The sequence below is a fragment of the Strongylocentrotus purpuratus genome, unplaced genomic scaffold (assembly GCF_000002235.5).
Source record: "Strongylocentrotus purpuratus isolate Spur 01 unplaced genomic scaffold, Spur_5.0 spur5_scaffold_2, whole genome shotgun sequence".
Taxonomy (NCBI): domain Eukaryota; kingdom Metazoa; phylum Echinodermata; class Echinoidea; order Camarodonta; family Strongylocentrotidae; genus Strongylocentrotus; species Strongylocentrotus purpuratus.
In genome coordinates, this window is record NW_022145605.1 from 3,178,661 (window position 1) to 3,317,493 (window position 138,833).

At 39.7% G+C, this 138,833-nt stretch overlaps 1 protein-coding gene across 1 annotated transcript; it reads right to left on the minus strand.

Annotated features, from left to right (window-relative positions):
* Nucleotides 1-925: 925 nt before the first annotated feature.
* LOC105441117 (autism susceptibility gene 2 protein-like) lies at nucleotides 926-89,103 on the minus strand. The gene is made up of 14 exons (XM_030992521.1): nucleotides 89,046-89,103; nucleotides 88,469-88,655; nucleotides 87,610-87,634; nucleotides 78,382-78,433; nucleotides 58,182-58,668; nucleotides 49,762-50,054; nucleotides 42,693-43,030; nucleotides 19,633-19,731; nucleotides 17,929-17,994; nucleotides 14,119-14,184; nucleotides 13,388-13,517; nucleotides 12,697-12,852; nucleotides 11,914-12,238; nucleotides 926-6,654 (listed from the first exon to the last, which is right to left on the minus strand). The coding sequence occupies exons 1-14, from the start codon at nucleotides 89,101-89,103 to the stop codon at nucleotides 5,424-5,426; spliced, it is 3,513 nt and encodes a 1,170-aa protein (XP_030848381.1). The 3' UTR covers nucleotides 926-5,423.
* Nucleotides 89,104-138,833: the final 49,730 nt, after the last annotated feature.

A 138,833-nucleotide genomic window follows, 5' to 3' on the forward strand; every position in this document is an offset into this window, starting at 1 on the left:
CAAAAGACTTAACTCCGTTTCGTTGACGATCAGCCATGCTCAAAGAAGATGAAAGACTTGATGATGGCTGATCTTCAACGAAACGATACATATTAAATACAGCGAGTAGGCCTACTTTGCAAGCTGATTTTATCTGTTATTTTTGTATATTGTAATTTGTTGTATGTTGTAGGCTTGGCGAATAAAATCAATCAACCAATCAATCAATCAATCTGTTATTAATACTAGTAGGCTTATCATTAGGTCTACTTACTCCCTCTCATGCTCCCTTCATCATTCTCTGCCTCACCCATTCACATTCCTTGTCCATGAGTCCATCACTCCGATTCTTACATTGTTTCATTATGCCCTTTCTGCTTCTTCTTTTACATTTCCCATCCCCTCTATCTCTCTCTGCTATTATTTTATCTCTCCTTCCTCTATCTCTCTCTGCCTATTATAATTATCTCTCTCCTCTATCTCTCTGCCTATTATATCTCTCCTTCCTCTATCTCTCTCTGCCTATTATATCTCTCTCCTCTATCTCTCTGCCTATTATATCTCTCCTTCCTCTATCTCTCTCTGCCTATTATATCTCTCCTTCCTCTATCTCTCTCTGCCTATTATATCTCTCCTTCCTCTATCTCTCTCTGCCTATATATCTCTCCTTCCTCTATCTCTCTCTACCTATATATCTCTCCTTCCTCTATCTCTTTGCCTATTATATCTCTCTCTCCTCTATCTCTCTGCCTATATATTATATCTCTCCTTCTTCTATCTCTCTCTGCCTATATTTCTCCCTCCTCTATCTCTCTCTCTCCTCTTTTTCTCTACCTATATATCTCTCTCCACTCTCCCCCTCTCTCCCTCTCTCTGTCTCTTTCTCAATACTATATTTGAGATGAGAAAAGTACAACCAATATCATATAATCCATACAAAATTACCTTCATTTTTTCTCAGTCATAATTTAATACTGTAGCAAATAACAAGTACTTATTTAAGGTTCTACCATTTTTTTTTGAGTTGACACAAAATTCATTTTTAAAATCTGTATATCAATCCAGCATTGTATCACAATTTATGAACAAGATTTCCTTCCGGACAAAAAATATTTACAGTTCATTTCATTATTTGACTTTGTAAATTCGTCACATACATAATCCACCACCAACAAACAAATCTCTATCATTAATTGGTGGCCAAATAAGACCCCAAAAGAAAAAAGGACAAAAAAATGTTCATATCATTACATAGAGCCATTTTGTAAAAATTCAACTATTTATATATTCATTATCTATGACTCACATGGCATATTGCTGTGTTGGCCTACAAAAATTACCTAACGGTGAATTTGACATTTAAATCAGATTATTTTCAAGATCATTGTATCTAATGCAACTAGCTACTATATCTACACACATCAGTTCTCTATTTGGAACTCATCAAAATTCTCTCTCAAACTGTTTCCTTTAGAGACAGACCAATTCATCGGTTGCTTGAAGGTTGTTAGAGTTATGCATTGTCAATGGTAGTTAACTACTTTCTTGCAGGCAGCCAACAAAATACAGAATGGAAATTAATTAGAAATAAAGAAATTTTGAATTTCATTTGGAAGTTATCATTATCAACTTTTTTTACCTTTACATACATTAAAACTATCTACAAAAGCCAACATTATTTTTTTCAGTCTCCCCACATTGCACTTTCAATAGGGAAAATATTCTTAGCAAATAAAATATCAAGTTGCTCTTTCCTCAAAACGACCTGAATATTTGTGAACAAATGCTTTATCAAATGGAAAAGTGAAATTGATGTTAAATGGGTAATAACATGTATATACCAACTACAGATGATAATTCATCCTCAAATAACGTATTTCAAGTTTGAAAATGAAATGAAAGAGAATTGAAACGAAAGCAGAAAAAGAACTTGAAATAACAAACGAAAGCCCGTCGATAAAAACATGTGAGTTGTGAAATAAAATTCATAAATTAATCTCTCGTTTGTGTTCCATGTAATAAATACATGACCTAGAAATATGTGTCCTCGTTAAAAATGTTGAAGCCTGAACAATTTAGGAAACATGATTAAGTACAGGTAAAACATCAAGAATTTAACAGGACTTAAAACATTGTCCTTTAGAACTTTACAACTGAAAAGAATGAAGCACAGAATGAGAGTTTGGGATTTTTATGAAAGGCCCATATTTAGTAATTCAATTCAAACTGACACAAAGGTTCATATTTTAACAAGTCAGGAAAACTTGGACCTCTGACCAACTTCCTTTAGTTAAACCTGATTTTGAAGAATAGCGCAACCCCGGTGCTGGATTGAAAGTCAAGTAGAATACAGGACATTGATAACACAAGCATTGGTGGAACCCTCCTTTGTTAAACTCAATATTAGACTAACCTTAAACACAGCGATGGATTCTATCAGATGAGAAAAGAACCCGTCGCTAGGTTTAAAACTTTGGAGCAATACTGGCCAAATCTGGATTTCAATCAACAGGTTCTGGCTTTTTCTTTTAAGCTGATTATCTACATCATTTGTTCAAATATGAGATTAAACATCTTGGTGGAATCACCTTAGATACCATTTAAGATAATAGTTGAACAGTTGAAAGTTGATAGACTGTGGTTTAAATTATGTGGAAGAGAGCCCTCTCTAGTTGAGAAATAGAAAGTCCCTTTCTTCATCACTCAAATCTGTTGTTTATCAGCCTTCATTGTTTATACACACAACTGAGAAAAAGACAATGAATTTGCTTGTTTTGATTTTGTACGCCTCTGTGAAATGAGTCGCAGTCCTCACTCAATTTCCGGCCTTATCCATCACACACGTAACTTCAACTCAGAAACAATAACCCACATCAGCAATTCCAAACTTGATCATCTTCCAAATTAGACCCGACAGGGTTAATAACACACCCATTAAAAACAGATGAAGAATTTCTATATAAATCAGACTTGAAAGTAGAGGCGAGTTAAGAAAACGTGATACGAATCAATAACACTGCTCGTATAATTGGAATAAATTGCTCTTTTGGGTGAAAGGAGAGCCCTGAGGGAGAGCCAAAGGGGGTCTGGAAAGGGGGATGATTCACGGTCCTCAGGGGGGCATCTCTTCTTTCCTTCTCTGAGACTAAAACTAGGTCTTATTGACAACAGGATATTTGATGAGTACACCGGCGGGGGGAAATGAAGCTCATCTTCTCAAAGTTTTTATCTCCCTTTCCTATTTTTTCCCCTCCCGTCCTTTTCTTGATGCTTATCTTCTCCACCCTGGTTTATCTGACGAAACCAGACAATGAGGGGTGAGAGTTAGAAGCTGGAGTTTAGTGAAAATAAGTGACTGACATTTGAAGGATCTTCCACAGCAATAGTGATTGGTAATACTCAACAAATGGTAATGATTTAAAGGGCATGAAGTCAGAGATTGACTACACACTGAGATGTGTGTCACTTATCCATACATACATTATGATTACACATCAAGACTAAAAATTGATGAACACATTTATTTTTTTAAAACACCATTTTATGATTACTTTGAAGCATTAATCATCAAGCTTTGGGTTGGATTTATATCAGCAAGCAGGGTTCTCTTTCACATCATTTAAGGAGAAAATTATGCCTAAATGTCCCCTGTCCAGAAAAGAATACAAATCTCTTTAAGGCTTGCGTACATTTCACTTTTTATCTTCCCTTAGATATTCACAATGTCTAAAACAAATGATACTCTGAAATGCTTTATTGATATTTCTCTGGACCTGATAAGATCAAAATAAAACATGTACCGAACTTAGAATGACCAATTTATAGACATTTTCCATATATTAACACAATGCCACCCCACACTTGTCAATTATTCCAACACAGATATATTTCACAGAGTTGTTTGATAGCCAATTATCATACTTGTTGAAGAAGTTTAAAAACAAAAGTTCATTGAATGTTTTATTAAAGGATTTAGAGGATATGCATTTACCAAATCCATAATAAATTTCATGCCATGATGTAAGAAGCACAATCACTCATACATTGCATGAAATATAACAATCTAATTTAACAGGGAAAGACTGATCATCAGTTGTTTGAAATTTAACTTTGTATCATTTACAAATCAATTTTATAAAAAAGTCACATTCCACCATCGTCACAACCTTTCCCTAAGTCATCCTACATGGTGAGGCCCATAGAGAGTTTGATTCATGACTACAATCAACAACAACAAAACTATTTCAAAAAGAAAATACGACTGATTTCACAACTCATTTCAGATGATTCATGTAAGATTTAAAATCCACGGTGGGTGACTTTAAAGCACAGTTTTGAACCTTGGTGCTGGTGTCGACCCATAATGCTTCCAGTGGTGTCAATGAAATAACAGAGCTTGAAGTGTCCACTAAGTTAACCTGTGATGTTAACACTAACACTAACACCTAATTACACCAGAGGAATTCACCCTGCTTGTTTATTCCCAGATAAGCACCAAACAGATAACAAACTGACGGTCGTTGACAGCATTGTACAACTAAATAACAGGAAAGAATTGGTGACTGTCTTGTTTTAGAATTTATAATATCCCTCTTTCTCTTTGGAATGTTACTTCTCATGATCTCTCATTACTCTACAACATATTTGGCACATACAAAACAGTTCCACACAAATTAGAGAATAAAAGTTCTTAAAACGATTTCACTTGCATAATGAACCTTTCACATATATTAAGGAGGAGGGATTAAAATATTTTGGAACTTGCTTATTTTTCTTTCCATCTTCATTTACAAATGAGCCCATTTTGCTGGGATCATAAAAGACTTCAATGACGGGTACATTGCACAAGGATTTATTTGATGAAACAGTTGTAATTGACAATTGATATCAAGTAAAAAGGTATTGAAACAGGATTTATATCCTAAAATTTCTATCAGGTATTAAAAAAATGTAATAGCCTCATTTCTGTTTAATGTACAAGTAAATTAATACATTTGAAATAATCAATTAAAATGAGCAACTTTCCAACAGGAAATTGCCATGTTCCTGAAAGTTACAAATATATAGGAGTAGTACAAAAGGTGTTCCCGTTTTGAATGAAGATGTGCTATGCACAAACAAAGTGTAATTATTTAAAGCTAGCATTGTATCCTTTCCAAAGTAAATGGCAAGTCTCAAAATACAACTCTGGAACCAAACCATAGGTATACATACATACCATCATGGGTTAACGGTGTTTGGTAAGTTAGTGTTTGGGGACATGGTTGATTGTTTGAAAGGTACCCTCTATGATACAATAGGGTCATGTGCTATCACGACTGTTTGATAATCAACAGTAAAAACTATTTCCTATGAAAACATGGGAAAAACATGTTGAGGCTTCACAGCTATGACAGACAGAGAGAAGAAAGATAAACGTTGAGAGGCTACATGGTAACCATGTCCTATCTTGAATGGGAATCTTTATCAGGAGTTGCTTTGCCCTTGGATGGGTTAGAGTCTGCAGGTGAACTGTTCCTGGTGCCTGTCAGATGAGGAGATGCTGAATGACTGTGGGGCCCTAGATGGCTCAGCCCCCCATGAGACGGGCCGTTACTTGTTGCAGCCGAGGAAACCAGGGGTGGGGGAGGGGCAGATAGGGTGGAGGGCGGTGAACTGTTCTTGTGCAAAGAGTTTGAGAAGATAGAGCTAGTCCTTGAATAAGGGGGAATCCCCCCAATGGAGGGTCTGTTGAGAGGGTTGAGGGGGTCCTGGGAGGTCGCGTGGATGAGTCTGCTTCGTTCCACATCCTCACGTAGAGCTAGGGCGCGGTCGCGCTCCTCGAGGTATCTGTGCATGCGCTCTTGTTCCAGGTGCCTTATGGTGGATTCCATGGCAAGAGGGTTATCTCGCGAGAAGTCATGGTGCTCACGTTCACGCAGCCTATCTGGATGCTCAATGATTGGTCCCATGGGCTGATGCAGAGCAGATCGCATCAGACGATCACGCTCGTACTCACGCTCAAGTCTCATCTGCTGCTCGCGATGCAGCGCTTCCAGGTTACCCCTGAACGGATCCCAAGGACCTTGGATCTGTGGGTTGGGATGTCTCTCCATATGGAGGAGCGGTGAGAAGGGCATACCTGGCAAGCGACGGTCTAACAATGACATCATAGGATTCATATGGTTCATGGAATTGAGGACGGATGCCTGATGCAATGCCATTACTTCCGGAGGGAATCTTTCCGGTAGCCTTTCTGGCAGCCTCTCAGGCATCCTCTCTGGTAACATCTCTGGTATCCTCTCTGGGATCCTTTCCGGTAAACGCGGCTCTGGCAATCTCTCCGAAGGCTTTTCCTTTTCAGGCTCCCGTCTCTCCTCTTTGGCGGTCAGCGAGTTTGGATGTAACACATTGTTGAATGCGCTATCAAATCGTCCATCATGACCTCGCGACGTTGAATGTCTTACTGCATCATTAACATGGCGACTAGGAGGGGTCACACGTTTCAAATCACTAGAACGACTCTCGGAGCTGCGTTCCTCTTTTCTCCTTTCATGATCACGATCATTGTCCAGTACGCGAGCGTGATTTAGTGTTCTTGATTCACTTTCCGTCGGTCGGCTCTCTCTGTCACGATCGTTAGACCATCCCTCTGAAGGTCCATGATTCACTGACCTCTCTCCATCCTTGCGCTCCCTGAGAAGAGAAAAATCAAACAAAAGAGGGGCTTGTTAAAAAAAAATTGTTTAAACTCTGCACATTAAATTAATAATAATCAAAAGTTTCCACCTGTCTTTAGAAAAAATAATTAATCCATACTCTACTTTGTATTTTTCAGTCTTGATACTCTTAACCTGTTTAATATTAATCTTGAGATATCTAAGGATTTAATCCATTATAGATGCATGACAAACATATACTAAATAGTCTACATTGGGTTAAAAAAAATAGCATATTACACTTTTATTGCCCAAATATTTTTGTCATTTGGTCGTTGTTTACAAAATAGCGCATTATGCTCATTTCAAATCTGCATAATTTTATAATGTTTATGTATTTATCCACTCATCTCTTACAAAAAAAAAAGATTTACATTTACTTAAACACTGGTGATACATGATTTCAAAAGGAGGAAGGATCTGATAGGTCAATCTGAAATCTAATGAGGTGACCTGTGTGATAACCATGACAGAGAGATGCTCACTCGCAGTGACTAACCGCCCCCAAACTGAAGTGGAAAGGAAAAAATGTGTGGCTCGTATCAATTACTGCTGACAAATTGAACATTTGGGAGATGAGCATCCTTCCTGTACACCATGGTCAGATTAACTCCAAGACACAGCTCCACAATGAATCAGCAATCATGGGAGATTACAACTCCAACAAAGAACAGAGCCTACCCCCCCCCCCCCTCCCCTTATAGCCCACCAACTATTTAACAAACAAAACTGTTTAACAGTTTCTTCGTTTGTTCTAACAGAACGGTCAAAACAACCAGCCAGAAATTATATTAAATTACATTAGGACTCGACTACCTCGACAAGACTTAGAAAACCAGTAAATAGTCAAAGCTGACTGAACGCCACAAATAAAACAAACGACAACAACAACAACATTAAATATTCGTTATAAAAAGCCTTTAAATAGAGAAACCCGAGAGCACTTCACTGAATCTTGTTTGGGAAGCAGTATCAAAGAGTTAATGACAGAAGAAGAAGTGCCTATATGGTGAAGTTCTGATGATTCTTGAGGGAGTAGAAGAGAAGAACCCCCTTGTAAAGGTTGCATCCCTTAAAGCTGCCCCTTTTCCGGTGCGACAGGAGAAGTCAGACTAATGGGAGACATCATCTGTGCACTAGGAGATTTCCTATTCCACAATTCATCTTTTCCCTTTTGTTCCACCACAAAATAATTGAGGGCAGATGGGGTTTCTCCCTTGATCAATTTTTTTCCAGAGCTCCTGTTAAGCTAGGCTCTGAATCACTCAAGTCAAAAAGTGTTTGTTCACTACAGCTTTCATGTCCCTGACCCTCTTATTCTGTTTTGTATGTGTTCTTGCCGATGTCGAACACTTTTAATCCCTGCTGTCTATCACACCCACTATTTGAAACAAAAACCAACTAACTGGTTTCATCGAAGTTATGATAAAAACATCAATAACTCTCCATCTTCATGAAAATACTAAATAAGGCAAAAGAAAAGTAAATCATATCCATGTTTTTCAACAAAAGCATTACAATCATCCTGCTCTTAATTTATTTTTGGTCATTGTCTACAGCTTTCACTGACTCAATTACAGCGGTCAGCTTCATTTACCGTCTACATCACATTCAATCCCAAATGAGCGTGATCAAATTTCATCTAAGGTTGAGAGATCTCGGCAGATGGGGCTAGTTCTTGAACGTTGTCCAGTAAGTGGACATGACAACTTAAATCCTGCCCACCTTCCCTGAGGGCTATCAACAGTCACAGCTCATGACACGCTTCAGGCTTCCATGTTTCAATCATTCTGCATCCTCAAGCTTTTGAGGCTTACAAGTTATGGAGGAGGGGTTGATATGCAATAGGGACCAACGATTAAAATGACAACGTCAAAGCGCAAAACACCAAAGGTATGACTTGCATATTATAATCCTCTTAACCATCTCTGTCTTTTGGGTTCCTGATGTTCCTGATACCCCATACAGAAAAAAAGCAATTTATAACTATTTCAATATAGCTACTTAACATTTTTATTCAATTCCAAAATATATCCATGAATTTCAGCTAGTCAGATGGGAAGGTTTGTGCTTTGATGGTATTACAGGAAACAGTCTTTCCACAAATAAGTGATACTTCTTGGAGGAAATGCATTTTACCCAAAAGTAAGCAGGGAACAATTAATGAGATTCCTAATGCTAACAATAGAAGCCAGATAGAGAGATATGTTGGCCTGTGCTACATCTTATGACAATCCTGGAGCAGAATTTCACTGCGATAGTGCCTCTATCTCACCCCAATCTTGTTTTTATCTCGTTCTGATCGTGATTTTAACCCCCAGAGAAAGTGGTTACCATCTGGGTGTCCAGGGGGAGAGCCAGAATTATTCTATTCCATTGTCTCGTATTCGGGATGTACAGGGTTAGCTCCTTCTTTTACAGCCAGCGGTAGTTATTGTTTAGATACCCATCTCTCGTGCAAGTCACAATTAGACGAGATCAGATAGCCATCACAGTTCCAAATCTGCTTTCTAGCCTTTCTCTCAAAAAAGAGATAGTAGGTCGGATTTCTATCGTTTATAGAAGGATGAGTTTGTCCAATAAAGGTTATAACCTCTAAGTGAACTCTGAGAGTTGATTTTCATTATGATTTCTTATGGAATTCTTATGATTGGTAAGGTTGTGTTACCTAAAAGATAAAGCGTTTCCTACACTTTGCAGCCACAAATATAAAACTGTAACATAAAATATGCAAATTTACTACAAAATCCAAAGCAGTCCTTATCTTTTTATGAGATAATAATAGTTGGGTTCAAGCTTGTTGGATGTGTATGTTTGGTAACATGGAAAATGGATCCCAAACTTTCAATTTTCAAAAATGAATATAGAGAGAGGATTTTGCAATTGATCTTCAATAACAATATCTATGGACTCTAAATTTTCACTCTTCATCCTATTTCCCTATTGACGGGGGTGGGGTGAAAGAAACAGGCTAGTAAACCCAAAGAATAGTGAGTTGAAGCTTCTGGGCCTAAGAAATTAGGATAAATTTCTGCTGTCATGATGGTGACAATGACACACTCTTCTTGGTTTCGTTTTCCTGTCCCTAAATCATTACAACATGAATCCCCCTAGCTATCACAGATAAGAAACAGAGGCATTTCTTTAATCAGAATCATATCTGTAAGGGAAGGAGGGGGTGGGTGATCGCTATTGTTGTTTTCTGAACCCATCACCTGTTTTGCGTGGCCTGTTTCGTCTCATTTCCCCTACGCCCATCTCAACTCTCCTTTCCTGAGCACCCCATCTCAGCTAACTTCTTGGGAGAGCACCCGGGCGCAACTGGACCTAATTTAGTTATCAGCCGGCATTGTCACGATAGGTGCTCGCCTCGACGCCTGCCATTGTCGGGAAGCATGTCTCGCTCCCTGCTTCTTCTCTCGTCTATTCTTGTCGCCGGACGAACAATGTCTTTGAACTGTCAGCTTTAATCATGTGATTAATGAAGAGAAGTCTGACATTTGATGTGGCCCTCAAGGGGTCTCTCTTTTGGTTCTGGAAGGAGGTTCAGATTCTGGAAGATCTTTCATGACTAGCTGATGCACACATGCTCCGGCATTACGAGGGGTGGAGGCCCACTACACACCCCTAACAATGATCATCTGCTAAGCTCTTCAAATGTAAAGGGAGTCAACTGCATCTACTCATGATCCCACAAGCTTTCACACTACTGCAGATATTTACCACTTATTTAACTTGTGTCCTTCATCTGACTATTGTTGACACCCTATCTGATCTTGATGCTTTAGAGAAATATTACACCATTCTACTATCCTGCATTCTGGATATATTGCACTGTTTCAAAAGATGACCAAACCCTTTCTAATCCTAATCATGTTTCTGAACATACTTGCTACTCCCTAGCTTAAAACAGAGCCAAGATTGCCCCTCCTCCTCCTCTACCTCTCCATGTTTGCTCTATAATTCTGATTTATCCTCATTTAGTCCCAAACCACAAGTTACCAGTGTATCCAAAAAGATTTTGTGCTTTGTGTTTATTAGATCCCTTGGCACACATACAAAAAAAAGGGATTTTTTTTTCACTGAAAACATCACCGCCTCCCTTAATTGGATTATCTTGCTGCCGTCGGTAAAACAAAGACCATGACCTTGGATCAATTATTCAGCTAACCTTCATCATCCTTTAGCATAAACCAAACAGACAATGTCTTCCAATCCTTGTAATATTCCACTTCCTGTACATGCAAGCATAGTTTGCACGTTCCAGCTCATGGTTATCATCCACGTGACAATGAAACACTCCTCAAACTTTCTGCCTGAAATGAAATGCAAAACATTGGATCTTCCACCATAGCCCCCTCCCATTACCCCTCCTCCTATCCCTCTCCTTTACTTACATGACAAGGCAACCGAACCAACAAGACTTCTGTCAATCCCGATTGATACCTTCATCAGTCATAACAACAAGATGTCTGTCATGTTTATACACCACTATGAAGAGTTGGCATCTATGGTCAAAGTTTGATTGGCACAGCACCTCCCTTCTCTCTCCACTCACTTAACTCTAATCAACCAACCATTCTTGGCACAGCCTCCTGACTAATCTAATTCACTATCACCATATCCTGACCCTAGGTATCTTCCTCTCTCTCCGTTATTGTCGAAGAAACAATGGGAAGCCCCCACGACACCTGTTTGAATTTGCCGGTAATTTGCTAACGAAGGATTTGGCCTGGGGACATAATCTAATTGCATGTCACTATTAGCTGAGTAATCGCTCGGTACTGCTCTACCCGCCAAACCACATTACCAATGACAAAAATCAACTTATGTCTTGATGACAAATTTCCGCACTTCCGCTGCTTAAAGCAAATGTTTACCTTGACGCCTTTCACGTACAACATGTAATTCAAACACGTGGAGCCTGCAAGATTTTGACGAGGATAAAGTTCTCTGGTAATTAGCTATCGTGCATCATGGGCTTAAAATAATTCTATACAAAGACCAATTTATGAAGTACCTTCCCTTGACTTTTAAGTTTAACATCTTTCCCCAAATGTGTGAATATAAAAGATCAGAGATCACTATTGAGCAATGATGACACCCTTCTTCCTGTTCCCTGGCCAAGAATGCATTATATGCTCTCTGTTGAAATGATTAAATGAATACATTACTCTTTACAATAAGGTAATAAACATTTCTCCCCATATGATCAGATAATCTTTGAAATACCAACCTGTCTCTTTCTTTGTCTTTCTCCCTTTCCCGTTCTCTCTCGATCTTTTCTCGTTCCCGCTCCCGTTCGCGTTCCCTTTCCCGCTCTCGTTCCCTCTCCTCATCCTTGAGTCTCTCCCGTTCGCGTTCCCTCTCTCTGTCCAGGCTGAAATGGAACCCTTCTTTGGCCCTCTCTGGTTCTGGTTTGGCCCAGGTGCCCGGTGGCATGCCTGGGAAGCCTGGTGGGGTCCTGTGAAGCCTCCCCCATTGACCCTGGTGTGGACTGGTTAGACCCGGTAAGCCGATAGCCTCTCGACCGTTGAACATGCTGGCATTCAAACTGCCGCCTGATAATGAGGGGGTTGAGAAAGAGATATGTAATAGCTTATCAAATATATCATGTCTATACTGCTTAAAGATATTGCATGGCCAAAGATTGTCATCAATTCTAAGGATATACATGTGTTGGGGGGATTCTTAATGAAATAATTGTTATATAATTTAACTTTATGAAATAATTTTGGTAAGATAGGGTGTTTTATAATTACAGCCATAATAAAATAATCCACTGGTAGAGGCCTTGTGAGTATATTGTGAATACCGGTACCAAACAATTTTTAAGAGTCAGGGATTTAAAGGAAAAGAAAGAATAGAGAGGGGAGAGAGGGAGAGGAAAGAAAGAAGTAAATAGAAGAGAGAGAGAGAGAGAGAGAAAGAAAAGGGGGGGGGGGCACACACACATAAAGAGAGGAAGGTAGGGATAGAAAGAGACATAATGTAAAGTAACAAGGAACTAATGAAATACCTTTCATACCTGGTCCTGTTAAAGGAAAGCCCAGGTTACCTGGCCCGTAACTTGCTGGTCTGGGCATGGGAGGTAGACCGAAGGTAGGTCCAGCTGCATTCAAGAAGCTGGGGTGATGAGGACCACCTTGGAGGTTCAATGGACCTCCTGGTGCACCTGTTCAGAGGTAAGAGCCAGAGAGGTGTAAAAAACGTTAGAATGGTGGTATCTCTATAGATTAACGGCTCACATCCCAAAGTTACATGTATTTTTCTACTTCCATTGACCTATCCCAAGCATACATTTAAATCATTCTGCAAAGCTATAAACAACACATGAATACAAAATAAAAAAATCCACATGAAGTTTCCTTTGATTATTACAAAAAAGACAAATTCACATCAGTTTATTTTGCCCATGTGGATTTGCCTATTTGGCACTACCATGTTAAAATTGAAATTCTTTGTGGATGTGAGCTATAGGAGGGTGAACCATCTCTTATTAAAAGATAGAGCTGTATCAGATCAGGCATAAATGTTATTCTGCCCTATCTCTATTTCCTTTTTTTTTTTTTTTTTTTAGCGCATAGGGACTTTCTTTGTGTTAGTGATATGGGCTATACAAATAACCTTCATTGTTATTGTTATTATTATTCATATCAAGCCCAGGCAGGTAATGGAGTGATGCAGTCCGGAGGATGCCTAATACCTACCATGAGGAAAGAGATTAGACTGCAGGTGGAGATCAGGTGGCCTGGGAGGAGAAAATATATGAGGTCCGCCACCGGGCTTGCCAAGGAAGGCTTCTTGCTTCAAGCTATCCTTCTGAGCATCTACCTTGGCCTGGTGGTGGAGGAGAAGGAGAGAGAGAGAGATTGAGAAAAGAGAACATTTTCAAGGAGAGAATGGGAGAAGAAATGGAAGGAGAGAGAAAGAAAGAGGAGGTAGGTAGGTAGATAGAGAGAGAGAGAGAGAGAGAGAGAGAGAGAGAGAGAGAATAAAAACAATTAAAGTGGAGAAACAGTGGGAGACAGATAAGCATAAAATAAATTGAGGAACAGACATAAGGAAAGAGATATAAATAATATTTTAAAACCAATATTTAATTTGACTTCCTCAACATAACCCCATGCATTTATATATCTGTATGTATTCCCATATTAGTCCCTCCCCCTACATTTTGAACGCTTATAGTGGTAATGGCACGTTTAATGAAAATAAAACAGATAAGGAGTACATATTGACTATAAATAGCTCTCATATATATTACAAAATTGTGAAATATATTCTTTCTAAAATCCTTATAAAAAAACAAAGGTCAAAAGTAAAGATCCCTTAAACAAAGTGTTGGAATAAAGCAACAATTACTGTATCGTTTATTAATGTAGATTTTAATGTAGCATTATACCTAACAAAAGGGAAAGACTGGTATCAAAGCTTTTACCTTCTGCTGATGGTGATATATTAGCCATGCAACATTTACATGGGCTGCGCACCATTCTCCACGTTTCTGAAATAAAAAGTAGGCAAAAGAAAAGAAAAATTTAAATATGAATAGATGACAAACTGACTAAGGTCGATACATGCAGTATCAGAAGACGATTATAAAATCTTTGAAAGTCAGGAGTGTAAATATGTAAATGAGGTGAATGCTGCCTTCAATGTTTATATAGTTACTTCAGCATGTTAAAAGATTGGCTGATTGATAATAGAATGAAAATATGGAATAATACTTCTTGTTTCTAGTGTTATTGCAAACCCAAACTAAAAGGACACTATATAGAAAGATTAATTTTCTTGCACAATCAACTGCATACACTAGCTATGGAAAAGATCCCCCCCCCCCAAAAAAAAAGAAGAAGATGACAAAGGATGGATTGACATGAAAAAGATGAAAGCATGCACGCTTGTAAACAGACATGTAATATCATTTGGCACAAATACACTTGACACAATGCATGATTCAGACGTGGCAATTCTAATAAGGATGATTTGAAAACCCCAATGAACTTGAATGAACATGCGTAGTCATGCCATATCATCTTTGCTATAAACTAGCATCAGAACCACAATGAATTGGCTCATATCATTAGCATTTCATTCTTCTTTTCTATTTTGTGTGTGGCAAAATAAATATTAAAAAAAAACTCTTAAAACGGCTACACGAATCACATCCCACTCTTTCCCATGATTGCCTTTGTAGGTCATATCAATCTATTTGTCTTAATCAGCTAGACATTCAGTACACATTACCTTAATTTCTGGTTCCATGGGCATTACTTTAATACATGCATCTCACCCCACCCACTCAACATTAATCTAACGAGCTCATTAATTAGAAGCTTTGGCATCAAGTTTATTTCTAGATTTCTAATTTCATAAAAGTGAATGTGTAATGGGAGGGGTTTTTTTCTCCTTGAGGAATTTTGTGTTTATAGTAATTTACCCTCAATTTTTTAATCTCCCTCTGAAGTTCATTTTGACCATAAATCATGTTCAATAATGAGTGATTTAATTGGATAATGGCTCTGTTAATGAGGGTAGAGGAAGTGTGTACTAACTGGAATGGCCTTATAATAATCATATTCAATCATCAGTCCTTAATGTAGGAAATAATTACTCCTTTTAATGTTCACTGAGCTTTAATGAATGTGTAGTCTTTTATCTCAGTCTATATATCGTATTGAGTGTATGGAGTGCCAACGGATTCATAAGGTTGATAGCAAACTGGCCTGATTTCCATGGCTGCTTGGAATGCTCTCTAGAGACATTAGATAAACCTGAAAATGGTGTTGTTTTTAATTGAAGTGGGAAAAGAAACCATCTTGATTGGTGTTTCAATCTCTTTGGGGAGGTACAAGTGTTTGGATGAGAATGATTCTAGCATGCTTGGATGATTAATTGTTAGTTTTGGGTCCCACTGTCCATCACACGGTAGTCAAACCCATTAGGGGGTTTCCCTGAGGAGCATTAAGGAGCGCAGGCAAGTGGTGGTGGACTCGGAGGGAGGGTGGAAGCAGGAGAGAGGGAGACAAGGGGTAGGAGATGGACTAGCTAGCTAGGAGAGCCCAGAGTGGCGCTCTTGAAAACTCAAAGGTGATGAAACAGAGTCACAGGAGTATTGCTCTGTCATGAAAGAGACTGGACTGCAACAACACATGCTGAGGTAGGCTCAAGTTTTTAATTACTATGAAAACATAAGATGGAATGGAGAGCTAGCAGTGTATTGGCTAAAGGGAGACAAAAGATGTGGGAAGGAGAAACAAGTGAGTCACAGGTAAACATCCAAGTATTGGGGAGGTGTTCCATCGAGAATTCATCGTTTTGAATATTCATTTTAAATTAGCCTACTGTTGCTCTGTACACCAATATCAAGGACCTATTTCCCCCTTTTCTAGGGGGGGGGGGGAAGGAAAAATAAAGCTTTCCGAAAACATGACCTGATTTATAACTGCTTGACAATGTTTGTGCATTTAGGGTTTAGTGACCATGGTCAAGGAGATACATAACAATAGGAACATGAGTGAACAAACCATGCAGACCGCAGCTCTACTGTAAAGGTCATCTAGAATCTAGACAAATGATTGATTCCGGGGCTACTACATTTTCAGTCTCGGTCCGAATACACATTTCTCAGCTACCCTTCCCCAACGCATCTATCAGTGCAACAAAGTAGAACCAATGCACCCCCAGATTACAAATGGCACTCCAAAGTGCGCCAATTGATGAATGTGCACTTTTGAGAGAGGACGTTTTCCCTTTTTATCTTCTTTCTCTATGACCCTTTGGATGGAGGATAATGCGGTAAGGGATCGGAGGCTTGAAGTTGAATGGACAGCCACCTAAATTTTTGATTTCCCAAACAAACAAATCATGGAGAATGGATGATGACTGGGTATATTGAATGGTGAGAGAGACCATTGCCAGACTTGAGTAATACCAATTCAGATAGAGGGTTTATTTGTTAAGAAATAACATCAAACTTTGCAGACAGAGAGTAGCCAGCTAATGTATTATTAGAGTGAATGAGATTACTGAGAGTGAGGTAAGCATTAGTTCAAACTATTTTCACAAAATTACACAAATATTTAGCATGTTACAGCAGCTGCAGTGAGTTAAGCATTCTTTTCTTTTCCTTTTTTTTCCTCATAGGATTCTCTTACTTGCACTAGTTCACAAAAATTTAGAAATCCACATTTGCATGCAATCATACTCATTAGCAATTTAATTACAAGCCCTAAATTCCACTTGTTTTACACTTCCAATATCTGCCTAAAAGCTAATGGTGTTAAATGACCATCCCAAGATTCAAAGAATTCATTAGAATTGTTTTATTATTTGCTCATTTCTATCTTTACAACAATGATGGATACAATTCAACGTACAATGACAGTTCAGCATGCACCTGATGCCCATGATCAAGAAAGGGTATAGATACAAATTATAAAAGATCAATCAAATTGTGAAGATTATATTTGACTGATTGGAGTTATTTTCACATTTGTCATACATGCACAAGACAAGCTTTGCTGGTGTCCTGGGTTTCATTGATGTTTAACGTTCTTTAATCAATTTAGTTCAAAAAATTCATCCTCTTCTTATCATCCTATCCCATAGTCATACTGAAAAGAATGAAATGCTCAATAGTTGTGCCCATCAAAGCGTCAGATATTGATCCAGAATGTATAATTTCCCATACTAATGCCAAATAAATCCTGCTTCATACAGAAATTCCTTTCTACAGGACCATATAATTTTGTTGTAGATGTTTTTTGCAATACTGCAGCATTCAGCCTCTATCTGTAAATGCATGATCACTGAAAATTGCAGTGCTGCAGAAGGTGCTTTTAAAGACCACTGCACACAAACCTGTTATCCAACTACAACCAGATTTAGATAGAAATTGAAGGAGAATTAACTATGAAATTTTAAAAGATTTGATAGCCATGGGGATGTAAAATAGAGCTTGCCTGGCATAGCAAGCCTTTCATTCACAGAAATGCCTAATTGGCTATAAGTCAGTCAGGGCAATCCTAACAAATTCAAAGAAGTGCCCTGATTCAGTTAGGCGTTTTAGCTTCATTTTTTATCTAAGTAATATCTTGTCCTATCAAATTTAAATATTAATCCTATTTCCTCTGATATCTGGTTATAGTTGTGTTGGAGGTGTGTGTTGGCCTATACAAGGGTGCAGTTTGGGAAGGTGTACTGTTCATGCAATCATTAAAAACCAAAGTGAGGATGGGGAATGCACCTTCATGAGTGGTTTGCTGACACGGTTATCCAACCTGGAAAGCTGCAAACCACCCTCTGGCCAACTCTAGATGGAGAAACAGAGAGAGAGAGAGAGAGAGAGAGAGAAAACAGAAAGAGAGAGAGAGAGAGAGAGAGAGAGAGAGAGAGAGAGAGAGAGAGAGAGATGAGAAAAAGAGTAGAAGAAGGGGGAGAGAGCAAAAGAGAAGAGAGAGAGAGAGAGCAAACAAGAATAAGAGAGAGAGAGAGAGAGAGAGAGAGAGAGAGAGATAAGGGGAGGAGAAAAACAGAAATGAAGACAAAATGGAAAAGATTAACATGAATATTGAGACTCTATCTTACATTTTGTAAACATTCATTCCAGATTAGACAAGAGCAATAATCAAGAATAAGTATGAACCCTTTGAAAGCTTAGCCAACTTTTATTGACTGGTTTTCTTTCTTTCTTGCTCGAAATTCTGTAGAATTGCTTGCATGTTGATAGTTATAAGATGAACAAGTAAATACTAAATTGGATTTAAGAATTTGCTTATCAGTTAGTTTCTTCATAGTATACAAAATTTCAATGTTTGAAATATGGCACAAAACAAAGGTATTGAATATGCAATATACACAGTCTTACAAGAGCTCCAAACTGTTTCATAGAAAGGATGTTAGAGATAAACCATTAACCAAAAATAGTTGAAGAAGACAAAAACGATAGCCAAGATGCCACATAATGCTGAAGGCAGATACATACATGGTTGGGAAAGCTTGGCATTTGATGAAAAATGCATGATAAATCTTGTATAAAAAAGAGCTTTTCCACACATTTGGACACAAATATATATGAATGGGGCTACCTAGAATGTTGGATTCCACAGCAAGATAATGATTATTTTGTTTGCATGATATTTTTCAGAAAGGGTATAGGGATATGAATCTTTTAAAGACTTAAAGTGTGCTCTGATTAGGATATATACAACGAGTGGAAAAGGGTCATGAACAAAATTAAATAAAACACCATGAAATACGTGGAACAAAGAAGTAATTCTTTTGATACTATGAGTAAGCAGCTTGATTGAAAATATGTCAACACCCAATGAAGCAGGATTTTGTAAAATGAAAAAAATTGGAGAAGCTGGAATTACTGGAAAATTAGAATATAAACATTTTGAAGAATGTACAGGATGCGTTGGGGTCAATAAAATTGTATCACATTAGCAAAAATTTGGCTTAGTTTCAGGGCAATTTATGATGTGTTTTTATAAGCTAGGATAAAACTTGAAAAATGCGTTTGTAAACATCAGTTTCAGCACCAGTTTTGATTAATACAGCTGCAATAAATTTGATTATTTTCCTTTTAATATCACACAGTAACATCATAATATGAAGAAGAAAACAATATGTGCTTTAAAAACAATTCAGGAGGGGTGATGTAGATGATAAATTGATCTATTATTTATTTAGATAAAAGACTTAATACTTTCTATGGATGGCATGTCTGCATATATACAACAAATAGGAATTGTGATGTACTTCCATGTGGTATGCTGCCTTTCTTGAATCCATCATAAATGATTTTAAAAACTCTTATTTTTATTTATTTATTATTTATTTATTTTTTTTTTTTTGGGGGGGGGGGGGGGGGTATGAAAAAAAAAAAGAAGCTAAAATGAAGGGCTAAAGGGGAAGGGGCAGATTGTGTGTGTTTTTTGTGATTTACCTTTGGTTGGAAAGCACCATGGGCTCCTGACCCAAATCCACTGGGTAAGCTGGTTGGTGGAAACATTGGATTGATGCCTGGTGGAACACCCATTCCTAGCTGTGAGTGGGTTAAACAGATAGGGAGAATGGAGGAGAGATGGGATGAGAGCAAGAGAGAGGGAGAGAGAGAGAGAGAGAGAGAGAGAGAGAGAGAGAGAGAGAGAGAGAGAGAGAGAGAGGATGGTAGAGAGGATGAAAGAGAGAGAGAGGGATAAAAAAATTGATTCAGGTTGTATGGATGGCCAAACATGCACAATACAAACATGTACCAGTAATGATTATCATTCAATCTAATCAAATTCACTCATTTCATTGTTTGGGTGTGCTATCAAACTCATTATTGGATATTTAACTTTACCCAAGAAACAAAAAATAAATGAGGCTACATTCAACATTGCTTTTCAAAACTCAAATGAACTTTGAATTGTTTTTAATGAATCTACCAGGATTACACAACGATCGCAATCAAACTCACTGTTTCATGGACAAAGGCAAAAAAATAGGATAATTAGCCATGGGGGTCGAAGAAATTGGTTGTATCTAGGTCGTCACTAAGCATGCATCAGAATACTACGACGGAGAGGGAGGATAAAGTCATCAACTGTAGATCAGAAACCGAATTCCACGTCATCAATATCCTCCCGATCATCCCCCTAAATCTCACACACATTGGGCTCCGGAATCCCATAATCCAGCCCGGATAAATCCCAAGATTAACCGCGCTCTGGAACTACAAAACCCCCCCGCTACAGTGTCACTACCAATAATCCCCCTAAAACCGGTCAATTTGAATCTCTCTCTTGTCCCCTTTTGTCGTGGAAGATGATAACGTCTCTTTTGTGTCTGGCGTCTGAAAGCGGCCCCGCGACTGCACAGTGAATCACTTGATCAATTTTTAGGACGAAACTCGGCTTGGTCGGATGAAGTTGGATTTGTGCATCACAGTAGTTGCATCTTCAACTTGTGTAACTTAATTCTGACAGCTCGGGGAAAAGAGTTGGAGGATAAAAAGTGGTTGCTACAAGATGATCTTTTTTTTGGGGGGGGGTGTTTTAGGGTAGATGTTTTCTGGTTTTTTTTTAGTCAGACTGATCTGCACTAGCTGTTCCATCAGAGCTAAAAACAGGCACTGGACTCAACCATTTCTTGTTGATATCACATGCAACCACTTTGCTATAAAACGCAATATTGTTAGCACCACTATCACATACGGTTCTAAAATGAAAACCTTCACACAAAACAAGTTATTTCTCCCTTTTCCTACTCAATGTATTTGAGAATCCTCTAGCAAGTGAAGATATGAAACCCCTCTCCTCCTTGTAACAACAAGGCATGACTGTGTGACTGCTTCCAGTAATTCAATTTCAGAGGCTCCACACAAACATATTCAATTTAGATTATTCTCAGAGGAGACAATAGATAAACACTTGGCAAACATGCGATCTCCCTCTCTCTCTCTCTGTGTGACTGTATCAAGAAAAGAATAGCCAGTTGTTTGGGGATGAGTTATGATATGATATCAAAGTATTTTGGCAGGAAATACCCTGGGACAATGATACAAAGGATTATCTGGCCAGACTCGATATTTAGAAGGGGAAAATAGGTATGTATTAAACTAAGAAATATCAACTCCAGATAGCCAGACATCTGGCATTAATACTTAGGAAACCTTATATGGTGACATGGCACAATTAAATGATACATTAAGCCATCGTGGTGAACCAGTGGAACAACAAAATAATGACATAATCAACATGATTACCACAATAACAATGAAAAGATTCAATATAGTCTTTTGAAGATCAAAACATTGTGAAATTAAAGAAATGACATGTGATCATCTTTATCTGGATACCCTTTTGAAGCTTCATGAGAATATAGGAGACATGAAAGAAAACAATTCATAACTCAACAAGAAAATAGCTCATGAAGAAAAGAAGTCCATCCAAATTCAAACTTTACCCACTTGAAGATACAATGTTTCAAATATCAATTTTAAATTTGAAACATCTACTATAAAGAAAGGAAATAAAACACAGTCTGTTGAGTGCCATAAGGGCATTTACTCTTTTAGCTGTATAAATCAATAGCCTTCTGGCTCTCAACAATTGAGTCGTCTATTCATACACTCACATAAACAAATGACAGCATAGTATCAGGTGGTATTGAGAAGCAGACAGTCATTAATTACGTATGGTGTTTGACAACAACGTCCTTCTAGCTTCACAGCAAACCAAGCTTCTATGGAAGATGGGATTGATAAGCCTCTAATATTCCACATCTACTCTAGATGGCAATAACGGCGGAGTCGTGGCCAGAAGGGATGCACTGAACTAGTTTTATCAGCTGTTCCGCAAGAAGGGCGTGTCCCCCTCGGCGTTTTCTCAGTCATTTGCTAATGTACGATGCACAGAAAGCTCGGGAATAGGCTGAAACCGGACATGTTTACAGAGAGGGAATCACAATATGAACTGATGCCATGGTTTGGAGAGACATGACCAGGGAAAAGCTTGAAAAAATGAAGTCTTTTAAAATAAATGACCAAACTCTTTTATGTATGCTCATATGTTAAAGAGGGTTTTATATTTACATACACTGTAATGCATGTAGTACATCATGACATCGATTCTGGATTTATCTCCCACTTCTTACTAAATGCCTTTGAGAGTCATCGTTAAATCACCTATTATGATTCATATCCTAGCATCATTTATAAAGCAAAAATCGTTTTGAAAAGCAATTATCACGCTCTTTTGGGCCATTCAAACCGCTGAAAACTATCTCGGTATCCATGCTGTGAATTTCAAGTGTTGGCGGCATTCTAGTGACCTGACTTAAGAGTTTCTCTTTCATAAGAAGTCAGTCAAATTAATCACAAAATAGTGACATTTAAAGTACCTAAAACAGCAGTCGTATCATCTTGATTGTAATTAATTGTAATGCTTAGATCTCCATTGAGTAATTCTGGTTTCCTATCATGTCAAAACCAATTCATTTGTTAACGCAAGTGTCCTTTCAACATCCAAATCTCAACTCGTTGAGGAGAAGAGCCAACTTTCTTTTTGTACTCAAATGCATTGTTTATCCTCTACGTCAAGACATCTTTAATAGTAATGAATGCTCTGTAAAAAGACACAAGGGTGATGACGACAATGATCAAAGTAGTATATTTGTAATTTCCTGCCTACGTATTGAAGTCACATGAGCATGAGGCATGGTGCACCAAGTGGCAATAGGGCTTGATGATGGATATATGTATTCAAGAATATGGGGGGGGGGGGTCTTCATTTATTTGTCATATGACAGGTTGCAGCTAAAAGTGACAGATAAATATCCAAGAGACATCTAAAGAAAAATAACAACAAAATAATAAAAGGACTTACAAAATGTACTGCCTCTATGCAATATATTGACACAAGCCAATCGCCAAAGCAATCAACACTTCCTCAAATGTCTTCTTTTTACCCTTAATTAATCATCTGTCACATCACAAAAATGTGTTCATTGAGTTTTTCTGCATCTTAGCATACTGTTTACATTTGGGAATTATTGAACGGTATAGCTACACCCCTAATAATCACACACCACCGATAAGGGGGTTGATAGAAGACATATGAGGGCGTGTGCGTGTGGGTATATCCATGTCATGACTTAGCATGAAAAGACCCTCTACATGTGCACCTGAACATGAGGCTGGTTGTAATTTAGGGGAACGTTGATCCCAATTGCAGGTTATTGGCATTGACTTCTCTGCTCTGCTTAAATTAAAGGCAGAGTGAACTGATAGTAGAGGCATACTTTAAGAAAAATCCTTCAAAAACACACCTTTCATAGAATTAAACATCTAGTACAGGAGACAGAATTTATAAAAATAAAATGAAATTAAAAAAATGAACAGATTGGCTTAATAAATCTTAACAAGTAAAAGCCATAAAGGTCAGGTATAAAGACAGGAAGCAGCATGAAAGTCTTTTAAATGCTGACAACTTATTTGTTTTCGTTTCTACCTTAAGTGTGTCATGTTGATGAGGCCATGTACAAAAAGAGTGCACTCTTTTAAATCATGTTGTGAATAGCAATTGTCAAAACAATGAGATTATGGCTTGGTTCATAGCAGCTAACATTTTATTTTATTTAAAAAAGTGATCCAAGAGAAGCAAGTTAGATGACAGTTACAACATTTCCAAGACAGCGACTAAAAGTACAACATCCTGAAGAGGGGGCTTTAATGCAGGTATTATGACGAGGCAGTATATTATCTCTTGATGAAATTAAAGCGTAATTACCCGCAGATATGCTCTAATATGAATTCCTCAACACAGGAAACGGGGTGCCAAAATATGTGTAATCCATCCCACTACAGAACATCAAGAGAAAGACGTCTGAATTCGATACGATCAAAAGTGGAAATATTTTCTGAGCAGATGATACAAATGGCTGGCTGAATTAGGATCATTAATCCAATTTGCTGTGCGAAATATGATCGTCAATCCAAATTTACTGCAAGAATCGTACAAATGTGATCTCACAGGAAGATCTCTCTTAAGATTCAAGGGACGCTGAATAAACTCGACGGTATTTTTGTAACCCAATAAATAGACACTGCCTAAGACTGCCATCGCAATCTCCATCGGGCATCTCCTTTCTAATTGAGGGAAGGAAATTTTGAAGATTAATCTTTGCGGGGGTATATTGAGGAAATTTATTAAGTCTTAATTGCATGACTTTGAAGACGTAAAATTCGATAAGAGCCTTGTTAATGCCAGGAAGGGTTACGGGGAGCAAACATGGCAAGGGACAATTTTGGTTTGAAGTGATGGTTGGAAGTAAGATGAAGAGGTGACCATGTGTTTGTACTTTGTGGCGATGGTACCGTGAAGATGTAAGATTGGCTATACCTCCCTACGAGACCTTCTTTATGGTCTTGTTCGTAGGGGGCTGGGGGGAGAGAGAGAGAGCAGGGGTCATTAGTTGTGCAACATTGGTCATTAGGCTCTTCCAATTTGCAGCCTAATACGGTCTCAGAAGACATGGCATACACTCCATACAATCCAGAGCTACAATCTTAAAACATTTACCAGTATGTACAAGCATGTCTATAAAGGCATATAAGCCTGGATTTTATTTGTCGGTTCTTGATATGAAATATTGTTTCATACCAACCAAATGCTACTTTAATAACACTACGAAGAAGTCCCTATAACTGATGCACCATTACAATTGAAAAACAAAGCTATTTTCTTCTCTGATTCTCTCTATTTAAGAGAGGTTTGAATGATGAAGCCCCAGCATGAGCTGTGCAACAACCTATGTGATGAGATCTACTTGAATCTCTCTGTATATATCAGCACAGATTGTGTGCTTAACATACCAGGTCAAGCCTTTCCTACCAAAATAAACCCCTTTGTGTGGAGCATGCCCTCTGTGCCGGATCAGGGTGTAGTCCAACGGAATGTTAGCACCACAAGGTGTGTGGGTGAAAATACTTTCTTAGAGAAACACTAGGCCTGTTTTCATCAGCTCGAGATTGCCGAACATCCCGCTATTTCAACTATCCCCATCGCAACTTATCCAGTTAATTTGCGTCTTCATCATTTCGAAGTTGCAATTAGCAGGATATTTGGTTGAGATAATCATCCCAAGATATCTTTGGCTAGTTTGCAAAATATCTAGCTATTTGTCCAGTGCGTCTTTACCAGCCCGAAGACTCACACTATGCGCGAATGCTGAGCAAAATATCATACAAGTTTCAAGTTTCGAGGTCGAGTCTCGAGCTGATGAAGACCGCGATTTGTAACTTCAGGATTATTTCCCAAATCAGAAATAGCGGGCTATTTGGAAATCTCGAGCTGATGAAGACATACCTTTAGAGAAACAGCTAGAGAGTGAATAAATGGCATGTGGGAGATTTAGGCGGTAATCTCATTAGGAGCGAGGGCGGTATATCTTGTAAACCTCATGGGAGTGTTAGAAGGTCTTGAGGGGTTTGTTTGGAGGAGATCTCCACTAATCCCCCCAATATCCGCCTCCTAATCCTACACTGCACTCCCTGTGGCCTGCCTGCCTGCCTACCATCATCCCTGCTTCCCTTTCTCGTATGAACTCAGCTCTGTTTTCCACGCATTCGAGGGGATTTTATGTCCAGGAAGGCAAGGAAATACTGGCTGGCTCAGCTAGGTGCCAGCACAGGTGGTTTGCTTGTTTCTTGCACTTTAGGAATATATCATTGTCCTTAAAGAGGGCTCTTTAGCATTGGGTATCAGCCTGTCACATCTCTTCCTCCATTTTCGACAAAGATGCTCGCTAGAAGAACTTTCTTGGTGATGCTTATGACTGAAACAGCAAATTATTCACCGCAAGGTGACTCATGATCTACTCCTACGTGTATCCCAATATCCCTTGAATGTGTTAAATGAGATATGCAGAGGAGCGTGAATGCAATGTGAGGTAGTGTTTTCCAGAGAGGTACTTGCAAACTCAGTCCCACGCATAGATCATGGTGTCTTTAAACCACATGGGATTAAGTTGTTGTGAAGAGTCTGTCACTACTGGGCCTATCCCATTAATACCTCAGATTTAGTTCTTACATACACACCACCTGTTCTACTTTCTTTTCCTGTCACAACCCCAATCCGGGTTCACTCCCTAGACCGAGCGAAGCGCCCCACTCTACGCGTCCAACTCGGTCGGGAGAATGACAAGGGAGTTACGGTAATGGGGATGGGGCTAAGGGTCTCTGATCATGAAACGTGGGGGTTGGTAAATCCCGCCTGGCCTGGTCTGGCCTTCGGTGCTGATACGGTGTGAGATCCCGCTAATGCGACGACAAAGCCTACCTGGAATCCTCCTTAATGCAGATGCATAACAAACGGTGGAGAGTGAGAGAAGGCTACGGTGTAGACAGACGATTTTAGAATCGACAGTCATCATCTTTAAGGTGATCTTAACCGAGGATATGAAGAAGGTGAGAGGAAAGACGCAAGTGAGTAAGGAAAACAAACTCGCCTCAAAAGTGCACCTTAACCCTAGTCAACCACCATCTCTCTCTCTTCCACTCTCATAACTCTATTTTTCCTCCTCTTTCGCAATGATGGTCTCCTTTCCCCCTAAATTGCGAGGTTCTTTAAGCATGGGATTTTCGGCCATGGAACCCAACACGACAACCACCTTAAACTGGGTGTTGACAGACCCGATCCTACCACACTTCACAAGATGCTTCTCCTAGGGATTCCAGACAATATTGGATGAATAATTTCTCAAAAAAATGGAGGATTTGGTTCGGGTAGTCCGGTGTAAAAGCGTTCTTTCCTTCTCCATTTTTGTTAGCCTCGCTCGGAAGCGGATTATCGCCGGGGTCGACTTACAAACTGAAACATTCTGTCGGCAGCTTGTGTTGTGTGGCTATCAATTGCCAAAGCGAATTACAGGAGCGCTATGTCTCCATCTGCCGTGACACGAATAAACAAGACAACAAATAAATGTGAAAGTCCAATGAAAGCGGCGTAGTGATTGATGGGTAGTAAAGTGCACTGCCAATACCACTCCCAACAATCCTCCATCTAGCTTGAGCAGTCTTCCACGTCATACTTTCACTCCACATAACCCATTTCAAATTCAATTCCTTTCTATCTCATGCAAATGACCACGATTTGTGTTATTGCAAAAATGTCATCATGTGGCCATGGAATGGACTGAACAAAGGGTAAACCGAGTACGAATATTACATCAAAAGCTCTCTTCTAACGAATGCTCCCATTTTGTGTTTGTCCCATAAATTTCCTATGATGCACACATCATATTGAGACTTTAAAGTTATTTCCTTCTTCAGCATCAAGTAAGATAGATACAATCTTTCTTCTAATCCCTGGTTAGCAATCACGTACATCATGTTCATCGATACACAAATTGCTTCCAGATAGTGCTCTAATGAGAAAATTTGCTGCGTAATTTCATTTCACAAGATAACAAATTGACAACTTAGACCGCGTCATGTTCAATTTTCATTTAAACCCTGGTAACCAGTGGCTGGGTGCATTTCTTTCTGTCCCATCGAGACTATCCACAGCTGTCCGCCTCGTTTGTTTACTTTATCGCCATGGCTACATCAAATTAGCCCATGATGAGTAACCAAGAATGATAATTATTGACAAATGTGAGCCCCAGTGGTACTTCACACGCAATACTGATGCAAGATAAATCTCAATATACACACAAAAAATCAGGGTAAATTAGGGTCTCCATCATTTTCAAAACCTTGGCTTATTTACCCCCTTCCCACCTCACTCATCAAATTAGCATGTTATGATAATTTTCCCTTTTCCTCTCAGAAAAAGCAATTAATCTATCCCTGGCTCCCTGCCACAAAAGTGTCTCTAAGTTGTACCATCTTACTTCTTTTCTTTCTTTTGAAAAAGGATGCACTTCATAATTCAATCTCGTTGGACAGCTGCTTGTGCAAGGCGAGCTAATCATGGATAATTTGCCACAAAAATGGTACCACGTGACGAGATGGGCTCACGTATTTCCTCCCTCTCTCAAGTATGGAGGTTATATAGGGAGAGAACCTGGGGCGGGGCCCCGCAGAGGCGGTGGCAACAGGTGGTAAAGGTACCAAACCCCTCTTCTAAAATAACTTCCTAGAATGATTGTGATTTTGACTTGGCATTCTGGATGTGGGCTTGCAATAATGATAAAAAGTCAACTTCTATTTTATCAGGTTACTGTTATATCCAATCACCACCTCCTTTTGTTCTGCACAGTCAGGTTAAAACTGAAGTATATTTTCCTTGATTAATCTTATTCTATATTGTTGTAAATTTGAGAAACTTGACTGATTGAGAGACAAAAGCTCTCCTGGGATTGCCTGTTTGGATAAGAAGCTTTTATTACATCTGAACACTTTAATAACATCCGTTGATATCAAATTCTTATTGCAATGAGTCACTAATAAGAGGTAACTATGGAGGACCTATAACTTGCCAAATTTGTTTTGACATTTAGAGGGGTGATAACGTCATTGATGGATGATCCTTCATTTACCTGTCTTTTGCTTCTTGGATCTGAACATGCCTTAGCATCTGTCAATAATGAGGATAAAAATAACTTCAAATCTGACAAGCCAGATCATGATTCATTGTCTCTGCAGTGGAAGGTTAAAACAATGTTAATTATGGGAGAGCAAATTTATCTCCACGTAGAAGACGTAGAACAGCATTATATAATGACGCAGAAATATGAGAATCCTCTGGAGTTCTTGAGTCTTACTGAAGTTCCTGCTTCTTATCCCACAGCTGAGAAACCTGTTTTGTTTCAATTTAAGTGATGCATGACAAGATGCCGACGTAAAACTCATGCTTTGAAAGCAAAAATGTATGATTCCTTTAATTGTGTACAGGATACTACAATGGGAGAGGATGGCATCATGCCTTCCTCCTGCTCTGTTAAGAAACCTCATGTAACAGCATATTTCAAAACCTTATACTTGGGTTCAGTGCTATAAAACATGAAGAGGAAAATAACATTTTGTCACTCTAAAGCACAGTTTCACATGTGCAAGAATTGTAAGATTATGAAAGGAAATAGGATAGCATATTGAAATACCTGTTCTTATCCCCCACCCCACCCCACACCTTCTAATGTTTAAAGATGAGGGTTCAGTAATGGGGAAGGGGTGGGGGTATGAGTGGGTGGGGGTGGGGGCCTACCCCATCCCCATGTTCCCCTATATCACCTGTGTGATTGATGGTGGGTTGAGTGGAAGATGCAGGCCCATACCTATCCCATCGCTGCCATCCATTAAGTGATGTGGACTCTCGGTTGCAAGACATGGCATACCCTGTCATTGGATATTACAATCTCCATCACACATCAATTTGACACTTGTTAAGCCTATTTCCTTCCCACTTCCTTAGCCTCAATCCACTGTAGTGGCACTCACGCTCCTCGCACGACTCTTCCCCCTCCCCTTCCCGATCTCTCGCTTTTGCAAGGTCATGCGGGTGACTGCGACTCTTCCCTTCGCTTGTTTGCCTGCGAGGTAGAAAGGTCAGGTGGGGGGATTGTGGGAAGGAGCAATGTTTATTTAGAAGACGCGGATGGGAGAGGAAGATAGGGAGACGAGGGATGAGATGGGATTTAATGGCTCAACGATTGGATAGGAATCATCTCTAATGACTATTTTGGAAAGAGGGGAAGGAGAGGGAGGGCACAATCCCATTCTGCCGGTCTTCACAAATAAGCCACTTTTACTCTCTTGTGACATTTGTAAACATACAAGTGCTGTGAGATGAGAGGGCTACAGAGATAAACATAATGAAAGTGCAAATACCTATTTACAGAGATCTTGCACTCTATAAAGTCAAAGAAAGACAATAATTTAAATAAAAATTACATGCAGAATCATTTTCTTTTCTTGTTAATGGTGCTGTTATTATCTTTTTGGATATCCATAAATTACAAATTTACTCAGTCATTAGTATACCACAAGTCTATTGACTAAAAGTATACTAGTATTTGAGAGGCCATTAGTAATAATAACGAAACTCCACAAAAACAATTAAAGCCACAGAAAATCCCAGAGCCTACCCTGGCTAGATGAGTCAACACTTTTCTTCTCGCCACTACAGGGCTCAAATCCCCCATGTTTATAAATAACTGAGTAGGAGAAAACGCGAGGATTACGGCTCCAGAGCCTTATTAACCCCTACTCTAACCCGGCTTTCCCTCGTTTTCAAAAACAGAAATATCGGAAATAATACCCAGAAGTGACAACTTGGCAGCTGATATAATTCCTGGAGATGAATGATGAGAATACTGTGTCGCCTAAGAGCCCAATGTTTCCTCACATTCTTCATCCTGCAGCTAACAGTGTCTTTAATCACTGATTTCCATGTGCTACATAGGGTTTTATGTTTTTTTTTTCTTCAAAGGCAGATGGAGACGCATTTCTGATTAAAACAATCCTTCCCATTAAAAATTGAATAAAGATTGTAGATCAATCATTATGAAATTATCATTTGTCTGTGTTGTCTTGAAGTTATTCATTTTCAAATTCTTCTGACCTTTACTCCGCAAATCTCTATCATATTTCCTCTGCTTATAAAAAAAACTGAGGAGGGATCCTTTGCTACAATCCAGCTTTAAGAGTGACTACTCTCACATGTTTTCTACTAATCATTGAGGGAACATTTACAACTGTTTTGCTATTATTCAAAATGACTCAACCCAAGTCACTTTGCAGCAACAAATGAGAGAGTTTAGGGATAAAAAAAGTGAAGCCTTCTGTCACCTAACAATATGCTCTCTTAAAACCCTCTGATTATCAGGAATTTACGGCAACGTGATGTCATCGCATTGTGCTTCTCCATGAGTCAAACATGATCATAATGGTAAAATCTTCTGTGATGCTAGTCAGCCTATTGTTACCCTCCTCCAAAATCCTCCGCTAAACTTGGGATTGCAAATACAGAGAGGCAGACATGGAAAAGAGTCATTTAACGCAGACATGTGGACTTCCAAGATAAGCTTATGCACAACATGAGCTCACTGTTATAAACTAATGAATAAATAAACAATGCACTTCCCGTTTATAAATGCTTCTAATAACTACCAAATCAGACCTTCAAAGAGAGCCAAACTTGTACCATTCTGTTAACTATTCCAACCTGGTAAGAAGACTGTACATTTAGAAGTAATTTATCAATTATCTATTCAATTTCTGAGTGAAAATATGATATGGAGAAATGAAACCAGAAAACTGTTTTTTTAAAACTTTTTTTACTAATCTATTATTCAGTATTTCTCTGTTTTGACCTCTGGAGGCTTGTTTACACATGGTGTGGTAAATTGAAAAGTGAAAAATAAATATATCCATAATCTGCATCCAACAAAGGGTCTACGCATACTCACCTATCTGTGTGTTATAAGATGAAAGAAATGTGAGTTTTACAGCGTCATACAGGAACGAGGCTCCAGAAGAGTACGTTCATATCAACTTGAGATAGCAAAGAGGGTTTCTTAGCAGAGTACTAGAATCATATCATTCTCTTATCCATCAAGGAAACGCTAACATTCATTCAAACTTGCGTAGTTATGAGCTACGTCATGATATGTGAAGGCTCATTCAAGCGACGTTTGGAAACAAGTAGTAAATTTCAAGATAGCTTCTTCCTGCAGTTACAATTACACTGCTTCAAATTTCCATCCAACTCACAATATAAGTACATCGCAAATGTTGGTCCATTTATTCATGTTATCTACTAGGCCTGAGTCATGTCGGGATTTTCATAAACCGGGTCCCGACGGCCTTGCACCGATCGGGACCCGGTGTCCCGAAATCAGCTCGCAGGATTTGTCACTTGCCTCTATAAAAAGCGCATATCATCAGTATGTCCCTTAAAAGTGACCTTTTTTATCAGTCAAATAAATCAACACATGCATACCTCGGCACAGATTGGTATATTCTTCCATTTGGCATTATTTTCATCCATGATTGGCGATGTTAAGTGCCATTATCGTGCCTCTAAAAGTAAAAAATCTCGAGCAAAAGTATAAAGACAACATTCGAGCCGCCATTTTGATTCATTCAGGTTGAATAAATCGGGTCAAAAAATATGAATGTTAGAATAATAAAACGGCTTTCTAAAAAATTCTTCTTCACAACATACCGATCAAATAATTTGTTAAAGACAAATAAATATTTATCTCTTATTTCAAACATCGCATGCTTTTTTTTAAAAGCTGAAGATTACTTGGTAATCACAAGAAGTTTCGATACGGATAGCTGTTGCAAGGCAAGTTCAGACTAGTCACGGAAAAATGCGCAATGCACCTCTTACCTGTAAGGCGTGCCAGACCGAACCAAAACAAACTTGATCGTAACAAGAAATCATTCAAAATTACGAGAGCACAATTGGAAAGAGAACTACTGCTCAAAATTACCATAATCAGATACATTACTTGGACAAAGATTTCAATAATCGCCCAAGAAATGCCACAGAAATTGTGATAATCGAGGAGTAACTGGGTACATTTTTATTGCAAGGGGCATGCTGCAAATACTCGAATCCTTCGTTATACTGCTTTTTACCGTAGAGGGCGGTATTTGTGTATTTGTTTTCTAGCCTCGTGTTCAATTTAAACATGTGTAATTCGGAGCAGCAGGCCCATTCCGATAATAATTGTACCTATAGTAACTCCTTAAATATCACTATTTCTGTGGCTTTTCTTGGACAACTATTGTATTCTTCCTCCAAGTTATATGTATCTGCTGACGATAATTTTGAGTAGTTGTCTTTCAAATTGTGCTCTCGTAGTTTTTAATGATTTTTTCTCGTTACGATCACGTCTTTGTTTGGGTTCGTTCTGGCACGCATATACAGCTAACGAGGAGCAGTGCGCATTTTTCCGAGACTAGTCTGAACTTGCCTTGCAACAACTATCCGTATCGAAACTTATTGTGATTACCAAGTATTTTTCAGCTTTTAAAAGAAGCATGCAGTGTTCAAAGTCAAAGAAAAAATATCTATTTTGTCTTTTAAAAATTATTTGATCGGTATGTTGTAAAGAAGTACTTTTTAGAAAGCCGTTTTATTATTCAAACATTAATGTTTCTTTCAACCTGATTTATTAATCATGCCGAGAGACCTGGCCAGTACAGTAGCTAGCTAGCAGCTGGCAACAACAACCCCATGCAGCGAACTGCTTTGCAACCCATATTTATATCAGCAGTTCGGATTGATTCAGGATGAGCTAGCATATGATTGGTAACAATTGAATACTTAAATTTTAAGGTGGATTGATTTTAGAGGTGTGCAAAACTGCAATTTCTTACATATTTCATTATTTTTTTCGGAGCGTCGGTTCTCAAAAAACGAAACCGGGACCCGACGGCAACGGTCGGGTCCCGGTGTGATCGACCGTACCGACTCAAGCCTATTATCTACAGCTGTGGTGATGTACAGCAGCAATTTGACAATTATACAAGGATAAAAGACACATTCTAGCAAGCTGGCTTTTAAATCAATCCTCTCCAACTGTAAATTTAGCTTCAACTTTCTTACAAACAAAACACTGCTTCTGAATGTTTCCTCTATTCAAAGGGGAAAAAAAAGTTCTCTTGATCAAGAGAACAAGACCCAATCCTACATCACCAAACACTTTTAGTAACTACAATGAAGACAAGGTTAGAGAAATGAGATGTAAGGGCACTACTGAGCATGACAGATAGGGTTCAAAGGTCAATTTAAGGTCAGGTCATCTCTAATGCTATTGGACAACCTCCCAGATAGCTAGTAGATTTATCGCGTGCCTCAGTCTTCTTCAATCTCTTCTTTGTTCAATCACAACCCACTACAATACGCTATGACATGATGCTAAACAGTCTGGATTATTAGAATGTAACATTTCTTCCAACATCACTTTCAATCATTTTGTGTTTACATTTCCATTGTGGTACATCTTTTGAAACATCTATTTTGATTTAATGTTCATAAACAATGTGATTGGAACTGATAGCGCCTTGATTCCATAATTCACAGGTTCAGATAGAAGTTACATATATTTATTTTTAATATCAAATTTAAGAAATAGAATGTTTAAGCGTGAAGAAAATTCTAAAATTTATCAATTTTCTGAGATTTTAACAAGTTACCGTTGTAATGTGTTCCCTAACTTGCTAAAACTAGAAATATCTTTTAAAATATATTATAAAGAAAAAAATTATGAGAGAAGATTCCTGAACTGGTTAAAGATACAATATGAAAATAGCAGAGATCATGAACTAGATAGAGAATCTTATTGCATGCCAGTGCATGGGGCCTTATTTCTTATCACCATTCTTGTGTCTCATCTGCATCACATTGCCTTCATGAAACCAACTCCATTTGGCCGTCCTCGATTCCTTAACTCAAAGCAGTCCTAACTACCACCATCCTTGTCCCATATTAGGTCATTTTGAAACAATCTTGATTGAAATCATCACTACTCAGAGGTTATGCTTCTTAAGAATAACATTACTCTACAAATTACCCAAACTCCCTGATTTGATTTTCCCTGTCACTCCCAATCACACGTGGGACGATTGAATGCAAATTTGAGAATTCACACCGGACGGCGAGTCGCTCCAATACTTCTCCCCGCCGCCGTCTCGCGAGACAACACGGAATGTTGATTTCATGTGAAATATAGTTTCTTGCGATAGCATCGGGAAATTAGCGCCGAATTGATCCAACAACGTTATCAAGTCGCTTCTACTTAAACCAATAATCTGGATAAACATTCCCCAGTTTGTTTAATCATCCTGATGCTCGGGGAAACTCAATATTCACCACATTTTGATTCGGAACAGGGACCGATACGAGGAAAGGGTGTACCCATCATGTCAGTCATCATTGAGGAGGGTTTCTGTATTTCTTGAAGTTGTTCATTTGTACGTGCTCTCACCGCAGGGACTGTGCGTCTGATGCAAGGCTTATGCTAAAATCACAGATGTCAAGTGCATTATGATCTAGGCTCGTCTTTTGCCCAGGAATCTAATTCTATCCTCATGGTATTCTTCAAGACACACAAGCTACATGCAATGATCTGTCATAGCAATTCCACACCAAGCATGAAGAGTACATGAAGCAGCTCTTTACTTCAACGGTTGCTGATTTATATCATTCTTAAAGAAATGAGATAATGTTGATGCAGATGACTGCATCATGAGGCATTATGTCCACAAAATAACATCTGCTGAGAGTCAAAAGGATGTTAAATCATTGTCTTTAAACACGAAGTGACTCAAAGTCCTACTGGCTCTCAATAGATGCCTGTCAGGAAACTATAAAAGGCCACTTCAAAGACAGCCATGTTTTATCATTACAGCTTCAAACTAATGTACTTTAACGTGGGTGTATGCCTGGTGGGGAATATAACTAAAGAAGCTAATGTCCTTTTTATTACTGATCTAACTCCCTGAAGGCATGATGAAGCAGAAATTATTAATGTATAATTTTCAGCTCTCATTTTCGTTGATAATTATAGTCATTTAGTCACACAAATGGGTACTTGGATGGAATAGGAACGAGATTATGCCTAAAGTCACAAGAAAGAAATAATAAGGGTGAATGACGGTTAATGAAAGGGGTGGGGAAGAGGGGGCGGGGAAGAGGGGGGAGGGGACAGGAGGAAGATAATGAAGTGGAAGGATTTGTGGATTTTATACCGTGGCTAAGCAGTCCCAGATCAATAGAAGAAGAAATAGGAAATCTCCTGCATTAACAGCAGTTGTTGTCCCGCTAACACGGCAGCGATTACGGGGTGAATACACTGTAAGCCAGGGAACTACAACCAAATGACCGACCGACCGAGGGAGCGACAGACTGACAGACTCAAAGGCCACACTGTTTGAGCCAGACCTCCAACAGGGAAAAGTGCAGCTCAGCCTGGGGAGGTCAGCCGTCCAAACGTCTCAATTTGGAAGCAATTATTGGCCTAAATTTGTGTAGGAAATGATATTAGATTTGCATTACATGGCAGGAAAAAGGAAGGGAGAGGGAGAGAAAGTGGGGTATAGTGCCCATAATGGGTTTGGGCAATTTGTTGTACATGGCATTTGACTGATTTAATGAGGCTCACAGACAAAGAAAAACTAATGTATTAGACTCTGGAAATAGACATAGGGTGAACAAGTTCACTTATGAGTGCATAGAATGTTTCTTGCCATGGATAAATGAGAGATCAATTTGGACTTTGGGAGAAATCAAAACATGGTACAAGAACAATGCGTAATTAGATTGAGGACATCTGTAAGAGCACCTTTAATACTTCAATGTACAAGACAAATGAACCCATGCACACCAGAAATATAAAGACTTAACATGGGACATGAAATACCAACATGACAAACGCAGATATTTTCACCATATTTGGTGGAACATGATTTGGAGGTAGCGACATAACAGGCGGCCATTTCGACACCCACAAGCTGCTGCCCCCGCTGCTCACCTAGCATGACGGCAATCAGCACTCATTAACTACCTGATTCAATTGGACCCTATATCGACAGGAAGCTGGTGCTAATCGAAGGTCATAGGTCATCCCCACTGCGATTGTTTGGCGCATCAATCTGGCACAGTGGGAGGCGACTTAGTGAGGAAATTGGCCAAATTTCTGTCAATTTGGAAGGGGAAAATGTAGATAGCACCGCTGGATACACCATCCAGGCGTAAAGATCAGAACACAGACTCGGATGGAAAGAACCAAGAAAAACACGGAGACACACACATTGGTCGTCGAGGTCAGGGGTCAAGAGCATGGACTTGGCAAGCACCTGTACAAATTGCGCCTGCTGGGTTGGTAATGAAATTTGTTTGAGAAAATTGATTAGATTATACAGTAATGAAGTTGGGCTAGCAGCCGATGGACGGACATGGCTCATGTTTGGAGGAAACCAATATTACGTGGTGGGGTGCAGAAGTATGGTGATGTCCTTTGGACTATGTCTGCTAGGGGTATTAGATATTATGTCAACATGATCACCTTGGGATAACTAGGGGAGGCAAGTTAATTTGCTTCTACTTGCATGGTAGGATACACGAATCATGTATATAGGCATCCCACAGGTTCACAATCAGTCCTTAATTAATCCCTGGGTTAGAGACCGACAGAATCAAATGTCTTGGACTTAATAATACTAATACTAACAGGCATTTCTATAGCGCCGTCTATCTAGATAAATCTATTCCGCGGCGCATTCATTATTACCCTGGCTTTAGCCTAGCTGCCGTTTATACAGCGCTCCAGCATTTCAAGGAATTAATTCCTGCCAGGTACACATTTACATCACCTGGGTTGAGTGTGGTAAATGTAGATCAATGTCTTGCCAAAGGACATTAGTGCCGCGGCGGGACCCGAACAGCGGACCTTGCGATCGACAGTCTGGCGACGTATCCACTCGACCACGACACCTCTATTGAAAATGCACCTTAAAGAAAGTAGAGGTGTTTTGGGGGTTTTATGAGACACAGTGAATTAATTGATATTCAAATGTATTTAGATAGCCTACGTCAGTCAGTCTGCTTCTTTTAAATGTGTTACTCCGTTTTAATGTTTCATTTCGTTAAAAAAACAATGCTCTACACCTATATAACTGTCTCCCACAAACTTCTTTTCTTCCCTCAACATTCAGAAATCAATCAATCATACTGTGTACATCTCTACCTATACAGAGGATTTGACCTTTCGACATGAATGATCTCCCATTTGTAGTAGTCCACTCTCTTTGTCTGAAATTGCGATCGATGCCCTTTCACACCAGGTATGAGTTCTTTGGGTAGGTCGGAGAGAGAGAGAGTCGCCAGGTAGAAGGAATAGGCATGCAGGCAGGAGATGTGGGATTTGTGATAGTGTAATGACTCGCGATCACGACCAAAATTGAATTATTACCGCTGTGATTCAATTCTTCCGTGACAAATAGCTGTTCCCTGAAGATTAAACTCAACTCACTGCAACAGAAGTGGAGTGAAGAGGGTTTGAAAAAAAATGGTAAACAAACTTGGACAAAGACGTCATTTTTTAGCGGTGGGGGAGAAATGAAAGTGACTTTGCGTCGATTCATCCTGGCATTCTTAGCAATCACCTGGCATTAGATGTCATATTGAATCAAACACACTACATCCGCATGAAAATATTCAATTTTCAAACTTCAATTTCCTGATTAAAGTATCTTATCTCACAGACATCTGTGATTAATGTGTTAAAACATCTACGTCTTAAATACGCAGGTCTTATTTTTGGATGGTGTTATGGACACTCCCATCTCCCCTCTTAATACCTGGCTAAAATTTGATTAAAATAAATGATGCTTGTATAGTAATTATAGTCACTATGTTGCCAAAAATGAGCTTATCCTGTAAAATCAACAACAACTAACCTTAGATCTCCTACGTACTTCCTCACCCGCAAGCCAGCACGTAATTAATTTGCTGAAAAGATGGAATTGAGGACGTGGTGGGTAGGGGGCATAAAGTACACCTTGCATGACAACACTCTTGTTCAATTATCAATCCTCCACCTGCTGCAGCGAGACACGATCACCATCACTGAAATCCTTCCCGACAGACGACCCGCTAACTCCCCATCTCCCCTCACCTCACCTTAAGAAAGTAAATCCGTTTACAATCATCCAGCAGCCCACTGATAGAGTGAGCAGGGCACTTCAAGTCCGTATCAGGTGATAAGACGCAACGGTGATGATGGTGCTGAACTTCTGCATCATCATCATCATCATCATTGGCTCCTATTACGTCTTCTCCACGCCTCCAGAGTCCTGTTTTACTTGGCTCAACTAAACAAATCTTGTTTTACAGGAGTTATTTCTGAACTTGGTTGACTTGGCAAGGGCCTAGTCAGGTATAGGGGGAAAATTGAGGAGAGAGATAGACATCTTGGGCAAGGAAACTTAATCAAGGCAGGTATTACGTCTTCTCCTAATGAATTCAATCAGGGTTTAATCATGTGATGTCTCATAACATGTGGTCTTTCAATAAGGTCTGCTCTTTGCAATAGAGCAAGGTAGGCATATCACTACTTGAAACTGCTGCTTTTCACGTAGAACAAGCAACACCTTTACACCGATCCAAGTATGTATATTTGCAATATTTGGATACTTGTTGTTCAACTCCATCAATTTTCATAAAGCAACAATTTTGTTTTTGTTTTGGGACATATGTACACATGTCATTGCACTCCAATGCCCTCAACCAGAAGGACAAATGGATACAACCATTTCTTCCCCTTCTGTTTTTCACTCTAGATTGCAATACTTAAAAGGGGAGAAGAACATGGTCTGAGAAAATATGACAAGAAATTATCTCTGTCTCCTCCCGTTCTCCATTTCTAAAGTGATTTTGACGAGGATGATATTTGAAGCAGGTGTCCTGGGCCATAACTCAGTGTCACTTCTTGTTTCCCCCTCTCCATCTTGCTCAAAGGACACACGAGACCAAGACACGCATTACTCTGCAGAAAAATGAACATCTTTGGGGAAGATCGGCAGCGACCAAAGCAAAACAAGGAAGAGGTTGAACATGAAGTATAACATGCAAGGAATAAAAGTCATCTGTTAGCTCTTTTCTGCTTACCGGTACTTCTTCTTCTCATTCGTGTTTCTGTCGAGGATTCGTAGAGAAGGCTATTGATCACCAAGACAGATCATGATGAGAAAGGGAGGGACGCTACTAAGATGTAAACCGACCTCTCATGTGGCTCCTTTGCTCGGTTAAAATTTCATGCAAAGATGAGTTGAATAATTCCACAATGAAACCAAACAATCCCATTCCCCTCAAACATATCTACACAATCACACAAAAGGAGATGAAATAGGATGTCATACATGAAAGACATTGTGCTCGTTTAATTTTGGTTCTGGTGGGATATTGCTTCCATTTTCTTCTCATTAGCTCAGCGTTGTAATTCTCTTTGACTTTCATTGTTGATCCTCACATGACTATACATTGTCAGAATCCCTAAAGTCTCCACTTCTTGCTCGCATGTTTGTGATCAGAGTGACAGGAAGTGGGATGAGTTAACAGATTTTACTCTCTCTCTTGAAGTAGGGTAGGAGGAAGGATGAGCTGTTCTTTAGTCTGCAGCCCCTCCCCTCCCCTCCCCTCCCCTTTCTTCCTTCACAAATCAAGAATGCCTTAAATATGATCATTAAAGGCAGGTGCCATCCTGACTCTATCATATGAGCAATCAGTCTAAAACTTTAAAAATCTATAAAGTAAACAAGCCAGATTCATGTTAAATAATGTCTTTTTCTTTCTTTGTGTTTTGTTTCTCTTCAAATCTGTGTTTTTGTATAAAGTGAAACAGAACTATTTGTGTTAGCACCCCTAAACATTTTATATTATTATTGCACATGTATAAATAAGGATTTTCCCACAAAATGACTGAGCATTAAGCACGTGGTAATAGAATGGGTTAAAGAAACCTTATTTTACATAAATAGCAGCAATATCTCCAGTCTCACTCATTTAATTTGATGCGGTAAATTTGAATGGAAATCAACTTGAAGAATTCTATAGACCGTACAAGCCTTGAAGTGCAATGAACTGAATACGAATGTCTTGCCCCATGTTTACAGATTGAACTTTCTCACACAAACAGACAGTTAAACACATCTCTAGATCTTTTAAACCATCAAACTAGCACTCCTCCCCTGTCTAACCAAATTAGAACCAAACACAAAGATGCCGTCTGTGTATCCCGGCTAAAGTTGAGAACAGAGCTCGATCTTCAGAGTCTAGACGGGACCCCTGAGAACATGATTTGACATGATTTCATCTCCACACGCAACTCCCCAGCTCATCCCCAGCTTCCCAGACACATAACTTCACACCTTCAGCTAGTCACCTCCCATTTGAGGAAGAACCCTTATTGACTCCATCTGGCGGTGGAGAAGAATCAAGAAAGGGGCGACCCTCTGGGCTTTAAACCAGCCTGATCCTTGCATGTGATTCCGATTGGGCGGATGATTAGCAACATGTGATTGGAATTAACCAATGACGAGGTAATGACAGTGAAAGGAGTTCCTCTATTGTCACCTAAAGGTCTATAACCCTCAAAGAAACCCATTTAAACCATTTTCTATGTAACACCTTTACTCTGATCGGGTTAAACTTTTACCTGCTTTCAATTAAGGGATAAAAGTTCAAATGGCCTTCTAAATGTCTGACATGCCCCCTTTTTTAATGCACATGGTTCCTACTCTTTATGCTCACAACCAAGCTCTTTATTCTCTGTATGCAGCACCTAACTTTGTGTTAATCTATACCATATAGCTCTAACTGATGCACAAGTTCCCACCTCTACCTCCTCTCCACCGATCCCCCTTCTCCAGCGGACCCAAAACCTGTGACGCATTACGCGAGGATCAAACAGGATCAGATATTCCAGGCCCCCAAAATTCAATAAAGCAAAGGTACAGGCAGATAAAGCAATAATTGCATACCATCTGGATGTGCATCTACCAAAGTCACAAATCGATTCCTCTCCAGACACTGCCTGGTCAGATAGCCTACTGAGCTGAGATGCTCAAGATATCCCTACGGTTCTGACAGTGACCTAGTTATAACTAGGCCATCGTGACGGCTACCTATGATTGCGGGCTGAGTGTGGGCTCTCTCTCTTGCTTGTTTTGACTGAAACTGCCATATTGTATTATCCCTCTGTGGAAACCTTTTCCCCTGCTATCTCCCCAAGATGATATTTGATAACGGTTGGCGGTAACTTGAACTTATCTGCTACCTTACGTGGCTTGGCTCCTTGGTCGAATGAAAATAAGCAAGAGAGGTAGAAGCAGCAGAGAGGGACAGTAGGCCTAATCCAAGGATTATGAGTTACTCATCATCATAGATTCTTGTTTGATTCTAAGTGGTGACGTGAACATGTCATTGACTGACATGTCCATTCTTCTCCCCTCTCCATGTACACACAAATGACATGTTACTATCTGTTATCCCCCAAATGAGGGAAATTTTGATATGATGGTACCATATAAACACTTGGGAACAAGGAACGTAGCATGAGCCAATACTATTATATAGTAACAGTCCCACAAAATTGGATCCTAGATGAAAAAGACAATATTGATGGTGCATTTCTGAGGGTGCCATTATGGTACAAGGTTTTCTTGAAAGTTTCTGGTGGAAACCATTCATTAAAAGGCTATGGAACCCCATTTTAACATTTAACAGCTAGAGTTTTGCCTAAACCATCAGTAGTGTCTGATGTTGAGGAGTGGTTCAAGCAATAACACCAATGCCACCAGATGATGTTTTGCGGTTCCATCACAGACATCAATATAGGGTTCCATAGATAATGCCACTAGTATCAAATCCATTTCAAACAAAACAATGTTAAATACCATCTGCTAAGAGCAAGAAGGGTATTAATTCACACACTTTAGCACAAAGTTAATACATTACTTCTAGCTTTGAGCAGATGCTACGCACGACATGAAACATGGTCTCTTACCCTGATTGCCTGCTGCCTGAGTCTCTCGGCGTCACGCACCACGTGTGGTGCTGCGGGAGAGGTCACCAGACCTGGTGGTGCTGCAGCAGACGGAGGCAGGAACGAGTGCTGGTGGGTATGCTGGTGTTGGTGCATGTGTTGGTGCATATGAGTCTCTTGGCGGAGGTACGGAGGGGGGCCAACCGACATGCTGGGGTTGTGAGACGCCAGGAAACGGTTGTTGAGCTCTTGCCGAAGCAGCTCTTGTTGGTGTTGTGCCTGCTGCTGTTGCTGTTGTGGGGTGGGTGGCTGCTGAGGATTGGTAGGGGGCGCCGACGGTTGCGGCTGTGGTCCACTCTCTGCTGGGAGAACAAATTGACATAAGTTTGTTAGTTCTACATCTCAGTTGTGGCTTGCATGCCTGTTTGTAAATACATATCATATTGGAATAATTTTGTGTTCAATTCTCCCATTTAAATGAAAAATGAATCAATCAAATGGATTATGAGATGACAACTGTTTGCGATATACATTTCACATTTACTTTGAAGGTAAGTACATTCACAAAGGCTCTCTAAAATAAATATACACAGAAAATCTATTACAAACATTCATCAATTTCCTTCCCATGCTCTAATTAAAAACGCACACAGAAGTTAGGACGCGAAAATCATTAATAATGACTCTCCTGTCCCTAATGTAAATGATCTACTCCCTATTTCTATTAAGCACACATTTGGGAAATGTCACATACTCTAGTGCCACTTATCGGCAGCACCTTAATTATTGACTCAGTCTCACAAAAGCTAAAAATAATCACTTTTTGTTTGTCATCACTGAACATAAATGTTTGTCATCTCTTAGCGTAATGTGTACTTAGTTGTAATTCATGCTAAAGACAGAAGAGTTGATCTACATCTGTCTCTTACATCGTCGAGCAAGAATGACAGCGAATCACTCTGGATGCTATGCAAATTTGCAAGCATCTGGAATATGAAGTCGTCAAAAGGGTGCATATGTTTGCTGCGTCAACAGGACTACATGTACATCATCTAGCTCTGCATCGCATTGCCACCTGTACATACACACACACAAACCCCTGGCGAACCACTACAGCGTAATAACAAATGGAGCTTTAAATGTCTGAGGTTAAATTCGTGTATCATATTTCCAGATCTGAGCGATATTACAATGTGTCGAGTTTAACTTCATCAATTTAGCCTCATAATGGCCTAATAATAACAGGCCATCACTGCTAAATTGAGTACATTAGCGATACCCCGTAGTCAGCGCTATTTCCAAAGTACGTCAAACGGCGTGACGAGTAATTCCAATTAAGGAGCTCGTTACTCAGTCGTGGTTGTCATTAGGGCCGTGTTGCCAATTTGCCCGCCATGGTTACACCCTGCTAGCTTCTTCTCCGTCTCACATTTTTTCTCTCCCCTCACATGGCCTTTTTTGTTTTGCTCTCCATGCATGAGTCAACATCTTTATTCAAATCTGCTTTATTAGGGACTTAGGTCGGACAGACTCGTCACAACCAAATTCAATTTGTCCCTGTTCCAAGCATCTCCGACACCTCACCATTTGATTTCAGAATCAGATGCGCCCCTTCCTAATTGAATTAAGCGCTAATTAGGCGTGATTTGTCGCCCATTAAGTGACAGCGACGGGGAATCATATATCGCCTGATGTGAAAACAGGAGCAATCGGGTAGTTGTCTATGGGTCGATGGACAAATGTAAACAAGACGATTACGACGACGTTAAGTTGTTATATTGTCTGTCTGACCTTGGGAAGTGCTTCCATAGTTCCACTTGATATAGAGGCGGGATTAATTGATTATCTATTTTCATACATATGTAGACTGCCTGTCTGGCCTGCAATGCGTACAGGCTTAGTGGGATGTCCGACCAAAGCCCAGAACCAATACGTATAATCTGCATAACAATCCACTCATGCTCTTATTGGAAAGATGGAAGTTAAAGATCGTCCTGGGATCAATGGATCAGAGATAATGAACATATTCTATCTCAATGTGAACATGACTCCTTGGTATGTTCTTATCTAATGTATATTGGTTTGTCCAAACCAAGACCTGTAAAAAGAGAAAGTAGATGTGGCACATATCCTTTTTAATGCATTATTTCAAGAAGTCACATTAACTGTATGAACTCAAATAATGAGAGATCGACTTGAATAGTATAGTCCTACATATTGTTTTGTTAAGGTGTTTGAACCGACTTACATGGACATATTTCAATTATGTGAAATAGAAGTGTCCAACTTTTTTTCTCCCAAGTCCTTTCTGTGCTTCTTATGAGATCTATTTGATATGGTAGAAGTACAAAGACATCAATGAGACAGCGCGATGATTCTCAGGTGAATATATTTAGATCTGACTCAAGATAGTAGAGTGAGTGAGGTCAACCAAGATGACAAGCTTTGGTGGGATCAATTAATAACACATCACCCTCTTCCCAATTCCTTGACATAATCTTCAGAGATCATACTCACTGTGCCAAGAAGAAAAGGAGGGGTAGAAAGGTAACCCACCAGTGATAATCCCTAGATGATCTACCCAGATTAAGAGGGGATTAAGGGTGACAGGATACACAGGGGGTTAATTACCATGTCAGGGATTGGACAGGGTATGAGTTATTTGACATTATGCCCTTCCATCAAGCTACTCTTCCATGACGTGACATGTCCTTCATGAATATAAAGAAACAACAGTGATATGTGCCTCTCATTCAGTCCAAGGTAACATCAAAGGCTACTACGTACAACCCAATACAGAAAAACACACTGCTACTCCACTGTAATGCATGATTCTGCATTAATTGTATGGATAGGTCAAGAAGTCTGAAGTAGTCAATGTCTTCTCCACATATTCATGACCTTTGCCTCTACCAAGGCCTCTTTGTTTTGAATATTTGTAAATATGATTTCACATCATAAGAATACCATTTCCATTTTACGAGTTAAAAAAATCAATAACGTCTGAAATATCATTAAAATGGTAAACGTGACAGATTGAGTTTCAATAAATTTTGCTAATTTAGACTTTAAGAGAATCAAGTGTAACCTCAGAGCAGGATATTTGGCAAGGCTCATGTTTGTTTGTCTTTTCAATAATTCAGTGAGTCTTTCGGTAAGGAAATTCTGCACACATGCAAACAACATCAATGGAGCCACTCTCTCTCGTTTCAACCCTTTTACATTGAACTTGCGTGTGCGTGTGTGGAGTAAGCCAGGCATTCGTTTGGCTACACCTCAAAACCAACGGGGGAAAGCAGCAAAAACCTGAAAGCTTACTTTTCAACCACAGAAAGGAAACAGTTCAATTATCTCATTTTGTCCTGCCAGTTTCCCCTGCTTCCCGATAAAAACAATGCTGATACTATACTATGGGTATCAGGAGGCTGAAACACTAGATACTCAACAGCTACCGTATGTCTGATCCCTATAAGCCCAGCAATTTCCACTCCATGAAAAGCTTTATTTGTTTATTGATATAATTGTCTCAAAATAGACACTATTCTCCTCTGGGTGGCACTACAGACACAAACAAATTAACAAGGCATTGCAGCAAACTCCTAAAGTAAATTGATATCCATATCAGATTAGCAACGAGTGAGGGTGTAATTAGACTGATTGCTGTATCAGTCTATCAGATTAATCGTCTAAATTGATTTCCTGAAGTCTCGTAACAGATGACTGTGGTAGGCAGAAAACATCCTTCTCAAATAACTTTTTTTTTTTACAAACAGTAGGATGAAAAAATGACAAAGTGTGACATGTTTACCCTCTCGTGGAAATAGTAGACTTTGTCATGAAACAAAATAGATAGATTTCCTGTTTTCTTTTAACAATATCAATATCAATGTTCATTTCTAAACTTCCTTCAAATATTTTTTCTAGCTAAATTGCTGTTGGCGTTACAATTGCTGGGAATATTTTGAAAACAACATTACGACAATACTTTAAAAGATTCTCATTTGATCATGGCAGTGATATATGTAGATAGTAACAGGGCACGTAATATGGAAACCTTAGTGTTGAAAGGAATGTAGAAAGCAACACATTTTTAGACATATCTACCTCATATAATAATAAGAAACCGGGCAATTCTGAGTTCTGACATCCTAGTCAGTTTCTCTTGAATCTGCCACTTTCCAACTCACAAGCAGAACTCACAGGAAATGGAGGATAGCCTTTACTTTGCACTCACAAGCCCATCAATATATCCTGAATATGACAGCCGCCAATCCCCTACTCGCGGCACACACAGCGCATGCATACAGAGCTTTTCACAGATTTGGATCCGTTGCAGATACGAAGAGGCTCCTATATTTAGTCCTAATCGTTGAGCATTTCTATTCTCGTCAAAGAGATAGAGGGATCCCAGAGGCAAGGTCATGGAGCTTAAGTCATTGGGGGCCGGCAGAACGAGGGAGAATCCCCTACGAGGATGACTTCCATGCAAATCGGGCATCTTTTCTTTCTTTTTAAAATTCTGTCTGATAATTCTTTGAGGGTAACTTGGAGGCTGAAGTGGAACCACTTTCTGGTTTGGAGGATTGGAAACATTTCTGGCAAATTTCCCCCAATTTCCCAACTAGGAAGAGGACAATTTATGACTATATCCTCTCTTCCTTCCAAAAGCTTATAACAGAACACTCTGTTCTCTTTATTTTTGGCATTATATATATATATCTCCTGTAGTAGAGTTTATGCTCTTTCTTTATATATTGCTATCCCAGGAGTTGTAAACAAACTTGACATGGAATTTCTGAACTTTTGTTCAACTTCAGGTCCTTATTAGTTATTACACAAATAAAGTTTGTTAAATATAATTGTTAACGATAAAGTTATTTTTTAAATCCGAATAAGGTTACAAGAACTGTTGCCAAACTTTTGAGCCAATTTTGGGGAAAAAATATAATTAGCCTCTGGTTAATTTGGTATATTTGGAAGGTTCTCTCATTAAAATACAGGCACCATTAGTGTTATTTTTCTAATAAAGATTTTGAGGATTGTTGTCAAATATGGATTTCACCTATGCTGTTCCAGAGTTCGTTCATATCTACATAAGACGAATCTATTCAATCATAATAAATTTATCAATATGCAATGTTTATGCTCCGACTAAGCTTACGATTTGTATACAATGACAATAAAACAAGCAATATCTGTTCTTACTGTAGCTAAAATGAGTTATAAGATTACCTCTTGTTTTGAGAATAGATTGGATGAAATTTCCCCACAACTAAGACTTGAGATGAAGATTTGTTGGCATTTCTCTCTTTCATATGACTTCTAGGTCACACCGCAAAACCGCAAAATCAATTTTAACGATACTCAAAGTGCACAAGCACCTCCGCCTTATTAAGTTGGGCGAGAATGTCCCATCTCTCGGCAATAAAATTACGGTTTTATCAACATCTGAGGAATAAACCACCAAATATAAGCTATCAAGCGATCAAGATCCTAGCATTCTGGAATAATAACAGTTCTTGAGACTGGACAGCAGTTTTACAAGTGATTTAGAGAATGTTCAAATTGGCCAGCCAAATTGACAAGATTGTGTAAAGGTCAGACGAAGGTCAACTACTCTAATTGAAAATTGAGTCTTTTATTTGAGGTTTGCATCATGGCTAATTTAGTTGAACCACTTGTTTGGTAATTCAAAGAGTTTTGGGGTCTATTAATCCCAAAGATTTCAGCTTTGAAATGGTAACACGAGCAATATTTTCAATGCCAAGTATTGAAAATAAAAGGTAAACAAATGGGGAAAATTCAACAAAATAGTAAAGAAAGAGTACCTGTCCTTTCAATTACCCTGTCCAATGACTGAATGTTAAAATTGCATTTGGTGACTAAATGAAAAGTTATATTATAAATTATTTTCATGACAGTGACCATAGGACTGTGCACAAAGCACGATGACCGACGACTGACCCCCAAGAAATAAAAAATAAAATAAGAATCCCTTGCTGACCAGCTTTCGACCCGAAATGAGATTATGATGAACGTTAAACCTGGCGCAGACACGATGGCATTCAAGCAATCTCAATTTGCTCGTTCCCAAGCAATCTAGTCCGGGATGCAACTTCATTATACCAACAGCGTGGCCAAGCGTCGATGCCTCCTTTGAGCAAATTATGCTGAATTTGTGCACTCTCTTTTTGCACTATTTGAGAGACCTAAATCAACTTACAAATCCATACATTCTCTTCCCTGTACATGCGGGGCCATCAGCTTCGTGCTGTCTCTCTATTTAACTTTATTCCATTTAGCTTAAGTTATGGATAAATGGCTGATCAATTACAGATTTGTTACAGAGGGGAGTGACCTCGAGATTTTCCATAACCTATACCTGCCTGCATAAATCCACAATCCATCTACAACTCTTCAACAATTGTTGCATTATTCTCTCTGCATTCAAAATCCATCTGTTTGTTTCTCTCCAATTTTCGCTTAATTCGGGAATGGATGTCAGTAAAAGGGCACGGCTCTATCGTAAGTACCCCCATGTTGATGTTTTCTCTATCGGCTGACATTTTGTTTTAATTTTCTCTGAGTGTCCAAGCGAATGTTCGTATGCTATATTGATACTCGCAATGATTGGTTAAGCATTTGTGCATCCCTTACTTTGTTATCGTCCTTGAGTATGTCCTAACCATTTTCATTTTAGGGGCAAAATTAATTTAAAAAAAAAAAAAAAAAAAATTCAAGGAAAAAGAACATGCAATGCAGTGACTTTGAATGTCAAATTTTACCAATGTAATATGCAGTAAATCTACAATTAGGGATAAATATTTACATGTGTAAAATTCTTGTGCGTCTAATCAATGTATCTTCATGTAACTCTACAACATTTATAATCCAAAACATTGAATTATTACGTCTGCACTCTTTTGAATACAATGCATTCTATGATTGGAGGGAAATTATATTTTATCCTTATTCGTCTTCATTGAATTTAAGGTTACATACTGTGAACATGTTTTGAGCTACTATCAATATCTATAATAATTATTTTTGCAATGTTTGTAATTATAGCTATACTTTCTAAGATACTCACGTGGATAGTGCGCCGGTGGCTGCTCTGAATATTGAGGGGGTTGTCCCTGGTTGGGGGCTGCGAGTGGCGTGCTCGATGTCAGTGGTGGGGGTGGTGGCAGCAAGGGGGATGAGAACATGTGGGGGTTGGGATGATTGGGTGGAGGGCCCTTAGGCTGCTGGCTATTGTGTTGCTGCTGCTGCTGCTGCTGCTGGTGGTACTGGCCGTTGGGGTATGGCTGAAGGGAAGAGGGCCGATGGGTCGGGGTACCTCGTGCCCCTGCTCCGTTGGGCGGCCCAATGTGACCAGAATTACTGTGAAAAAGATAAGATGTAGAAAAAGATGGTTTGCTATTAATTGTTCATTAATTGTTTCTTTCATACTTGAATAACCCTTACATGGTAGAAATGTTTCAAAAACACATCCTGTCCAGCCATTACAAACAGGCAAAACAGCTTATTGAACAAACAAGTGAAACATTTATTTAAATAATTATAAGTGTTGTATATATTCAATTGATGATGTTGTACTTAACAATGTTAGAATAGAATATACAACTGTATCATATGTGATAGGTACTTGATATGTCCCCCTAGTGTATTGAGGGAAAGTGTATCTCAGTTTTGTCAATACGCACATTTCTGAATCGTCATGGTATTTGTGAGTCATTTCCACAACTGCAAGGGTCAAATTTCATATTCTGAAAGCCTCCCACATGATTTATCATTCTAGGTGGCAATATTTATAACTGATATCATATGTTTCTATTAATATGTTTCACATGGAATAACTCTTATTGACACCATTCTGGAAGCAGTCCTGACAATATCAATTTGAAACACAAACAGCTGATGGTTCAGAAGGAAATACCATTTGTCAGAATTAGAGACAACCCAGCATATGTTTTGTTTTGGCCCATTTCATAAAAAAAACTACATGTATATAGGCCTATTAGCTAATTCTGGCCTTAGTCTATGAGAACAAGCATTTAAAGAGATTGGCTGAAGACAGCGGTTGCAAATGATAAGCTTATGTGATGAGTGGATGAATCAGATTCGCAGCTCAGATGGAAGAGTTTATTTCTGTAGCAACTTATTTATTATTACACATTCTTCCTTACTTCATGGCAATAAAGATATCACCAATTATAAAATATTTCTTTTCCTAGATATTGAGTACCAAAGTAACTTCCACTCATTTACAAATGATACACCAAAGAAAATGAATACCTCCTAGATTTCTAACTCTTCATAAACTTGTGCCAACAAAATTATCTTTTCACTTTTATATCCATAAATGGTTATGAAAGATCCGAAATGAAACACAAAGATGATATAAGATTTTCAAAATTCGCTTGAACAGAACCAGAGCAAAAATTAAATTCTATCCATTGTAATATCCAAAGATGGATTGAAAAACCTCAAATATAACACACAAAGAAAGAGATTGTCAAAGAATATCTAAGAGCCACATAAGGACCTTCATAACCAGTGCAAAATGATGACTGCAAACCTTTCCTCCTATATATCCACCATTCCTATTGATTGCCGATGGATGCTATTATTTTTTCCCCCAATGTATGTTTCCGAACTCATTTCCTGGCGAAGCGTAGCCGCGTATTGATTGCCATTGATTTTCTTTTATTCGTGGTCGATGAGTGTTTCAGGTCGCGGCAACGCTAGAGATGCTCAATTTCGTCCTTTCCCCTGAAATAGTGAACTTGCAATCACGTTCTTATAAATGTGCCCAGCGTGTCGTAATCTCCTTCACGTATGACATTCGATCGGTAAGAGGGGGAAAAAACAGAGAGGCTAGAATCTAGATTAAATCTATCATTCATTACCCTATTTGCATATTGAATAAAGAGCATCTCAGATTTCTTCATCCCTTTGACGATACAGCACTGGAGAGAGAAGAATGGTGTGGCATCTCTAATCACATTTGTGATTTGTATTCCGTACCCAAAGCCTGGGGGTTACAAACTCTACTTGATTGATCAACCTATTACTATACTTTGAACAACATGGGGAGGGGGAGGGGGAGTCACTCTTCTTGTGTAATCTCACGATCATACCTACATGTATTTTTAATAACCCCCACCCCTAAATTTATCAAATTCATGACAAAAAAACATAAAAAATGAAAAATAATCACTTATGAGCTATTTCTCTTTTTATAGGTTTTTCTACATGCATTGATTATAACAAGAAAAAGAAACCAATTAAAATTGAAGAATAGAAAGAATTTTTTTACAAAAGACAACATGAAATCGACAAGAACTATGAAGATATGCAAATGAAATTAAGTTCAAAATTGTAACAACACCAGTCCTCTTGATCTAAAATCTTCTATGTTTATTCTACGAAAAAGATCCCCGAAGATGCAAGAGAAAAGATCATATATTCCTTACTTGTCCTAAATCAGACTGCATTCCTAGTGTTACAATATATTCCACTCGTTCATTTAGAATGCATGTATAAATCCAATCCAAGACCACAACTTGTCATGTTTTTCTCCTCTCTCAGAGTTATTATTTTTCCAGCTTCCTGCAAGATATCACAAACATGGCGTCGATGCTCCGAAAATACATCCAATCGACTTGAATCCAAAGAGAGAGAGGTAACACCATCGATTGATCACCATCGACGGCAATTCACCAAAAAAAGTGAGTGGAAAGCCCAAGAAATCTCCACGGAAGTTGAGCATTCTACGATGGGTGTCGGGAGATCTCCGTGGAGGGTTAGGGGGGCTTAGGTGGAAAGCGTTTCCAGCAGATCACTAAAGCTACTCTCGAGTCCTTCTCCCCTATCACGTGTTGATTTGCCCTCGCTTGTCTTACGACCAATCCAATGCACTCTTGACTGTGATGCACAGCGGGGCTTGTTTCCACTGACAACATACTTCATCTAAAACACATCTAATCTATGCTATACAAACACTTGCTTGTCTTGCATGCTCATAAATGGAAACAAGCAACAGATAAACATGACAATGGTAACATTGTAAGTGAGTATATTACATCCGGATACAGTAACCAGCAACTGGTATGGAGAGAGAAAAGACCTCCAAATATACTTCATATTGTGCAAATCACCAATATCATTTGTGGTGTTGAACAATTCAATGTATATGTTCACAGTCTGAAAAAAAATTTATTATACTATTTTTGTATGAACAAACAGTAAAATTGAATGTCAAAGTAGGATGACAATCTTTATAATATAATAAGGAGTTTTGTAAACATACACTCACCTTATAGTCCTACAAGAAGAAAGTAAGACTTAAAAACTCTACAATGGAAAGCGTGGCATTCTGCGATATTCTTAATTCCAGTAAGATGTTTCCAATCTGTTATAATTCACAACAATGTCTCCAAGCTCCTGATTAATGTAGCAATTGATCAGTAATGTGACGGCACACCCCTACCGGCAATTTCCATGTATCATGTTGCAATGGGAATCACAAGGAGTTGAAAGTAGCATAGCAAGCTAACTGGGTATTTCCAACGATTTAATCCATGATCGGGGAGAGCAACCTATCTGAGATTGTTAGAGGAGGAGGCGTCAGGCCCTCCTATAAGATGGATGATTGAGCCAAGGTGCAAATCCAAGCAACTCACTGGCAAGTCCCAAATGACGATGACTTGTCATCATCTCGGCAATACAGGGCCGGCGCTTCTTATTCCACTTTGCATGTGTCTCCCCGCGCACCAAATAACACTAGATCAGCTGCAAATCTGTAGAATTAGGGTCCCTCTCTGCTGTAAGCCGATGAATCGGTGGGTTCAGCTGGAGGGATTAGGTGGGGGAAGCAGGGAAGCGTCTCCTTGATCCCAAGGCAACTTAATCTCGCCCCAAGCTGATCCTGAAGAAAGCCTTTCACCGTTTACCTCCTTGTTTTGATCATAGTCTACCTGAGGCTATAGAATGCTGGGTAGGCCGGCACAGCTAGCTATGCATGGCTGGATGTGAGGTGTTCCTGTGAGCTAGTCACTTGCCCCTTTGCTATGAGAGCACACGTATCACTGATATCCCTATCCACAGAGTCATTACGATGATGGGCATTAATGGATGAATAACGCTCTCAGCTGTCTCGTGGGGTCTCCACTCATCACCGCCTTTGTCAGTCGACGCAAACGGCAACACACGCCGCGAGCGCCAAGTCAAGCGGTGAGCTCAGCGAGAAAAAAAATTCAGGCAGCAACAACACCCTTCACTAGGCAGCCTTCCAAAACAGGAGCATCTCTCAATCTCTATCAGGCCGCATAACAACGACAACAACCGACAAAATTCAATTATTACCCAGGCGCTTTCTCATAAACTGGAACAAACTCAGTTTGTCACATTTCCTGCGCGGTTAATGTCATACCGGAGAAGGTAATCGGAGCCCCGGCGATGATGATATCGGGGAAAGACCGAGGTAACGGATCGTTAAGCACCAGAGCCTGGCTTAGGAATTGATGATCCTTTGTAGCGAGGAATGACCTAATTTACTCACATTTCCTGCTAATTATGGACCAGCACAAACATGTGTCTCTGAGGAACCCTCGTCCTTCATAACCCCTTCTCATCAGGGAGCCACTACCCCACCCTAGAGACTACCCCTATCTCACCATTTGACGAGGAGGGGGGTGTGGTGAAGGGGGAGATTTGTTCCCAATTTCCTCCTCAAATCATCCAATTACTGTTGCAAGAATCTGCTCCTGCGTAGCTACACAAAAATGAGAAGCATCACAAATAGACAGCAGGCTTGAAGACTTGCTTGGAATTTGTCATTTGTGCCCTCCCTCTCCATTTCATCCCAATTATAGCGAGGAATTCAAAGCGAATGCTAGCAGTCGTAGCGTGATAAACAAACAGAGATGAAGATCATCACCAGTAATTTGTTTGGACGTCTTATCGGGCTCACTTCTCCCTCCTACATCCTGCTGATCTATGAACATTGAATGGATGGTTTGGGACGTTTCCCCTCTCCATCCCGACCGACCCGCACGCTACTCCACTCCACTAATCTGCCAAATTGAAAACAGCAACGCCTTTCAAACCAACATCAAAAACATTACGCATCATCTCTTCCCATGTAATCTCCCGCTATCTTTCTCTCACATCCATTGAATTATCATCAAACTGACTTGTCGCCTGGATATTCACATCATATACATTAACAAGCTGCGGGCAAGGCATGTCAACAATGCAAGAAAAAACAAAGGATTTGCTAATTCTCATCGAAACTACCTTGTTGCGGTCGTATTGCTTGAACTTCAACTACCGAATTCCCAGACATATCCACTTCCAAATTTGATTACAGCTCTTCCAGTAGGATATATATTTGGTCACTGATGTCAAATCAGACAGTGAAATCATAGATCGTGTAGGGTGGGGGGGGGGGGCAGGGGGAAGGGTTACCCTCTTAGATTTAGGTTTCACGACAAGAGTGTTTTTGAACCCCCTTAACTTCAAAGACATCCCAAGAGATCTGTCTTCATAGAAGTGGGCGGACAAGAGCGTGACAAATTTCCTTGACTGATTATGGGTAAGGTAAACCTCTTGTAGCATCTATCACAAATGAGAATGGATCAGGGTATTAGTATCCAGGGATTAAGACAGAGGTCAGAAAAAGTGTTGTGGGGGGGGGGGGGGGGGAAGGGGATAATAAATGACCATCAAGGAAGGAAGGAACTTGTTTTGTTTCTTTCGGGAGGGTCCTGATGACAGAAGTCTAGTAAAAGACAAATCAACAAGAAAATTTGAGTGAGGAAAAAACAAAGGAGGCTTCTATGTCAATCAAAGAAATACAGCACTGATTTTGAAATTTCATTATTGGACAGAGCAAGAGTGAGAGAGGGTGAGAGAGGGAGAGAGAGAGTGTTTGTATATATATATATATATATATATATATATATATGTGTGTGTGTGTGTGTGTGTGTGTGTGGTGTAAAGAGAAGAAAGAGTATAGAGAGAAAAAGAGTAGAAAGAAGGGAGAAGAGGCGGGAAGACAAAAGAAAAGATTTGAGGGGAGAATGAAGGGGTCGAGAGGTGAGAAGAGTGAAAGGAGAAGATCAACCCATTAAAATGGTGACACGCACATCTAATGCGACATGACAGAGATGTGGGGGAAGGGAGGGAGGGCGGTGTCAGTTCCTACGTGAGAAGCACAAGACTATGAGGCGGTTTCTCGACAGTAATCCCCGGGATTAGGGTTAAGAGGGATCGTAATTCTACACGTTACAATCAAGGTCACCGACAGATCATGGTAGATGGATGCGGTGAGATGAGAGTCTACGTAAAGGGAAACACTCATTATGTTCAGGTGATAGGTGCATAAAACCACACAATTAACACTGCAGGAATAGCAAGCAGTACAAGGATTAGTTCCATGGAATTCCTATAAACCGTTTCTATTAACGTCCTTTCAGCACCTGTTAATACGTAATTAAATCTCAGTCATTAATTGAGTTTAATTGTAATTACTATCAACTGTTATATAATAGAATTCTGATGGGGCGAGTTTTCAGTCGACAGCTTAACCTACATTAATTCTGAAACCCAACCCAAAATATTCAACACCCAAATCTAATAATATTCATTTAATCTCTTCATGTTTATATTATTTTGATTCATATCATCTTGATTTATTATTTATCATCAATCATTGATAAAATATCAATATCGATTTATAACTTGATCTCTCTTGCTTCCTTCTGTTGCTTCCATTTTTACAATTTCCTATTTCCATGACATCATAATGTTATTCAATCTCTACTCACATTTTCTATATAATTTATTGCTGTCAATAATTGATGGTCAATAATAAATGGGAGGATTGGGGGGGGCAACAAAGGGACAATGAAAAAGCCGTTGTCATGACCTGAACATTATCGAGGGGGCATTCCCCTTTCTGTTGCCTTCACTTCTCATCTCCGCCCCTAATTGGCTGCGTCTTCTCCTTCATCGTTAAACAAGAGCTCTCTCTCATTCTCTCTTGCACATAAGACAGCAGCATTAATCCAATCAATTAACTAATTAACAAGCAGAGACAAGGTATAGAAGGGTTGTTAATAGCCCCACTACCCCTACCCTCTACCACCTGTTGGCTGAGTCACACTGGTAACAGATGAATGAATAGTCCCTAACTCTGACTCATCCATACCCCTATATACTATCATTGATAGGTGAGGCGCACAGGTCTTACTCTAACTATGCAATTCCAAAGTAACAAAATAACTTAAAAAGTATCTAGATGTTCTTTCTAGAGGTACACTTCAGTTATATCAAGTCATCTCAGGAATACAATTTCTGCTGTAAATCTCTTTGTACTATTTAAGACAGTATTTGAGGGATGAAGAAAGCTCTTTTCTGAACATTTTGTCCCTTTGAAGTACGAGAAAAAGAGTTCTTTCATTTCAGCATTTTTGGTCTTATATTGGCTTGCAAATAATGTACTCTATAAATTTAGCTATCTAATTCCTTTTACTATCCTCTCTTTCATGTTCACTTTACAAACGAGAATGATCCTCTTTACAATCGTGAATGATTAAAGACTTATATGAACATCAATTTGTCTACAACACTTACTTCAAAATAGGCTTCTTGGCTCTCTAGCCCATCTATGTGAAGTTCCAGTCATCGTATGTCCACACCAATATCTCATGAAGCACTTACAAGAAAACCTTTCTTTCGCTGGTGGAAAAATAGGGGCCCAAACCATGAAAAGTGAGCAATCGCTTTAATGCCAGGCATCGGAAAGGCACTCTATCGCACAAAGATATACATCTGAGCGACATTTCTAGGGAGAATCACACATTATGAAGCCGTCTTTCAATGCACTGTTGACATTCAGTCGTGACTCATCAGAGGGAGGGCTTGCTTTGGGTGCAGAAAACAGCAGGGGGGAGTTCCCTGATGCTCGGTGACAACTAACAAAAATACCCAGCTTCCTTCACATGCTGTCTTGTCACCTTGAATGCTGCCATCTTGGGATCAATTTATGCCAGACTGTTGAGTTTGGTTTCCTAAGTCACCACTTTTACAATAATTTATGATTCTTTCATTACATCCTACACTGCTGAAAGTAGCTTCAGTAAATGAGCAAAAAGTTTCCTGATCTATGATTCAATCTTTTAAAAAAATTTTTTTTTAATTGCTAACTAAATCATGATCAACATATCCTTTTGAAATTAAATGTAATGTTGCTACAAGCAAATTTATTGTGAAAATTGCAAACAAATCCTTTTCTTTTCTTCACCAATGAGATAATCATTTATATTTCTGCAAATCACAAATATTTATGATGCTGTTTGGGCTTTCACTTGCAACAACATCAAAAAAGTTATTCCATGTAAACACACCTTTTAGGATATACTTGAGGATGCCATGAGAGTAAGATCAATTGTACTGAATGTAATGACTTCAAGGTGTAAATGAAAAGAGATAAAAACATACCTATTCCAACCAGGTCCTTTACTAAAGCCGCTTCCTCTATTGTCTCCTCTGTCCAGTGAATGGTCTCTCTGTATAAGTCTCTCGTTCTTCCTCTCCTTCAGGGTAGGATCCTGATGGATCAGCTCCTGGGGTCTACCAGGAAGCAGATCCTGATGGGCAGGGCGGGGTGGACCCCCTAGACCCTGAGAAGCGAGACGGGCGTGGTGGGCGGGGTTACTCTGGATGACATTGCTGCTGATGTTGGAGGCAGAAGTGGTAGTGGTTGTGGTGGTTGTGGTAGTGGTAGAGAATGGATGGTGGGGCAGCGAGGCTGCAGCAGCGGTTGCTGTGATGACTGAGTTGTTGTTGATGATCGTGTCTGGCTTGGCAGCGTTGACTGGAGGAAACGGGTGACCTGTGGGTGGGGGTATTGCTGACTCCAGAGGGGAGGGACTCGCATCCCCGTTGAGCTGGGGTGTGGTGGAGATGAAGTTCGGCACTGGGTCTCCTGAAAGAACAACACCAAAATGAATTAAAAAAATCATACTCACCAACTGATATAAGTGCTCCTACTAAAAAATAACAAAATGCATGAAAGAAAATGAAAGAGAAATTGCTCTTCCTTCTATCAAGGACAATACTCTTAATACAAGTGCAATCTCTACATAGTGCATCATCACTTTTGGATTTTCTGATGGAAGTTGTTGGGACATTTTACTACAAAATGATGAATCTCTTTTCTTCCTATCCTTAAAAAAACTACTTCCTCATCTTGCTATTGATCACAAACACATCTTTCCATCCTCCTAAACTCTTTCCAGTCATCCATCCCTGTCTCATTATAACACCATCAGCTCCGCAACATCAAGCATCTCCAACGCCAGCCAGCCATCATTGCCAAAACACAACAGATACAGACAAGGCAGGGTTGCATTATTTACATCATGTTATGGAATCACAAATAGTCTGAGGCAGGTAACAAACAAGCCAGCTCCCCAGCATGCCACTAATCTGATCAAGCCGTAATCTAACTTAGCCCCAATCCCAGATTGACACCAAATTGAATTCGCACACTCAGGGGGAAATAATTAACCTACCAATTTGGATTGGCATCCTCTGTGCTCAACTTATTCTTGCCATTTTTTTCTCTCCGTCCACCCCTCTTCCCTCCCCTCTACCACATCATCCAAAGCATCTCGAGAGCGTATGCTCGCCAGGTTTGCGTGCAAGGACTGAGAACAGAGGGCTTACATTTCACCAGCTTTGTTTCTAAACATGTTATGCTATTCCTTTCCCTTTTCGAGAGCTATCAATCTCTAAATTGAAACTAAATCTGTACGTGATTCCCCGTAAATTGAGGCTGCATTGTATTACATCCATCAATAACTCCCCTCCCTAGCCAATCATTTGAACCAATTCTCATGATCTGTTTAGGAGAGGCAAGGAAACTAGTGCAACCACTATCCCAAAATGCTCCTAACAGATTGCAATTTGGGGAGGAAGGCCATCTAGTCCTTCAATAGATTCACAGTAATCAATGTGATCTTCAAGACTTTTGAAACTGTCCAAGGTGTGGAGAGGGGACACTTCTCTCCAATTACTGAGGATGCTCATGACAGTAGGTCTTGGTTACGATGATCAAGGCACTTCAATCATTCATCAACTTCTTTATTTCATATGAGCAAGAACGCCTCCCCTCCTTAGTGATACAGACATAGAGGATGAAAGATTTTGGAAATTTCACAGCTAACATCACAAGTACATCCCCTCTCAAGCACTAAGAGTGTACATTTATTCAATTGATGATGCATAAAAGCACACTTGTAGTGACAACCAACACTCTCCCCTAGATCCTAACTCATTCTCACAGCAACCTACAGTGTAATTCATTTTACCTTGTATATCAAAATGCAATAAACCTCATGAATATCCTCACATTTTAAAAAGAATAAAACAGCTAGCAAATAATGGGGAAATAAGGATCCCCACTCCAAAGCGATCAAGAGCATTCAAAGGGCATCTAAAGTCACAGATGAACATCCATCACGCCCACTTGCAGCCTTCGTCTTTGGCGTAAGAAGTCAAGCAACCTTGACAGGGTTCGGCACTCGAAATTGAAAACAATTGGCTGCTAATGAAGTCTCGGCTAAGTTTTCAAGACTAATCAGTGCCCTAAATTGGCCCGATGTATGCAAGGCGGGGCTCCCTCGTTTGTCCTCTCCATAGCAAGAATCAGTGGGATGAGGAAAGATGGGTTTAGAATGAATGTGATTCGACCTGCTACCACCGGGGTTGTAATCAGGGGTTGTAATCATGTCTGGAATAAAGGTGGTAATGAGGGGGGAAGGAGCAAGGATCAGTAAATTGGCAACATGTTCAGGAACAAGATAGATTAAGGGATGGAGAGGGGGAGGGAGAGAAGAGATAGAGAGGAAGGGGAAGTGAGAGAATGTAGAGAGAGAGAGAGAGAGAGAGAGGGGGGGGATGGACAAAGAAAGAAGTTGAAAATCGAATGTATAGCAGAAAAAAGTTGAAAATTAAATTATGACAGAAAGCAGAAAGGAGAAAGAAAAAAGGAGAGAACAAAAAGAAAGGTGCACAGGGTCAAAGAGGCAGAAATGAAGAAGACAGCTAAATTGAGAATGTGAACACTAAGAGAAAAAAAAGATAGAGAGAGAAAGAGAGAGAAGAGAGAGAGAGAGAGAGAGAGAGTAGAGAGAGAGAGAGAGAGAGAGAGAGAGAGAGAGAGAGAGAGAAGGAACCCAGAGGCAGTTCCTGTCCTGAATACAGAGCTGACAGCTTTGATTTAACTGAAAAGAAACACTGGCTTATTTCGCCTGCATTATTCCCTGAACAATTGACCTCGTATATGATACATATTTTCATTACTACACATACAACAAAAGGTGAAAGTGAATCCCATGACACCGCTATGTGACAAAGACAACACTTTTTGCAGTAAATTCTTCTTATACCCCTTTCATAGTGCTTCCATCGGAGTCACACTGAGCACAGAAAAATGATTCCCCCAGCAATGAAATAACAAGAAAATTTATAGCAAAGCAACCACAACAAAAAGGGGGAAAAAACCTTATGGAATTGTAGAGATTTGTATCATTCCAAAATCCTCTCAAAGGGAAAATAGACCCCTCCCCTCCCCCAAAGAAGCTTTCAATTTACATTAAAATGGGTAAAAGCAAAGGCACAAAATAAAGAAGCTACCAAGAATTTGCAAGTCAGAGTGATTCTGAAAGGGAAAGGTCAAATGAGGTCAGAATGGATGCTGTGATGGGGATTTGTCTCCAAGTGAGATGAGTTTTGAAAGAGATTAGAGGTCTTGTCAATCTTCAGATTACTAGTATGCTACACACAGTGTGGGTGTAATTTAGTGATACCAGGATACCTTCAAGTCTTTTCAAGATACTGCCTGGAAGATGTTAGAATGATGTATGCTCTGTTACTATATGAATCATCTTTGTCTTTCTGCCTGTTTTCATCCCCAAAATAAGTCTGACAAGAATCCGTCCCTTTAGTTTCTAGAGCAGTCTATTTGGCTCATTTATCCCTAAATATTCTTTGATTTATACCTCGTTATAATTACTGAACTTTTCAGATCATTATCATCACCAACATCATATTCATAGTTTTATTGCTAAAATCAATATCGTCATTACCACTCTTTCTCATTGAATGTCAGCAAATTCTCTTTGTATCTCCAACCTCCTCATGTGAAAGTATCATTGTCATACATGACAGATACTATATTTGAAGAATAACAATCGTATGAAAGACCTTTTAACCCTTATAAAGATTCATAAATTAAAATCTTCTGCACATAAATGATAATGATCCTCTCTTGCTAAAGCTATAATCTGATCTGGTGCTACTAGGTATCGCTAAATGACTTGAAAGGTTCATCCCATTCTTTCCGGAAACCCGATCTATTTTTAACATCTTCCGCAGCTCATAAGAATCGTTTTACAACGAAGACAAAAGAGCATCAGGAATGGTGCCACGGCTCATTAGCGGAATCATCATCACATCAGCTCCCCAGAAGCAAGGATCAAAACAATGTTAGCGTGATATCAGATCAGCCATAAGCAAGCGGCTGCAGGAGCAAAAAAAAGTTGTGCAAAAAATGTCTGCATAATTAAATCAATAAATCAAATCTCGGCATCCATGTCTTCACCGCTGGAGTGAGAGGGAGCGCACAGTGAGAATTTAGGTCAAATCTATCGCGCCGCTCATCGCCGCAAATCAATTAGATTTTCTCCGGATTTGCTCCACGCCTTTGTGGTTGATGATCCTAACAATTATTTAGTAAACTGACAAATTTAGCTCGGCTGAGGCGAGCAATGCGACAGAGCTTAGCCATGAAGGGATGGCATGGGGAATATATCGCGTCTTAATATTTCTGGGATGACTGATAATTGGATTAGCAACACAGCTATTAAATCAAATGACCAAGATGGGACATCGGAATGAAATGTTATTGCAATCAGATTGATAATGACCTTGGAAACGTAGAGAGGTAGTCGTTACACCGGAAATCTATTTCATTCACCTTGCATTCCTAGTACTTACAAGATAGCCAGATATTTTCTGATATTTCAAGTATATGCTACTGCTCATTTGGTAATGTAATACCCTTACTCAAAATATAATCAATACTTTCTTCATCCATAATTTCATATTAATTTACCAAATATGGTAAACAGAAATTAAAAAATCAAATGACTTTCTTACTTGATGTCCTGGCATGTTTAATTTAGTAGTCAACTTAGTCTTCTGGTAAACTGTCCTTAATGATAATACATCATTCACATTTGTCTTTGGTTTGCCTGTTACAAATAGGGTTATTTCTGAATTTCTATGATGTAAAGGGTCATTTTAGAAGCACCAAGATACCCTACCGTGTTGGATTTGGTATCCTGAACTTATTCAATATTCTATATTTCACTGCTTGAGGGAGGAGGGATGGTTCCATATCCGCCCACAGGACATGAATAACCTCTATCATCTGGTTTAAACCTGGATGTTAACCTTCTCATGTTGGTAACATCTGGAGTCTCTAACCCTCATGTTCATACAACCACAATTTATCATATAGGTACACAATAAACCTTCACCTTTTTTCTATAAAGAAAAGTATTACAAATGTCCTATAATGAAACACATATTTGAGCTTTGTTTCGAATAAAAATTGATAAAGAATCAGATTTTTGCTCCAGTCTGAAGTTCTAACTTGTATCCGATCTCTTCACAATTAGTTTTGATATACGTTTCTTTAACCCATGTTGTTATCTAGTCACTATACATATGATGATTCATTATATGACGTTTCTTTATGCAAGTTCCCTTTTAGTCTGAACATGGTATAAGAAGCCATAGAGACTGACTGACTGACTGCATCTGAGCCCTCCTGGTGTAACGAGTTTCGATTGGTTTTCATTTCGATTGGCTTTCATCAGCCATGTAACACAGGAAGGTCACTGGGAGTGGCCCTAGTGGCCACCATGTCACCCATGTTGCCATGATGAGCATATAGAAGATTCAAAATGATGAACTAAGGACTTTATAATGGTGCTTGAAAATCACTTCGTGCATGACTGGGTAGATATTTATTAACCATGGATGCATATTCACCTTGTTTTACGGCTTTTTAAGTTTGTCAAAATTAACCAAAATTTGATTTTTTTTTTAAGTCAATTTTGAAAGCAAATGTGAGCATAAATGTATTTAGAATGGAATGGGAATGGGTTCTGGTAAGTTTCCTATCCAAATCTGATATTTGAATATGAAATTGATCATTCAAAAAAATAGTTTACATGCTTGTTGAAAATGAAAATTTTTGGTCTGATGACAAAAGATAAATTACTTCCTTTTCAATGAGAACGATTCTCCCCGGTAGTGAAGAAAAGTACACAATAAACTACCAGACGCACAGACTTAATTTTTCCTCATCATGATTCTTAACTGCTCTCATTTTATTGTCCACCTCTCCAGTAAGATTACTCATTCTCTACAAATCCATATTTCTGCTTCTCATGAAAATTTGCATCCTTATATTACAATACCACATTTTCTTAAAACCATGGATAAGTACTGCTCTACACATTTTAAATCCTACCCTCTTTTACAAACATGACTCCTATTTGCTCCTTTAATGCATGTATCGTCATGGTGACCAACTCCGAGAGATGCTCTCCTTTCTCCGCTAAGATGACAGACTCTCGTAACTCACCCCCGCTCTGTGTGATATATGAAGTGTCTGCCCAGATGACATCCAGCCGAATCGAGAACTCTTCATCTAACGGATTCACCCTGGATTATACCCCTCTCGCGGGAGCCGAATTGAATAGGGTACGATAAAAGACATGGGGATCAGATTCGCCAAGATAAATGTGCGACTGATTGGCCATAACTCATTTACTATGGAGCGTGATTCCTCCAAGGAAATAACATCTGACGCTCTAATGTTTGACTGTGTGAATAAATGATGCGGCGTTGGAGCGCAGAGTGTCGAGTCCCAGAGCTGGTTTAATTCGCCAACCGGGGCGCATTCTTTAATTCCGTGAGCTGAATAATTTAGCGCCTGTGATTTAAACAACCCATTTAGGGGCTGCATTAAGAGTGGCGAAGCACCGTCTGGGGAGGGTGAGAATATTTCATGCAGAATTCTCACTTGTGCGGATTATCTTGATGAATAATGAAGGGACCTATGCCTGGTGTGTCCACACTGTGGTAATTCAGAATGGATTCTGTCCTGTCGTACAAGGCCATAACAAAGTCAAGCTAACAACCTTTGATCTTACTCGATCAAATTCATTGGACATGAGGTGCACATGTGTGTTAAAATAAAGATTTCTCTAGACTTATATATACATATGTACATACTTTTTCAGAATGACTGAAAATGTTTCAAAGTTAACAGATATCATGGACTCATATCCGGTAAATATCAGACATAGTATTTATATTTTAGTAGTGTTTTCCCATCAGATTAATTTTGTTATTGTTGCTCATTTTCTCTCCCAAGTCAATAAAATGATTAACATCATATTGAAATAATATGCAAATATGGTGCAACTACTTAAATTCAAGTATCTTCAGAACTTCCACCCTGTACTCTTCTTTCAACAATACCGTTTTCTGAAGGCTATGGAAAGAAAGGATAGGATCAAATTGGATCAGCAAGTTTCTTCTCATTAAAGTGAAACAATTAAAACCTCTTTTCCCATATTTGAGCAAATGTGCATGTCATTTTACCATACAACACACAATATATCACAATGCAGCACCCCCCCCCCCCCCCCTCCTCCTCCACCCCCTCGATAAAATCGGGAGCGTGGCAGCATCTACTGACTGTTCCTACTATTAAAGGGTGCCCTCCCACCGAGACCCACAAATTACCAGTGTCTGTCTACACAGCGTGGGTCTCCATGGCTTTCCCCATTTCTAACTTGGAAGCTTGCTAATTCCATGCTGAGCATCCCTCCATGCCTCGGCCTAGCCCCGACCGGGATGAAATTGGAAAATGAATTTCCGAGACGTGAATCATTCCATTTTGGAACAATTGTTGTATTTGCTCAGAGGAGGGGGTAAGACAGGTGAAGCGGGAGGTCGAAGGTCGAGGAAGAAGAGAAATGCGCAGCAGGATACGATACAGTCCTTGCGTTTTGAAAGGTATGCAGGCCTGTTGCAGCTGTATGTTTTCGTAATACTATTCAATCGAAATGCCTTTCTATTACAAGAGTCAATTAGGTATTACAGGATCTTGAACAGGCAATGATACATATGTAATTTTATCAAAAATTAGAAAATGAAATCCTTTCACCACTTTTTGACTGATATGAAAAGTTGCAAATAGACTTTTGTTCTAATTCGATTCATGTGCAGAGTGAAAAATTACAAAGTCCATCTGGAAAAGAAAGATGTCACCCTAAAGCTCAAAACAAAAATCATTTAAATCAAAGCAACCCTTCAACTACCGGTAACACTTTCTATAAGTTCCTAGGTTTGAATGAGTCTAAGGCCTCAATTCTGACAATAGCCTTGAGTATTGATATTTTTACCAATTATAAACAATTATACCCAAATTACAACCCTTTCCTGTTACATTGATGCAGACCCATACTACTCATCAAACTTCATGACACTTTATCTTCAAAGATAGACATTGAGGGGGCATTGATGCACCTGCGACAGTTTGCTTCATAATTTACACGCATGTGTCAATCCTAACGAAAAAGGGGAAGAAATTACACAGAAAAAACATGGAATAGCCTTGGTTGACTTTATACATGAGCAGGATGCAGAGACATTGCCGCATGTTGCTTTTGAGGCAACGAATGTTGAATTTGACAGGGTCGAATTAAGGTCTCGGCAGGGGGACGGAAACCGGGTCTAATTTGTAATTATGACGGAGCAATAATGCTCAAGGCTTTAAAAGGTCTCCTGATAAAGGTAAGTGGTGGGTGATGTCAGGGGTTTGAAGATTCTCCCCCACTCGCAAATTATAATGCTCTTGAAATAATTCTAACAATCATCTAATGAGTGGGGAAATATGTATAATAGAATTTTGAGTATGCCAATTGAGCATAATCTACATGATCACAGGCAGAGTCTAAATGAATCCTCCATCAGAGGTTGTTATATAAACAAAAGACTGGGTTTGAAGAAATTGAAGTCATGACTTTCCAGAGAGTTTCAGCAGGACGTGAACGGACCCACTACATAAACGGCTGACTGTATCAACAACAGCTGTCAGAATGAATTTGTACAGCTAGCCTGATTGAGAACAAGCTCCCCCATCAAAATGAGTTAATACTCCAGCCCTGCTGCGTTGGTTGGCTCGCTGCCTGCGAAGAAAACAAAATTCAACTTTATTGGCGCTAATTCTATTATGACTTCATCTGTGCTTTCTTTGACGGGACACGGCCAACAGAAGGAATAACAGCGGGGAATTATTGAGGGTTTCCGCAGAGGAAAATGCGCCAAATAAATCAACATGATTTAACAAATTTGGTCAGATTAGCCAGGACAAAGCTAGGTGACTTTACCACTTGGATCAAAGGATTACAAGCCTACGACTGTCTGTGAATGAGCTTTATCTTGTCAAATAAGGCTTGAGTGTGATATGGGGACACAGTCGGGTATTGTCTCTCTCCAGCACTTGAGGGCTCTTGTCGCGCTGCTCCCTCGAGCGTTTGATTTCGGACAACTGTCTCGGGCTCGCGAGGGAGGAAAGGCGTAATTAGCCACCGCAGTATTGATTCCAGAAAGTGCAACCGATGTGTCGCCTGGAATTATCCTCACTCAAGGCACTTGGCGGGGTAATGCATGGGATGAGTATTCCTTACTAGCAGTCTAGCACCAAGCAACCATCAACACATGGTGGTTGTGTGATCAGTAAATATTCCCTCCCTCTTTCCCTTGGTAGAGTGCAAGCTTACACCACCTCTAGGGAAGCCCTGCAGCTATTGTAGCTGACCCCTTGGTATTAATGCTTCATAGGCCAATGACTGGATACCATAACTCATTACAATGCATCGCAAATAGAGGGCTCTCTTCGATGATGACATCCATTCCGGTGCGGGATCAGCTCTCTCCGCTCAGCAGCAAAAACAGGACCGGGCCCGCCACACACCACGCAGATGGCGCGGTTCCCCAAGGGCGAGAGCCCCCAAGGTAAAGCTACGCTAAGCCCCCATCCATACCAAGTGAGACTATCCCCTAATCCAGATAATCGCCGCTGTTGGCTGTCGCTAATAAAAAGGTGTCATCACTCAGACAAATGAGTAGGTCTGCTGGATTACCCTAGCTTCTGATCCCTCTCACTCAAAGCCTCCCAGAGGTTCAGCCTCCGCTTCTACGATATCGTCATGGCAACCAGTGCACTTCATCTTGAGGGGGCGATGGCAGGAGATGGTGGAGAAAACTTGTCAGCTTGGAGAGGTTAATAAGCACTTCAGATGACACAGAAATTATGAAATAGAAATCCTTCCAAAGATGGGTGCTTGAAAAAAAGCTGTTGAGTAGAGCACAACATCTGTCAAAATCTTGAATACCCATTTCTGAAACAAGACTTCAGGCTCTTCACAAATTCATAACTGAATTAATCAAGTCCAAAGTACTGATCTATGTTTTATTTCTCTAAAACAAAAAAGCCACATCCATTTCATAGAAAGCCCAGAATACTCATTGAAAACAAGAAGAGTGGGTCATTTTTAATTTATTGATTATCTTGGTTTATAACCACAACAGCACTTATTGAATGGCATTTTACCCATGAAAAGGGGCTGCACACTGCAAGAAATAAGAGACAGTGGAAACGGAGAAGGCAGTGAGGACAATGCTATGGATGACTCCTCTGTGCTTTATATGAGAAGTCTACCAACAAGCTCAGGGGAAGATGACTTAGCATTAGGGGTCTAGATCCTTCTTGGGAAATGTGATGGAGTCTAGAGATTGAAGTCCATGATTATGACATGAGGATGGTAAAAGAGAAGAGGAAGAAAGAAGAAAATGCAAATTAGGAGGAGGAGGAGGAGGAGGAGGAGGAGGAGGAGGAGAAGAAGGAGGATTAGGAGGAAGAGGAGGAGGAGGAGGAGAAGGAGGATTAGGAGGAGGAGGAGGAGAAGGAGGATTAGGAGGATTAGGAGGAAGAGGAGGAGCAGGAGGAGCAGGAGGAGCAGGAGGAGCAGGAGGAGGGGAGGAGGAGGAGGAGGAGGAGGAGGAGGAGGAGGAGAGAGGAGGAGGAGGAGGAGGAGGAGGAGGAGGAGGAGGAGAAGGAAAAAGAGGAGAAGGAGGAGGAGGAGCAGATTGGTCAAGAGAAAAAGAGAGACTTTATAATTAAGGAAGTATACAGTCAAATAGGACCTACATCAGAGAGGGTATAAAAAACAAAAGATGAAGGGGAACAAAGGAAGAAGGTCATGAATAGATAAAAAGGAAGTAAGAAGTAGAATTGGAGACTTCATCATTGTCAACACTAATGATATAAGGAAGCATCCTTTCACATCACATCCATGCCAGGAGATTATCAGCAAATGTATCTCTCTTGCAAAATTCCCGGATTTAATTTGAAATGCGCCCAGATTGCCAAGGAAACGGCCCTCTCAAATCCCATCCCAATCTGTGACAGCTGATTGCCCAGAAAGAAGCAAGTCATGCATAATCACGCTAGTCCACTGACTCTCCAGGTTGAAGGGGGCAACATATACAGGTTTTTATATAGCGCAGCTTGTTCAACAGGGTGTTTGAGAAGTTATCAGCCATATTAATGTCAAGTTTTGATTTGAAGACTCATTGCTCAGCCTCCAACTATAATTGGGGCTCATGTCTGAAGCCTTAACAAGCTCCCTAAGGACCTTGGTTCACAATGAAGCTTCCTCCAAGTGGATAAAGTCGATTGAAAATGATTTTTGTTTGCAGTCTTGTCATAATTTGGAAATAAAACAGTTAAATTCAAGATTATTGCTCAAGATGACACAAGAACAAGCTCCCCTCCTCCTCTCTCCCTTCTCCTCTCCTTCTCTCCCTTCTCCCCTCCTCTACTATTCCTCCCCTCCCTCCACTCCCTCTCTCACCTCTCCTTCTCCCCTCCCCTCTTCCTCCTCCTCCTTTCTCTCCTTCCCCTCTTCTCCCCTACTTCTCCTCCTCTCCGACCCATCCCCAAGGATCTCTACAGCCGATAGCATCTGAGGCATCTGATTTCTCACAGGGAACTGAGATTTTGATCTTCGGGAAATGGCAAAAACAACTTTACAATACACCTTATCAAGGGATGCATTTAACACGAAAACAACGCACCACTTTCAATTGTGGTTGTAAATGCGGGCCTTTCACATAAGAGAAAAATCATTTAAAGAAATGTAAAATCTTGAAAGGTACAAAAACAAGAACAGAGTGTAAAGGGCATGCAAGAAGAAATTTCTATAATCCCTTAAAGTCTCAATTGCACATGCACCCTAATTTTCTTTATTGCAAATATGTTTTTATACATCTCCTGTATGAAAGAATATATTCCCTCATCAACAACTAAGAAAATGAATGTTTATCAAATTTTCTGTACAGAGCGAATTGGCCAGGAGCTCGCAAGACACGTCAAAGTGTTGCCACTTTTTGTTTCCCTGATGAAACCTTCAAAAATTAATAACTTTCCAATTTTTAATCGGCTATTGCTTACACTAAATTGTTTCTCTTTTATTTCCTGCTTTTATTAATACCCATTAATTATCAAAGTGGACTTTAACAGATATCATTTTAAGAGATTTCAAAATAACAAACTAAATAATAACTAATGAGAAATAGTATATTTTCAACTGCTAAATATTATTCCAAACCTAATACATAAACCCTCAAATACTTTTAGGAAGTATAATCAAAATCAAGCAGCAACAGAGTTATTTCTGTCACGATTGTTGATTTTTTTTTCCTTTAGCAATTGTTGAATAATATACCTCCATTTGACAAAGTTGAAGAGCATTAAAAGACATTTCAGTCTAATGGAGGATTTTATTCCAAATCCCAGATATTTGACACAAGAAGATGGGAGGATATGCTAATTGATGCTTCAGCTAATGAAAAAGCTCATCTCAAAGCCTCAATGGGAATTATTTGTAGGCTCCAAAAAAGCAAGAAGTAGTCTCAAGACTATGCACTTTGAGAGAAACTAGCTTTTAAAAAAATATGATTTGTTTGTTTATCATGAAGTAGTCTGGTGGTATGAATCAAGAAAATGTATTCAAACTAAAAATCAAAAAATCAAAAACTTGCTGCAAATCACATATTCTGATGCTAGACATACTAGCTTTCTTTTTCTTATCTTCGCTGATTAATCAGCTATTAAATAGATTCTACCAAATACAATTAGCAGATCGTACTTATTTTAAGTACTCAATTCCAATATAAATATACTTGATCAAATTTTACTAGTCCATACACTGCATAAGATAAAAGCAAGTATTAATGCACAATAGTAGCATGTTGTCACCTTGTTGTCTAAATGTCCATTAACAAATTATATCTCAAAGAAACTAACAAACAACAAACATTCACACAAAAAACAACAAAAGGAAATGGGCGGGGGGGGGGGGAAGAAGTGGGAAGGAAGAGAAATGAATTAGTCAATTTAACTTGACCTTAAAAAGCAAGTACTAAAAAGTCCAGTTCATGGGATGGTAGCCAATGCGTAGTAGATTGACCACTAACTATCCGAATGACCTGATAATGAGTAAAACCACGACTCTGTCATATCCAACCATTGTACAAAAAAAAGTGATACAACATCATGATTTCCTGGTTATATGAGAGGCAGACGAGAAAACCACAAACATGATTTGATAAAGGGTGATCACGCAACCAACCAACGCAAACTAAGCGGGTGAAAAAAATACATCAATGTCTCGGAAACGAACTAGAGAATAAGCTTGCCATGGCGACCGAGCTAAAGCGCTCATCCTCCAATATCTATGCTAATTGCTGGAAACCTGGGGTAAGCTATAGCCTCAAGAGCCTGCTGCTTTTAATCCCCTCCCCTTATCCCTCCTTAATCTAGAGAGATATTACTCCAGCATCCTTCCTTCCCCATGCCAACCAACCGTTCAATTTGCTGGTAAATCCTCGCTTTGAGGCAGACTCCAAACATGCATTAACAACTGAAAGGGGATCTAGTTCTTTGAAAATGAAGGATGTAATCTTTTTTTATATTCCATTTTCCGATCCATTATCAGGCTGAGTGACTATTTCTGGGTCAGCTATGCCGTAACTGATGTTTAGTGTAGCCTCATGCAAACCAATCTTAGATCATCATCATTTTCCCCCTACTCTCGGTTGATTTTGTGGTCAATTTTGAAGGGAAAATAGGGCATGTGTTTTTCTTTATTTTTCTGTATCCAGAGCAGTATACCTACTTATGTACATAACTATCATCCGTGTAAAGCGCTTACAGACATCGTAGATATTAACTCAGAATGTTATCATCATCATTGGGAAGAGCTGAGTATAATGGGGGAGGGGTGTGCTAGATCCTAGCAGCAACAAATCATTTGCTATACCATTTTTTTCTTTTTCTTTCCAAATAACTGGAGTTTTTTATTCTTCTTCTTCTATGTTTTTTTACAATACATGTAATGGGTAGAGTTTTCACATTTTCAATCATATGCTTATTAGAAGTAGACCTGCCTGACAAGCTGTTGTTATATTAGCATTGACCTATATGTATTTAGTTCCTGTTGTGGAGAAAAATTAAATGCTATAAAAAGTGTAACATTTCAAAAGAGTTCCTTCCAATATTTCATTTCTAATGTGTTTTCTCTTAAGAAACAAACCACTGTGCTTCCATCAGAGGGAGAAAAGATATTAAGCAGATGGTTCAGCAAAGCACATTGCTAATTCATATCCCCCTTCTTTACATTCAAAGAAAAGTTAATGTGGGAATTAGGAGAGAAAATGCACGCAAGATAGATTTTGGTTATTTACAATGCCTTGTGTCTGGTGCATGCACTACTGGAGGGCCCATTCAAAAGAGACAACTTTGATCTCTTTTTTTTTTGGGGGGGAGGGCCTCGCTCAACATAAGCTGCTCACAATCCACACATTACAGGGGGAACAATGGGGATATGATGCTGATAAATATGATGCGCCACTGCACCACACACAAGCTAAGGCTAACCACAAACATGCTTAGAGGGGGATTAAAGGAATATATCAGATTATATGATGATGGATGTGGAGCAATCCCTTCATAATTGAAAGAGCTAGCAGGAGTCCACAGCACAGGGCTGGTAGGATTTACTAATCAAACTGGGCTAATACAGCATTACTATTCCTATGGCATATATAGCTGCGGTATCTGTGACTAACATTAAGATTTATATATATGACCAACATTTGAGGATAAGTAACACACAAAACAATAGTGGTTTGCAGCAAATGTGGTATTCATGGTAATTCATAATGAAATACCAATCCACATAAAAAACACATATTGATTTTTTTTTTTTTTTTTTTTTTTAGGGGGGGGGGGGGAGGGGGTTATTTTTTGTTTACCAACAGCAATACAGTAATACAGATTGGATAGCAGGTCTTAGATTTTTTCTTTGAAAATGCAAAAGAAGCAATATGCAATTTTATACCATCTAGGCCTCAATGTGACAGAGATAAATGATGAGTTGAAATCCAGAAGGGTATTAATTCTTCTGTTCTAAAAACATTGCTAATGCCCTTCTGGCTCTCAGTAGACTAATACTAAGCTTGATAAATATCAATTAAAGCTTAATATCTAACATAATTATGAATATGCATTTAGATGGACGGTCCAATTTACAATGGGATTGGATGGATAAGTATGGATTAGTAAGGATAAGCATAGAACTGCTTCAAAGTAATCCCTCAACCCAAATCAACAAGTTTGGAATATGCGATCTTATTTACTTGCAGAAAATCAAAAATACCTATCATTCCCTACAGGCCTTGCCAATTAAGGAACGAGCCTTAAGAGATCCTTCACTGAAAATAAGCCTTCACTAAGGAAAGATTAACTGTGCCAATCACTGCCTAATTTGATGCAAAATTGAGAGTTAAATGAAGTCCTAGAAAGTAGCAATTCAGATCATCTTATTGCTCCATCATTACCGCAGGGCTTGAAGTTTCTACAATCACAGCAGATATCTTTTCCGTCTTCGGGCGAATGCATTGTTAGAAGGGATTTTTTTGTGAGCGTTCCTCTGTGGATTTCAAAAGCCATTTCTTTTCTTTCTTGGCAGCTTTTAAAGGAGTTGCAGTGGAAACATTAAAGGGAGTTCTTTATGTTGAATAGACTGGGAAAATGGCTGGAATCTTTGTTATGTTTCCTGCCCAGGCTGTACTAGAATGAACAGCTCTCTGGATATGTTTACAGGGTAAGTGTAAAATCAAAAGGCAAGCTTGTTGACACACAGCGTTGCAATAATCAAGGGAGAAGCCAGCAGCAAACATAGTACATTCAGCTGTATCCCTATGATGGAATTTCAACACAAACTGGAAGGAAAAGTGGGGTACAAAAATGATGAATACCCCTACTCAACCCCTCTGCACTTGCCTATTTCTGGTGATGTCATTCTCCTTACATCTTTCTCTTCCTTACTTTTAATTCTCTTCCTTGTATTGGGGGGGGGGGGTAGGACTACTCAATATGTTTGCCCATTAATGAAGGATAATTAGCAGATAGTCGTTTTGAAATAGATGTTCTTCCTTTTATAAAGCTCCATTTCTTGTTTCCTAAACCATCAAACCCTGCATGTTATGACAAATAACTATCATTTAATTCTTCTCTATATGCGGTGTTCACAGCATCCTCCTTCCCCCTCCCTTCTCAGTCTCCGGGCCTCCTTTTATCCCCCCTTCTCTCAAACACACTTTCCCTTTCACCACGTTTGCCTACTCATATTTTCCATCTCTCTTTCTTTCTCCATCATCTCTCAAAATCTCAGTTATTCAAAGCTTCCTAGCCTGTTGGGCCCACCCACTGATTTTTCTGATTTGCTCCATCATGTCCAATTTGCCAGAAAAATGACTCAAATTTCGGGGTCAAAGGAGGTAATTTGGGGGCAATTTTCTCTGCAGTTTATTCCACACCAATCACCTCATTTCCCATTTCTTATTTTGCCAGAATTCTCTTTCTACAGTTTTCCCCAAACTATTGCCCTCTGTGATCTACTACTCTACCTAAATGTTAGATATATTCACCCAACATCTGCAGACAATCATGGACATTCAAAGTTGATAATAAAGAAGTTTTACAAGCCAATTACGACTCAAATCATTCTCATACTTCACTTAATGGCTAGTCATAAACAGGTTTTTATGGATGTGATTACAAAAATGGATTTGAAAGATTGGACTGGTATGAAATTCTTTCTCTAAAATGTCATAAAAAGAAAAGTGCAAGTTTCAGTTGAGAATCAAAGGCCAATTTTGGAAAATTCATTCGTTATTGATTTAAGCATAACAGTTTTAACCAGAATCATATACAAGCCTTTAACTATGAATTACTGTAATTTTTGAAAATGTAATGGAAAGACCACCTTTAACATATCCAAACAATTACATTGTCATCACCACCTTGGCTTATCATCAACCACACAGAAGGGCGTTAACCCTTTCAAGTCAGGAATTGTTTTTAGGGCTAAATTGATCACATACTGTTCGTCAATTTGGCAACAGTAATTTTTTTCTTTTAGTGCTACATAGTTAAAACAATATATATGCAATGTCTCTGAAAATAAGAATGCTGTCAAAAATTAAACAAAAAATGGCAAATTTTGGTAGAAAAACAATGATTTTGAATATCTCAACATGTTGCCAATTGGGGATTTTAAAGCTTTCTGGCATCTCACGTAATTTAGTCATAAAATAAATATTGATAGTGTGTGGAGAAATTTTTCCAATTTTTACTAATGCATACAGCACATTATAGGGCTCTGAATCAAACAATTACAATGCCACACCAAAAAATGTGGAATGATAGTTGCAAAGGGGTTATTACATCTATGAGTCAATGCCCTTCTTGCTCTTAGCCGATGAAATATGACTCATCCATCACAAGATCAACATCTTTACATCATCATGATCTGGAAAAGTAGAGAAACATAACAGAAATTTAACTATAATTCTGTAAATATTATGACCATCAGAGTGACAAAGAATGACCACAGCTGCCCACCTTGCCATCAAGATAGTTCAGAAAGCATCAATACCCGAGAAAGGATACCTGCAAAATCGTCAGGAAAATCCTTGAAAAGCCATCTCTTCCATTACTTTACTGAAAGAGAAGCGGGATGACAATCCTCCCGTTTCCTTGGCAACGCCTTGCTGATGCACTCTTTGGTTTGTCCTCCTTGTGGTGTGGCTGATAGATGCCTTATCTCCTGGAGCAAGCAAGCAACCAGGCATTCTGACAAGATAATGCAGCCCTAATCTTCCTTGAAGCACTCACAGAGTCCCTGGCCTTGCCTTGGAAGCCTATGATGATCATGAAGATGGGATTGCCCTGACTGGAGTGCTATCCCCATCGCTGACTTTCTTCACGTCCTCTTCACCGGCTTACTTTACGGTAACGGAAACATCTTTATCTCCCTCACCAATCTTCCATTTGCGGTGTTTTTTCCCTTCCGCGTCCTCGTTTCAAATGCCTTCCAGGAAGATCGAGATGCGAGCTAGCTTTGCTGGCTGCCGAGGAGGTAAACTATCATCCTACATCATCAGTCAAATCACTAGCAGCTTCGCGTTACTTCATTTTTGTCATAATCACCTCAAGCATCTTAGCTCCCAATAATGCCCTATTCCTTACAGAAATGAGAAATGGCAAGTGACAAATTTTGAATACACAAATGGCATTAGTGCGCTCTTGGAGGCTTCATGTGTCAACTTGTCCATTTTACTAATGCATTTTTTCCCCCTCTCAACCTTTTCCCAACTAGCTCTTAATATTGTGCAAAGAAATTTACCCTAATTTTTTTTTTCTTCAAATAAAACGATTGATCACTATTTTCTCTTTTGCCTACCAAATCCTTGTATCATTTTATCTAAAAAATCTGTCACCGCATGACATTATTTAATTTTCTTCCTCGTTCCTTTGGTTCAATTTTACCTTCCCCCTATTCAATCCCATTTCTTTTACTCCTCCTCAATCCATTAACCCCATCTTTTTTGTTCTTTCTTCAAATTTGTCACCTCTAGTTAACATTTTCCTCTCTACTACCATTATTACCACTGCCCACCCTTCTTCTGTCATATCATCTTGTCCCTTGACCCCCCCCCCCCCTTGCCATTGAGCACAGTTAGGTTGGTGTCATGAGAGTAACGCTGCTAGGCCCAACAGAGGCCTTATCACATCAGATCGATGCGTCTCGCTAGATATTAATCTAAGTGTATCTTACTATTCCTCTCATTTCACCTCGATCCCTGTTGCCATTTTGAGGATTACAATCTCAAGCCGATGCTGCGGAGTGACGTCTCCGTGGCTACCAACACCCCCTAGGCTTCTGCATTATGCCTTATCTTGCGACCATCTTCCATCATTTTCTCAGCGGGCTAAAAAGTATCTCCTTCCATTTTTCATTCACTCCGCACTCTGGGGGAGCCGGGCATAAATTGTCACATTATGAATTCATCATGGCGGCCAACAATCATCAGAGAGCGTCTGCTCAAGCTAATGCTAACACACTCCCATCCATCCACACACTCTACATGTTGCTTCTAACAATCCTCATCTTAAGATGTCTGACTATACAACAAGACCCTGAAGTGCTCCGTTATGATTGATAACAAGAGTAATACAAAACCATTTATTTCTAAATCATAGAATAAAAGAAATAAATCATTTGAAGAGCAATTATCACCTTAATGAAATGGTCTCGATTTTCATTACCACCTCCAACCTGAAGTACTTTTAATTTTGGTTGAAGTAGGGAGAAGTTGCTGACAAATGACTCTATTACAGTATAATTCATCATAATGCATCGCAACCATTCACACACCATCCATCTTATCACCTACTGTTAAAGAGCACTTCATCATAATTGATGTTGTTTTATCCATAAAGAGTGTCGCATAGAATTACAAATTGCCAATTGAAAGATGAAATGCAATCATTATTCACTCAGGCCACTTTCATTTCCTAAAAATACAATCTGCTTTGTTTCTCATACACCACTCAATACTTGGCCATCATTACTAGTATCGTTCATCCCTTTTTAAATATAATACTGAGCACTGGTCAAGAAATAGATTATTGGGGGGGGGGGATCTTTCAGTTATTCTGTGTGGTTGGATTATGAAGTATATGAAAACAAAGTGTGTATGATGAAGTTTGAAATTACTATTATATAACTAAACTGACTAGAATCACACACAATGAGAACACTTCACACAGACTTGGGTACACTGGACTAAAGAAACGTATAGCACCAGGATATGGTCCAACGTTGCTATTTTTTAGTTGTATAAGAAGAAATATAGAGGATTTGAAGAGTTCTCCTTGTTATGGGACATTGTTTCTATAATATATTGTGTCCTAATGGGTGTGAAACTGTGAACACAATGAGAAAGCTTACAAGATACTTTTCATCTTTAACAGAACTCAGCCTCTTTAGAATGGAAGATGAAGGGTGAACAAAACTATAGGTAACCCGAGAGCAGGCCATGAGAAGAAAAATTAAAAAGAAGACGGACTTACTTCTGTTTATTGCATTAGCCGTTGTGAACAGATCGGATCCAGTTTCAGAAGCCTGTAGTCAAAAATAAAAATTGAGAACATTATAAAAAATAAAAAAATGAGAACAATATATTAGTCATCTTGGAATAACTGAAGCAATCTTATTTCAAGCAGAAAATTCTGAATTCTTTCAATAAGTTTAGTAATGACTAATGACACATTTCATACCTCCACACATACATACACACACCATACATGTTGGTATTTCAACTTATGTTTCACTATTCACCCAGGAGTATAAGGAAATGCACACCTGGGGCCCGTTTCACAAAACTTATTATCTATACCAAATGCTAGATTTCTATGACAAATTTGCTCTTAGCCAATCAGATGCCATGATTTCAGTAGCTTGTAACAGTAGCTTGTAACTTGTTATTGATATCAAGTTTTGTGAAACACCACCCAGATATCCTCACATGTACAGGTTTGGTCACACACAATTGGTCGACGTTATCATGAACTGACAAACCCATAGTGTAATATATATATGGATTCGTCAGTTCAGCAATGAATTGCCCAAAATGAATTTGTTTGTCTTCAATGCTGATTGAATTACATGTAGCTAGTTCAATGTGGTTTTCATCTGGTTTACATTTTCATAAACTATGAAAGACAAATGTTTGTTCAGCAGCAACATACACAGTAATCAAATACATAAACATCCATTCATTTAAACCAGATTCATGCTCAATAACGGTGAATAACAATGGTACTTCTTATTTCTGAATATAAAAGAAACATTCTGAATCTGAATCTGAATGTGATCCCCCCTCCCCCCCCCCAAAAAAAAAAAAAATCTTGCTTCCAATCAGATGAGGAATTGAATGAACCGATTTCTTGTCACAGACTACAACCTTGAAGGTATGGAAACTCTTTGTCCATCTTCAATAGGAAATAACTATGATGGATTGTCAGATGGTCGAGTATTAGATGACAGGAAATACACAAAATAAGGTCTTTCTTCTTATTTTCTTTCATCTCCAAAGGAAAGTGTATGAGTTTCGTGTAAGAGGATGAGCAAAAGTGCATAAACCCCTAACATTGGTGATGTAGAGTCCGGTCACCAAGTTTGCCAATAACTATCTTTCAAGTGGGGAAAAAACCAGGTTTTTGTTTGCCGATTTTGACAGAGCGTCCATCACGGGTGATCAAGTTTCAGCCATCTTAGAGATCTCTGCAAACTTGGCAGGAATAACAATTTTTCATCATTTCCAGTTTGCTTGGTCTGCCGGTGGGTGGAGTTGACCTACTGTCATAATTGATGATGTTAATCTCCCTGAGTCAAGATGACTAATATAGGAAAACATGGAAGTTGGTAACAATCCAGGAATTATAACAACATATGATCATAGTCCTCAAAATGGCAACAATGTCCGCACAGCTAAAATTTTCAGATATCTTACTATTTGTGTAATCCTACCGGGACATGCTCATGAAGGAAAAATGTAAATTACATTACTTTATAGGAAAGATCATAGACCTACCACCAGAAAGATAACTACCTTTAGCCAATATGCACTAATACAAATCATCTCAATGTCATATGTGACAAATGAGGGAAGAAAAAGCAAACAAACATTGTTGTAATTCCTCAGTCTGGTTTGAAGGCATCCGCAGGGAGAGGGCAGAGAAAGCCAGAGACATGTCATTTGTTCACTTTGTTGAAATTGGATCACGATTATAGGTATTAACCACTATTGACAATCGGAATCTCTGTTCTTCAGCCAACTTCTAGGGGGAATTACGCGAGCACGCTGCTGTAGGTGATTTTCGCGCACAGTTGTCCGTCTGTCCCCCCTTGCGAAAGAAACAAGCCCCGCTCATGCCAATGGCAAGACAAATAAACTTGCTGGGATGAACACTCAGGCAACGCTACCATATTCTCTATCATCAGACAACTTGGACACCGAGACACATTCAAAAGGGTATCACAAACTACTTCAATTACTCATTTTCTCTGTTGGAGAAGAGACGCTACCATTCAGTAAACTCGTCGGAATGATGAGTATGAGGATTAGTTAAAGAAGAGAAATAGGCTTACTTGTCAGCGGCCCAGGATAGAAAGGGTTTGGGTCGGTGAAACTAGTCACTGCTACGTCTGGAGCTAGGGTTCGTATCAAGGTAATTCAGTTTGTCAGATAGCCAAGTCTGGGCAATTGGGATTTATTACGAATCAAATTGAATTAAAGACCCTTCTAAATCAAAACTGCAGATAGGGTGGCTAGGAGGTATTTATTACGCTGTATAGGACGCTGTATAGGACATGTCTCTCCTCATTATGGAGTAATGAATGAGTAGGAGGGAAAACAGGGGCACACTAAATCTCTTTCATTAACGAGGGGGTAAACAGACTTAACATGGAGTGAGGGACACAACAAAGAGTGCAATGAAGAGGGTTGCAGAGGAAGACAAACTCATAAATGGAAAAACAAATTGTACATTTTGGCAGAGAATTTTGCAGGGTCCTTTAAAGGTCAAATCATATGTAGATGATGACAGAACATGGGACATACCATAATACATTTGAAGACTGGATACACAAATAAAAGGTGTTTTAAGAAAAGGTGATATTTAATAGACGAGAACTGCAGTGAAGTAGAAGCATTGGTTGTATAGACACGGGAGGAAACTAAAACAGTTTGGGTTTGTCCATAAATCAAATCGAAAACGAAAGTGAGCCTACTTATGATCAAGCCTGATCATCTAAATTATCAAGGCTTCTCCAGTGCATATTTGCATATCAAAAGATAAGTTTGAACCCACTTGAATTCAAGGATTCAAGTCTAAGTTGCGGTATTTGCTTGCGACCACTCATGGCTGCTAATGTTACATTGGTCTACGAATAATGGCCATAATTACCAAATTAGTGTTTGAAATACGCCAACGCCCTATTAATTCCATGATTACTTCACCACCACGTCATCCCCTTTTCACATGACTTCATACTGCCAAGGTTAGCCATTGTTCATCTAAAGGTGAATGCACTTTACCATCACTTTGGGATAATGAACTAATATATCAACACAAATCTGATGTAATCTCCTTTGATGTCAATAAATAATGTGCTCTAATTGGGAAGCCAAGGTTTTAATTAGAAATACATACTCCTGTCAGGCGTTATCCATTGATTGACTGTTACAATCGATGGCACGGTAGAAGTACCTGTACTATTGTTCCGAGAGTGACAAGAGAAGAGAGAGATAGAGCTGATATCAGGTCACCATACACCTTCAGCAAAGACAGACTGGAAGGCAAAGAAAGAAAGACAACGGAAATGGAGTTGGCGTGCTTGTCTCCACACCTGAACAAGGCTTTTCTGCCTGGCACGGCCGAAGCTCCCAAACAAATATACTCTCCCCACTTGGCTTGTTTGCACATCGCACTCGCCAGGCAAAACAAATCTTCACTCACTTGACAGACTTGAGGCACAGAACAATCTTCATCTCTTTATTCCGGGCGGATTGAAAGAGAGAGAGAGAGAGAGAAGGGAAGAGAAGGGGAGGTATAAAATGATTGCAACTGATACCATTCCTTGAATACCCCTGTCTAAATTTTCATTTCTTCCTCTCTTTGCTTTGCTTTCTTGCCTCTCTGTTTGCCCGACGGACGCAACGCCCCGAACGAACGCTGGATGGTCACGTCAGAAGTTAAGGTTTTATATTTATAGAGCGCCATATTACCCCTGCATGCGGTAATATAATCCAATTCAATAAAATTGGAAACATATTGGCAGTCCAGAGATATGAGATTGCGGGTATCCCACCTAATGGCAGGTCCGCATTACTTGAGGGGATAACACCACGGCCGACTTGATTTGAAAAATGTAAGGGCAAACACGAAAGCGGGTCTTTCGCAAATCTTATCCAGACGAATATCAACTCCTCGAATGGCCAGTAAGTCAAGTTTCTTTGGGTCTCCATCCCACCTGATCAGATCCTGGTATTTCTGATTTAATACTGCCGAAAGAAAACTTATTGTCACATCAAATAGAGCCCCTACTCTAGAATAAATACCACAAATTCAATCAGAGATGTCAAGAGACATTTGCTTCAATTCCAATCGCTGCCAAATTCCGACACCAATTTCGAGACAGAAGTCGTCAATGCTATTGTAACGGGTAATATCCCTCCCTCTATTGGAAGGTGAAAAGTAATACTCTCGCCGTTAGATTTTTTTCTCTTGTTCTCTCTCTTTCGACAATTTGCTGGATTTCCATCGGGCAAAATGTGTTTATTTGGGCGATATTGGGGAAGATTGGATTCTGAAGTTCATAGCTCTCTTCAAAGATTTCACCCGAAATTGAAGTTTATTGTCTGTGAGAAATGTTGAGGATATTACATTGCAAGACGGTGAGAAAGAAATATCAGTTTAACTCACGCCCCTGATAGAAAATTGATGGACACAGCGAGAAATGGAAATGGAGATGGAGTGCATGAGAAACTATTTGCAGACTCACTTTCTATATGGATGAATTTGGAATTGAACATTCTTTGTGACACTTTCCAGAAATCAATTTAAGTGCATTTGCTTGGGGAGGGGTGCTTGGGGAGAAGGAGGAGAGAACATTGCTCAACATTTTCAGCAAAAAGATTTCAACGGAATGTGGGATTCCTCTTGTATCAAAATTGCGGGAAATAAAAAGTACAAGTGGGAAAAGTGAAACATAGTTGAAGTACCAGGAGTTCAAGTTGAAGGACTAAAAGTAGAAAGGGAAGAAGGATTTTAAATTGAAGTGGTTTAAAGGAAGTACTTCAAATGAATAGACACAGAAGTGATTACTGTGGAATAAAGGTTTTAAATTAAAATCAAGGTAAAAACAAAGGGAGTTACAAGGTTTCATTATCACATTATGCTTTCTTCATTACACTGTCACTGCTGTACAAAGTTTGAATCCTCTTTTATTTAAAGGAAAGAGTTTTTTTCCTTTAAATTCAAAAGAATTTCATTATTGGTGCAGTCAGATATCATGGAGGGTTCTGCAAAATTGTGCTACAAAATGTGATTTCTGATACATTTACAACTTGCCGCATCAGATGCATCAGACGCATTAAAACATGTCAGACAAAGCATGCCAATTAGAATATATACAACAATGCACAAGTTCATATATCATAAAAATTGTTAAGCCCAAAATGCTATTCAATGTGGTTATCTCGGCCAAATACTGCAACGCTATCCTGCTCATAACTCAACCAACTAAACAAGCACACCAGATTGTAAAGGGTTGTAAAATGTAATACTATCACGAAATGTGGCGAGAGATTTGACAGGCATAATTCAAGCTGCCAAGTAGTTAGAGAGAGAGAGAAAGAAAGAAAGAAAGAAAGAAAGAAGAAAAAAAAGAGGGAGAGTGAGATGAAAGCAGCGATGATGGGTAAGAAGATCACTTGCAGGTCCGGGTATTATGTCGGACTGTTTATCCTGGTTCAAGATGTGGCATTCAAGTAATTAAGATATGGGTCAGCCGGGTCCATGCGAGGAGAGAGAGAGGGGAGACCTGAGGAAAGATCCGTCGCACGCCTGACGATGATGATGATGGTGGACGGTGCACGTGGGCTATGGCTGATGAATGTTGGTCATAAATCAAAAACGCATTAGTACGTCTAACCAAAACACAAATGATCATACTGGGATGCTAGCCGATGTAAATTAGATTTTAAAGTACTGTGTCAACACCACTATCCCGGTGGAGGTAGTCTTCATTAGATCCAAGGATTTGTGGAAGTGAGGGGAGAGGGGAGGGGGGGGGGGGGGTGTCCTTCTTTGGAAAGACAGAGGATGTATGCATGAGAGCAATGCAAAATAATGCTGAATGTAACACTGCTAATGGAGTAGGGCGAGATGAAGATGAGATGGTGATGAAAAAGATGATGATGAAGATGATGATGGCGATGGTGATTACCGGTATGCTAACAATATGGAGCAAGGCATGGTTCATCGCCATAGATACGGAGTACATCCCAACACCCCTACTCCACATTCGTGTGAGACTGATTAGCCCACCCGACATCTGGCTGACGATTTTGACGCCCTACTGCACCATCTCCCACAAACTGTGAGTGAATTCAACAACGAGGGGGCCCTCTGATCACGCACGAGAGGTTCCTCGCACAAGTTCATCCCGCGCTTCTCGATTGATCACCGGATGCAGGATTGCATTCTCCCTCCTGACACTAATAATCCACGGCTACGCAACATTTGCCCCAGAATGGATGATGAGACTGAGAAATGTGGCAGACGCGGAGACGAGAATACTTTGCGGGGCTGAATCACGGAAAGGGGTCTCTTGTGTCCGTTCTTAGGCTCTCGTCTGTTGCCGTGATTAATGAGCCCTGGCATGAGAGCAGTACTTAACTTCTCAATAATCAAGCGTAACTAACACTTGTAGGTGCATGCCAGTCTCTCCGGGGAGAGTGCATTATGTAGCCTTTTTTAAGGGGGGGGGGGGGGTCATAACTCTTTCTATTTGCACACCTCTCCTCTCGCTACTTATGGGGCCTCCCAATTGCGCTCTCCATTGTGGCACTTTTATCCTTGAAACACTCAAAGTATAATTAGCATCAGCAATTAGGTAGGCACTAGACGTTGCAATAGCCAGCATATGGTGCAATTAATGGGTCACATTTGGGTGGATATTCTCATAGCATGGCATGCTCATGTATAGGAATAAAAAACTGGTGTTTATAACAAAGAGATTGAAGAATTTAGAACTGATTTTCCTTCAGATGACCTCCCCACCCCCCTGGGAAATCAAGTACAGAAGTATGGGAGGTGGATATGTTTGAGAATAGAAAGAAAAAACAACAGCCATGTAGTATCCATCCAATTTTTAATTTCCGTTCTACCAATGTGAAGCCAAAAATAATAAAAACATCCTGATTTCAAATTCAATACAACAAATTGAAGCGGGCTCATGGTATAATCCCCGTGCTTTCTCTCTGTGAATCAAGACCAATCTATTCCAAATAAAATGCAATCCAAAGAAATAAACTCTTGTATGCATATATTCCTTTTACTCTAGTCCCATGCATAGACTTAAATGTCAAGTATGGTAGTGAAATACAGCAAGGGGATGTCATTAGGCTACCTACTCTAAAACCACACTTATCCAGCCGGATTAAATACAAAGTCCCACAAAGAGTTAGCGTGCACTTACGGGCTAACTGAATTGATCTGTCCTTATTTTGCCTTCTCATGAATCCTTGCCGCCGACTCATCAAAATACGTCTTCAATTTTAAACATGGCTAGGGAGAGGAAGAAGTGGAGGGGGGGGGGGGGGGGGGTGGTAGCATTCTGAAGTGCATGTAGATGGTATACCAATAAGAGGACTTTCTCTATAGAAATTTTGTTTCAAATTTGATATCATATCTAAATCAAACCTTGATATTTTCTATGATTTTTATTGATAAACACAAACTGATTGACCCTTCTTTTCCCTAAACTGTTGTAATTTAATTGCACAATTAAAAATTTCAGAGGTATCATCATATTACTTCATTTTCAGGAAAGGTGAATGTACTGATGTATAAAGACAAAAACAAAACAATCTTTTTTTTAGGGGGGGGGATTTGTTACAAATTTTATCTTCTTGTCAACAAAGGTCAACAAAGGTCAACAAAGTGACTCACTAAAAATCAATAAGGCATAAGAGTACACTACAGGCAAGAGAAATATCATCTTGAGCAATAACAAAAATGCCAACACATATTTTGTTTCTGTGCAAAAAAGAATCTTTTCATATGAAGCCTGAGATAATTAAAGTGGGAAATACCTAAATACAGCTTCAGTATCTTGTGAAAGGACAATTAATCATTGGGACAGCAGCTTTTTTCCTGATGTGAACGCTTCCGGCACTGTTCCAGCAGTAGACTAAACAGAGAGCCTTGTTAATACAGTAGGATTACAGATCTGGGAATATAGAGGAAAGATGAGCTTCTACAGGTGCACTCGTAATGGGGTCCATGAAATACCTGACCAGTATATGCCTATAGATGGCCGCGAACTGGGTCATATTGTAAACCTACATGTATGAATGTACTCGCAAATGTGTGGGCTGTTTGGTTAAGCGTTGATTCCTCTCTCATTATTGTGCATATTCTCATTATTTCTCCTCCTATTTTTGTAGCCTCCTCGTATAAACCACTGCTACTGCTACTAATTCTACTTCTACTATGTCTATGATGGTGACTACCATAACTATGAATACTGTTACTAACCCTTAATCCTGCTGCCGATGCTGCTACTGGCATTGCTATACCACTGTTAGTAGAATAGATACTGCTACTACTAATTAGTACTTCTACTCCTGCTATTATTCTTGTAACAGCATTCTACTCCAATAATCAGGGAATAATTTTCCTGGTATCGCATCGCAATTTGCTATGCATTTTTGCATGACTGCTATACATAATATCTTTTGTGTAGCAGTTTTCTTCCATAGAAATGTACAGAATTTCACTTGAAATATTTATCCATCAGCTGAAATTGCTAATCAAAAAATTTGAGGAAAATTATTCCCTGAATAATGATGATGATTTACAAACAATGATTTAAGGATGAAATAGTTACTGAGAGGTTGATAATAAGGCCTACTTCTAAAAACAAATCATGAACAACACAATATCCCCCAACACAATATATATATATGAACAAATACTCAATATTCACTGTATCCGTGAGACTGCTTTCAAATCCTTTCTCCTTCAAGAGATTGCACAAAGTGAAACCAGGAACACAAAAGAAAAGCCTTACAAAGCCTCACATTGCCCTACATCAATCAGCTTTGTGAAGTACTATGATGTTTGATAATTTCCTATCAAAACCTACACATACAAAGCATTCTCAGATACACTCATAATACAGGCTTCTGCTGTTAATACATATACGCTGATAGAATGTTAACTGCAAGGTAGTTTGTTTGGTGAAAAGTTCATATTTTTAAGCTCTTTAAGAACACAAGTTTGAATGCCATGTTGTTGATCAGATTATTGCCTGCTGTAAGCTACTACCGCTTGACTTTAAGTCCCACGTTATTTTTTAATTCCAAATTAACAATGAGAGCAAAATCCACTCAAATCTCCCACATACAGAGCCAATATCCATCAATGATCATCAGCATTAAAGAAATAATTAATCAGTTCAACATGAGCAGAGAACAATCAGACGAAAGATGATGAAAGCAAACGTACTTTACCAATAATAGTTCTTGGTTGACTGGCTTAAACCGGGTATGAGCGCATCACAGAATGTATAGATAGAATAATCCTGCTTGTATTGAAGGGTTATAATCCTGTTAGTATTCACTGAGTACGATCCAATGATTACAGAAAGTAAACACCAGAAGAATTACATCCAACAAAATGCACTAATAGTACTGATCCTGGTATATGGTATTTATAAGCACAGTCCTGAATTGTACTCGTCAATATGAACACTGGCTGAACCTATAATCCCAGGCTAGCGCTAGCGCACACAGCACAGTTAGGAAGATCTTCCATGTACACAATCAATGAAACAGTATCCTTGATTAGAAAAAGTCAATCTATTAGCAGATTACAATATTTCCAAATTCAGAGTGAACAGTTTCACACAATGAAGGAGAAAGTGACTGAGTGGCTGGCTTGAATAAAATATGGCTACTCGTTTGTTGTCGACAGTTATGGTACTGAGTATAGAGCAGGCATCACACAGCTCAGCTCGTGCATGTGCTCCTGTGGGGAGCGACCGGGTAGAGTGATGTGTGTGGCTTGGCTAACCTGAAACCTGCAGGCAAGCAAGCTGCTTCACTCTCTCTCTCTCTCTCTCTCTGTCTCTCCAGCTCTCTTTACAATGACTGCTGAGTGATGGCAATGCCGGTTCCAATGCTACACTGCCATCACCTCACAACAATAAATGTCACACGTTGTTGTCGGTATCAAGCAGCCTCTCACAGCAAGCTGCTGATGACAATGAGAATGGCTATGACAATGATGGTGGAGAGGTTATGAGGCTATGGCTGGCTAGCTGGCTGGCAGGCCGGCGGGAGGCATGCTGAGGGGGTGTCCTAGCTATCCAGTAGCAGCTTGCTCGTCACAAGACTGGTCTTTGGATAGCTCTCTAGCTAGAAGGCTGGCTGGCTTGCTGGCTTGCTGGGTGGGTGGCTGGTCAGGGGCACGCAGGCAGGCCCTGCTAACTAACGTATACGTGTGCAATGAACAGTCAACGAGTGCTGGCTGTATTGTTAACGCCGGCTGAGCTGCAAGTGAGTGAGGATAGAAGCAGGGAGACTGCATGCGTGCGTGTGTGCTTACACAGACACACTTCAGAAAGGAGGTATTGAATGTGTGTGAAGGGGCTGATGTACTGGTCGGGAGAGAAAGAGGAGGAGAAGGCGAAAGAGAAAGAGAGCGCGCACAAGAGTAAAACCCCCCGGGGAGGAAACAAAACCCCGGCCAGTAATTCGATTGGGACTGCCGACGTGAAAATGCCGGAGAGAGTCTTGGGCATAATATCACACGGCTTTGGTTGTGGCTCTCCAAAGGTACTTAGGCACAAAGATGGGGTTTTTATTCCAGTGGCTATCCTTTCTGCTAGAAACACATGGCAGGGATGAGGAGGCGAGCAAGAGGCTTAAAGTGCGAATAACCTGCTGCGAGGATCAATGGACGCAATGCGCCTGCCGACAGCCGCACCACCAGATCCATCCCGCCCGCACGATGGCTGAAACCACAGGCTCCCCTCTCCCTATGCTCCACTTAATACATCCCCTCTTCCACTCTACGTCTTGATTCCTTCCTTCTGAACGGATTAATCGTGTCAACACCCACTGAATGGAAATGACTTGGGGCATTATTTTTTCATTGCCTAATCATCAGACTCCATTTGATTGCGGCCCATAAAATAAACAAACTCTGGGGCAATAGGGGCGAGCGAGAGACTGGCTGCTGCTGCTCAAACTGACGGCAACAAGACGAGTTAGGCGCTGTGGGTCGAAACAAGGACATTGGTCCCTAAAGTACTCCCGCTTATTCAAAGCAAAAGAAACATCATCAACAGACTCACCCGGTTTTTACCCTCCAGTGCAATAGGCTTTTTCCCCCCTTTTCTCTTTTATTTAAGCTGCGCCGGACTCATAACCAAATCATAGTCAGTCAATTATCAATACAATTCCTGCCTGACACATTTGGCATTTTTCACGCTGAATTAGTCCCGACAGGGGCACCCTGCAATAACAACACTGCCCCCACGCTCTCCTTGTTTAGACAGAGCTCTGGTTTGCTACATGGCAAATTACATTTGAGTGCGCGCTAGACTGGTTCCGATTATGACCCCGAGCGATAGCCGGCTTGCGAATCATCGCAACATATCCCTCCCTAACGGGCACGCCGAGGCAAAACATAACTCAAGAGACGAAATACACAACAAACACATACTGAATATAAGGGGTAAGGGGCTAACCGTTTTGATGAAACCACTCTGCAGATGTATAGAGCGAAAAGGAAACAACACCAGAGGCATTCCTCATAGACAGAAATCCATAAAACCGTACCTCTCGACCCGAGGATTGTAATTGCATTTTGCATGCATTACGGTTGGGGAGATGCAATTGGCTGCAGGGGGAAAGAGCCTAATTTCACATCATTTCAAAGCCAACATGGGAATTCTCTTACCAATTACACATCGTCGCCGAGAACAAATAATACTATAACAGGGACAGGAAGACGAAAGGCAATTCACATCATTTATTTTCTGCCTGGCTGCTCTTCTCTCTCTCTCTCTCTCACTGTCACTTCGGTTTGACAATCCTTTCTTTTTCCCTCCTTTTCTTCCCTAGATAGCAGTTATTATAGATGTTGCGTGCTTGTAAGAATGCATTACACAAACAAACTCTATCTCCCAGGATAGATCAAATGGGATTTAGCCTACTAACTCCCACTCTCAAATTGTACCGTTTTTAATGAGTATTATTCATTGAGCCCATTTACATGAAGCTACCACCATACTGTTAGTAATTCATGGTACAGGGGATTCATTAGGGCTAATTACATGACACACAATATTACAAATGCCCTTTAGATAAAAATTAATGGGGCATCCATAACACGTCGTGAAATGTCAGAATGTAATAAAACATAACCAGAATGTAATATATATCACAAAGAGCAGTTCTCACATAGTAGCACATGCTGAACAATAGGCTTCCGGCTCGTTGATTTTCTATAAAGGTAGAGAATCCCCTTCAAAAACATGTCTGGGTTCTCTTTGTGTTATACCGTCATGAGATCTTACTGGTAGAATTCAAGAACTACTTTCTGAGAAAACAGTCTAAGTAACGTCTGTAAATTTTGTAATTGAGAGAATGTTTCTATTACTGTGTGTAATGGTTTTGATAAACTTATGATAAAGCACATTGAAAACCAATCATTCCATTTAACATGATTAAGCAATTAAGTAATGATGAAAAATGGTAGATGTACATGCTAATTGACTAAACTGACCAAAATGAAACTTCCACTGAAGTTCAAATTAAAAGAGGAGTACAAGAGCATTTATTCTAATTAAAAGATCAAGAAAAGACGGCACTTATAACCGATCTAATGCATTATCATGCTTAGTGTACAAATGGGAGGGGGGGGGGAGAAAAAACTATCTCTTGTAACAATTACTGACCAACGACCATTATCACCTTTTTTTTCAACCTGAAAATCAAGGTACTCTCAGGGGTTACTTACTCTCACAGGAAAAAAAAAAACAGTGCCCCCTTCTCAAGTATAAAAAGGCAACACTGATTTTCGCAGCAATGCCCCTAATATACAATGTACACAATCCGATACATCAATCTTCCCCAGCCAGGGTGCCCACTCCCACTAACAATCCAGTCACAGGGAGTATGTATAGCAGTGGCTCAGAGTTTATCCGGAGCGAACAAGGCCAATTACGGGTCCGTGATCGCTCTCCCGTCCCACCACTTTCCCCATCCCCCACACACATTACGCTTTCGATCAAACCTTATTACGCATACCGGATATTTGCATTGCATGCGCACTTTAGGGTAACCGACGAGGAGAGGGGGAAGAGGAGGGAGAAAGGTAATACAACACAAAAGCGAAGCCAGTTTGGCAAAATTAATGTGGCAAATTAATAAATGGCAGTGCAGCATCCTACCTGATTAAAACAATTTGGCGTTTTATTTGCGCTCGCCTGCGAGGCACGCCAAAATGTATCAGCCTTGACGGGGCTTGCCCAATTTAGTGTGATTTAGGATGGATGCAAATTCATTAGGGAGCTTAATATTGTGCCGGCAATTCCGCTGCAGAGAGGCAAGGAGAAAGCGAAGACGACGCTTTTGGAAGGTGGTTGTAGCTGAATGTCAAAGGTCGCCCGGCTCTGTATTCCAAGAGATGCTTCGGCCCTAATGAAATAAAAGGTGTTCGTTTCATGATTGATTCTATTACTCACGAGCAGGATTGAATTGATCAAAGTGAAATGGGGCGTTAGACGAGGAAATTGAGCTTTGTTTTGCGCCCGTCACAATGGTTTAGTTTCAATGTGGGCACAAGATTGAGCGTCTTTTCAGGGGCTTCGGCCTATTTTCCCTAGCCACGGACAACTCATTTTACTCACCAATATGGTGGAACACAACTCCTTGTTCAGCACAGCTATAATGGACAATGAATTCAGGTTAGGAAGAAAGCAAACAGGTCAATTGCTAAATTGAAAAACGACCTGGCTGAAATGTTAATCCCAAATAAGACAAGCTCTTGCAGCCAAAATGGCGGAATACGCTATCTGGGCTTCACTTTCCTCATTTAGAGGTTTTGATTGCATTACAAAATCAATTTGGCATCTATTTATAAAGACTATTTAAAATATACTGCACGTATATCCCTTGGGTTTGGGAGAATCTGCTGTATCATTATACTCATGTACCATTTCTAGATGCATATCTAGAGATACCATATCTCACATTGTATTATGTATGCCTTTGTCGTTCCTTTAAACATGCAACGCCCCACCTACCAGCAATGGAACATCCAAGAAGCGTAGAATAGGGATGATTTCATAACAAGAAACCCGACACCCAATTTACCTCACAACAGCACCCATAGATCATAATCAAAACTGTACTTTTGCCTCCTCTCGGTCAGGTGAAAATGAAATCACCAAAGGGTCTCAGTTTCCCTTTACAAATTCCAAGCAACATGCCTTTATTAAAGCATGATGAATTAGGACATGTGATACAATACGTTTGTCATCCAACAAATTCTGATACAAATCTTACGACCAAAAAAAGAGAGAAAGAAAACAAAAACATCCCTCACTGTGGTAGTATTGAATATTTGGTCTGTCTCGTTCACTGCATTCATAATTTTCCCTCATGAATTGCCACAGGGGCTGAAGAATATTTTCATATATCTGTTTATGGTAGTGTAGGGCTGGAAAAGCGCAACCCAGACATTGTGTTATTTGTCGGAAGGAAAAGAGTAATAATCATTTTTGATGTCTTTCTCTTCCAAGTCGCTGGGAGTAGTCACTGCACTGCAGAGCATAATACGCAGATAATTCCAGCTGATTGGTTTTGAAATTTAATTTAGAATCACTTACGGGTGTAGAGGAGCAGACCTTAGGGAGGTCAGAACAGAGAGAAAGAAGAGAAGAAGAAGCTAAGAATACGAGAAAGAGAGAAAGAGAGAAAGAGAGAGAGAGAGAGAGAGAGAGAGAGAGAGAGCGGGAGTGAGGGAGAGAGTGAGAGAAAGGAAACAACAGACAGGAGAGGAGGAAGCAGTAGTAAATGGGACAAAAACAGGACAGACAAAGAAAGAGATGCAGAAAACAGAAAGTTGATCTACAGAATCAGGAAGACAGAGAGAGAAATAACAAAGATATAAAATAAAAACATATAGGAGAGTGAGGTAGAGAGACAGCTACAGACAGAGAGGAAGAAGAAACAATTAGGAGAACAAAGGGTAAAATTCAAAATTCAGAGAAGGAATAAAATGAGAGAAAGAAGAAGTGAAAGGAGACAGAGAGAGAGAGAGAGAGATAAAGAGAGAGAGAGAGAGAGAGAGAGAGAGGGGGAGAGAGAGAGAGAGAGAGAGAGAGAGGAGAGAGAAAGAGAGGGGGATATAAATGGCAAATAAGAAAGAATTCAATTTTCTATTCAATTTAGGGCAGAATTGTGTTGGCATTTTTCCCTTCAATTTCAAGTATTCAGCAAGGTTTCCTTATACCTGTACGCCGAGTTTCACTTGCCAGAATAACAATCATGGATTTCACTTCCAATCAGATCAGATTAGGGATTCTACTCAGACTTAAACCAAAAGATGAAGAGAGTCTTTCTTTGGGTAATACACCTATACTGATGACATTATAATAAAGACAAGAAAATAATCATGTATATCATAGAGAGGAATTATTCTGATTTATTCTTATTTATCTTTTCTTCATAGTTATCAGTGGGCGTCTATAAAGTATAAGATAGAAATAGAAAAGGTATGAGGATAATCCTATCTTTCCGATTCAAATAAAGTTCTTTCTCTAATTCTACTTTCTTTCTCCCAACCGTCTACATTTTTTAATGAATGGCTTTCCACAGATGGAAATTGAGGATAAATTTATTTTATACAATGTCTGTTTGAAAAGGCTTAAAACATCAAGCACAAGAGCCAGAAATATTTGTGATATTTTTTTTTTTTATTTACATAAATGTGATTACTGATTAGTAATAAACATATTTTTACTAAAAAGAGGCTTAATTGATTTAAGTTGATCTTGAAGTCCAGAAATGAAATTGCATTTCAAGATTAGCTAATCTGGAGCTTTGGTATGGTAATCGTATTTTGAGAGAAAATTGCTACGATTTATTCTGGATTGTTTATCCTGCAGTAGATTGGTTGTTTGAACCAGCGAAATAAAAACAAAGGCTCACAAACTTACTGAGCATCATCTTCGATAAAACCACAACTCTCATTTGCACAGTGACCTGCGTTACCCTAATTACCTGGATTTCCTCCTCTTTCTATGCTCATTACTCAGCTCATATACATTTTCTACCAAATTTGTTTGGCATATGTCATTTATTTGTAATCTTGACAAGAACATTGAAAAAGGGCACTGTATAAACTCTGCTGTACCTTTTTCATCAGATTGAGACATTTATTAGCACACAACAGTGGACTATAATGACTGCCGCTATAAATTTAGCAGAAACATGCAAACCACACATGAGTTAAAATCAGAAATGGTTTGAACCTTGCAACTTCATACTTGAATGTAAGTCAAGAGCACAACAACTGGACTACAGCCTGCCTGCCTGCCAGGCATGAGTAGAGCCTACATGCAGATACCAAGATCTAAATACATCAATGTGGCTGAGGACACAAACCACTAGACCATCCTGGCTCACATGAATAGAAAGTGTGTTCATAAACACCACTATACTCAGCTGATCCTCAAAGCTGACTCAATGTAAACAAACCCAGCCTTGACCCCAGATGAGGTCACTCACCATCTGCCAGCCTAAGTAATACACACCCTCTAGTCTACATCAACAGACTCTCATTTGTTGCTACAACCAAACATAGCTTTGTGCAATAACAGGGCCTCTGTAAGGTAGTCTACTACAGTCAAAGAAATTCAGACCCTGTGCTACAAAGCATTATTTACACTCCTTCATACTGGACTATAAAAGCAAACAAGACATTAGACATTTGTCTTTTTCACAGTTTTACATATTTCACCTCTAACGCTATTCTCAGGAATATCATAGGCTCTGGTAATATGAACATCTCCCTTTATCTCTCTCGCCCTCACTTTCAAGTTTAAATAGTTGCCAATGATTACTATTTGCCCTCCTGCGACACACAAACAAGGTTTTTTTTTCTTCTTCTGTTGCACTACTCAACTTCCACAAATTATGGATAAGTCAACATAATCTCCTGTAGGCAAATATTTTGATTGGCCGCTGTGGGACACGCTTGATTGGCACATGACATGGTCGGTGAAATGTGAGGGTCAGAGGCATAGAGAGAGAGGGAGAGAGAGAGAGAGAGGAGGGGGGGGGGCGAAATTCATTCCTCCCATTCTGAAAAAATAAAGACAGGGGTTGAGGAGAGAGATGTACTGTGGTGATAAGAGAGGGGAGAGGGGAAGACATACAAGAAGAAGAAAGCTTGAGTAGAGAGAAAGGGGTTGAGGGAAGAAATGAAAAGAGAAGAAGGGAATATAAACGTGGAAAGATAAAAGACAAAATAAGGGGCAAGTTTTACAATGAGAGAGAGGGCGAGAGAGGAAGCGAGAAGGAGAGAGAGAGAGAGACAGATGAGAGAGAGAGAGACAGAGAGAGAGAGAGAGAGAGAGAGAGAGAGACGGCGAGAGAGAGAGACGAGAGAGAGAGAGAGAGAGAGAGAGACCGCGAGAGAGACCGCGAGAGAGAGGAAGAGAGAGAGGGAGAGAGATGGAAAGAGAGGAGAGAACATGAGAGTGGTATTACAGAAGTTGATATCACCCAGAGGGAAACAATACAAGGAAGACGCACTCATGGTTTATAAATCATTCATATTGTCATAACCTGCATAAAACATTCACAATGGCACTACCAACTTAGCTACCAAAATAGACCTCCCGCCCTGCTCATGCACTACTCTAACATGTCACTTTTAAGAAGATCATGATATAATACAGATATAATACATGTAAGCCATTAGTTCCTCATCCACATAGGCAATGAAATATTACCCGCAAAAAAAATAATCATCATAGTATCCTTTCCCGACAATGAATACAAGGCTGATGAAATAGATTAGCCCATATTTAATATGCAATTTCCAAATCTTTCTGAAAATATAATTAGAGCTTACTGAGTAATTCAACTAGGAAAATCCATAATAATATAGGCTTATGTGCCCTTGCATGTGACTTAAATACTGAATGACCTCAAGCGCTAAAGGTCATGGACTAAGAATAATTTTACCACCAGGCCTGGAGGTCTACAGACTGGAATAAAAAGAAAGCTACATGTAATCAACAGTGCAACCTAACCCTAAGGTCAAGAACTGATAACCATTCCAGACTGCTGCAACACATAAATATCACAGAGGTTGTAGTATCTGAAAACATGTGTTGCAAAAACATGACAAGTTCAGGCCATAAATCTGAAGAAAATGTGTGTACTAGGAAAAATAGAAAACTGTTGGCCCCAAGTGAACTATTCAGAGAGTGAGAAAGAAAGAGAGAGAGAGAGAGAGAGAGAGAGAGAGAGAGAGAGAGAAGGAAGGGGGAGCTCACACAATTTCAATTTTCGATATTTTGTCTGACCTATAAAATACTTGGCATAATATATTACTTTTTCCTGCCATCTACTCACTATAGCCATTTTCCATACAGGCATGTTCCCAATGGTTTGACTCCCCCCCCCCCCTATTTTCACATAGGTTATTGACCTAACATTAAAATCTTTAGGAGTAGATGAATTTAAAGAGACGATTGAGATATCATCATTTGCCTGGCAGAAGGGCTCAGACACATCATTTTAGTCAAATTTCTGAACTAATCACTTATGATTCTTGAAGTAATAGTAGTATCACTAGTACAGAGCAGAGTGAAGTGTGTTGTACGCGCCAGTCAAAAACTAGGAATGCGATTTTCTCAAAATGCAAATTAATTGTCTTCGTATTCGTTCCCACTTTTCTCCCGTCCACTTTAACTATTATCACTAATCCAAACTTGTAGTTGTAGCAAGTACAAAAAACAGGCTAAAGCAGGAAGTTTGTAAGCCTGAGAATCAGCAGAATACTTTTGAAAAAACAGAAAATTTTCTTTCTGATAAAAACTGCTTTTCTACAGGTCGATTTTCCTTTGATTTTGAAATAGCATTTGTTGTATATCAATGGCTTCGTGAGGCAGCCTTTGATTTGAAGAGCTCACAAATTAATGAAGCTTGAAACAAATCAACAGATTTAAAAGATATGGCTTCGTAATTAAACAAGATTACTGGTATGTACCTCATACTAGTGTAAAATTTAGCCTTTTTCCATACAGTAGAGTGTTTCTAAAGTTGTTTTTGAAATTTGAAACACTCACTGCACCTGGGTACTTAAGGTTTCCTTCCTAGAAAGATTAAAAGGGAACTTAATATAACTTCAGCTGTGGCTGTCACATGATAATAATAATAATGAATGAAATATGAGTCCATTAACTAATGAACTACAACACAGTAACAAATACATCAGAAAGGTCGGTCCCTAATGTAAATATGCAATGTAGGCATTATGTTTGTTATGTTATCTGTTTGTTATGCACTATTATTTGAAAATAGTATTAAAAAAAAAAAAAAAAAATGTATTCTTGCATGGTCTTAAATAATAATAATTTTACTTGATGTATCGATTACAACCAGACACAATTGCAGTATAGGGTTGACCTCGGAACGAGGTCATGCTGTATTTACTTTCACTACCCATATTCCAGGTGTTCGTACTTAAACACACTGAAGAAGACAAAAACAAGAGGAAATCATGCGTTTAATTACATGCAACCAAACAATAGAAGAGTTTCAGATCTGTAAAGATATCTACATGGTAAAGAATTGAAAGTGTGGGTATGGAGTACCTCACCATGCATTACTGGTATGGCAGGATACAAGTTCTTGGGATGTAAACGGCTTGGTGCAGTATTCTTGCAAAGTAATATTCAAATACCTGATGTTGAGGGGGGGGGGGGCATTTAAAGATCATAACATTTGACCTCAGATGTGTTTTTTGGTTGAATATTTAAACCCAATCTAAGTAATGCTCATTATAATCATTACTTTTACCTCTTTTTGGCCTAACATTCCTGACATCCAAACAAAGGGCTATGTCGTTAAGTAAAAGAAACTCAAATCCTCACCAGAAACTAGCCATTAACAATTTCTAATATCATGACAGTATTAATATGTTGTACTGTGAAAAACGACGTACCACCAAGTGTGAACAACCCCATAATAAGCTGGCTTGAGTGGAAGTGAATCGGTGATCTGCTTTGCCTATTTTTGTTTCTGACTACAAAAAAAAGGTAGTTGAAATAGCCAGCAGGCACACCTATCCAATTGTTATCTCAACTGCTGATAAGTACAAGGCCTGGAGAAAATTAAAAGTGCATGTGGGGACATGAAACGTCTTATATGCATGTATGCACATGAAAAGTACTGGAAAATAGGTGTGTAAGTTGTTATCATCATAAAAACTTTTTAAATATAAAGGGTGTAGGGATAGAATTGTAATAAGGAGTTTAGAATGAGCTGAAACACAAACTAAACTAATCTATTGATTGCTATATGAATGCTACAGTTTAAACAAAAGACTATACGGGCAATGCAGAGTCCTTTTACATGAATAGAGAAACATTGTTAGTTATATCAGGATTCTAATTTCTTGTAAACGTTGGCTGCATGCATTCTAATAAGACAGAGGTCCTAGCATTCTCTTTGTTAAGCATAACTTAGACCAAGCTTTGCATTAAAGTAATTAATAAAGTACAAACGATTATGTTAACATGAGATGGTTGTCATGCAATGTGGGGAACATGAAAGAATGCAGAAAGAATGTTTCTTTGGATGTCACAGGAGAGCTTATCATTTGCTCAAGCAATGCTAATAAGTGCTATCCAAATGAGCTCAAGTTGCCCTAGGCCTAGCCTGGGGTTGACCTCCCCCAGTCTTAACCCCCAGTCTAGTCCTCCCTAATCTGCTTTAATCCTCTTATAGCTTCAATCCCTGTGTACCTTCAAACAAGATTAACTGTTAACAGCTTCATTAATCCTATCACATGGATTAGGAGAGGATTAGCAAGGGATTACACTAATAGTTGGCCCGTTTTGGGTTCTTATAATAGTGAAGACATACTGAGGAAGGGGATCTCATTTGACCCTATCAGCTTTACAGGGTTGTACTATTCACTTGCAAACATACTAAATAGCAAAAACATTTTTATTGCATGTATGTCGCTTCACTACATAAGATGATCTGCATTGATGTCATCAGAGAAATTATTCCCTTTTTTTACAAGCCCTACAAATGTCATTATTGAACATATACTTCTCATGTGAATATTAAACCAACATTAAAATGTTTTTTTTATAGCTAAGCCTTATCCCTTTTCCAGTCTCTGTTTAATTTTCTACAGCATAATAAATAACAGTGAATAACTGTCTCAACTAACACCAGCAATGAGAAATAACAATGCACTTCACCTAATTACATTACTCCAAATTGAATGAAATATCAAAATGATTTTGCCACAAGTGAAAACACTGGGTCATAACAAGGAAACATTATATGGAAGCAATTTCACGAATGTCTTCCTGAATTTAATAAACATGTAAATTGAGTGATAAAAGCAAGCTACAGCCAAAATAAGGCTAAAAGGGTGAGATATATCAAGGGAAACTGGAGAAGGAAAAAATGCTGAAATTAAAGATTTATGCCGTAGAAAGGGTGCGGCATGATAGTTTTGATTGCTCCTGGCATCCAAAGGGTCTTCACAGCCTATAACATTGACACCACGGGAGTAAACCTGATATCCTATTTTTATGATATTCAAAATTGGCAACAATTTGGGCTCAATTGCCTGAATTGATTCCCCTTTTGGTGTGTCTCCCTCCCCTCGGTGATGATATACAGCCGACTGTTGTCAATCACTCACCTGCCGGCGGGGTGGGGTGAAAAATAATTGGCAGAATATTGCAGCGCCCTCGGTCTCTTGAGGGTGACAACTAGACAGGTTCCCTGGATGACTGAAACAAGTGAGTGGGGTAGCGAGGAAATCAGTATAAAATGGGAGTAGATGACACATTTTTGGGTCGAGGGCAAGAACTTTAAACCTTGTGGGATCATTAACTTTGTAATATGGTAAATATGCAGCAGACAAAGGATTTTTTGTGATGATTGTGTTTATTTGCTTAAAATTCCTACTCAAATATAATGCAACGAATGAGTGATTACATCCTGGTTCACCTCTGGGTAAACAAACATTTGTATAAAAGAGACCAAAATAAATGAATTGAAAAAAGTCACACCTCTTGGTGTAATATTAGGCACTGTAGCAATCAGAACATCAGAGGAAGTCAAAACCAGTTGACATGTCAAGACAATTCATATAGAAAGTTCAGCTTCATTTCCCTCACCTGCACAACATGGTATTCCTTCCAATCATATCATATCTCACAAACTCCAAGCATTGGTTCAAACTAACGTTACGACCCTGATCACAAATCTCAGGTGATGCACCAATTTCCGGCAAATTAAAACAACTTTTTTTCTGAGCAGCCCACCTAAACCTATGAAACAATCTGCATGATGTATGATAGGCAGGGAGGGAGTTTACATCTGCACTTTGGCTGAGGGTCACCTGAAACAAACGCGGCGACGGCGGCATCCCAATCTAAACTCTAAACTCCTCTGGCCTCTCGGAGGTGAACGCCTGAAATCTAACCCTTCGTCGTGAGCCCTCTTTTACTTAATCCAAGCAAGGTGCAAGATGTGTAAGCTTCACATCCCAAAGCACAATTCAAAACTAGGAGAAATAGCTCTGCTGTGCGTTCAGGTAATATGATCAAAAGATATAATGTTATTACAGGTAGAAAACATCCAAGGAATAGACTAGAATGTGAGAATAAATTACGTCCCAATTGACATTTCACATTTTTATGGGATATAAAAACGGTGCCTTTGTATGGTAACATGTCTCTTGCTATTCAGTAATTTCAAAGGCGATGCTATTTTCAAGATGAAGCAGCTTTTGAAAAAGGACACTGTAAAGTTTAACTAATACAATGCAAACAAGAAAGATTAACTTTGAAAGAAATAGTTTGATACAAACATGGAACTGGCAAAGGGTTTAATTCCAATGCTACGTATTCAAATCACCTGGAAAGAAAGGTAGTAACACAAGTAGGAGTAAGGGAATTTGAAAGCAGCTATGTATTGTGGAGCGGTCTATATCATGGAATAAAATAATTCTAGTGCGAATATAGCTAAGCTCATTGTTTCACAGGGTAAAGAGGGATTAATTACACCAGGATTAAAATCAAAGTGTGAATGCTGCAATGTGTTTATCTTGGAGCTGTTTACATCACAGGGTGAGGAGGGGTTAATCACAAATGTAGAACCCCAAATCTCTCGAGCCTCGTTTGTCTTTCCTCAACTGCCTCCCTGACACAATAATGTGCCCCTTGGGTGGTGGGGGTCATAGACTTAAACCTCACCTCTTCTGACCCCACCCATCGTCAAGGTCAGGGGTCAAGTTTTCTCTCTGGAGATAGGGTATGGTGATATATGTTGTTGAAGTAGGGTGGGTGAAAGGAAGTGACAAGCACATTTTTGACAGTTATGACAAATGTTAGACCCTGTCCCAGTGAAGCACCCCTGATATTAAAATGGGTGGAAATTGGAAAAATTGCAAGAATTAAAAGTTAACACAAATTGGTTGTGGGAGAATGCTTTACAAATCTTCTCTCATTCATCAGTTGTACTAATGTTTGTAATGATAATTCATAACAATAAATTAATGACACAAAAAAACTTTCTCTGATGTCAAATCATCCATCACCTTTTAGTGTTTGACGACAATAAATTGAAACAAAATGAATATCTGTTGCACCATAGCCTCTTCACATTGAAACACATTTGTAACATTAACGTCCATATTTTTATGTCAAAATTTTCTTATTATTCATTACAAAAACACACTTGTTTATTCACCACAGCTATGTTAGCTTGTAGTCCGACAAAGATTGATTTAAAGATGTATTCAAAATAGCGTTTGACTAACCTCCATGTATTTTTATGAAAGCCTGAAAAGTGAAAGATATTATGCATGAAGCTTGAACACGATCCAAACACCTAAATCAAAGACACATCGTGTTAAAAGATGACGGAAAACCTAAACACATCATCCAGTATCCGATTTCATAATATCATCTTGCGCAGCTCAAAGCCGACAACAGTAACTAAATAGGACAGACTGAGGACTTGGATCTGTGACTGACTCCACTGCTTGCAGCCCAGCCATCGATATTGACTTACAGCTAGGCTTTGTGCCATGCCACTGGGAATGGATAGTCAGACTCAAAGCATACCAAGAGATAGACGAATAATCCTGAGATCATCATATCAAGTTTGACTAAAAACACTCTCTATATCACTTAGGGGTTGGCTTGGGGTTGGGAAGGTGTCCCTCTCCTAGGTGCAAGAGTAGTCGCAAGGGTAGGATGGGGCTAAGATTATGGTGGTCCAAGAACTAACTCAGGAATCAATATACTTCTTATCTACAGGATATTCAAAATAATTCAATATTGTTATCATGCAAGAGTCTCAATATGTACACAACTTTTTTTTAAATGCAATCCCTTCCTATATACATCTGCAATATTGCTTCATATATCCACTCACCATACTTCCATTGTGAAATGCGATGTATCAACAGTGAATGTTTATTCCTGTCTATTCCACCAAACTAAAATGTTCATTATGTTCCTACAAATTGGTCCAGAGATAAAGGCTTAGCATCTATGGCATTCCTTGAGCCTTGAGGAGGGATCCTGCACCGAATTTCAACCCCGATGCTCCCGGCTATGCCTTCGTTTGCCAGGGTTGACAGCATTTCAGCACATTCACGCTCGTCTTTCAACCCGATTCCTATCTAAACATCCAAACAGAGTTATAGTTCAGGGGGTTATCCAGCCCGGCCACTGACAACCCAAATTAAAGGATACCTTGCCGACCTATCAACCACCATATTGAGATCTGTTGAAATGTGGCAAGATTTATTTTCTCAGGGATCGCAGAGAAGACGGTTCAAGTTTCATCGTCATAAGCCGGGAGAGTTCCCCAATGATGAAAGCTAGCTGGTTAGGAATGCTATGTCTTCATCACACTCTTGATGCAGTGAAGGTGATGAAAACAGATCTATTCAAACAAAACTTAACATCAAGTGACCTAAGTTATATCAACCAAGTGTAACTACTTAACAATCAATATCCAAACAAATCTTAAATAGAACTTGGACATACAAGAACTTTCAGAAAGACAGCATTTTAACACCAAAGCAACTTACAATGTGGAAACCCAAATGGTGACATTTTCTCAAGACTCTGGGTTTCCTAGATATGTAAGGCAATGTCTTCTGCAGAGGCAACGGCTTCACCATACCCAATGACATTGCTTGTACACGCGAATTCCAAACTTTTTGGCTCATCCTCAACAACAAAAATCTCCAGTGAACAGAAGATTGATTGAATCTGAACTGTGACAGGACTCCTGATGTCTGTCTACTTTGGGGGTTTCTGCATCATAGTCATAATGAGAACTAATTGTTTTCAAGTATCCTAAAGCAAGGGCAAAGAAGCCATATATGATGTGAAGACATCCTTTTACTACTTCCTGTATTAGTATTTTACAATGTTGAATGGTTTCCTTGTTTTTTCTTCTTCTCTGAAATCAAATGGCTTATTAATATGACACAACCAACTATCAACTAGCCTTTAAGAGGTTTCAAACTTGACTACCGTAATGATCTAGATAGTGAATAATGGAAATAGTTAACAAACAGTGTTTCCAAATAAACTAATATGATTAAACATATATGTATGATAAGTTTGTCCATCTGCCTATGTTCTAATGCTCTGTTGGTAGGTACAAGCATCTTGGTAGACAACAAGAAGATGAACGATCAGGAATTTAAAATGCAATTTGGGAGCAAGACTTTTGACAATAAATGATATGAAAATAAGCTCAGAACTTTGATTTGAAAGAAAATGGTTTAGCATAGAGGGTGAAAGGTTCTGCAGACCCTGTTCTCTTTCAAACAGCCAATGAAACCTTAATTATTATAATCATAGAGTTGGGCAAGGACAAAGGATTAGATCTAACATGGATTCATTACTCCTCCTAGACCTGGGACCTCTTCATTTCGCTCTCAAAAGTGAAGATCAGGAATAGGTTTCAGCACTTCAGATCTTGAGGACTCTCCACTTTTGTATCGCCAACAAAGGGGGAAAACAGGGACTCCAGTTTCACTTTGCATCAGAACAACAGCTGACAATATGGACAAGTACTCATAAAGAGATCATTAAACCCGTAAATCAACTCTTTACATGACAGGGATCTCATAAGTTGATGAGCACATGTTTGCGGGTAACATGAGTGGGTAAAGTTACCAGCCTTTTTTAACACTCTTTACCAGACATAACCGCTTTGTTCAAGGACGATTCAGTTCTTCATTAGATAGATCATCAACTGGTCTTTTCTTGCTGGGACTTTCCACACAAGAACTTTAAAATATGTATTTAAAACAAAACAATTAAAGAAACCTATAGGCCTTCAATGACATGGTAGTGTACACATACTTGCTACCACCACCATATGTTTGTGGGGGCAAAGAAATCTCAATTCATGTTCTCCTTCCCCCTTTGTGTAGTTGAACCTGACAAACTCCCTCTCTTCCCTTATTATTTCTACTCTATTGTTTCATCTGTCTATCTGCCACAAATTGTTTCACAAGCGATGTGCGCTCTACCAAAAGCAAATATTAGTATTATTTCAACTTTCTCCTCTCTACCTCTCAGACTCATCACTTGCCCCCATCCTGCCTGCCCTGACTATCACAGACAGACAGACTGACAGACAGACAGACACAGTTAACTTTGTTAGTACAGCGATCACACTGTCGACCGTTTCATTGATTACTAACACGTCCATAATCAATTATCATTGATCCAACGAACCAGTGCTTTTCAAAACCGTGCGTGCATGCAAATACAAGGGGGTTCCTTTGTCTTTGTAATGAGAAGCGCTGGGTGGGTAGTATAAAACAATTATTTTTGTAAAGCGTTTCCATATATAGTGCTCTCAGGAATAATGACTTCCTTATTATGAGACAGAAGCCCAAGGAAGCGTCGTTTTATTTTCTTGGATACGACTATCTACAGGTCTCCATCAACCCTTGTAGTACCATTACATTTTGTTAAACATGCATTTTCCATTGGATAAACACTACATTACCGGTAACTGGATTTCAGTGTTCAAAAGATTAAAAGAATCACTGTAGCACTGAAAAAGAACTAGAAAGATGCAGTATGTCAGGACTTACAGTATAAGATGCACTTTTTTCTTTGTAGATTTGATATACAGGAGTCAAACAGGAGATGATCTTGAGCTATTTACGTGCGGAATTTGTTTTCATCATTTTATTTGAAAGACTACAAGAGCAAAGGCGTGTTTCAATCAAACATTATCCAGATTAAAAGGGAGGGGCACTGCAATCATTGTTAGTCTTCTGCTCAAGGCACATTCACCTTGAAAACTAGGTTGATGTATGGATAGCAGTTCAAATAAACTGAAATGGGTTGAAAACCTCTGGACATAAGGTTACACAAATTTACACTATATATTTAGGGTGTTTGTTTCATATTGTGAGAGTGTTTTCAATAGACTGGTTAGATTGGATTGATTTAGAATAAAAACTAACCTAGATTTCACTCCAAACATCACACTATGAAAACCATGATATGAATATATTGATTTATGGAGGACAGAAATATCACCACAATATCATGGCATTATGAATCTTTTCATAGAAAAACACTGAGGAATAGACAATGGAGGCATTAAGTGATATGACCTGAAATACCTCAACCCCGTAATTCAGGTATTCTATTACCCAAATAAATGTACTCAAACTAAAAACAATGTACAGTATGATCTACCATTTATTTAATACATCTATAGACAAAAATATCTCCATGGTAACGTGTTGTTAAATGCCTCCAACCATATACCATGCACATTTATTCCTTTGAATCCATATATTTTAATAATTCAATGAATCTGCATTACCCTCATTACTAAACTGGTGAGAGCTGGCATTTATGTCTCACAATAAAGAACAGAAAGCAAACTCCAGCACAAGCCAGAATATTATGCCAAATCTACAACACGTTCCTGCCTACCAAACACAGAGCCTCCCTCGTATGTATGGGTCTGCTGACGTGTGCTTCAATAATGTCCAATATGCTCAATTTCCTGGGGCTATATTACAGATATACAAGTTGATTTTATCTTATTACCTTCCAAATACCCTACAAAAACCAAAGCATGCATCCCTTTTTGAAGAAAGAAAAGAGAGCCAATTTCCATCCCCATATAGTATGATTACCAATTGCTTAACCGCAATTCTCCAGTTAATCAACCTTAAATGTACGACTGGGTTAAAACGTGAAACCACTTACAATAACAAGACCAAATTGGAAGCCTAGCATACGCCTTAAACAAGACTCTTTTCTTCTGATTAAGTGGAAAAAGTATTGAATATGGACCCTTCATTTTCCCTAAGAGAATCACCATTTCTCATATATCTGTCTTATGAATTGGATCAAATGAAATCTGACATTTATTAATCTGCCAAATTTGGGCAAGTTGTTTTATTAATTTCTCATCCGGTCACAGCCCCTTAGCGAAATTTCCTGCCTTCGCAAGACGTTCCCATATGAGATTGTTTGAGGTATATTGCCTAATGCCTTCATGATTAAGCTCAATAAATTGGACGTATTAGATGCTTCCAGCTTGTTCTTAGCAAGATCCAAGTCTCTTCCAGACTCACCAAGAAACGGGCTTATCCTTCATCTACTCTAGAATCCAATGAGGAAGATGGCATTAGAATGGCAAGAACAAATTGCATTTATCCTTCCTACGAAAAACCAAATTACGTCTGCAAACAGCGCTCATCCCCAGCAAAATTTAGGGGATTTAGGTCAGGCTACGACGGGCACATTAGACCTGTCTTGGTTAATTTCCAGCTCAGCGCTTAGAAGATAGAAGATGCTTCCTGGGCCCATATACCACTTTCTGTGCGGTGTGTCAACATCTGATCAAGATAGCTGAACTTCAAACCAACGAGAGCGGTTTGTTAGATGCACTCCGGTTTGTAGACACAGCCAAGATAAATGGAAAGAGAATACAACAATATGATCCAGGAGAAAGGATCCTATCTCTAATGGTATGAACTCTAGATATGTCTGCTATGATAACTTCAAAGCAAAACACTGGCAACACGAACGGACACGATGCAATAACCCATCCATGACATCATATATGAAATGATCATCAACTACGTTTCCTATATTGCAGAAAGCCGCTTCACTGAGAATCACAGAAAATTTAATAACAAGAATGTTGTAGTCTTTACCTATTTATATTCATGAATATTGCAATATACACTGAAATAGTTTGCCAGCAAGTGGTGTAAAAAAATCCCACTTCCGTGTAATTAAAACTATCCCCATGAACTTATTGATATCTAAAAGGAAGGCTCCAATCATTTGTGACTAAAATATTTACAACAATATCACATGGGTGGGGGGGGGGGGGGGGGGTGGATATGAGTTATTTAATTTTCTCCCACAAAAAACTAGACATATAAATCAATTTATTTAGACTATGCATATAAGCTGTGACAATACATATGTGCATATAGTGTGGTAAAATACAAACAAATTCCAATTTATGATCTCATTAACTTTTTGGCAATATATCAAAGCTCCATTTAAATAATAGCACACTGTTTCCCCGATCATCTGTTGTGATTGATATCAGGCTTATCTACCTCAAACCTGAGATAAAAACACCCATATTAACAGATCAGTTTGCTAAGTAGCAGCAGTATAATCCAGACATCAAACAAATTAATAACTGGGAAGAACAAGTAAAAAACAACCATTAAAATATACATGGCAAGACAAACATAAGGCTGCTATATTACAGACCCTGTTACAACAAGGTTTCATATCGACAAGAATTCTGATAGGGTGGTGTAAATTCAGTTTTATGTTAGCTTATCAAAGGGTTAAATAAGGTATAATCCATGTTTGAGGAATATAGCTACAAATCCCTTCAGTACAAGAAATTGACTATAGAGCAATTGTCCGTGGAGCATACAACATGTATGTTGTAAAATCATAATTAACTGTTCACTGAATCTTCAGGGCAAACAGAGATGTGGTGTCTGCAAATTAGACTACCAGTGCCTTAACCTCAGATTAGGTTAATAAACATGATTGATTACAAAGAAGAAATGATGGGTATTATTAAACTGAATGAGGTCACTGAAAGGCATATTGGATAAGGATGATCCCCCACAAGGCAGGCTCTCCATGTAAATAGATACGCTGTTATGACCAAAGAATGATCACTATTTGTATTTGTAATAGAGAAAAACAACTCATGTGTGTGAGGTTAGTTTGCCTGTCATAATTTAATACAGAATTGATTCATGGACATGTCACAAACACGGATACACAAAACAACAACTCTTAGGCAAGGGGGGGGGGGGTCAGAATCATAATAAGTGGAATTCATTGGCTTCAACAGTATGCTGTTCATCCAAACATCCATAAAACAAAAAACAAAGAAAGTTGTGTTCACAGTAATTTACTTGTCTGTATGTGTCACAAATATTAAAATCGCAGAGTTTTTTCTTTCATTTCCTTTAAATCTCATTCATTGCTGTTTATTTTTTAAAAGTTTTTCTAGGTTTGCAAGTATATCTCAGGCTCTGTTCACATTCATTTTGCTTAATTAAAAAAAAGAAAAGAAGTAATTTCTCCCCAAAAAGAGAAAATTGACAAGACATCTTAGAGTAGATGAAAGATCTGACTAGATGCTAAGAGGACAGGTAATCTATATATTCTTGCTTCAAGCTATTGCTTTTACAGAGTCACAGGGGACAGTGTGCAAGTTATCTCTAGGTTTCTAGCATCATCAGTGTCAACAAAGAGACACAAGAACGTCATCTTCTGAGGAGGCTATTTTCTACAAGGGGGAGAAAAGTCGTCATCGAGGGAGTAAGCAACCAGTAACTTTAGAAGGGAGGGGGAGAATGATGAGAGGCACGATGAGTGAGGTGGGGGCGCCAAGTACGTCATGTCATGACCTGCGCCGGGCTGGGCTGGGGATGTAAAGGCCGGGTCAGCGCTAATGAAAATAAAAACAACAAGTGTTGTGTGACAATACGTCATCATTGCGGTGGTGTTGTTGGTGCAACGTTGAAGGAAGCTCCCAAAAAGTGTATGAGAAAGGTCAAAATCTCTCCTAATTTTAAAGATCCATGAAATTGACCAAATTAAGAAGAGAAGATGAGAGGATCAGGGTTTTCTGATGCTGTGCATCTCTCTCACCTCTAATATCCACGTCAAGACAACATTTTTTTCCTTTTTTTTTATTATTTAGAACAAAATCTAAGATGTTGTTTTCTAAAAGAAATGGAATCTGATGGTTTAGTTAGAAAGCAGCCATATTGCTTGATTGTTGAAGAAAACCTGTCAAGAAAGGAAGTCTTATGTGTGGAATCATCTCAAGGGGAATACATGGAAGAGCTTAAAACAACCTAGAAGGGACTCACTTCTTATTTATACTTCAAACTATCAATCATACAATTTGTAAGCTGAGAGCAAAAGGGTCCTTCATCTAAAAAGTTATGTCCTTAACACCATAGCATCTACTTTGACAAATCCCCAGAATACAACTTCAATAGCCTTGTGCATGCCTCCCCTATTGAGATATGCGAACGTGACAATGACATATTACATAATCTAAACATGATTAATAGGGTTTTAAAATAGCCCTTCAGTTGATATTTCAATAATAATTTGCGATCATATTCCTTCTGGTTATCAGCAGACAATGTACGGTACTAGTTTGCGAACATTAAATGGTGGTGATGCTTACGTTATACAGAAAACATCAATACGTAATACTTATTTGATTCAATATGCATTCTTGATACATTCTCATCTCCATTCATTCTTTTCTCTTATTCCAAACTTACATGAGCAGAAACATCAAGTGCAAATGTACAAAGCAGACTGCTGGCAGTGCTTTGATCTGTGGGTGTTCACCTACTTGTATTTGAAATAACTGAGACAACTATTAAACTTCACGATATTAAAATAGTAACTCTCCATCTAGACATTACCAGTTTCAGGAGAAACCATGCTGCATTGTCGTCGTAGGAGATGAAGAAAGCTACTCCCTTCTCTATTTTCCGTGTCTAAGACATGAAACCATACATTTGTCTTGTAACGTCTGATGGTGCCACTAGAAACTCTTCCAAGAGATAAAGACAATGAGGTGACAGAAAGCCGATACAGAGAAAACGCAAGATCCACAGAAAGATAGGGCCAACTCAGACTGTAGATTGAAATCTAACGAGGCTACAAGTCTCCTTGCTCTCACCCATGACTCATGGTCATCCGTTTCTATGGCAACCCATCATCTCCCCCATCTCTGCATCAAACACAGGGCATGGCATGTACATCTTTTCTCTTCCCTTTTTAAAAATTCTCGACTATTTTTTCAAATGTTGGCTTCAATTACGTTTCCATGCGTGCTCTCTGTCCGCTAGTGGAATAAGTGTTTACGCTCCAACTGAAGCGAAATGTGAAACCCCAAGATATTTTGAAATGGAAGAAATATAGGAGAGTAGAGTTGCCTAACAGAGTCTATGGCATGTTTTGTCTAAGCCATATCAAAACATAGACAAGCAAAAGGGAGATATCCATATCAAACATTTTTGTAAGGAGTTCTTTTTATACAAGCTTATAAATATTTTCATCATGTCATGATATGGGGTAGGAGAAACAAAATGTTTTCCATTTTACAGAGATAGCAATTAAAAACACAGCTTGGTAACTTGAGTAGAAATGTAAGCTGACAAAAGCAAATGTCCAAGTGACTTTCCACGTATAAATATTGCTTAAAGCAGTTGCCAAAAGAAGAAATCAAGGAAAGTGAGCTAAAAATTCACCAGTGAATTTGATCAAGGCAGGCATGTCTTCACTTTAAAATCTCTCACAAGTGTCATTTTACACTTCATGATGACAAAAAGAAATGAAGAGCACAACTGAATTTGAAACTGAAACTTGCTTGTGTGATGTCTCTTGTAATGTGACATACTAAAGAATTACTCGCCAGTCCATCAGGCAATATCTGTCTAGCATTCACCCAGATAATCCAACAGAAAAATCCACTGCTGTTCTTGTTAAATGAAGATAAGACATTCATTTCATTATGCAAATTAAAGGAATCTGTCTGTATTTGTGTTCATAAATTATAAAGTGATAACTCAAATCTCAATTTCAAAAGTCTGTTAAAAAGTATGAATAAATGTATTTGCAGTAACACTACCAGCCGTTCATGCATCATAACGCACCTTTCTCCCTCCACCATCCCCTTTAACATTAATGTTTCTATTTCCATCCTTGCAGTGTTTTCTTTTTCTGGTGTTCATTTTTAGCGCAATCCAAACACTGCCATCAATCCCCTGACACGATCTAGTATCGTAGTCCTATCCTGAGAGGCCGGCCAGGCGGTCCCTGGTTGATATTCCTGGCTCACCGAACGAAGCAGCTGCCTACCTCACTGCGCTAACATAACAGATAACAGGAAGACCTTTCTCCATCGCTCATTACCGGCAATGAAAGACAAGCGGGTTAATTCAGGTCACAACATTTGGCTTTCAAACTGAGCTTTTCTTTCCTCTTCATCATCCACTATACCCAGTCAATTGAAGTCAATGAAAGCTAGTCATCAAGGCAAGGAGAAAGGTTTGAACTTTGAAGGACAATTCAGAGCTGAGGACAGTAAACTCAGGTGTTTCATCATCATTATTCATAAGAGAAGAAACAAAGATGGACGACAACAAAACAAAAGACAAAAAAGAAAGAGAGAAATATTATGAATTTACCTTTCAGGCCTACATTACTGAGAAAGTGGTAAAATTTGATACAAAACAAAACATGGTTAGAACACAGTTTTTGAAAATTAGAAGTAGGCCTTCAATCTTGTAATTTTGGAATGGCAATATGGCCTGCAACTAAGAATTTTCCTGAGTGAAGGGTCTGTAATTGCTGGAAAGCATTCATAAAAGCTCATCTTCGGCTTTCTTTCAACGATGAATGCACTTCCTATCTCTGCTCACCTAGCTGTCACATTACAAAAACAGTCAAAGGGCAAGAAAACATGTGCCATCCATGATGGCAATATATGGCTGACAACAGCTAGGAACCATCCAAAGTGGTGTTCTACTATCAGGAGAACCCTTCAACAATATCGCTGGATTGGTGTGAAGAGGGGACAAGACACGATGAATGATGGGGCCAATTTCCTTCTCAAGTCATCTGTTCAAATCTTGAAAAGTCCCTCTTTCCTAAATTTGACAAGCTTCTTTGCTTGCTTGCCTACGTGGGCCACGCATCGCTCTCCATTCTCCTCCTGCACACGCCGCCAAACCGAAAATAAACAGGAGTAAATTGAGGAGTGAGTTCCCTGACAATTCGCTTATTTGAGCAGCTGTTTTGGGGTATAGAGGACCTATGCCGATGTAAGACGTGTCAATGAGTTAAGTGCAGCGGGTCTTGCAAGAGAGATGAAAGTTTAAGACACAAGGATGACAGGACAGTGCTAAGAAATATGATGGAGCAGGAGGGGACCAGCATGGACAAATTGAAAGGACAGTTGTCGAAAGGCAATATGATTTGCACGTACTGGGGGTATGAAAACATGGAAAGTGGGCAACCTCAATACCTACTCATTCTAACCTGGCTCAGCTACCAGTAAGCAATGTGCAAGATATGTAAAGTTTATACGCAGGGACTCTGTGACTTGGGTTAAATGAAGCCTTCTTATTTTCCATGTAAAGATTTGCACTACTCTGTGTCACGTCTGGTACACGTTTGTTCAGCGGCAGGTACAAATATTTGAACTTTTACTAGGAAATAGGAACGACAGAGAAAAGAAAGATTGATCAGGGAATGAGGGAGAGAGAGAGAAAAAAAAAGCTGTCGCTCAATACCCGGAGAGGCGTTATATAAATGTGTCCCGTTCTTGTCGATATCAAAAGAAAATCTACATGCAAAGAACGAAAGAAGTATTGGCAAACCGTGTCAAATTAAAGATCACAGTTCTCAGTAAGACATGTTTACCCTCTCTGGGATGTCAACCTTTCGCTTAAATAGACATAATACTCCGGGAAGCTGGGCCATTGTGCTCGAGTCAACAGAGGGGGCTCGGAAGGCCCATTGACGCTGTTTAGTCTCAGTCACTTGAAATGGGGGGGAGAAAACATTAGCAGGGTCTGTGAAGTGAGCAAAGGAGAGAGAGAGAGCTCTGTGTGTGTTTGGCAGGTTGGCATGCAGGTAGACAAACTGCAAGACAAACTGCTGTACAAACGACTCCTCCATTCAGCCTGATCTTCAAACTCCACTCACATGTAGACTATAATGGGGAACTGGTATTCAGGGTTTCTTTATTGTCAAAGGGCCTCTAATTTCTTTATTTGGTGTTTGGGGGATCTGGAGTGGTGGGGATTGCAAGGTTTAGAACTCTTTTAGTTTAGTCAATACAACACAAAGTTGTGAAGAAGTCCTGGATTATTCTTCAATTTGTTCTCTGATACAAATGCATAACAACTTAAGTTCCTCTGCTATCTTCTCCTCTTGAAAAACACAAAACACTTCGTTTTCTCCACACCCACCTCCAAGATGCTGGGCGGACAGTTAGAAGAGACAACTAGGGGAAGAGTGATTGGTGTGAAACACTTTACATCAGAGGCTATGTGGAAACAATCTACCACTGAAGAGTTTGATCGAAGAGTAGGAAAGGTTGGAAGGGCCGGCCGGGGTGGCGTCCAACAGACAGAGCTGGCATCTTATTAGTACAGTCATTAGGACTCTCAGGTATTGTTTGTCGACCAATCAAAGGAAAGTTTGCTCAACCAACACTTGAGACACTTCTTTTCCACCCCTTTTGTTCCCCATAGACCACTTGTGGTAAACCTATGCAATGTATACCATCAAACTCCAGTGCATATTTGCACTGTTGTGATGAAATAGTCTAAAAATACATGCAGGCACAATATTTCTTTCTTTCAGGAGCTGTGGATACCAATAAGGCTATCAAAATTGCAGCGTTCGAGCCTGAATTCTCAGAAGTCATCACTGCTCATGGCTCAACATAAGAAACCCGAAGAAACATCAACTGAAAAAACTCTAAATCTTGGATCAGGATCAGGACTGCTTCGTGCACTTCAACCTCCAAATCGACTATCAAATAGCCTATATCAATACAATCACATAATGGACCAGTCAAGACCTATATTAGTAATCCTAAGACTTCTCCCTTGCACCCCCACCTGTTCCTAACCACTCCCGTCATAGACGACCCACCCTATATACCCTGCTTCTCCCATGCATATACCCTTGACATTGTGAAGATCTATCCATCAATCTGTCCCCTGGATGATCACCATCAAACCCTGAGTACTGGCTGACATGAAGTGCTGCCTTAGGACTAATACACACACTAGAATGTGATATATTCTTCACATTTCTATTCCAACACTATTAAGTGAGTGCTCCATCATTATAAATATGCAGAGATCCACCATTATGAATTCATTTATAACAAACCTTATAATACTATCACCCTCTTAGTATGGCTCCCATGTTCCAATATATCCTTAATTTCATTTCTACAGCAGGTTCACATATGCTGGATGAAAGCCGAAATATTTCTGATCATCACATACTGCTTCCATTAGAAATGTCCTCAAGACAATTTTGTTTCTGCCTTCCACTCAAAACTCTTATTCAAAAGTACTCAAAAGATATAACATCTCAACTACAGTCTAAAAGCGAGCAGTCCCCAACTTAAGACTTGCGTACTGTTACTTGATGCTACAATCCCCTGGTGAAATCCTTATCGCCATAGTAAAATATATATTATTACTTTCGTTCTGTACTTGAAATTTGAATGCCTCTTGAAGCTCCTGCAAAGTAATTAACCACTATTGAATACTTCAATCGACACTTTTGTGTGTGTGCTTTGAAAGATAATTACTACGATAAGAAGAATGAATATTCTGTGTTCGTGTCAGCTCTCCAGCTCACTAGGCCTGGTCATTAATTAGTCATTCTTAAGTGGGGCTGTATGTGCATAATTTATGGATGCTGTACAAAAGCATTCATCTTCCTTGTATTTCCAGCACAAAGCTGTGTGTGTGTACTACATATTGCGACATATGGCACCCGCATATTGCGAATTCAGTATCAGTGATTCCATGATTAAATGGGTCATGTTATAATTAAGATTCATTGCTAAAGGCCTGCATAAATTTGTTCACCATTCCTTAAGCCCCCAGTACATGCAAGCAGCCTTGGGAGTGAAAATGACTAAACTAGATTGGTACATCAGGTAAACTTGAATATTCATAAATCGCCTGTAGGATAAACTTATCAATTCAACTTGTCACTGTCATTTACTTCATATCTTAATGGATTCTGATATACTGGATTATATGAACATTTATCACTTTTTTTAATCCCTCAAATATTCATATAGAATGCCATACACATAATCTCAACAGAAACAACAACTGGAAGGGGGAGAAATCACCTGCCTTGCAAAATCTTCCGCCATTTACAAAATTACATTTCTGTCTTCGGGTAGGAGCGAGGGAATGAGTTAGAAATATCTGACTGTCTTATGCAACACAATGGGATCACAAAGGGATGCACTGATGAGACATGGACACTTTTTATAGAATCATAATTCTTTTAGGTGCATTCAACTTGAAGAGGCGGATTATACAAAGATGAAATATCTCTTTAAGATGAAATTAAAAGTGGTTGTGGACTCGTTAACTGCATTTTGAAGTAAAGCTGTTGAGCGTTTAGAGTGCCCAGTCTCCCCTTGCAAAGCTTTCGAGTGGTCATGGTATATAGTGCTATGTAGAGGGGTGTCTTCTCCTAAGGCATTGCATGCATACAGATCTAAGTGGGAATGAAAGCAGTATGGTAGATGCCTTATTTGAGCAGCTGTACAGCTTGCGCTCTTCGGTCGTTACTGAGTCGATTTCATCCATCCATCCCAAGAGCAATTATGAATCCGGTAAGAGATCATGAATATGCAGGTTCCTAATAATCGCCACGGTGACACTCGTCTAGAGAGGCGACTCAGTGCAGCTCTTGAGATCCTCTCTCAGCACCCGTCGCCCCCCTGCGCTCTTTCTAGCCTTTTTTTGTTAACAGCTCGCACTTGGTTGCGCGGGGGCAGCCCCGATTGCGAGCACTTGGCAATTCAAACCGGAGCTGAATGAGCAAACAGCGGTAATGGAGCAGGGGCGCACGATTGCCAGTATGAAGAGGGTGAGAAGAGAACTCACATAGTGAATATTGTATGTACAACCACTCAAGCACCTCTCATCAGTGCTGCCTTCAAGTGGCCGCAGCAAGCCAGCGCAAGCACAAAACAAAAAAAAGACCCAATCCAAACGTTGTCGTCATCCATCGCCGTGGTGGCCAGGCAGGCAGGGTATGGATTATAGATGGATGGTTCATTGTGAGTAGACTAAACCAGGTGTAAGAATGCCTTAGCAACACCCTGTAACCCGATCCCTACAGCCCCCTACCTATCCAGGTACCCACCCATCTTAAGGGACATTGGTAGGGGTGAGGAGGGGGTGAGGAGGGGGTGAGAAGGGGGTGAGGAGGGGGTGAGGAGGGGGTGAGCTAAGAGGGGGTGAGCTAAGAGGGGGTGAGCTAGGAGGGGGTGAGGAGGGTGTGGGGAGGGGGTGAGGAGGTGGTAAGGAGGGGGTGAGGAGGGGGTGAGGAGGGGGTGAGGAGGGGGTGAGCTAAGAGGGGGTGAGCTAAGAGGGGTGAGCTAGGAGGGGGTGAGGAGGGGGTGAGGAGGGGGTGAGGAGGGGGTGAGGAGGGGGTGAGCTAAGAGGGGGTGAGCTAAGAGGGGTGAGCTAGGAGGGGGTGAGGAGGGGGTGAGGAGGGGGTGAGGAGGGGGTGAGAAGGGGGTGAGGAGGGGGTGAGAAGGGGGTGAGGAGGGGGTGAGCTAAGAGGGGGTGAGCTAAGAGGGGGTGAGCTAAGAGGGGGTGAGCTAAGAGGGGGTGAGGTAGGAGGGGGTGAGGAGGGGGTGAGGAGGGGGTGAGCTAGCAGGGGGAGAGAGGCACTCCAAGGGCCCTTCTTCACTCTCCTTCCTTCCTCTTCACACTCACAAGCACGGAGGCGTGCCCAGAATTCAAGAGCAGGCTCTAAAGCCCTCTGGTGCGGGAGCACCGCGAGGGCTTAATCACCCGCCGGCAGCAGCTTCACAGAAAAATAGATCTCGCCTCGCCAAAAAATCTATAGATAACCTTTTGCTTGTTTCTTCCCTTCTCAGTAGCACCACTTGTGCTGTAAATTGCTTAACGATCTCCAGTGAGAGGGCTATTTCGTGCCTTTCGCCACGCTTGCATACTGATATACCTCTAGCTGCATCTAGCTTGCCATCAATTTTTCAGCCGCATTGAATTATTCAAGGGGGATGCATCCCATAACAGAAAATCATTTCCCTCTCTCTTCCCTCTTTGCTTTTTCTTTTTCCTCTTTTTCTTCTCAGACATCAAAGGATGCACTCTGCAGGTGCAGTGACCACACGGCAGACCCAAATAAGAAACGCGATCGTGCATGCGCTTAAATTGCACAAGGCATGGGCGACGACAACCCAGTATCAAAACTTATGCATAATTTACGCCACGAGTGCAACTGCCCTGATTTGTCCGTAATTCTCCAAATTCCCAGCAGGAGAGTGAAATCCTTTATGGACGAAGAAAAAAAGAGAATGGGAAATATCTGCATGCACACCTCTAGGGCTGAGTGAAACCTCATTACTCTGCTGTAAGCTGGCTTCCAATCCGAGGGATTATGAATAATATCACTCGATTCTGCTAATAAAGCATAACTCCAACATTAAATATGATAATACCCCTGCTGACAAAATATCACATACATTAATCAAGGCACCTTACGAAACAGAGAGGCAAGGGGAAAAGAGCGGATGAATTATTGAGAAATGCTCTCTTTTATAGCTTTCAAAGGGAGCTTTGGTGCCTTTTGAATACGATGTTGGGGATTTCTGTAATGGAGCTCAATTTCCTCTTGTTTTTATCCCAAGCAGCTACAGGAGATTTAGTTTGTAGGCTTAGCAAGGATCCAGCAGGCAGCATGATGAATCCTACTCTCAATGCATTACCAAGCTAAATCTATGCAATAACTCACACATCATGTAACATCTATTCTGATGAAGCTAAGAGATCCTAACAAGATTCATCAAGAGATTAAAGACTACTTCATGAATTATTTGACGGCTCTTCCAGTTGAGAGATGTTGATAGCAGCAGAAAAGAATGATGTTCTATCTATAGTATACATCAGTGCAGTACAGGTACGCACGAATAATCATCAATTGGATACCCACTGAGCATGCACATACCATAGTGATGTAAATTCAATGGATTTCTGAACATTACCTGTCTTTGTGATTTGCTGACACCTAGGGTGACATCATGTACACATATTGTTCAACATAGAGTTTGCACACACTTCTGACTATAAGCAATTTAGGGTTACGTGTCAAACTCCAAATCAATGCAACAATTGCATTGGTGTTTGTGTCCATGTTTTTCTCCAGAGGCCAGAAGGAAATATTCAAAACCTACAAAAAATATGAGCTTAAACCCTATCAAGAACAGGGCTGCATTTCATGAAACCGTCTGAAGTACAAGTTCATCCCATCGAAACATGTGCTAATGTTTTGTGAAAAGCTGTCTATGTTTTTAAGAATAAATTTTTTGAAGGGAAAATAGGAGATAAAAAAGGATATCATGCATTTTCCTAAATACATGTATATGTGGAAGCATGCAAGCAGTGAAATGTGTAAAGAGACAGCACATGAATCAACTATCGCAGGTCTATCACTGCACTAATAGCATGGTGTCGTTGCAACAGAATAGTAGGATCGAGCTAGCTCTTCAATTTCCTCATCTACACAGACACACTTGACTAACAAACATACAACATTATTAATCTGTGTAATATGAAGATAAAACAATAAATTCTCCTCATACTTACTGGAATTGGTGAAGAAAAAGAAGCTCTATCCGTTTAACAGGCAATTTAATAGTTATAATAATCCACAAGTCGGTGCTGTTTTATCCTTCGCACTTCAACCAACACTCCCAATACCTCGCTAATTCCTAGACAAATGTACACTTTGATCCAAACTGTGTCAAGTCACCGAAAAACCCAAATGCAAAGTGCTTTTCAGGACGTGTTCCGCAACATCAAGAGGGTCGGTCTATTCCGAGTTACTGTGAAGAGAGGCTACGTGCATGCACACAGCTCTTCCTTCTTGGATTAAAAGAACGTATCAGTGAAATATCAACACTCCAGTATTTGGAGAGGGCGAGATAAAGGCCCTATCTCGGATTAGCAGGGGTGTCAGTAGGGTATGCCTACTATCACTAAGCAGCTTGTGTACATAACCTTGTAGTTTATAACTGTGTACTCTTGATAAAGTAATGGCAGGGAGGGGTACTCAGTTGTCATAGAAACTGGTTAAAAAAAACACATGACATACAATCAAAACACCATATGCTGGTAAACTTGTCCCCCAAAATTGATTCTAGATTACAGATACTTATATCAAAGAGATTAAATTTAAACAAATTAAATGTTGATTATTTGCTAGCAGTAGCAGAACATCTGTTAATTTTTCCCTTTTTTGTTTAAACACCTGAGAGGCAAATTTGATTCTGTGTCATAAAAAAACTCCACATGAAATGCAATAATAATAACAATACTGTGTACCATTGTATTTCTATACTCACTAGGTATTGATAGATCCCGTTTTAAATACCACTTGGTGTTAGTTCACAGGTAGATATCAAAGGTTCAGGAGCAAGGGTCAATCCTTTCATCACATAACCGGAGGCAAAACAAAATGGCTGGCATAAGAGCTGTCTCTGGTGGGCGTAAAGCTGGAACATGAGTTGCAGAGATCAAACCTAGATTTATGAATGTTAGTCAATCGCTTTCATGGTAGATCCAGAGCATCGATAGTGGTTCCTGGTTTAGGAGGGTGTGTCTGGAAGCAGCTGGGGTGCAAGGATACCCCTCTTGGATACCACTTGATAGAAGGGGCCTCTGTGAATAGGGCCCTTTCTGGAGGGTTTGTCTACTCCACACACTCCAGTCTTTTTACTGTAGAACCAACAATACCTACTTGAGCAGATAATGACAGGCTTCAAGTGGTATTGTGAAGCCTTACTTCTTTCTTTCGCTCTCTCTTTTTCTACCTCAATGACTTGTTGTTGGTCCTGCGATCACTCTGACCGAAGCTGCTTTGGGCCAGAGCTAAGGGAAGCACCGGAGTGAAACCCCTGTAGAAGGTTCTCCCACTAATTCTGCTGGTGCCTTTGTACAATAGGTGAGATGTTTATGAGGCCGATAAACGCTGACAGCACTTTTGAGTCTCCGTTCTAGGTTTTCACCCTGGTGTGATTGTTTACATTCACGCTGTTACGATGTCTGTGAATCTACCATCTATTCAATAGTTGCTAACAAACTGGTACTAAACACAGCTGAAATGGATGCTTTAGGAGAGCATTAAGCTGGCTGTTATGATGTTTGTATGGCTTAGCTTATTCTCCTAATGATCAAAGTTGAGTGCCTTGATCCCAGATTGTGTCTGCTGGGTTTGTCCCATCCCTAGGGTGAATAGGAATAATAGGTCGATTCACGAAGAGGAGACGATCCAATCGCCGATGGCCGCGGCTTACGTCACCTCGCAGGCGAGCCGACCGAACGTGTGAAAAAGCACTACTGCATGCTGTCGCAATGGTGCAAAACAAATCCGTCACTGCTTCTATCCATTCACAATCACTATGTAGCGTTAGGCTTGAATGAGAACACTGATTCAATCAAGATTGTTGACACAAAATCATCATTTCAATACATCCCAGCACGATATAACATGGTGAAGGAGTATCTCAGCATGCATTCAAATCTACTGTCGAACAGAGAGATAATATAACAATCCTGGCATCATTGTAACCCCTCTTAACGGAGATCAGAGGGGCGAGTGAGTGAGCGAGCATGTACAGCACACGTAGAGAGACAGAGAAAGCACACTGCCTGCCTGCCAGCAAGGAACCAACCGGTATAACTGATCAGGGGAGAAAGGGTATAGAGGCCGAGTCCCAGGCCGCCAGCTACGCTCTAGGTTACTTTGTGAAGCGACACGGCCGACCGGCAGGCAGCGCGTGAATTATTCAGAAGCCAGCCAGTCAGACAAGGTGCATGTCACACAGACAGGGTCATTGGCTCTCATCATACACACATGAATGCATGCATTCAACAGAAAATACTCAAGGTGCAGAGATGATCAAAATAGGGCATGTTCGTGTTGATGGTTTGGGTTATAGTGGTGGTGGGGATGATCATAATGATAAAGAACTATGATGAGAAAAAACATCTCGAAAGAAATATGTACAATTATGAATTACAAAATGAAAATGTATTTTCAAGTTTGTATAATATCTGATATCAACTACAGCTTGATATATCGAATTCCCTTCCCATTATCTATTCTAAATTGCTCTGTCTGATTTTTTTCTTCTTCAATATCTAACTGTGGTTGCGTTTATCTAGCAAATTTTTGGCTAGAATCAGGTTTCTCAAACGTCTTTCAGGCAAATTTAGAAGTAGATAAACGCAAAGCCTTTTTCAAACGTCTTTAGATATGGGCATATCTAAAGACGCAAAAAGGTGCGTTTTGAATGTGACATACAGCCAGAATCACGTTTCTGAGAGATCGATAAACGCAAAGCTGTTTTGAACCTCACATACAAATATGACCACCCAGGTGTTGTGTACAAGCATACGTGTAAAGTTGACCTCCGAGAAACTGTCTGCTTCCCGGGTCAAAACAGCTGGGCAGACACAAGGCCTTTATTTTGAATCGTGAAGGGTCGATAAACGCGACATCCCGCAAATCACGATCGAATAGTGGGGTACGATAGTGGGGTTTGATAGTGGGGTACGATATGTACATATCTAGTGGCAAGCCTAGATAAACGCGCTCTGTGTTAAATTTAACCTTCTTTCATTCTTTGGTTTTCTTCCTAATACCTCATACACCATCGGGAGAAGATTTTTATTTTAATCCTCCAACCTTACACTATTTGGATTATAACTCTATTGTTATCTATTTCTAATATTTCCAAACTCCCGGATGGGTCTCCTTTACTTTTATCATTTCCTTCATCTCCTTGACATCTCTAACGAAATTTTTTGATTCCTTTGTCTTTTTGTCCCCATCAATTCTTTATTCCCCCCTTCTCTCTGATTTTCTGTCTATCTGTCTGCATATTTCTCTCTCCCTCTTTCCTCCTCCTCCCATACTCTCCCATCATTTTCAAAGTTCTATCCTTCTCTTTTCCCCCTCCTTTCTCAAATAATTCACTCTCTTCCTTCACCATTAATAATACTGCGGTACTTATAAAATGTCTTTTAAAAAAAGAACGCAACTCCTGTTCTTATGAGACTACAAGAGCTAGCACTGCACAGTCAGTCGGTGCTGTGACCCTACTGCTCAAATATTAGCTTGGTCAACATGAGGCTATTATACAGCTAACAGAAGGGGCAAAGAGACATACTATTGTCTGACAAACTGAACATATCACCTCGTTATTAGGTCCTCAAATAGAAGGCCTTCCATGTCTGGCTTGATTAATTTAATAGCACTTTTGCGTCATTCATTAAGTCTCCATTTTCTATGTGTGTGCTTCTCCTTTTGGTACCTACTTTGAAGGGTCTACCGGTAGTTGCCCCCCTTTCTTTTTCTTTTTCATGAACTCTCTCTCTCTCTCTCTCTCTTTCTTTCTATTTCCCTCTGTCACCCCTTTCTCTGTCTCTCCGTCTCTCTCTCTCCCCTCATCTCCAGTTCATTATTTTATCTCCTCTTTCTCCCTATCTCCCTCAACATGACTCTGCAAGTAACTACAGCCTGAAAGACTTTTCCCAATATGACTTATTCTACCTTCCTTCTAGCTGTCTAATCCCTGTATTAAAGGTGTAATTGTTTAATATCTGGAGTACTCTAAGAATTGCACCCCTGTTAATCAAAGAAGAAATACGGTATACCAAGGGAAGTAATGGTTGGAGTATCAATTAATGCAAGGCTCAGTTAGATATCCTTACGCAATGGATACAATTGGCTGTGACTCTACTAGATTTACTGTTCACCTGTTAGTTGCCTGGCTATGCCTCTACATCCTCCCTTCTTCCAAATACCAGCCCCCCCCCCTTTAATGAACTCCCTTGTGCATGCCCCTGTGCATGCCCCTGTGTATTAATTGATTGGCAGAGTGGGATTAGCAATGACCTCCAAGCTAATCATTGAGTAATGACATGACTGATTGATTGATTAATTGAGTGCTTGCAAGCCTTGTATAGAGGTACTCCCAGCCAACATAGGCCTGACTGACTGAGGGCATGACTAACTACATACTGAACACACCAAGAGTAAACTCATGAAAGATTAAATAATGTGGAGATAACGGGGGAAAAACAGCGTTACTATGTAAAATTGATAGTGGCTGCCAATGTCATTCACAAGGAGTGGCACGATATGCAATACTTGCAGCAATCCCCCTTTATTCACCCTCCCTTATATATAAGACCTCTTTGTAAATTACAGGAAGGGTACTTTGTCTATAGGCTATATATGCAGCTAGAATTAGAAGCCTACTTCATCTCCTATTCCTCATTTCTGGAGACCAGTACAGTCGGGAATAGCATTTAATGATAGGAACCCAACTCCTACAGAAGAACTGCACTTTCCATTTCCCGACCAAACTGTCCTTCCTACGAGTCGGGGTGCAAGTTTTCACGAATCATCGGTTGTAATTTCAGACCAATTTTCGCCACGGCCAACCCCCTTTGGTCCACACTGGAGCCGAGCGCTCCTCCACGCTCCCCCGTCACTCCGATACCCTACACCTCCACCTAACACCTTCACCCACTCCTCCAAACACACCTAACACCTAAACCCAACACCCTGGTTTCCCTCCCATCTTGACGCAAGACAGAGTGGTGCTTCGCTCCTTCCTCTTCCCCTCATGCTCCATCACACTGGCGCGGGGTTACCAATACAATAATGGTATCTTAGCATTGCGGCTTCGTTACATCAACCCCGTGACAGATCATTACCGCTCCAAACGACCTCAGCGAGTGCTCTTCACGGAGCCAGGGCTCTTCAGGATCGCCTGCATATAACTCCCCTGCAATCCAATATACCCTGCCACTATCCAATTTAGGGGAACTTGATACCCCCTGCACTATTAACAACGGGTCCAGAGTGTTTGACCCTCTTTAGAGTGGCTACCAGACTACCCTTCATTTTGTTCTCTCTCTCACTTCGGAGCAAGCGAGGGCCATCTGCTCAAGGGTGAGGAATATCAAATTTCAATATTTCTACAAAGATACACCCATTTTATATGTCTGTTTACTATTTTCTATTACAGTAATAAAGAGGATAATGCTGGGCATGTATGCACAAGAGCTGTGTAAAAGAATGCTCAGAAGAAGAGGGGAAAAAAACACCTCTCAATTTTTATTACTGGGTTTGAATTAATGATGGATAATAGATATTTCTTGGAACAGTAATATAGACGGTTATAAACCTAAATTATTGCTTATCAAGACACATTGGCTTTTAAAAGGAAAATTGACTATAAAACACATGATACTTTGGCAATAAGAACAGACAACAAAGAACTTGAAATTTATTATACCTGTATTAATATGCTATGAAGATGATATCTGGTCCTTTGGGATTACACCAGTATACCATGACCTATATCTGCATATCCATGTCAGTGTTTTTCAGCACATGGTGTTTTAAGAGGCTACATGATTTTGTTGAAAAAAAATTCTGTTCCACATAACTCCATATTAAAAAAAAAGATATTCCTATTCTGTGCATAATTCATAACTCGCTGTGACATCAGCACTATATAATTTCTTTTAACCCATCAGCTACTGTGCTCTTATATTCCTCAAAGGTTTCATGCAGGAACTATCCGGTTCCAGAGGGCAATGGGGCTTTAATCTTGCATTACGGCTACCAGAATTCAATGTATAGCTATAGGAGAATCATAGAGCTATATAATATGTAATTATTTTGTCCTAGACTCAACGTCATATAACGAAATTTTGCAGAACAAAACATTCTATATTCGTATAGCGAAATACCTGTTTGGGCACCGTTTTGAAGAATTAGCGTCCCTGTCCAGTCGGAACGCTGCATTGAACGAAATCTTCTAAATCAGCGGGGCTTATCTTGAGCGGGCAATGATGATTGGTCAGCTGTCACATCAATTGACCTATCCAAAATTTGTTTCTTTCTATCATATTTTTTGTAATGAGTTTCAAATAAATTTCTAATAGTAGTCTGAACAAGCTTAAGCCAATCATCCAAGTAGCTGCTTTATAATACACAATCCTTTAAAAGATGTCCATGCCGTGCTTATATTGTAAGCTGATCCTGTAACACTGATATACTGCTAGGCCTTTGTGTTATATGATATATGAAATTATTATCACAAGAGTTATAACTGGGCTAGGCAGATGCAACCACGAGGGAGCAATAAGGAAGACATCTGTTTGGGGCCAAAAGGGCATTAACTCCTATCATTTTACACAGACTTAAGGTCCTTCTGGCTTCAAAGGGATTTAATATACCCTCATCTCTTGGCTCCATGGAGAAGAGAGAGTGCAACTAATGGAGACACTCAAATTATATGAATCCCATCGTTAAAGTTTATGACTGGAAGACAGATATCACGTTTTAATGATTGGTGTAGGATGAGGATAAGAATGGTTTATGATGAATAACAACTTTAAAAGGCAGTCAGACAGTAAAATTGTTGATGATCCCTGTTTTACACGCAAATATGACAGCATGCACCTCATTGCACGCAATACCAATAAAACAAATAACTCATACTCATGTAAACCTAGAGAAGCCTGCTCGTTATTTTATTTTTTAAATAAAAATTTTTAAAAAGCAAACATACACACTACTTTGAAATTTTTCAGCCAATTAATTTCTTTACCAGCTATAGTCAATGCTTGCATTAAAAATGCATTATAAGGGAAACAACAGACATGTGATTTTCAATGTAAGGTAAATTAATGCATGTTTTTGTATTTTGATCAGTAATTTCATAACAACCAATATATACAAGGAAATCACATACTAAGAGAAACAACAACACAAATATGCATGCAAGGGACCGGCTATCATACTGTTCCTGTATGTCAAAATGAATAACCAGATTGCAAACAACATGACATCATCATTCAGCTGTTTCTAGCTGAAAAGTAGCAATTATTGCATAAAATCAACCACTTTAAAATGCGAAATGGTCTCTGCATCAAATATTGGAAGCTAAGTTAACCCAGGCTTCTACTTGTCGTTACCAATAAATGGACATACAATGGATTAAATCATTGGGTAGACAGACACGGGTCCAATTGGGCTGGTGTTCCTAACATATTGGATTGGAGTTTAAATTTAGGGTTGTCTGATCAGACTAGAAATTCTTTTGACGCTGGCAGTGCATCTCCATTTCCTCTGCCATTATTGGGTTTTATTTGCCAAAGCGTCGTCGTTTGCAGTTGCATAGTCTCTGATGGACACAGGTACCACCATTGCAATAAAAGACACATACTGTACAGATCTAATATAGGAGGGAGGAAATCCTGCGTTTTTTGAATTATTTTTCATGTTGGGGTATTTCTGGAGATGAATATCTAAGAGGAGTCATGTTCTTGTTTAGATAGTAAGCATCATACATGTTAGGGTTGCCAGCCTTAAGGGTTATGGATTCAAACGAAGGGGGGGAGGGAGAACGGGGTGAAAAGGGGGATTGAGCATCTTGACATCCCCTCAAGCCCCCCGGGGAAGCTAGTTTGCAGAGTTCATTTCATGCGAGAGCACGAGGCATGATATGCTGTCCCGGGGGTGTTTGCGCGATGTGCTAACAAGAGACAGTGAGGACAAGGATCGATTACCACTTTAATGAAGTCCACAATGCCGAGCTCATCGATCGCTAACAGATAAGGAACAGATATGTTTCATTTAGCAGGGTTGCAACGACCCAATAGATACAGGGGTTGAATAATTCCAGGATTCTCCTCTTTTTTTTCCTGTTTCCTTCCTTCTTTTTTGTATAAATTCTTTGCATAGAAATGCAGGAAGAAAGCTCTTGTATATTTCCCCTCCATTTGCTGCGCTATCAGTGACGTTGCATCAAGTTTGAGGGCCCAGCTCGTCTCGTTGGGAGTTATTACCTAGGTGTAAGTGAGCTCACACAAATTGGTTGTTTTTTTGCAGGGACCGGCGTGAAATGGCAAAAAGGTGAGAGGTACTCTCAATTAGCCTCGTCAGATGAGACGAAAATGGAGTTGTCCCTCCAAGCTTGAAACAGGCAAAGGGCGATATTGAGATGTCATCACTAAGAAATTACAGCCCCCCCCCCACCCCCACACACACACACACACACACACACACACACCAGAATCAAACGAGCTTGACAGCGGAAGATAGCTCCATTGGAAGAGTTTGAAAAGTGGGAATCAAAAAGCAACTGTACGATGGATGGCTTTCACCGATATCCCCTGACAGGAAAAGAAAGTAAGAAGGATGGACTTAAAACGTGGCTGGAGCCACAAAGAGGGTAAAGATATAACGTATAGCAGACAGCAATCTCATGATAAATGAGTTTTGTATGAAGGAAGAGTGGGCCGATTGATTCAAATAAGACAGGAGCAAAGGGAAGTGCATTGGCCTCTGGTTGAAAGTGGGGAGGAACGTTTGTTAGCACCCATTTCTTGAGGGCTAAGAAAATCTTGTTTGAGTAATCGCACCACTGGTTAATAGCAGTACCTTGCCTACAGACAGGAAGAAACATCCTCTTCCCAGCTATAGACAGACAGGGCAGGTAGGGTGAACAAAGGTTGAAAATATAGTGATGATAAAGCCAGTGTCAGAGGCATACCATGAAACATTTAAGGTAAGGTTGTGGTATAGTCTTAGTAACGTCTGTTCTACATCTAGTGGTTGCATCCTTTTGGGGGGGCTAATCATTTCACCTTTCTCTCATGAAGTACTATATTGGGTGTAAACATTCATACGTTCACGTTCTTCTGTTTGCTCCAAGCATATGTTTTGAAATCCTCATCAAACAATCCATTCTTAATTTTATTCCACAAAATTTGAGCAGCTGCAAACTAAATTGACTGGCCTATTTTAGGACTCTCCTTTACCTCGAAGCTGGTTGTCCAATTATCTAAAGTTAATTTTTGATATCTGGAGGGCATTTCACAAAACTTGTCATCAGTGAAAAATGACAGTTTTTGTTATAAGTTACGGAAATCCTTGCTTCTGATTGGTTATCAATTGATTTGTCACTGATTTTTGTCATTTGTCATTGAAAAAAGGCTTTGTTAAATGGGTCCTTGAAGTGGCAAATCATCACCATCACAAAAAAAATTACACGAAAACAAAGATGACAATGTATAAATACACATCAGACTGAATCTATCAAATGATAACAGATTGAAGATTATTGGAGAATACGATTCATCCAGGAGGAAATCTTAATGAGAGCAAGGAATCCAAGATGAAGTGCTTTCCATAGATGCACACAGAAGTACACAGGAGGCAAAGAAAGGGAACAACTTATGAGGGCAAAGAGTGGATAAACAATAAAGCTCCAGGGTACTGAAAAAAGGCAAATCAATACCCAAGGGGGGAGAGAGGGCACGTTAAGGGGTAAGAAGAAAGAAAGCGAACGAGGGCAAACGAGAGGAGGGGAAAAAATAGGGCTGGTACTCTTAATGGCTAAAAACACATGGCACACACACAGCCTGGAGCGCCGATTGTGACAGCCGGGCAGGGGGAGGCTTGGAAGGGCAAAAATAAACCCCCTTTCAGGTTGTTGTGACTGCTAAGATGGGAAATCTGGCTTGGTGCGAAAGGATACCTATTCCCCTCAGGGCTAGGTCTTTTGGTTACTAAACATACCCTCGGGGCAGGCAGGCAGGGTGAGGGGAAAGGGTAGAGGGCAGTTGATGCGGTGACACACTCGTGCAGGCAGCGGCAGAAGCCATTGAAGATTGATACAGAATCAACCGAACACCATCTGAAAAGCTGACCTTCCAATCTACAAAATCAGATCGGCAAGACAAAACAAGATTTCCAAATGGAAAGCTATTTGTTAGAATATATCAAATCTAGAGATGACTGCTCCCTAGTCACTTCTTGAAACACATAGATTATAACAGTATAAGTAATTCTTCAACAGGCAAGATTACCCTATGTAGTAGGTAGATATTGTCCATTGAGAGCCAGAAGGGTATCTAGTTATTCTTCAATACAGAGTTAACATCCTTCTAGGGCCCCATTTCACAAAACTTGTTATCAGTGACAAATGATAGTTTTTGTAATAAGCTACTGAAATCCTTGCTTCTGATTGGTTACCAGCAGATTTGTCACTGATTTTTGTAATTTGTCATTGAAAAAAAGTCTTTGTGAAACAGGTCCCTGCTCTCTTTATAGATGGTACTGAAATCAGTCCACATCTACCCAAGATCGCAGTCGCACCATCTCGAGGAGAAAACGGGTCTGAAGCTAACTAAGAGCCTAAATGTCAAGTAAATAGATTTGCACACAACTGACAATGAACCTGTTTCACAAAGCCTTTTTTCAATAACAATTGACAAAAATCAGTGACAAATCTGCTGCTGATAACCAATCAGAATCAAGGATTTCACTAGCTTAAAACAAAAACTGTCATTTGTCACTGATGACAAGTTTTGTGAAATGGTGGCCATGAGTCATCTACACAATTTCCTATGAAAATTCTGTACATAGTAAGTAAATAAGTTAGAGGGAGGGGGGGGGGGTATAATATCATGCACAGAATACATTGTGTAGCAAAATGGATGCTTTATTTCAGGGTAAACTCCTTGTATGAACATCGTATAGAATGAGAATTATACACAAACATGCATTTCTATATCAAACAAGTTTCTTCATAGAGTGTATGTGATACATATCTCAGCTGTAAACCCCTTTCACTCAACAATTAGCATAAGTGTGCTCCTTTACACGATGTAAAAACTTGCTCTTCCAAGATGGGAGTATAATCTTCTATTTCCAGCCATTTTTACCTATATAGTTATACTTCAGAAGCTAGGTAGGCATTTCTTTATATCTGTTCTCCTGATCCAACAAAAAGGGAATGGTTTAAACGAGCAGAGAGTGCTCCTTGAGAGTATACACAGGAAAGATTCAAAACGCCTTCCTTTGAGAAGAAGAAATATGCATCAAACTTTCATAAGTTTGGTGAGTCATCAATCCAGTTTTATGTCTACTGAGAGCTGAAGCTATTAGAGACAGAACAAAGAGCTTGAAACATTGTGCCGGCCCACACACTGACATTTCAACATTATTATTGACTGCTTAGTATCAGAAGAGTGGTTTTAAAACTCATTCATTTTAAAAACAGACTAAATGTCTTTCTGGCTCTCAAATAACATCTGTATAATACAGTGGAGATTTAGAAGCACTCAGAAATAGAATGATTTAATGTAAGAATGCTTTTAGTTATCAATCATGGATAAAGATTACCGGATTATGTTGCCTTTTCAACTAAGATGATAAACTACTAAAGCTACATTTTACTCTATGAATATTGTAGAACATTAATCAAATACTGCCCAAGATTATACCTACCTCTCCACATCTCAGTATCTCATCAATGTCCTCTACGTGACTCTTGTTATGTATCACATTTCTTCTTGCTATTCATTCGTTCTCTCTCTCTCTCTCTCTCCCTCTCTTTCTTTATCTCTCTGTATATCCCTATTTCCTCACTGTATCTCTGTCCCCCGTTATATCTCCCAATAATTTCATTTGTGTCTCTCATTGCGTCTCTCCTTTCTTGTCAATAAGCTGATATATGAATGCTGATTCCATGTATAATAGACAAATCGCTTGCCATCTATGGGCTTAATTGTTTGATTAAGCGACTTTATTTGCCCTATTCAGGATTAGATTACTTCGGATATGGGGATACTTGTAATCCAAGCTTTTGGTCCAATAAAGGCAGAACATATTCCCTGATTTACTCTTCATTTCCTTCCCATGATGAGAAACTAATTCCCTCAAAGCAGACACAGTATCCAGATCACTATTAAACTTAAATTGGCAATGTTGCAGTCCTCCATTGAAAGACAAAAAACATTTCTGGCAAAAGCTTGGAAGAAATAGAGAAAAATGTTAGAGAAACATAATGATTATCTATAAATCACCAATTGCAAGTATGTTTGAAATATAAATCAGGAGAAAAGGGATTATTATAGATCCGTAATTTGCAAACTTATGAATCTGAATTGACTTAACCATCTCACAAAGACAAACTTTCCATCTATCTCTACCTCAAATAGTGCAGCAATTTCTCAACAATGAATAGGTATGACGAATCTCTGCAGCATTTCTTGTTTTCTCCTTCCTTAAAGATTGGAACTTTAAAGAATCCCATGATTTGTAATGAATAGAAATCACATACATGTAGGAAGATTGCACTTTTTCATGAAGAGCAGGGGATAGGGACCGCATAGTTTTCATCTCCATCATGCATTTTTTGTTTGTAATTGCTTCTGATTTACAATCAGCAAAAGTGGACTGGCAATTCTTTTAATGAATATATTATCCAGATAAGAAAAGGAAAACAAATTATCAAATTCAATCAAAATTTCTCATCAAATACAGAAAAATGGGAAAGATAATTTTAAACATTCATGTATTAAATTTATTAAAAATAAGACTCCAGACATAATTTGCATTATTAAAAAAATACACATTCAAATAATAAGCTCCGAAAATTGGAATTCAATCCGATTTGTTGATATCTTTGTCTCTTTTGAATACTTGAGCATGCCCAATTGACAAAGAGGATGATAATTGCATTTCTAAAAAAAAAGCATTCCAGGAATGTAATTTACAGCATTTTGAGACAAAGCCATTTACAAGACCCTTTGCAAAAGTTCCTTTTAAATACAAGCATCTACATTATGTGTAAATGGAAATTATCATGATACAGTTTGCAGGAAAATACTATTTAGCTAAAATTGCAATGGAAGATATTGGTATTGGGGGGGGGGGGGGGGGGGGGGGAAGTCAGAAACATGCAATAACATTTGAAAATGGTACTGCAATATGCATTTATAACAATAATGACTTTCAAACGAGTTCAGCACGATGGCTGTATGTTGGATCTTGTTATCTTTTCTGAATTCTTTTGTAGAGGACTAAACATGATAAAGGGCTACTGAGTGGTTATTATGGATATAATTGCCATCCTTGTGAGACTGTATTGAAGCATAATAGTCGTCGCAATGCGCCAATTAAGTGCAATTACCTCCAAATTGGACAAACTCCCATCATCATTCGGTTCTATTGACCTCATGAATAAATGAGAGTTTGCAATGTCATTTCATTCCGTCTCCCGACAATTGCGGGGGAAAACAAATGCCCGATATGATAGAAATAAGGGCAGCTCACAGTGCATTTGGAGAGTCTAACCTTCGAGCTATAGACGGTGGGGACATTAGACAACAGGCTCATAGTGCATTTTCATTTACAGACACAGGCTTGAGTTGTGTTGTTCGCCTCAGTGCTCTTAATGGCGGTTGATGAATGGCTAAATGGCAAATTTGTCAGATGGTGAAGGCAAGCAGGAAGATGGAGGGGTTTCAACCCTCGCTGATCATCGCGGTTTATAATTTTGCGGAATGATGACATAATTTGTCCAAATTTGTCTTCTTCCGCGTGGCAGAGCTTCCATAGATTTGGCTCGTTTGCGGTGGATGCCGAGAAAAGCAATCACAGTCAATCAGCGCTTGAAAGAAGGGGCCCTAGCTAGCTAAACACTCTCCTTCTATTGGGCTGCTTCATCGTTTTCACCTCCCCAGCTATCTCATTTATCATATTCCTACATCGAGCCAAATCTCTTCTGTTCTCGAAAAGCAACAGATGAAATTTCAGAATTGAGGATGAAAAAGGGCACTTTAAAATAAAGTGCAGATAAAAGATAGGTCATGTAGAATGACGAGCAGCAGATGGAAATGTGGAGAAATACTAGAATATTCTTCAGTTGTGGGTCATGTATAATTAATGAGTATTACAGAGGGAGGGAGTGAGAGTGTTAGAATAGCTAGGAAAAAGAAAAGCAGAGAAAACAGGAACAGGAGTGGAAAGAGAAACAGCTTGGAGAATGGTGAATGAGATGTAACGAAAACAGTGCCTCGGGCTGGACAGAGAGAAAGCAGAGAGAACCTGATAGAGGGAGGTATAAGAGAAGGGGTACAAAAAATAAACGAAGAATATAGAGAGGTACGCAGGCAGGCAAGCAGGAGAAAAAAGGCAATTATCTGACATGGATTGACAGGACAGCTAGGCAGACCTTAATGATGCGTGATGATGATACGAAAGGAACTCTTCTCTACTACCCAGGCAAACAAGAGTTGATGGATGCGATGAGAGGGAGGGAGTGCGATGATGACATACATTCGCCGCCTCAACCCCCCAAATTCACAGCGACATTTTAAAACGTGTTAAATGCTTGGACAGGCAGAATTTGGCTGAATTTGTCGACAGAGTTGAGTAAACAGCAACTTGATTCGAGTCAGGAAGTCCAGCTCGCAGCGCAGGAAGCCGCTATTGTTGCCACAGAGATATAACTCGGTCTTGACAAAGTGGGACCCACGAGGGAGTAAATCCGGGGACGGAGGTACACTGTATTGAGAAAAGCCACGGCGGTGTAGGCTTACCCTGAGGGAGGGATTCGGCTACCGACCTGTCATAATAGCTACTATTTCACTGCCTTTAAGAGTAAGAAGGCAGAAGAAAGACCCACAGAGAAGGGGAAAAAAGATGGCAGCGCTATGCCGTTATCTGGCTGCCTGCCTGCCGCAAGAAAGGAAAGAGACACTCTTGCGAGCGTACGCCTGTTACTCCCGACGTCGGTATCGTTTGCCCCGCCGGGAGGCACCGTACATGGGCTGCGGGTAACTCAACACCGACCTCCTCCCTATGAAATAATGATTTGTTAAAGCCGTCATGCTTCGGTTTCTAACAGAAAGGGATCTTTTTTTCCTCTCTTTCTTCTCGAGGGGAAAGCGTGTAAAGAATAGGAGAGAAAATAATTTATTGCCAACTGCTGCACGGTTGTCGTTTCAGTGCTCGCTGGCACACGGCCGGCTGCTATGGCTTAAGCTTCAATCAATAGGATTTCTGCTGAAATGTTTTCCTCTCTTGCCCCGCATCATCGTGCACAATGGAATCGACGACATGCCTCCCAGCGCATGGGTTTCTTTAATAAAGCATCTCGACCAGATCGCCAGATGAAAAGGAGTGTAACAATATGAGAGTAAAGGCAAACTCTCTCTGATCTCCTACCCTCTGGGTCATTGAGCCAAGTCCTACAAAAATCCAAAAAATACATCACTAAAACATGCCCCTCAGCACACTCACAATCATGTACAATCCCTCTCCCACACACACACGCACACATACACACACACACCCACGCATGCCTCACCATACCCTCAACACAAGCTTAAAGATTTGCCCTTCGTTCTAGATTTTGTCATCGCCGTCTTCATGTTCCACATTGCTTTATAATTGGTGCTTGGCAAATAATAGCTTTTCAGCTGATTATGCCTGGAAGTGAAATAGCTCTTTACAATGTACATCCCCGAGCAACAATCACATCAATTGGGCCTTGATTAGAACAGCACAAAAGAATTCTTTTTTTAGCCAACGTTGGATGGAAATATTTTGATGAATGGCTTTGGATTCATCTTTTCACGAGAACTAGAGTGATGGCATGAAAGACAGCAGATTCTAAGTGAAATTATCCGCAACCTTCATCTTAACCTGGAGGGGAAAGGAATGACAACATGCCAGTCTTATTTATAATCTAATCAATTGAAACACACACAGTACTACTTCTTTTTTCAATTAAAAAGAATGATGCCTACAAAAAAGGGCATTATTCCTTTATTCCCTGGCTACAAGTAAATATTATTACTAATTACGAGGTGAGACAAAAATCTCTTTATGTACAGCATTGAGTGACACATATACAGTACATACATCATTTAGAGCTAAAATGAACCAAAATTGGGAATAAAGACAGAAGGGTGTTAAACTCATATCTTTTTGCAATCTTCAGGCTCCAAAATAGAAGAGATAATTATTATGTCAAAAGACAACCCTTCATTACAAACTGACAAGGCTTTCTAATGATTCACCTCTGACTAGTACTGTTTTCACACTGGCAATATTTTTCTTAACCCCGTACTATAGGTGGGGTTAAGGGGGGGGGGGGGGTCTTAGCCCCACCTATAGTACCGGGTTAAGCCTATTCCACTTTCTGTTCAGACTGGTTTTTACCAAAGTGGGCTAAAGTTGGCTAACCCCACCTATAGTACAGGGTTAACTAACCCTGCAAAATAGCAGGACTAACTCCGCAATTGTGGTGCTAACTCCTGCTAACCCCGCAATTGCGGTGCTAAGCAAAATGAATGAGAACAGAAACGAAAAATAGTCCGGTACTACGCAATGGAGCGTATCGCAGCTGGCCAGATGCGAAGTATGTCCAATCATAACATTCACGATATCCGGGGTTAACAAAATGCAGTGAGAACAGCGGGAATTTTATTATTCCGGAATAGGCGCTAGTACGGGACTAAAAACAGCGTGTGTGAAAAGCCAAAAAAAATTGTCCGGGGTTAAGGATAGTACGGGGCTAAGCAAAGTACGGGGTTAAGCAAAACCAGTGTGAAAAGAGTACTAGTGGACCTGTCCAAGTGTCAAAAGCACTGCAAATCCATTTCCCAAGGTAACAGGGCAATTAAATATGTCCAAAATAGGTCGCAATTCAATATTCCCTAGAGACTATTTTCCTATCCCAACTTTCCTCTTCCCCTTGCAAAATCAACTTAATTTGCCGAATACCCGCTGCAAGGCTGCCCAATACATCTATGGTCGGATCGAGGCTGCCTGCAAAGGTTGCCGGTGCTTGAATGGAAATTGGCAGAGAAATGGTACACGGAATCGATTCTAATCAATACCTGGTATTTGATTCCTGGCTTGCTTGATTTCCATGATTTCATGCTTTACCAAGACAGACTCGATCTGTGAGGAGTAGCAGGGGTGGGGTATGTCTACAAAGGGATGGGGGGGGGGGGGATATGTGCTATGCAAATCATCACCATGTGCCGCATCATGTTTCTCTCCGGATAGCTAAACTAAAGGTTTCAAGATTGTAGTTCATTTTTCCAGTGTAAAACCAATCTAAAGGGTGTTAAAAGGGTTATAATGAAGCTCATCAGTACTGGAAATTAATCAATGTTGGTAAAGCTCTTGTGTTGGCCAAAGCAATTTTTCTGATAATTGGTGCCTATTGTTTTGTGCCAATTTGCACATGTGGCGATTGGGCGACTTATATTAGATAATGAAAACTTGTATCTATAGCATGAAAGCCATGCATGTAGGGCCTACATTACCATCATAACAGAAAACCATTGCTGGTATATAAATTGCAATGTCAGAGAATACAGGTATCAATGGAAGATGCACAAACAGAGGTCCATGTTTTTTTTAGAGAACACAAGCAATGGATGGTAATGGGCAGGGGTTGGGGGGTTGGGGGGCTTCGACAAAGAGTTATTTAAAGTGAATTGAGGTGAGGGCAGGAACTGAAAGAGAAAGGTATAAGAAGAGCAGCAATGAGATTCAGACAATTAAAACAGAGGGAAAATGAATATAAGAGAATGCACATGTACAAGTACCATAGGGTTTAGAAAGAGGACAATGTCAGCTAGCATCTGGATATAGAAAGATGAGGGAGAACTACTGGAATGGGTTGTCTTGGTATAGTCTGGACACAGCGGGAGTAGACAAGACTAAAAGCAGAGACGTGCGTCTCAATCAAACGCATGCAGCGGGCTGTGAACCATTAAGCATCAGTTCTATTGATCGCATTTTCCCTCTGATCGCATCCACATAAGAGTTGCACTGGTCCGTATGAATAGACAAACATTTTCCACTCTCCTTCTCCATCTCTCTTTCACTCATTCTCCCGCTCTCTCTCCCCGGTGCAGCCAGGCGTTCAGGGTCGATCAGAATCGCCAGGAGCTGTTGGGGGCGGCAGACGCTTAAATGGTGTTATTTATTCTTCTCCTGCTTCAAGGTAGGAAGAAAGAGGAGGCATGGAAATGGAGAAAAAAAATGATGAGAACAGAGAGAAGTGGGAGGAAACACCACCATTCCTTTACGATCAATATCGAAAAGATTTCTGACTGCGTGTTAGCTGCTTCGCCGATTTCATCCACTTCATTTGTGGCGCATGAAACGGCTGCTGCACGATTCTCTATCAGGGGCATTACGTCCGCCTTCCAATTTGTCTCCAATTTGATACAAATGCATTTAAGGGTTCGCGCCATTCCCATCACCCGTGGGAGTGAAACGTCAGGATATAATGCCGCTGAAAAGAGATGGAGATGAAATATGGTGAGAGATACAATTACTATTGTCTGCACTTTACCAAGATTGCACCTTACATGACCATGCCGTATCTCTCACAAATCAATTTTCCCTTGGTTGCCCGAGCCCCATAGTTCATCCTCTCACCTGCAAAAAGCAAGAAGACATTATTCAAAGGCAGAGAAATGTCGAAGGCAACTCTTCTCCGATTCTCGCCTAAAACACCTTTTAATCTTTACTGCTAATCAATCGTCCATGCTTCCAAGGCACATTGCCTGATGGAATTGACTGAATCAACAAACACCTGTCCTTTCGAGCTGAATGAATAATTGATTTTCCTTCCCGTGTTTGATTAAGGACTTATTTCTCATAATCTTGTATGTCTCTCCCCCTTGCCTGAGCATCTTCATCACTTCTTAATGCGCTGATCGACTAAACATGAGTCAACTCCATCATCGATCTCTTCAGAACTGAAGAACAAACCAGCGCTTAAGACCTCCTTCTTGACAGCTTTCAATCGCAGAAATGCATCGTAATAATAGATTGAATTGAATCGTATTGAATCTGAGATGAATCGGGCCTTCTCTGGTTTACGTACGACCCAGGTGGTTTTCAATCTCAGTGAATTTCTCTGCGATCGAACGTCCCCGTTAAAATTCACCAGACAACAATACCTTGTCATCGCTTCTCATCCAAATATAATCCCACTTTATGAACAAGGTCATCATTCATTTTCCACCAAACTACCACCATCAACCTCAGCTGCAATTCAATCAACGACTAAGTGGACACAGAATAAAGAAAGCAACAATATTCCAGAGCCAAATTACCGGTTGTTGAATGAGGAAGAATCACCTGGTATATTAGAGCTCGTCAAATCTGACCTTGCGGCACT

Coding starts and splice junctions, on each gene's coding strand:
- LOC105441117 (XM_030992521.1), bottom strand. CDS start 89,103: ATGGATCTGGTGGTGCGGCTGTCGGCAGGCGCATTGCGTCCATTGATC. Junction 17,995..19,632: donor ATGGTGCTTTCCAACCAAAG/GTAAATCACAAA, acceptor TTCTCCATCTAG/AGTTGGCCAGAGGGTGGTTT. Junction 13,518..14,118: donor TATATCACCATCAGCAGAAG/GTAAAAGCTTTG, acceptor CTCCACCACCAG/GCCAAGGTAGATGCTCAGAA.